Source organism: Salvelinus namaycush, chromosome 14 (assembly GCF_016432855.1).
Source record: "Salvelinus namaycush isolate Seneca chromosome 14, SaNama_1.0, whole genome shotgun sequence".
In the NCBI taxonomy this organism is placed as follows: domain Eukaryota; kingdom Metazoa; phylum Chordata; class Actinopteri; order Salmoniformes; family Salmonidae; genus Salvelinus; species Salvelinus namaycush.
In genome coordinates, this window is record NC_052320.1 from 40,287,751 (window position 1) to 40,431,929 (window position 144,179).

A 144,179-nucleotide genomic window follows, 5' to 3' on the forward strand; every position below is an offset into this window, starting at 1 on the left:
TTTACTGTTCCTCAGCCAACAAGAGGAGTAACGAACAGCAACATCACTAGCCTATGTCAATCTACTATCCCACATAGTAGAAAAGTTGACCTATTCTATTGGTCAGCTTGTTGAGAAAGAAATAGTCTATTACAAACAGACTCTGGGACAGTTGTGGGAGATAGATCCCAAATTCACATCACTAATAAGCCTAGGCTACATTTAAAAAAAACGAGTTAAAAAGCTTTGAGGCTGATGCAACAGATCAGAACGTTTAGTTGAACATGTTGATCAACTATTATTTCGTCACATTATAAGCGCAGCAATGCGCACAAGGTGGTAGGCCACGCACGAATGTTCGTTCCATAATGCAATTAGAGGGAAAGCACCACTGTCAAAGGCAAACCGCACATGCGAGCGGTCTCATGTGACAGAGATGAAAATATCTGTTTGAATTTAGAAAGAGAGGAGATCTAATATGAAAGATCTAGCATGGGTTGCTATAACTAGGATTGTGCCTTTGGCTACTAGACAACGAAAGAAAATGTATATAAAAGAATTCCCTACAAGGATATGGTCTGATATTGGCTAGGCTACTTTGAAGCAAGGTACGACATGCCTCACAATAGGTAGTGAAACGTTCAGGTTTCAAACAATTAAGTAAAGGTTTTCAAAATGCATACTGCCTCCAGCACATTGCAAAGTGATGTGTGACGCGCTGATGAACCCTGCTGATGAAGATGGCCTGCCTTCCTTTGTCTTCCATTTGCTGTTTGAGATGCCATAGCAGCAGCAGGCTCTGTCTCTGTATGCTGTACGGCATGATAAAGAAGATACATAACGAATATAGCCTAGCCTACTGTACACACCCGCCAATTTAATTCCACTAAATTATGCAAATGAATAAGCATGACCAGTCAAAAGTATTTCCATCAACTGGTATTTCCATTAATGAATAAGCTAAAAAGCATTATTTCGCAATGGGATTTGTTCTTCTTCTCTGGGATAATTGGCAGGGTCAATTTTATTTATCCGCTTTTCATTTTTTTTATCTGTAAAAAAACCAGCTATTACCTGGGTGAAGCTTCAGGTTAAAGATAAAGGGATGAACTATGAATCCACCTCAGCCATTGTGAATGAAAAAGTCTGCTTTTATTTGAAGTTATTTTTTTATGTGTCCAGATGTGGTCAGGGTGGGGGGGGGCATGAGGTATTGCCCTTTTACATGTATTTTTTTGTGCATTAGACTGGTACCTTTTACAACATGAGAAATATGTTGCTGGAGGGTGTCTTGTTTGAGGCCTCCTAGAAGAGCATTCTGTTAGCTTTTTTTTAATGCCAGAGGTATGGTGGTGGTTAAGGTGGTTTGTGTGTGTGCGTGTGTGGGTGTGCGTGTGTGTGTGTGTCCAAATTGTCTGGCCTGATTGTATATTTAGGTTTTGGATGTGTTTTGGGTTGTCTGCCTATGTCCTTACGCCACTGAGTAAAAGTGGTTTGGTGTTTGCCCAATGTGCATACTCCGTTACCCCATGATTATGTGCTCTGTGTGTTCTCACAGCATGTGTGTTTATGTCTGTCTGTGTGTGTGCGTGTGTGTGCATGCGTGTGCGTGTGTGCGCGCGACACCCACATAAAACAAATGTTCTCTCAACTCTGTACACGTTTCCTCACCCTGCTCAGATGTGATCTTTCATTGATACACTTGCTTGCATTTTAAACCACCCTTTTAGACCTACAGTAATTCTACGTTATTTTCTCATGTTAACAATGTCTCGTCTTTATTCATTACCGTTTAAATTCACTTTTCCCTGCAGATCAATCTATTGTAATTTACACCTTACACTTCTCTGATGACGTCTAAAACTGCTCTCTCTTCTTTGGAAATGTGAATATTCCTGAAAGAAAAATAGATGTCAATAAAGCAGTTCCTCTAACCTTGCGCAGTCGTCCGGTGCTGGTGCCCAGAAACACCACAGTGTGGTGATGTACGTCATCCACGGCAACAGAGCTGAGGCCCAGGGACTCAAACAAGGGTGTGGCCCTCAAGGGCCTTTGTAGGGCCAGTGGGTGCTGCAGGTGGGCCGCTCCACAGTCCAGCTGCTCCGTTTGCAGCTGACAGATGGATATAGAGAGACAAATAGCCAATGGTCAAACTTTGAGTCAGTTTAACATATCTCAATAAACAGGAAGAGAGACAGGCAGGCAATTATGATAAAAAATATATTTATTTTGGATAAAAGAATATCAATTACGGGTCAACATACTGCTCCCAGCGTTGTTCAAAATTCTTATATTCTTGAGTATACATGTGTATATATAAATCATTGGTTCTAATCGCGGCTACGTTCTGCGAACACGTAGAATCATAAACAGTGGTTTGTTTGATATGTTGGCCCGCGTCCCCTGGATTTTCCTCGCGGATTTTGCCTTTCGATCAGTACATTCACCACTCTCTCAAACGTCTAACTCCGCCCTCTCGTGGCACAGGCCGAGGGTCTGAGACGTGAAACGAATTGCCCCAGCTGAGAGTCGGCTCAAGTAGGGAACTAGAGACGCTGTTGATAGTGTGTTTGCAAGATGCCGAGCAAAAGGCCATTTTAAAACCATCCCTTTCCCAGACATCCCCCAAACAAACATACACTGACTCTGGTAAATAGTCACTTAGATGGGTTAGTTAGTCAGGTGGCTAGCTGACAGCAGAGACTTCTATTGCAGTAGCGTTGAAGGGCTCTGGCTAGTAGGCCTATTACTTAGCCAGCTAGAAGGATGAAGTAAGAAGCTAACGTTAAGTGGAGATGCCTCAACAGGAGCAGAAAGAGGCTACTAAGTTCTCATAATAACGTTGCTTTACAGACTAGGCTACTGAGAAAGACAGTGATGTGACGCTCAGTGTCGAGGCTGAGGCGGGCTTCAATGCATGCTGGAGGAAGAGACAGAAAGAGAGAGGAAGCAAGCAGAGAGAGAGGTTAGTACAGTGGGTTCATATTAGTTTTGTAGTCCAAATAGTTTGGACGCTACGAACCGAAGTTGGCACATCTGCGGTACCGACTTCAGACGGGCAAAACGGAGACCACCATCGTGCTCCTGAGAGTCTCATCTTTCCATAGCGTGGTCATATTAGTTAGTAGGCCATTTGGACACTACAAAGGTTATGTGGGAAGACTGATTTTCGGGATGTCTCCTGGTCTGACAAACAGCGCTGTAGCTCTGCCACTTTGCAACACAGATGTGGTGGATTGAGACACAGCCCATGCCAACAAAATAAAAAATCTGTAGCTTAACCTGACGGATTTTAATGGGGATTTTTGTATTATGTTAATTAGATTTACAAACAGGTGAGTCATTTAAGCAATAATACATGAGAGGCCATGTGTTATGACATTTCTATCATGGCTGTGATGTGGTCATAGCCACAGGGCGAAGACTGTTAAGGATTTTGAAACCAAATGAAGTCGGTTAAGATGGTGTCTCATAGAGACAGAACATGCTCAGTTTGAGCTACTCCAGGAAGTGACGTTGCAGGTTTTGGTTAAGTGCTGCCCCCTCTTACTGAGTAACTGAAGTTAAAGGCTGACCACTGCAGGCTGACAACTTCTTCTGTGTGCGATTTTAAAATAATCAGTTCAAGGACATAGATCTGGTGTATTAAAAGTAATTATTTGCAGCATAATTGTCTTCTAAAAAATCTTTGCACAAAGATTGCCATTTTTCCATTAACTATAATGGGGGAATCCTGTTTTCTGCTAACAATGCCTGCAGCACCGAGGTTGGCCTTGAACTCCTATGGCTTCAATGAGAGGGGGCAGTCGTTCTCCACTGGTTTTAACACTGTTGGGTGGAAAGCCTTATTTGCATATTTCCCAGGGTGCCTTTCGAGGGAATTTTAGAGGTACCAGTACCACCAATGACTGTGTTTGTTAGTGACAGAGACATGATTGTTGCATTCGATTGCTGTTAATCATGCAATCTTCACCAAGTGAATATTTTATCAGAAAGTCAAGATTATTTATGACAGTACATTTTTTGACAATACCATACTCTGACAGCCTAGTTTTATACTAACACAGTGGTCTGAAACTCCTGGTTTGCAGGCCATATAGGCATGTCATGTTATTCTGGCTTGCAAAGTGTTATTTAAATTGGAATCCAGCCAGTTAGGATAGCTAACAATTGGAACTTTGAATCACACACATCTGCAGTTAGAATGACTACCAAGGTGGGAAGATTGATAAACGAGACTACCTAAACCATCTAAACTGGAACAACCATCTCAATAATGGGTGAAATAAGTCCAACCACTTACATATTGCATTAGTTTAGAATATGGTATGTTATTTAACTTTGTGTGGTTGGCTATAAAACAAATTAAACAATCAGTGTGCATGCAGAAACATATATATTAAAACAGACTACTCTAAAAAGCAACCTGCAACAAAGCATACTAGGAAATGTGATAATAAACCCCCCCTCTTATATTTTTAACTCAGAGAGTTCATGGAAATTAACTCAACACGGCCAAGATACAGCAAAACCACAAGGTGGTGATTCAACTGTGATTCAGTGATTGAACTGTGATTCAAATTACACTTCATTTATTCACTGCAGGTGGTGTAAAATTTCAAACCCACTAGAATCAACACTCAGATATACCTCAACACCGAGATTTGCTGTGTGGCATCTTTACGACCTGACTGTCAACACAATGGTAGGATGGAATTTCACAGCAGTCCCCAGAAGCTGCATAAAGACCTTTTATAAGACACACTATTTGAGTACCATGGGTCCTTTAAATAATGAGAGGGGATTTATAGTGTGAAAGTAATAGCCTTTATAGATATGATCTATAAGGTAATAAGAGGACACTTTTCTTCCTAAATTTTGTACAAATATTTTTATAGGCCTAATCTAAGAGCATGTGTTATGTTATTTGACACATTGAATACAGATTAACCTCAATGATGATTATGGCATATGATACTACCGTTTCCTAGAGAACAAATCAGCTTGCCCAGTGGAAAAACTATAATGTTACCCTACATTTAATTTAAAAAGGTGTTGAATATCGATGGTAAACGAATGTTTACTTTAAAAAAAACATGTCCATTCTACGTCTCCAGTAGAGGCCGAAAGCTTGAATGCGCTGGCGCGGAAGAGTTTAACAGAAGTAGCCTACCCCGCACGGTTCCCATAACCAGATCCTGCACACAATCACCGACCCTGAGCGCGCTCGTGACAAGGAACTTTTCCCATAGAAATGATAGGGGGTGATTTATTATTAAAACTGTCTGTTGCCAAAAGCAACATATTTTGCCAATTTATTTATACAGGCCTATAGTAGCAAGTCCAATAAACCCACATCTTTCTGATTTTTTTTGTAGCGCGTTCCATGCAAGTGTGGCTCCTAACTTTATCAAAATAAAATGAAATAAAATGAGTTCCCACCAAGTCTCACAAATATGAATAGGCCTACAAATCTCACTGAAGTTTAAAACAAAATGATAGTTTTCATGCTTCACTTACCACCAGATTCCCTTTGTGTACGCACGCTGCGCCCGAGCCCTGGATGACGCTGTCCAGCACCTGCACCTCGCTGCTGGGGGAGTTGGAGCAGTTCCTCCGGCCCTGGCGGATCTCCTCCTCGATATCTGAGAACCGAAACGCACACAGGGCAGACTTTCTGTCTGATTTGGTGAACACTCCGAACAGGTACGACTCCAGCCCCTCTCCGGTCCCCGAGTGGATCTCCGCGGGGTGAACGGAGACGAGACGGTTGTAGATGTTCCCGTTATATCCACACTGGAGCGGCATCTGGATGAAGGACTCAGTGAGTTTACGGCTCTCCGATGTGGATGTTCTGGGGATCTCGGTGTCCAGGCATATCCTGGCCAGGATGCTGTTCGGCTGGCTCTCCTTGTGGCCCATATTCGCGTCATTGTTGATAGCAATATAAGCGTAGGTGTTCTGAATGAAGGCATGGACAAAGTTTAGTTTATTCTTCTGCTTCACCTCCTGTTTGATCTTGAAGACGTTATCCTCGGACGGGTTGATGTCATACGTGAACAGCCTAGATAAATCATTGATGTTCAGGGACCGAATGGCGATTTCGGGTGTGTTCTCGAAGCGCAGGTCCTCCTTGCTGTGGTTCTTGGGGAAAAACGTGGTCCCGACGCCGGTGTAAGTGGCCCCGACGAGGAGTCGGGTGTTCCCCCCATGGCTCCTGAAGATGAGCCCCACGGTGGAAGCGTTGGGGTGGTTCGCGGCGATATTCAGCATGCTGGGGAACACGGTCTTCTCGCCCTGAGGGGGAAACTCCACCGCTATCTGAGATATATTTTCCATCTTCCTGAGCTCACAGAAGCCCTGGTACACCGAGCCGCATACCACCAGCACCCCCTGCACCCGGTCCAGCTCGAGCAGCTTGTTGAAGTTGTCAGTGAGGGATTTGGGGTGCTCGCAGGGCGCTTGGGGAAGCTGCGGCGCATGGCACAACAGGTTGTCCTCCACCGGCCCTGTTCTCTTCTCCACCTCCACGCTCAGGGTCCTGTTAAGCTGGTAGACCATGTTCACCGTAGCCAGGTAGACTTTTCTACTCACCTCATCCACCACAAAGTTATTGGTCTGGTTTGGAGAGGCGAACGCCTGTTGGATCTGTAGCGCGCTGGCGAGCCATGGGCTGTGTTGTGCATTCCAGGACGATTCCAGCACCAGAACGCCAAAAATCAGAACAACTATCTTCTCCGAAGGAGGCATTTTTCCTTCTGGCCGGTTTCCGCGTCTTCTGTGCCGAGGGGTGCATTGAGTAAGGAAAAAAATATCGTGTTTGCTCCTACTGCGACGATCCAAGAGGAAAGGCTGTTTCCTGCTCAACGCCTTAACACAGAGTGACGTGATAAGAGAGTCGTGCTTCCTTTTCGCAGCGCAGCGCACAGCAGAGCACGGCAGAGGAAGGCTGAGAGCGCAGAGCTGTCTTCTGCTGCTGCCCCTCTCTCTGCCCACTCCACTCCACCCCACAGCCCCGCGCCCAACAGCTCCACTTCTCAATCCTCCCATTCATTCTTCTCAATATTATACGCCTTGGAATTTCATCATGTGAGATTTGTTTCAATCAAAGTTTATCGGAGTGGTTAGGGTAGGCTAATTGTAGGCTATTTGCGTAATGGACATCCACACACCAAGGCAGAACAATAATGGTGTAATTACTGTTCATTAGTTATCTATCTATAAAACTATAGCAAAAGAATCCCAAAATGATCATAATAGAATAATAATGAGAGGGATTTGAGGGGGAATAGTAATGTGAGAAGAAAATATAGCCTGGGCCTATTTTCTAAAATAAAAACCTACAACAGACATTTAGATAGCCCAGTTGATGTAGCCTGGCATCCTAAATCAGTGCTCTGCTCCTCTTAGGGTTGATGCCGGGAGCTGCTCTCACATCCTGCGGCCAGTGGCCCCTTCCCACTGGGCATAAACTGGTTGAATCAACTTTGTTTCCACGTCGTTTCAACCAAAAAAATAAACGTGATGACGTTAAAATCAGCGTGAAAAACTGTTTGGATTAAAAAAAAATCATCAACGTAAAATTTTAACGTAAAATTTCCACGTAATTTTTGACCTAATTCCATTGACATGGTGAAATGTGTTGTTGATTTCACGTTGAATTCACGTTAGTGGACAACTCGACCAAATGTAAATGAAAACTAGACGTTAAAGTGACGTGTGTACCCAGTGGTTCTCAGATTAGTTAGGCAGATTTGCAAAGGGCTCCGTCTGCGCTCTGTGCACATATGGTGGGGTAAGCACCGTGAAAGTGCTACCAAATGGGGCACCGCGGCGCACCTTTCCATTTTTTGACATTCACATCTATTTAGCTTTTGGATCCCTGCCTCATAAATATTCAAACGCAACACATGTGCACCTCTCAAAAATGTATGACGCTTAAAGTTTCATTTTTTTTTTAACAGAAATGAAGTGCTTCTTGTTCACAGCTCTGCAATGAGAGAACATGCGACATCTCAGTGGGATATCAATACAAAAAGTGACAGCGCAGACTGGCAGTGCTTATTTTTCGATTACCCACGTTCTCTCAAGGGCCCACATAATGTAAATACAATTACCCAAAGACAGACCAGAAAGGTGGAAGGGAGAATAACCTCTGGAGTGAGTGAGAAATACGCCAATTTGTGCATCATGCCAGTTCGTGCACTAAAGCCCTGCTGGATCTCTCGCGGCCCGGTTGTCACAGGGGACCTGTTCTGTCCCACTTAGTTCCGTGCACGCCTCCGATCACCACTTGGTGCTGTTATTTGCGCTGATAAGCACCGCCGGGGCCTATGCGTGTTTACGTTTGCCCACAAACACGCTCATCTAATTGGACAGTGTGGATGGGGCAGGAAAGAGGTATGATAAGGAACCAGCTCACTGATCGCTCAGAGGAAGACTACCACACACACATATCGCCTACACACATCCTCCAACACACCCACTAAAACCCCTGATCTCTACTAAGAGTGAGAGGGAAGGGAAGGGACTGAGGAGAGAGACTGGGGAGAGACGCGGTATCACGGGTCACGGCTGTCAAGGATCAGATGTTACTGAAGAGGTGTGACGGAGTGCTGCACTCTGGTTACCCTCGATTTTTCGTGACATCTCATGGAAGTGTGTGTGTGTCTGTCTGTTAGGGGGTAGACCTATCTAATCAAATCAAATTAAAATCTAATCAAAGTTTATTCGTCACTTACACAGTTTACCGCAGGTATAAAGGTCAGTGGTGGAAAAGTGAAAGTCACACAATAAAATACTACTGAGTAAAAGTCTTAAAGTATCTGGTTTTAAATTAACTTAAGTAGCCTGCAGTGGTGGAAAAACTACTTAATTGTCATACTTGAGTAGAAGTAAAAAGTAGGCTAAAAGCAAATGCTATACATCAAATTCCTTATATTAAGCAAACCAGATGGCATGATTTTCATGTTTTAATTTATTTACAGAAAGTCATGTGCCACACTCCAACACTCAGACATCAATTACAAAGACAGCATTTGTCTTTAGTGAGTCCTCCAGATCAGAGGAAGTAGGGCTAACTGTCATGCCCTGACCTTAGAGATCCTTTTTATGTCTCTATTTTGGTTTGGTCAGGGCGTGAGTTGGGGTGGGTATTCTATGTTCTATGATTTGTATTTCTATGTTTTGGCGTGGGTAGGGTCCTCAATCAAGGACAGCTGTCTATCGTTGTCTCTGATTGAGAACCATACTTAGGTAGCCCTCTTTTCCACCTGTCTTTGTGGGAAGTTGACTTTGTTTAGGCCACATAGCCTTTAGCTTCACAGTTTGTTTTTGTAGTGTTTATTGTTTTGTTTGGCGACATCTACTATTAAAAGAAAATGTACGCTCACCACGCTGCACCTTGGTCCTCATCTTTCAACGGCCGTGACAGAACTTCCCACCATAAACGGACCAAGCAGCGTGGAAAAAAGGAGGAATGGACATGGGATGACATCCTGGACGGCAAGGGATTATGGACATAGGAGGAGATTCTGGCCGGAAGAGATCGCCTTCCATGGGAACAGGTGGAAGCATTGAGGAAGGCGGAGGCAGCGACGAAAGCAGAGCGGCAGCGTTACGAGGGAACACGGCTGGCAAGGAAGCCCGAGAGGCAGCCCCCAAACATTTTTTTAGGGGGGCACACGGGGAGTTTGGCTGAGTCAGGTTGGAGACCTGAGCCAACTCCCCGTGCTTACCGTGGCGAGCGTCGTACTGGTCAGGCATCATGTTATGCTGTGGAGCGCACAGTGTCTCCAGTACGCGGTCTTAGCCCGGTGCGCTACATTCCAGCTCCCCACATCTGCCAGGCTAAGGTGAGCATCCAGCCAGAACGGGTTGTGCCAGCCCTGCTCTCCAGACCACCAGTGCGCCTCCACGGCCCAGTGTATCCGGTGCCTCGGCCAAGGACAGGGCCTCCTGTATGTCTCTCCAGCCTGGTGAGTCCTGTGCCTGCGCCCAGAACTAATCATCCTGTGTGTCTCCCCAGCCTGTTGAGCCCTGTGGCAGCTCCACGTACCAGACTGCCCATACGTCTCCTCCCTCCAGTGATGATCCATGGCACGACGCCTCCAGTGATGATCCATGGCAAGAAGCCTCCAGTGATGATCCACGGCACGAAGCCTCCAGTGATGATCCATGGCAAGAAGCCTCCAGTGATGATCCATGGAACGAAGCCTTCAGTGATGATCCATGGCACGAAGCCTCCAGTGATGATCCATGGCAAGAAGCCTCCAGTGATGATCCATGGCACGAAGCCTCCAGCGATGATCCATGGCACGAAGCCTCCAGTGATGATCCATGGCACGAAGCCTCCAGTGATGATCCATGGCACAAAGCCTCCAGTGATGATCCATGGCAAGAGGCCTCCAGTGATGATCCATGGCACGAAGCCTCCAGTGAGGAGTCATGGCACGAAGCCTCCAACGAAGGCCTCCAGTCCGGAGCCTCCAGCAACGTTCTCCAGTCCGGAGTCTCCAGCAACGTTCTCCAGTCCGGAGCCTCCAGCGACGGCCTCCAGTCCGGAGCCTCCAGCGACGGTCTCCAGTCTGGAGCCCCCAGCGAGAGTGCCCAGTCCGGGACCCCAGCGAGAGTGCCCAGTCCGGGGCCCGCAGCAAGGGTTCCCAGTCCGGGGCCCACAGCGAGGGTTAACAGTCCGGGGCCCGCAACGAGGGTTCCCAGTCCGGGGTCGGCGACGAGGGTCCCCGCACCAGAGGTGCCACCAAAGTGGGGTGAGCCAGTGGTGGAGCGGGGTCTGCCTCCCGCACCTGAGCCGCCACAGCGGATAGATGCCCACCCAGACTCTCCCCTATAGGTTTAGGTTTTGCGGCCGGAGTCCGCACCTTTGGGGGGGGGGGGGGGGGTGTACTGTCACGCCCTGACCTTAGAGATCCTTTTTATGTCTCTATTTTGGTTTGGTCAGGGCGTGAGTTGGGGTGGGTATTCTATGTTCTGTGATTTGTATTTCTATGTTTTGGCCGGGTAGGGTTCTCTATCAGGGACAGCTGTCTATCGTTGTCTCTGATTGAGAACCATACTTAGGTAGCCCTTTTTTCCACCTGTCTTTGTGGGAAGTTGACTTTGTTTAGGCCACATAGCCTTTAGCTTCACAGTTTGTTTTTGTAGTGTTTATTGTTTTGTTTGGCGACATCTACTATTAAAAGAAAATGTACGCTCACCACGCTGCACCTTGGTCCTCTTCTTTAAACAGCCGTGACACTAACAACTCGTTATAGTGATATGTGCGTGAATTGGACCATATTTCTGTCCTGCCTGAGCTGTCCTGCCTGAAAATCTATGTGAGTAAAAAGTACATATTTTCTTAAAGAATCTAGTGGAGTAAAAGTGGTTAAAAATATAAATTGTAAATTACAGATACTGAAAAAAACGACTTAGAAGTATTTTTACTTAAGTAGGCTACACCACTGTAAAAGGTGCAGTGAAAAAATGACTTGCAAGCTCCCTCAACAATGCAGTTGAAGTTGAAGAAAGTCTTATACTAAGTCATAAAACTGATATGTACACAATATTATACAGTATACACTTTGAATGTGCAGTCAAGTATGGCTGTATTTACAATATAAAGTGGATTGTGTCTTGGTCACGCAGTTTAAATAGTAGGTCCTAAATGGAACAGCAGCGTAGACTGAACGTATGTGTGTACAGTGCCTTCAAAAAGTATTCATTCCCTTTGATATATTCCACATTTTGATGTGTTACAGCCTGAATTCAAAATGGATTAAATTGATGTATTTTCTCACATATCTACACACAATACCCATAATGACAAAGTGAAAACTTGTTGTTAGACATTTTAGCAAATTTATTGAAAAATAAATACGGAAATATCTAATTTACATAAGTATTCACACTCCTGAGTCAAAACATCGTAGAAGTACCTTTGGCAGTGATTACAGATGTTAGTCTTTCTGGGTAAGTCACTAAGAGCTTTCCACACCTGGATTGTGCAACATTTGCCCCTTATTCTTTTCAAAATTCTTCAAGCGCTGTTAAATTGGTTGTTGATCAGTGTTAGACAATCATTTTCAGGTCTTGCCATAGATTTTTAAGTAGATTTAAGTCAAAACTGTAACTCTGCCATTAAAACATTAGTCTTGGTAAGCAAATTCAGTGTAGGTTTGGCCTTGTGTTTTAGGTTATTGTCCTACTGAAAGGTGAAATAATTTCCCAATGTCTGGTGGAAAGCAGACAACCAGGGTTTCCTCTAGGATTTTGTGACTTAGTTCAATTCTGTTTCTTTCTTATCCTGAAAAACTCCCCAGTCCTTAACGATTAAAAGCATATCCATTACACGATGCAGCCAACACTATGCTTGAAAATATGGAGAGTGGTTGTCACACCCTGACCATAGAGAGCCTGTCACGGCTGTTGAATGAAGTGGACCATGGTGCAGCGTGGTGAGTGTACATTTTCTTTTTATTAGAAATGACGCCGACAAAACAATACAAAACGTGAAGCTTAAGGCTATGTGCCACAAACAAAGTCAACTTCCCACCAAGACAGGTGGGAAAAAGGGCTACCTAAGGATGGTTCTCAATCAGAGACGATAGACAGCTGTCCCTGATTGAGAACCCTACCCGGCCAAAACATAGAAATACAAATAATAGAACGAAAGAACATAGAATACCCACCCCAAATCACACCCTGACCCAACCAAATAGAGACATAAAAAGGATCTCTAAGGTCAGGGCGTGACAAAGCCCTTGGTTCTCTATGGTGTAGTAGGTCAGGGCGTGACTAGGGGGTGTTCTAGTATGTCTATTTCTATGTTGGTGCTAATATGGTTCCCAATTAGAGGCAGCTGTTTATCGTTCCCTCTGGTTGGGGATCATATTTAGTTAGCCATTTCCCCACCTGTGTTTTGTGGGATATTGTTTGTGTTAGTGTGTTTGGGCACTACTACGTCACGTTCTTTTTAAGTTTTGTTTACAGTTTCACTTTGTATTAAAAAGATGTGGAACTCAATGCATGCTGGGCCTTGGTCTGCTCATTTTGAAGAACGTGACAGTGGTACTCAGCAATTGTTGTATTGGATTTTTCCCCAAACATAACACTTTGTATTCAGGACAAAAAGTGAATTGCTTTGCCACATTTTTAGCAGAATTACTTTAGTGCTTTGTTGCAAACAGGATGCATGTTTTGGAATATTTGTATTCTGTACAGGATTCTTTATTTTCACTCTGTCGATTTGGTTAGTATTGTGGAGTAACTACAATGTTATTGATCCATCCACAGTTTTTTCCTATCACAGCCATTAAACTCGAACTGTTTTAAAGTCACCATTAGCCTCCGTCTCCAGCAACTGAGTTAGGAAGGACGCCTGTATCTTTGTAGTATCTGGGTGTATTGATACACCATCCAAAGTTTAATCAATAGCTTCACCATTCTCAAAGGGATATTTAATGTCTGCTTTAAAAAAAAAATACTCATCAACCAGTTAGGTTCCCTTTTTTGCAAGGCATTGGAAAACCTCCGTGGTCTTTGTGGTTGAATCTGTTTTTCAAATTCACTGCTCGACTAATGGACCTTACAGATAATTGTATAGGTGGAGTACAGAGAATACAATTTATGTGACTTGTTAAGCACAATTTGACTTTAGGCTTGCCATAACAAAGAGGTTGAATACTTATTGACTCAAGACATTTCAACTTGTCATTTTTAATTCATATTGTAAAAAATTTGAAAAACATTATTCCACTTTCACATTATGAGGTATTATGTATATGACAGTGGGAAAACAAATCTATATTTACTAAATTTTTAAATCAGGCTGTAACAAAATAAAATTAGGAATAAGTCAAAGGGTGAATGTACTTTCTGAAGACTGCGGATGTACTGTCTGGTCCATAATTATTGGTACCCTTGATAAAGATGAGCAAAAAACACTGTATAAAATAATAAATACAAGTACCACCCAGGGTTACAAATCAAATCAAATCAAGTTTATTTTATATAGCCCTTCGTACATCAGCTAATATCTCGAAGTGCTGTACAGAAACCCAGCCTAAAACCCCAAACAGCAAGCAATGCAGGTGTAGAAGCACGGTGGCTAGGAAAAACTCCCTAGAAAGGCCAAAACCTAGGAAGAAACCTAGAGAGGAACCAGGCTATGAGGGGTGGCCAGTCCTCTTCTGGCTGTGCCGGGTGGAGATTATAACAGAACATGGCCAAGATGTTCAAAATGTTCATAAGTGACAAGCATGGTCAAATAATAATCAGGAATAAATGTCAGTTGGCTTTTCATAGCCGATCATTAAGAGTTGAAAACAGCAGGTCTGGGACAGGTAGGGGTTCCATAACCGCAGGCAGAACAGTTGAAACTGGAATAGCAGCAAGGCCAGGTGGACTGGGGACAGCAAGGAGTCATCATGCCCAGTAGTCGTGACGTATGGTCCTAGGGCTCAGGTCCTCCGAGAGAGAGAAAGAAAGAGAGAAGGAGAGAATTAGAGAGAGCCAAGATTTTCAAAATGTTCATAAATGACAAGCATGGTCAAATAATAATCAGGAATAAATGTCAGTTGGCTTTTCATAGCCGATCATTAAGAGTTGAAAACAGCAGGTCTGGGACAGGTAGGGGTTCCATAACCGCAGGCAGAACAGTTGAAACTGGAATAGCAGCAAGGCCAGGTGGACTGGGGACAGCAAGGAGTTGCACGCCCCCCTCCTGTAAATCTCACAGAAACCTCTGTCACCCCCCCCCCCCCCCAAAAAAAATGTGCAACACTTTCCCTAGACGCCATCTGTCTCATCTGAACTTTTGAAGTCACTCCAACAATTCTATTTTGAGTTACATTGATCTAATATTTTGTCATTTAAATATTGATTTATATTTACCACATATGTAAATATATACAGTTGAAGTCGGAAGTTTACTATACACTTAGGTTGGAGTCATTAAAACTCGTTTTTCAACCACTCCACAAATTTCTTGATAACAAACTATAGTTTTGGCAAGTCGGTTAGGATATCTACTTTGTGCATGACACAAGTCATTTTCCCAACAATTGTTTACAGACAGATAATTTCACTTATAATTCACTGTATCACAATTCCAGTGGGTCAGAAGTTTACATACACTAAGTTGACTGTGCCTTTAAACAGCTTGGAAAATTCCAGCATTGAAGGTCCCCAAGAACACAGTGGCCTCCATTATTCTTAAATGGAAGAAGTCTGGAACCACCAAGACTCTTCCTAAAGCTGGCCACCCGGCCAAACTGAGCAATCGGGGGAGAAGTGCCTTGGTCAGGGAGATGACCAAAAACCTGATGGTCACTCTGACAGAGCTCTAGAGTTTCTCTGTGGAGACGGCAGAACCTTCCAGAAGGACAACCATCTCTGCAGCACTCCACCAATCAGGCCTTTATGGTAGTGGCCAGACGGAAGCCACTCCTTAGTAAAAGACACATTTTCCAAAATGCACCTAAAGACTCTCAGATCATGAGAAACAAGATTCTCTAATCTGGTGAAACCAAGATTGAACTCTTTGGCTTGAATGCCAAGCGTCACATCTGGAGTAAACATGGCTCATCTTTATCAAGGGTCCCAATACTTATGGACCTGACTGTGTGTATGTACAATATGTACACTGTATATACAGCAGTATGTGGACACCCCTTCAAATGAGTGGATTCAGCTATTTCAGCCACTCCCGTTGCTGACAGGTGTATAAAATAGAGCACACAGCCATGTAATCTCCATAGGCCATTCTCCTGCCAATAATTGTCCATCTGAAGAGCTCATTGTGAAGTGAAAACGCCTAGGAGCAACAACAGCTCAGCCGCGAATTGGTAGGCCACACAAGCTCACAGAATGGGACCGCCGAGTGCTGAAGCACTTAGCACGTAAAAATTGTCTGTCCTCTGTTGCAACATCCACTACCGAGTTCCAAACTTCCTTCGGAAGCAACTTCACCATGAAGCATAAAATGGGTTTCCATGGCCGAGGAGCCGCACACAAGCCTAAGATCACCATGCACAATGCCAAGCGTCTGACAACTTTATCTGCCCCAATGCATAGTGCCAGCTGTAAAGTTTGGTGGAGGAGGAATAATAGTTTTGGGCTGTTTTTCATGGTTCGTGCTAGGCCCCTTAGTTCCAGTGAAGGGAAATCATAACGCTACAGCATACAATGCCATTCTAGACTATTCTGTGCTTCCAACTTTGTGGCAACATTTTGGGGAAAGCTCTCTGTTTCAGCATGACAATGCCCCCGTGCACAAAGCGAGGTCCATACAGAAATGGTTTGTCGAGATTGGTGTGGAAGAACTTGACTGGCCTGCACAGAGCCCTGACCTCAACCCCATCGAACACCTTTGGGATGAATTGGAATGCCGACTGCGAGCCAGGCCTAATCGCCCAACATCAGTGCACGACCTCACTAATGCTCTTGTGGCTGAATGGATGCAAGTCCCCGCAGCAATGTTCCAACACCTAGAGGAGAAAAGAGTGGAGGCTGTTATAGCAGCAAAGGGGGACCAACTCTATATTAATGCCCATGGTTTTAGAATGAGATGTTCGACGAACATGTGTCCACATACTTTTGGTCATGTAGTGTATGTGTGTGTGTTTCTGTGTGAGTGAATGTGTATGTGCTTGTGTAAGGGTTGGATGTGTGGAGAGTCTCTAAGGTGCAGGTCTGAGCAGGTAGACAGGAGCCTGTTAGTCTGAGACCCGATACCTTTTGAAAGATGGTAACGGAGTGAACAGTCCGTGGCTCGGGTGATTGGAGTTCTTGACAATCTTCCAGGCCTTCCTCAGACACTGCCTGGTGTAAATGTCCTGGAGTGCAGGGAGCTCGACCCCAGTAATGTATTGTGCCGTCCGCACCATAGTGGTGGTGCAGCCCGACAAGATGCTCTCAATAGTACAGCTATAGACATTCTTGAAATTGAGGGGCCATGCCAAATTTCTTAATTCGCCTGAGGTTGAAGATGCGCTGTTGAGCCTTCTTCACCATGCTGTCGATATGAAGGGTCCACGTCAGGCCCTAGCTGTTCATGGGGGCGTGCTCCCTCTCCCCTCTGCTTTCCTGTAGTTCATGATAAGCTTATTGGTTTTGCTGACGTTAAGGGAGAGGTTGCTGTCCTGGGACCACTTTGCCAGGGCTCTAGCCTCCTCCCTGTAGGCTGTCTCGTCATTGTCGGTGATCAGGCCTACCACCGTCGTGTCGTCTTCAAATTTAATGATGGTGCTGGAGTCGTGCGTAGACACAGTCGTAGGTTAACAGGGAATACAGGAGGAGGCTGAACACACACCTGAGGGGCCCCTGTGTTGGGGATCAGCGTGGCAGAGGTGTTGTTGCCTACCCTTACCACCTGGGGGCGGCCCTTCAGGAAGTCCAGGATCCAGTTGCAGAGGGAGGTGTTTAGTCGCAGGGCCATGAGCTTAATGAAGAGCTCAGAGGGGACTATGTTTTTTGAAGCCGAGCTGTAGTCATTGAGCAGCATTCTCACATAGCTATTCCTCTTGTCCAGGTGGACTAGTCATTGAACAGCATTCTCACATAGGTATTCCTCTTGTCCAGGTTGGATAGGGCAGTGTGCAGTGCAATGGTGATTGCGTCGTCCATAGATCTGTTTGGGCAATATGCAAATTGTAGTGGGTCCAGGGTGGTAAGGGACTGGGACTGCGCTCTGCCCACCAACCTGTTTCCTGCCAGATAAGAAACAACCCCTGCACAGGGACAGCGTCAGCACTCCACTGCCTCTCCGCCCCATATGGACTGACATTTAGACATGAACAGCTCGGAAATATGAATGGGAAAATATATATATACTGCATAAAGGACACGGACGCACACACACACATTGAAAAGCTAAATATGTATCTCACATTTCTATACCCACTGTAAAGAAGGTGTTTCAAGGCTCAATTCGAGCGCACAGATCATCTGCGGGTCACGTCAGGCAACTAAGGAGTTATAAAACAGGATAGGATCGCCATCTAGTGGCTTAGTACATGAACTTCAACAGGACTGATTCATTCTATAATCAATCCACAATAAACATTTATCAGTGCTTAAGCCTACTTTGTTCCTTAGTTAATAATGTAAAATGTATCTCATCTAGACAAAGTTTAGTCCAGGCAGTTTAAGAATCTCTCTTAATTCATTAATCTGTTTAACGACATGACTTTAAATAATTGCCCATCCTCAACGAGAGAGCCGGAGACGAGAGAGCCTGAGACAGACACACACAAGACTATGAGTGTGCGTCCAGGTACACATGCAATAACACACACACACACACACACACACACACACACAAAGTCAGAGTGCCAGGAGTTAGTCAGGAATGCAGTTTTATTGTCCCACACTTAGAAAAGGACATCAGAAGGCACTGGAGTGGTTTAGCACACAACCCTACCATACACCAGAGAGGACACGGCAAGGTCACACCAAAGTCAACTCAGGAGCCATTCACCTGTGGCACGTTCAAGATCAAAACAATGAACAGTGTCTTTAAACTGATTGGTGTGCAACAATATCCATTGAGTTTCATGAATTCTTATTTCGAGATGAGACAAATTCAGTGCAGTTTCTGGTTTAAATCTGCTTCAATGATCCTGAACATAGGCCTAAGCCACCAGAGAGGGCTATGTATAGGAAGAAATGTACAAAGTGTTTCTCCACTTAGCGTCCCAGAAAGCTATTGCCAATATCAGTTATTATCCTCAAACAAGCTCCTAATGGAGCTGCAGAATGGACTTCAGATGGACTCATTCATGTCAGCTTGGTCGACTGAAGGTCCTTGAACAGATGAATTGGAGGATAAAATGGATTGAGAGCCAGCATATTCAACAGTGATCAAGGACCCAGATTAGGAAACACATATCAGATCATTAACAGTGAGTGTCTCAGAAGTGGCCTTGTTAAGGTATATTCTGTTAGTCTGGTCCCATATCAGTTTGTGCTTTGTTTGGTCAATTCTTCTGCAATGTCATGACCATGAATCAGAGGAGTTGGCTAATAAAGCACAAACAGATCTGGGAACCAGGCTAATATTATTTACACCTCAAATCCAAGGTGAGACATACAAGTCGGCCGTATGTACAATTGTCTGATCGTCGAAGAGAACTGTATGTTTTGTATCACAAATGGCACACTATTCTCTATTATACACAGTAAAAGTAGTGCACTATAAAGGGAATAGGGTGTAATTGACATTTTGCCTCATCCCCACAAGGCTATATAACCTGCTCTGGGCCTTTTCTCTTTACATACCAAGGAAAGAAAGAACATAAAAACCTCCCTATTTATAAACCAGGTGCAACAGGAGAGTTTTGGCACATAGTACAGAATGTTGGAGGAAACATGGGGATGAAAAGAGAGTGAAAGGGAAAGAGAGAACAGTAAGTGATGGAGTGAGTCACATTCGTAATACAGGCAGCGCATTGGACAACAGTAGCACGGCAGTGGATACAGTTGTGCTTTTCAACACGGACTTCAGCTGAAACAATGGGTGGGCACCAGTGAAAGCAGTATCATGGCAACTCCACATTTCCTGCAAAGTGGCCTTATTTGTACCTTTGGTCTCTGCTGGCTCTGTGGCGAATGGCCCTAACTGTTAAACCCTCCCTCTTGTCTAAGCTGGTGCCACACTCTAGAAGTCATTATCATTCATGATATCACCTCATCTTAATTGAAAAGGATGTAAATGATCGCTGGTAGAAACCGTAAGGAAGCACGAGGAGTCTCTAGGCGTGACCCTCAAAGTATTGTCCGGGAAACAAAGAGTCCTCTGTAGAAAGCTTCCTTCTGATCTCAGAATCAATCCATCGCGTGGGGAAAAAGTGCGAGGGCATTCATTCATCTTTTTATATTCTACCCATAACAGCCAGGTAAGAGCACTTTCTTCCTGAAAGGCAGACAATCAGAATAGCATTTCTCTGCAGAGGGTCTGAGCCTGAGCTGAACCTCCAATCAGTTTCCTGACAGCTCCTCTTTGTGCAGAGTGGGAGGAGCTTAACGCCACATGGCACAGAATTTTTTTTTTTTAAGAAAAAAAAAATATATATATTAGAAATAATAATAACGACAATAATATACTTGATTAACTCCTAGGAAATAAAACAGTATCAGGATGCATCCTGTGAAAGAAAAAAAACAACACAATTTCTGATCTCCAAAAATGTAAACAAAGTCTCATTCTTCCTAAATGAATGTCAGAACTGAGTGGTATTCTCATCTTAACCTCCTTCTCTGACTTTCTCCTCAGTCCCACCTCATTGAGCTAGGCTCATTCCTCGGAGTCCGTCAACACAACCACCACATCCCATTGGCAGTTAGGCCGTTCCTGCTTCTTGTGTGTGTGTGTGGACAGAGTTCCACCCCCATGCGTAGTCATAGAGACACACGTCTCCACGCGGTCATCTGGGTGGCTGCAGGGCGCGGTGTGAGCAGCCCGACAGCGCGTCCCAGTTCCTCCAGATGAAGGCGAAGAGCAGGATGAGGAGGAGGGTGGAGAAGGACCGGGAGCGGGTCTTCATCAGGGGGACCACACAGTTGGCCACGGTGGAGACGAACACCAGGAGCACGGCCATGAGGGCCAGGAGGACGTTGATGAGTTTCCCCAGCAGTGTCCGGGCTGTGGCATTCTCTAAGCCCTCGAGCTGGACCACCTGCTGCTGTTGCTGCTGCAACTCCATCTTAGAGATACGTGTCTGACACGCCTCCAGGGCTTCCTACAGGACAGGTCAAGAGAAGTGTGTTTACACATAGTATTACTCAGTACTACTACACAGACAAATAACAAAGATCATTACATGTAAAACTCTAGCGTTTAATTTAAAACATCAAAGAGAGGGATAGGTTAAAGACAAGGCAAGGGCATGCACCCACAACCTCATGCAGGACAAAAGGAGATGTGGTTTACAGACACGGAAATGCTCTGTTTACAGACAAACAACCCACTGAGGTTATGGTACACAGACATGGTATTCAGTTAATTTTACAGTCCTGTTTTAGCTGGTAATGCCCTGGTATTTAATAAGAAATTACTTTGAAACAATGGTTACTTTTCTGGGACTAACCTGTGAAAGAACTCAACACAAAAGCTAACTCTCTGGTACATTATGATGCTGGTTCTTATGGATTCCAATGAAACAAAACATACAGTTGAAGTCGGAAGTTTAGATACACTTAGATTGGAGTCATTAAAACTCGTTTTTCAACCACTCCACAAATGTCTTGTTAAAAAAACGATAGTTTTGGCAAGTCGGTTAGGACATCTACTTTGTGCATGACACAAGTCATTTTTCCAACAACTGTTTACAGACAGATTATTTAATTTATAATTCACTGTATCACAATTCCAGTGGGTCAGAAGTTTACATACACTAAGTTGACTGTGCCTTTAAACAGCTTGGAAAATTCCAGAAAATGATGTCATGGCTTTAGAATCTTCTGATAGGCTAATTGACATCATTTGAGCCAATTGGAGGTGTACCTGTGGATGTATTTCAAGGCCTACCTTCAAACGCAGTGCCTCTTTGCTGGACATCATGGGAAAATCAAAAGAAATCAGCCAAAACCTCAGAAAACAAATTGTAGACCTCCATAATTCTGGTTCATCCTTGGGAGCAATTTCCAAACGCCTTAAGGTATCAAGTTCATCTGTACAAACAATAGTACGCAAGTATAAACACCATGGGACCACGCAGCCGTCATACCGCTCAGGAAGGAGACGTGTTCTGTCTCCTAGAGATGAATGTACTTTAGTGCGAAAAGTGCAAATCAATCCCAGAACAGCAAAGGACCTTGTGAAGATGCTGGAGGAAACAGGGACAAAAGTATCTATATCCACAGTAAAACAAGTCCTATATCGACATAACCTGAAAGGCCGCTCAGCAAGGAAGAAGCCACTGCTCCAAAACCGCCATAAAAAAGAAGAACACCATCCCAACCGTGAAGCACGGGGGTGGCAGCATCATGTTGTGGGGGTGCTTTGCTGCAGGAGGGACGGGTGCACTTCGAAAAAGAGATGGCATCATGAGAAAGGACAATTATGTGGATATATTGAAGCAACATCAAGACATCAGTCAGAAAGTTAAAGCTTGGTCGCAAATGGGTCTTCCAAATGGACAATGACCCCAAGCATACTTCCAAAGTCGTGGCAAAATGGCTTAATGACAACAAAGTCAATGTATTGGAGTGGCCATCACAAAGCCCTGACCTCAATCCGATAGAAAATTTGTGGCCAGAACTGAAAAAGTGTGTGCGAGCAAGGAGGCCAACAAACCTTACTCAGTTACACCAGCTCTGTCAGGAGGAATGGGCCAAAATTTACCCAACTTATTGTGGGAAGCTTGTGGAAGGCTACCCAAAACGTTTGATTGAAGTTAAACAATTTAAAGGCAATGCTACCAAATACCAATTGAGTGTATGTAAACTTCTGACCCACTAGGAATGGAATGAAATAAATAAAAGCTGAAATAAATGATTCTCTCTACTATTATTCTGACATTTCACATTCTTAAAATAAAGTGGTGATCCTAACTGACCTAAGACAAGGAATTTTTACTAGGATTAAATGTCAGGAATTGTGAAAAACTGAGTTTAAATGTATTTGGCTAAGGTGTATGTAAACTTCCGACTTCAACTGTAAATATTAAGTCATTATCATGTATTGTCATCAAATTTAAATACCAGGTGAATGGTGAACTGTAAAATAACCTGGTACTCCCACACACAGAAGAAAGATTATCGTGCCTCTTCCTCATTCCTTACAACTGCAAGGTTTTCTGTTTGACTTCAGATGAAATTGTGTTTGTGAAATTAATCACAATCATACAATTGTCTGGCTATCTAGTTTGTATTTGTACAGTGTGTGTGTGTGTGTGTGTGTGGTTGTGCGTGTGACTGACCTGTGTGTCTCTGGCTCTCTCGTAGGACTGATAGGCTATCTTCTCCTCCATGCTAGCCAGCTCCTGCTTCAGGTTTAGGATCTCATTCTGATGAAGCTCTGTCAGATCATTCAGCTGCTCCTCCAGACGCTCACACCTAGACATACCCAAATATAGACACAAACGTTAGTCTTATAGCTCACGCAAACATAGACACAGGACAGAGATACAGAGAGGCGGACAGTCACACACACACAGACAAACACACGCTGTCTCGTGTACCCCTTTAGAGAAACAGAGGTTCCAGTTTTTCCTGGAAAAGAGCCTAAAGAGCTTTCAGGTCAAATGACAACTGACTGGACGGTTGGCTATCTGTGAGCTGATTAGCACATGCTTACTCGTCTGTCGATAAGACTGACCAATAGCAGATAATCAGCAGGATGACACTGACCAATCACGTACTCTCAGCAGGAGGGAGGAGACCAGGACGATTGGTGTTATTAGTAGTGGAAAGCAACTGAACAGGCAAAAAAGAGAGCTGGATATGAATGTGAGTATTTGTGAATACAGTATGTACAAAATGTGTCTCAGGAAAAATGTGAATAAACACATAATGTGCTTGTCTGTGCATGCGTGTGTGTGTGTGTGATTAGGTGAATCACCTCACCAGTCTGATCTCATTATGGCTCACCTGACCTGTTTAGAGTCACACTTTAATAAGATCTACAACTCTTCCCTCTGGTACCACACCGGCACGCACACACACACACAACAGATGTGACAATAAAAAGATCAAGCAGAATAGAAGCACAACAGGTGAGTCAGAGAGAGGGTGAGGAGGAGGAGGAGCTACCGCAGAACCCAAGTTTTCTGAGCATAAACTCATTGTTGGACATAAAGAACAAAAAAAACACCAGGAAATCAGCTCCAAGTTATTTTAATTTAAGAAATCTGTTCCAAAGTATTACCATGCATAATAGAGATACGTGATCATATACAAATGTAAGCAAGGTTTGAAATGATTATGTTCCAGTCAAATATTATATCTCTTTGGGCTTCTCGCGGTCAATTTGTATGTTCCGGCCTCCCGACCATCCGCTCAAGAAGAAAAAAATCGGTCTGCGGCTGAATCTAGTGGATGATCCCTTTTGGTAAAGTGTCCTCTAAGAGTTATACAGGTAGCAGTCTCAACACAGAAACTGTGTGAAATAACCAGTGGACTTAGTTCATTAGAAGTCATGGAAAGATCGATACAAAAAGTCTTCAGTCCAGGCTGTATTCTCATTCATTCATCCATCCATTTCTTCATTAGTTATGCTTCAGACTCTTATCAAAGGTTTCAACACAGTGGTTTAACCATAGCTGTGTGGTTAATTGCGAGAACATAGTCATCAGTAGACATGCTCAAAGCTCATTAGGGTCCCTCAGTTTTGATGGTCTGTATTTTTTTTGCCTAAACACATCTCTCTCTCTCTCCTGTTAATTTGCCTAAATATACTTAAATGGAGACCTCTGTTCCTGTAGTGTCTTTACTAAATTGTCTGTACAAACACCTCTACAGTTTAGTAGTCTACAGCTGTTCTCTCTGCCTGAATGATGCATGACGGTGTTTCTGTCATTTCTGTGTATCTGTATGGTTATCTTTCACTTAAAGATAACCTCTCAAATGTTAACCTTATCCATCTTTGAATGGAGTTTTTCATACAGTTCTCTCTCTCTCTCGTTATTTAGTGATTCTTGTTTCCTTACCTGAATCGTTCCTCCTGTAGGGTCTGCATGATGACAGTGTAGTCCCTCTGATAGTGGCTCTTAAGTCCCTCCAGACTCTCCTCTAGTCTCCCCTGGCCTTCCCTCAGCTCCTGCACTTCCTGCAGCAGCATGTCCAGCCTGGAGCTCTGGCTCCTCTCCAGGGTGTTCCCCTTGGAGCTGGGGGGGCCTCCGGGGGCCCCAGTCGTGCTGTTGGCCCCTGCCGACCCTGAGGTAGCGCTAGAGCAGTCATCCTCGCTGCCGTACTTGGGGCTGGACTGGAGGTGGTGGTGGCCTGCGAGGCTCAGAGACCTCCCCCCGGCCCCCATCAAACCCTCCTCAACACCTGACGGGTCATCCAAGGAGTCCTTCAGCCCGGGGATGTTGTCGGCGCTGCCAAACTTGTTGCGGAACAGCGAGGCGATCTCTCGGGGCTTGGAGACGACCCCGGCGGCAGCAGAGTGCGTGGCCTGGGAGAAGCTGGTGAGGCCTCCCTTGACGCTGTCCACCACACCTTCGCTGAAGCCTGTGACCTTTGCCCCCACGCCCTTTAGGCCCTGCTGCATGTCCCTGAGGACGTCCTTGGACTGGCGAGGGATGCCGTTGTGCTCCACCTCCCTCAGCTTGCGGTGGTAGTGTTCCAGCTTCTTATGCAGCTGCTGGATGGTCTGTGCTGACTTCTGGTTCTTCTTCTCAAACACCTGCAGTTATATAGGACATTTAGATTGCTGTGTTTAATATGACATTTACACTGAGTATACCAAACATTAGGAACATCTTCCTAATATTGAGTTGCCCCCCCCTTCCTTTTGCCCTCAGAAAAGCCTCATTTTGTCAGGGCATGGACTCTACAAGGTGTTGAAAGCGTTCCACAGGGATGCTGGCCCATGTTGACTCCAATGCTTCCCACAGTTGTGTCTAGTAGGCTGGATGTCCTTTGGGTGGTGGACCATTCTTGATGGGAAACTGTTGCGCATGAAAAAACAGCAGCGTCACAGTTCTTGAGACAAACCGGTGCGCCTGGCACCTACTACCATACCCCATTTAAAGGCACTCCCATTCACGCTCTAAATGTCCTTAAAAAAAAAATCCTTATTTAACCTGTCTCCTCCCCTTCATCTACACGTGGGTCAATACCATTTTTTAAATGCAGGTGCTCAGTCAGGGTCTCAACTTACTGTTGAGAGTTAGAATAATGGAATATAATACACAAGGTGCAAATTGGAAAAGTGGTTGTGCATCAACTCAATTAGCCCATGTCAGCAAAGATGTTTTAGATTGGTAAATTAGTCTAGCGGCCAGTTATCTAAACGTAGTAAGCATGGTCGAATTACCAACCGGGATAACCCATTAATCATCAATTATCATATTAAAAACTGCAAACATTTGCCTCCACCCTATGGCAAAATGTGTAGAATTGCAGGAAATTACCTGTAAAACTTCACATTTTTCTCTCTGCCCCATAGCAAAATTAGTAGAATTATATGAAATGAGTTATAAAATGTCAAAATGAGTAGATTTGCAGCAAACGTGCTTTAAAACTGCAACATTTTCTCTAAGCCACATGGTAAAATGTGCAGAATTGCAGGAAATTAACTTTAGTGGGCCATAACGACTAACTTATTTTCTCTGTCACGAGGGGGGGGGGGGGGGGGACTCCCCAAATATATGTATGCCAAGCTTGTAGCGTCATACCCGAGCTGGTTGAGAGAATGCCAAGTGTGTGCGAAGCTGTCATCAAGGCAAAGGGTGGCTACTTTGAAGATTCTCAAATATCAAATATATTTAGATTTGTTTAACACTTTTTTTGGTTACTTTTTTTGATTCCATATGTGATATTTCATAGTTTTGATATCTCCACTAGTATTCTACAATGTAGAAAATAGTAAAAATAGAGAAAAACCCTGGGATGAGTGCTGTAGGTGTGTCCACTTCAAACTTTTGACTGGTACTGTATCTGAATGTGATATTTCCGTTTTTTATTTTAATACATTCGCAAAAAAGTACAAAAAATTGTGTGTAGATTGATGAGATATATATATTTTTTAATCCATTTCAGAATAAGGCTGTAACGTAACAAAATGTGGAAAAAGTGAGGGGGTCTGAATACTTTCCAAATGCACTGTATTGTAGTAATATATTCTAACATTTAGCAGTGCTGTTATCCAGTAAAAGTAGATCTGTCTGGTGTATTGTCATTCAACTGTTTTGCGTTTCATATCAAAACAATAAAAACTCTGATTATAAAACAATGCTCACCTGTTTGATGCGGGCACTCTGCTGCTTGTCAGCGTTGTTGGCCAGTTTGAGGTACTCGGCCACGTTGTTGTCTCTGGCCGTCTGCTCAATCTTGATCTGCTCGGTGAGCTTCAGGATCTTCTGCTGCAGCTGGGCGATGGCCTGCTTGGTGCGCTGGGGGTCCGGGGTGCCATCGTCACCCCCAGAGAAAGACCCATCCTCCGCACACGACACTGCCTGGGGGGTCTGAGCTAAGCCACTCACCTCCAACCGCTCAATCTGGTGGAGGAGAGGGGAATTCATGATCACAATATTTCTATACCATGGGCTCCACAAAGAAAACAGAAAAAAGGAAGCAGCTGAAAAATCACCAATTTCCTTCCATATGCCCAGACAATACTGACTGTGTAGCATGGCATGCAGGCTGAACCATAGAGGAAATCCAACGCTTGTCATCAGTAAAAAATTGTTAATCATGAGTGGAGGTGGATAATATCATTGAACCTAATCACTAGTGTGCCCAGTACAATGTAGGAGAACATCATGTATGACAGGATGTCGGATTTGCGATTACAGTGTTGACATTGTTTCACAGATTAGGTCTACCTACAGACAACCTTTGCTTTTTCAGCCATCGACCTGATTTCTGCCAACAAGCACCAGTGTACAAAAAGCATCCTATCTAAATGGGAAATGTGGTATTCGATTAGCACTCCATGATAGTTTCGGAGTTAGAATAGACTGGGAACCATGAATCCCCGGAGCCCTACAACTCCAGTAGCGACAAAGTCGAGGGCCATGCTCACTACTTACTAACCTAACTGTCAACACATTCCCTGGGGCCATTCTCCGCATCAGAGACTGACACTGGCATATGCTACAGTGCACCGAACAGACAGGAGCAAGAGGGATGGGGAGAGAGGGTATTTGCACGCCGAAGTTGGGAAATAGAAAACCGGCAAATTCCTCACCTGTCGGCACAATATGACTAACCGATGACATATACCACGCTGTAATGACATGATTAAAATACAAAACCACAGCATCCGGTAATTGAGACAGCTGTAAGAAAACTAAAATCCGGTCTATTGAAACCATTACGCTCCAAAATACAGAGACACCTGATACTTTCGAAAAGACAAGGGACAGCGAAACTGCAAGGCAGCGAAAACTCTCTCACCTTGCCATTCTCCAATCGGAGTACTTGTTCCCAATGCATGTTCCCTTATTCCCTCAGTCTATCCGGCAACTTCATTCATGTATCCCGCTCCGGAGCTTCGCTCCTTGCTCACGCCAACTCCCCTAATTTATGTATACACATTTAGTGTACCTGAACACTGACTATCCTCCTCTCCCCGACGCGCCTCTCCCCCTCCCCACGGCGCGAAAGTGGTGACATCATCCTCCTGCAATCCCGCCTAGAGCCAAGTGCAAGAAGTGCTCAAACGTCAATCATTCTCCGCTCATGTTCCGATTGTGGTAAAAAAAAAGACTTGTCAGAGACATTTCAAACCGCCCGCGATCTGTATTGTTCATGTTTAATGATTTCAAACAACTTGGTGGAAATAAGCGGAACATTTATTCCTTCTATGAACACAGTAGCCTAGCCCTATAGTTTCACTATGTATTTTCACCTCAAGGTTCTCGTTTTCACTGTCACACAAGAACATTCATCATATGTATTGCATATGTATTAATCAAAATGTATTACACAATGCAAATGGTTTCTCAGAAAAAAACTGGAGGAAACAGGATGTTCTCCAAAAAAGGGCAAAATGAACAAATCTGACCTATTCCGTAAACAACTTTTTGACCTTGACATGCATTTATAGAAACGAAACCCTTCGAGATATAACTATTTATATAAAACTCCCTGCTTAATCTGTGTTTAATTTTTCCATTCTGAAAACAGACATTCATTCAGGGAGGAAAAACTGACTAACAGAGCACAGAAAGCAGGGTGGCTGGGAGTGTAAATTAGATAACATCAAATCTTTGAATCTCTCTGTGCCAAACAGCAGCTGAAGAAAGGTGGCAGCGGGACAAGCTCAACCAGTCTGACAGTTTCAGAAATGCCACGCACGCACAATCGCAACCCACACACACACACACACACACACACACACACACACACACACACACACACACACACACACACACACACACACACACACACACACACACACACACACACACCACTCACAAATGAGCTCCAATTATTTTGAATGCGGCATTGTTGGGCTCCCAAGTGGTGCAGCAGTCAAAGGCACTGCATCTCAGTGCATGAGGCGTCACTACAGTACCTGGTTCGAATCCAGGCTGCATCACATCTGGCCGTGATTGGGAGTCACATAGGGCGGGGCACAATTGGCCCAGCATCGTCCGGGTTTGACCGGGGTAGGACTTCATTGTAAATAAGAATTTATTCTTAACTGACTTGCCTAGTTAATAAAAAAATATATACAGTTGAAGTCGGAAGTTTACATACACCTTAGCCAAATACATTTAAACTTAGTTTTTCACAATTCCTGACATTTAATCCTAGTACAGAAATCCCTGTTTTAGGTCAGTTAGGATCACCACTTTATTTTAAGAATGTGAAATGACAGAATAATAGTGGAGAGAATGATTTATTTAAGCTTTTATTTCTTTCATTACATTCCCAGTTGGTCAGAAATGCACCCTCGTTGCGGGCCCCGGGACTGGGCACCCTTGTTGCGGGCCCCGGACTGGGCCCCCTTGTTGGAGGCTCCGGACTGGAGGGCGTCGCTGGAGGCTCCGGACTGGAGTGCGTCGCTGGAGGCTCCGGACTGGAGTGCGTCGCTGGAGGCTCCGGACTGGAGGGCGACTCTGGAGGCTCCGGACTGGAGACCGTCCCTGGAGGGAGCGGACTGGAGACCGTCCCTGGAGGCTCCGGACTGGAGAACGTCTCTGGAGGCTCCGGGCTGGAGGCCGTCTCTGGAGGCTCCGGGCTGGAGGCCGTCTCTGGAGGCTCCGGGCTGGAGGCCGTCTCTGGAGGCTCCGGGCTGGAGGCCGTCTCTGGAGGCTCCGGGCTGGAGGCCGTCTCTGGAGGCTCCGGGCTGGAGGCCGTCTCTGGAGGCGCCGTGCTGGAGACCGTCTCTGGAGGCTCTGGGCTGGAGGCCGTCTCTGGAGGCTCCGTGCTGGGCGCAGGCACAGGACTCACCAGGCTGGGGAGACACACAGGAGACCTGGCTCTGGGAGCAGGCACAGGACTCACCAGGCTGGGGAGACATACAGAAGGCCTCTTCCTTGGCCGAGGCACCGGATAGACTGGGGGTCTCGAGCGCAGAGCTGGCACCACCCGTTCTGGCTGGATGCCCACTTCCACCCGGCAAATGCGGGACGCTGGCCCCGAGCACACCGGCCTGTGAATGCTCGGCCGAGACACAGTGCGCATCACCCCATAGCACGGGGCCTGATCAGTCACATGCTCGCCACGGTAAGCACGGGGAGTTGGCTCAGGTCTCCAACCTGACTCTGCCACACACCCCGTGTGCCTCCCCCTCTCGGGCTTCCTTGCCAGCCGTGTTCCCTCATAACATTGCCACTCCGCTTTAGCTGCTGCCTTCACCTTCCTCTCTGCTTCTACCTGCTCCCAGAGCAGGCGATCCTTCAAGGCCAGTATCTCCTCCCACGTCCAGGATCCCTTGCCATTTAAAATGTCCTCCCATGTCCAGTCCTCCTTCTTACCACGCTGCTTGGTCCTTTGGTGGTGGGTAGTTCTGTAACGGTCATCGTTGCATGAAGAAGGATCGGACCAAAGCGCAGCGTGGTAAGTGTTCATGATTTTTATTAACACTGAACACTAGAACAAAAATAACAAAACGAGAAACGACAACAAACAGTTTTGTCAGGTGCAGAAAACACTAAACAGAAAATAACTACCCACAAAACACAGGTGTGAAAATGCTACCTAAGTATGGTTCCCAATCAGAGACAATGATAGACAGCTGTCCCTGATTGAGAACCATACCCGGCCAAAGCAAAGAAATACAACACATAGAAAAATTAACATAGAATGCCCACCCAAATCACACCCTGACCAAACCAAAATAGAGACATAAAAAGCTCTCTAAGGTCAGGGCGTGACACCAAGCTTCAACTTCCTGACTGATGTCTTGAGATGTTGCTTCAATATGTCCCATAATTTTCCTGCCTCATGATGCCATCTATTTTGTGAAGTGCACCAGTCCCTCCTGCAGCAAAGCACCCCCACAACATGATGCTGCCACCCCTGTGCTTCACGGTTGGGATGGTGTTCTTCGGTTTGCAAGCATCCCCCTTTTTACTCCAAACATAACAATGGTCATTATGGCCAAACAGTTCTATTTTTGTTTCATCAGACCAGAGGACATTTCTACAAAAAGTACGATCTTTGTCCACATGTGCAGTTGCAAACCGTAGTCTGGCTTTTTTATGGTGGTTTTGGAGCAGTGGCTTCTTCCTTGCTGAGCGGCCTTTCAGGTTATGTTGTTTTACTGTGGATATAGATACTGTTGTACCTGTTTCCTCCAGCATCTTCAGAAGGTCCTTTTCTGTTGTTCTGGGATTGATTTGCACTTTTTGCACTAAAGTACGTTCATCTCTAGGAGACAGAACGCGTCTCCTTCCTGAGCGGTATGACGGTTGCGCGGTCCCATGGTGTTTATACTTGCGCACTATTGTTTGTACAGATGAACGTGGTACCTTCAGGCGTTTGGAAATTGTTCCCAAAGATGAACCAGACTTTGATGTCTACAATTTGTTTTCTGAGATATTGGCTGATTTCTTTTGATTTTCCCATGATGTCAAGGAAAGAGGCACTGAGTTTGAAGGTAGGCCTTGAAATACATCCACAGGTACACAGCCGATCAGAAGCGTCTAAAGCCATGACATCATTTTCTGTTATTTTCTAGGCTGTTTAAAGGCACAGTCAACTTAGTGTATGTAAACTTCTGACCCACTGGAATTGTGATACAGTGAATTATAAGTTAAATAATCTGTCTCTAAACAATTGTTGGAAAAATTACTTGTGTCATGCACAAAGTTGATGTCCTAACCGACTTGCTAAAACAATAGTTTGTTAACAAGAAATTTGTGGAGTGGTTTAAAAACAAGTTTTAATGACTCCAACCTAAGTGTATGTAAATTTACGACTTCAACTGTATATAAACTGTGAAATCCTAATCATACAATGACAACTTTGAAACCTCCTGCTTTGGACTGGATGTGTCAATTTGTAGTTCGTAGTCTACATGAATAATCTATGAGCAGAATTACTGTTTTACCTCAATTAGCCACGAAATCCCTAGTTTGAAAGCCACTCTTTTCTTGAAGCTCTGCTGAGACATTTCCCCTACATTTTCTCCCACATAGGCCAGCACCCTACCTAATTTGAATTCTAGCCAATGAGCTTCAGGCCCTCGCATTCGAGTGACAGCTAGCAAAAGGCCTGCCCAGCATTATCCAATGAGGTTGCACGGCGGGCAGAAAGGGCTCAGTGGACACAGCAGAGAGCTGCCGCATTCAAAACATCTGGGAACTCAGAAAAATATCAAATCATGACATACGTGATCTTCAGGTTGGAAAGTCAGAGCTCTAGAAAGAGGCTTGAGTTCCCGAGTTGGAATTCTGAGTTGGATTGACCATTCAAATAGATGTTTTCCCAGTCTGAGCTTGTTTTTTCCCCCGAGTTGCCAGTTGTTTTGAACACACTGAAGTAAGAAGTCGGAAATGTCCTAGTTCCCAGTTTCGTGTTCCCAGTTGTTTTGAACGCGGCAAGAGAGACACAGAGAGAGCAATGACGTGGTGCACATATGTGACATAGTACGTCATTTTTTCGGGGACCACTTTTGGCTCGTGAGTACTACTTTCAGAAATACTGGCTAAAAAGTATACTGGCTAAGAAGTACACAAAATTACCAGAGAATCTCTTTAATGGCCCAATAAGAGAACACGCCTATTATTATGATGACAGCTAAAGTGAAAAGTCCCAATTAACAAGATGTGCTGCCGACTGACAAGGAAATGAATCAGAGAATGAGAAAATCTCGCATTTCAACCATATGCCTAAAGTGAGAATCCATAGGCCTATATATCCAGATCCAATAATGTGTCCAATTAAAGTGCATTCGTAAAGTTTTCAGACCCCTTGACTTTTTCCACATTTTGTTACGTTACAGCCTTATTATAAAAAGGATGACACTTTTTAAATAAGCGTCATCATTGGTAAGACTAAGCTACATGGCTTTAACTGCAGAAGTGAGATCAAATGACATGATGACACGGATTAACTGTGGCCTCAGAAACGGCCCACTAAAATAGCTGTCTGGCCACTGACTGAGATAGATAAAGGAGGGAGGCCAAAGAATGGCTGAGTCAGCTGACCACAGTGAACTTGAGTGCCCTGCGAAGCAGCGCTGAGATACAAGCTTGCCTGTGATAAACGAAGAGCTCAGAGACACTCACAGACTGGCACAGGAGTCCCTCCCCATAAACCGGGCCTAAAACGCACAATAAGCAAGACTTCGAGCATGCGTCCAGGTACAGATGCAAGAACACACACACACACACACACACACACACACACACACACACACACACACACACACACACACACACACACACACACACACACACACACACACACACACACACACACACACACACACACACACCAGAAAGAGGAGAATGGTAATCCCTCATTTTCCCAATGCCCCTCTCAGCTATAAGGGAGGACAGGCACTGATAAGGGCTTTATGAAAGCAGACTCCTCCAATGCCCTAGAGATCCTCACCCACTCGGAACACGTTACCATAGTTACACTGTTCCGTCTGATCCTTAGAAGCTAGGGGTCAAGGGTTGTAAAGCTAATCTGGAGTCTAAAGTTCAGATCTCAAAGAAAGGAAGGAAAAGGGAGAGCGAGAGAGAGAGAGACCAACAGAGATGTACTTAGCCACGGAGAAAAGATACCCTAAACTCAATACACCTGTGACAAGCACACCTTATTGTTTACGCCTAGACGGAGCATACAGTCTGTATACAGTAGACAATCACAAAGCACATTCACATGACAGAGCAACGTTTATCCCTGACTGCTTCATAGGTTGAAAATGGGATACATATATGGTACGATACACAGTATGTGTGTCATACATTGGATATATACCTGCACCCCTCACCCAACTAACTCTTGTCAGCCATAAATCAACTCCTGATAAGGGCACATACCAGTAAGTGGGTAAGTGAAAACTCCATTTAGGTTCACTGCAGTTCACAAATTCACCATTATCTGTAATGGCTTTGGCTATCTGCGGGCTCAAGTTCAGTGCATGCATCACCCTTATCAGGAGTTGACTGAGGTATCACCACTTCACGTACATGGTAATGAGTTACATACTGTAGTGCCACCCACTGTACAATATAGCCACACCCCGGAGAACTCCACCTGACTAACCACTGTGGATATCTCTGTGACTCCCCTGTGTGTGTGTCCACCTGAATTAAGCCTAGATATAACATCAGAGCATGTGAGTGTAAATCATTTACCAGTAGTAAGTACACAGCAGACCTTACAGTGCAGTACTATTCTATACTAGGACTAGGGAGAGCTTACTGCACAGCTCAGTATACGATTGGCAGACTGGGAGACACTGTAATGGACTAAGGCCCTGGAATTTCCCTCTCTAGGGCAATGCAAGGCAAACTGATTAACACAAGTTCCCAATGCTTTTCCTTTCCTGATCTCCTCTCCCCGTCTTAATGACTCCCCTCTTCTCCTCTCTTCCTCCATCTCCTGCTCTTCCTCCCCATTTAACCTCAATTTCCTCTCCTCTCCTCTCCTCTCCTCTCCTCTCCTCTCCTCTCCTCTCCTCTCCTCTCCTCTCCTCTCCTCTCCTCTCCTCTCCTCTCTTCTCTACTCCTCTCCTTTCCTGATGGCCTCAGTTCCCACCCAGCCTTGCCAAATAAAGCAGCTCTGAGAGTTTTGTAATGGAAATCCGCTTTATTTGTGTCTTTAAGGGGTTCCAATCAGACAACAATGAGGTCCATTCAATAGCTACGGACAATTACATAACTCTGTGTGACGCTGGGCAAAGCAGCAATTTACTATGCACACAAACATACAGTTCGAGCTCGCCAGCAGCTAACTTTTGTTGTGTGGAGGAATTCAGAGGGGTCTGGGAGAAAAGCCTGTTGTGTCCGCTTCCAGCAGGAAAAAAAAAACACACCGACTAAACTAAACTAAACTGGGAGCCTGTTGAAACACTGTGGCTTTCCCTAGCCCAGCCATCGCAACACAGGCTTTCAGTCGCCATGACGTCAAAACAAAGTCCTCTCAAAGCTCCTCAGTACAGGCCTTTGGTCTCTTACCGCAACTCACAGTCTCTCAAATGCTCTGTTGTGTTTCAACGTGGGTGCGCATCGGTTCATGTAATGCAAGGACATTTGTACACATTGTAGACAGATTAACATTCCTAGACGGTTATATATGGATGGATACAGACATGGATGTCTGTACACATGTATATACGATGAACAACAACATTTTGAGAAATGCGTGCACGTGGGCTGTGAGGTCCGACATAGATGAACACGCGCACACACACAGGCACACGCTGTATACAGGTGGAGACTCACGGTGGTGGGGGAGGGAGATGGAGAGGCGTCAGCAGTTATCAGTTTGAGGATGACCTCCATGACGAGGGGGTGCATGGAGCCTCACACAGCCTCACGTGGGGAGGGGGTCATCGGGAGGGGGTGGGTGTCATTGACACCTCAGAGGAGAGTGGGGTCTGTCCCACAGCAGGGAGGAGGACTGAGCCAAGGGTCCACTCATCACACTGGACACACGTACTGTCTGGTCCTCTTGGAACAAGGTCCACTACCACTAGACAAAGACTGTGAATAACCTCTGTAGGAGCCAATGGAATACTATCAAGACTGAGTACAGTATCTGGCCCCAGCATAAGATCCACTGAGGCAGAGTCCACTGTCCAGCACAGGGCCTTCTTCAGAGCAGAGTCCATAGTCCAGTCTGTCCATCAAACAGCTAGCCTCTGCCAAGTCCCCAACAACCAGATGTTATGGTTTCAGGAGTCTGTGACGCGACTTCCGCTTTTGGACGTTAAGAAGGTGACACGCCATATTAACTCCTCCACATTTACTGGATTGGTTGAACAGTGCAGAAGAGAACCTCTCCCAACAGTTTCCGTTCTTCTCGTCAAGACCAGTATGAAGGGGGATCTAGTTTCAGGCTTTTGTTTTACACCTGCTACGTTAATCCAAGAGCAGACCCAGCTAAACCGCTACTTAGTCCAGGCAACTGAGTCACCACTGAGTCCACAGACCTAGGAGACCCTGATACCAGTCTGTCCTGCTATCAGCCTGAGAGACATAGAACAGCAGCTCTGCTGGGTCCAGGCTTCACTGATCACACACTCTACAGAGTGGAGGGAGAGTCCAGCCAACGTCAAGCCTATGGAGCACACAAACACACGCTCCAGCGAGCACAAATCCCACAGACCCAGCGCTCCTGGAAGAAGTCCTCGCATCGTAGGGTCGTCTTGATGCAGCCTCAGGATGACAAGAAGTGACAGTTAACTGACTAGAGTTGACTGCAGTTTGAACGCAGGGTGACAAACTTCAGGGTTAACGGAAGGAAGAGCTGACCGAAGACTGAATGCAGAGTTAACTGAAGGAAGAGTTGACTGCAGTTTGAACGCAGGGTTAAGTTTTCACAGAGTCTATAGGGCCACTATCCACTGAGGGAGAAAGAGAGAGAGTGAGACCCTGAGGACGAATGTGTGGGGAACAAGGGAGCAGGGAGGAGAAAAGAGCCCACCAGGAGCTGTCAGTGTGTGTGTGTGAGTGAGAGAATGAGAAGGAGGGAGAGAGGGAGGTGAGAGGGGGAGCAAGCGCACAGGGAAGGGGGCAAGGGAGAAAGTATTTTCATCCGTCACAGTTTCTGGGCCAGTGAAACTCCACAGTTGGCTAGCTGATGCAGAAAACATCTCATAAGTAGAAAAAAAAACTGTCAAGCCTGAGCTAATTATCTTTCACAGCTTGATTGTCACAGCCAATCAGCACTGATGGCCAGCACACTGAAACCAACCAGAAATGAACATAGCCTACATAGCCTGACCAATGAGCTTCACAGCCAGAATCTCTTAGCCAATCACCTGCCTGAAATCAAAATAGCCTTGCATCAGATTCCTATGATCTCATCTCTGTCCCTACTGTACTGGCTACTGCCACTGGACCTGATGTCACTCACCACACATCCACAGTCCACATACTGTAGGATACATAATGTCACAGTCCTTAACAAAACCAGTGTTGTCATGTCCTTAAAGATGACTAGGTTTTCTATCTGAGAAAACAGAATCAGTTTTAGCTGAAAAACAGCTCCACCATAAACCCCTTCTCAGATTATACGGTCATATGACCAACAAGACCGCAATGCAAAATGTGTGTGTGTGTTTTTGTATACCAACTGCTCACAACCAATCAGGGAGAGAAGTGAAGCGGGGCACATAGGGGGGTAAAGCAGGATGAGGGCTGACAAAGAATTTCTGTACAGAAATGAACTGAGAGGAGGGAGGGGGAGGAGGATGAAGGAGGGAGAGAGAAGGAGAGGGGATGAATACAGGCTTTAATGAGGACTGTGGGAGGGATGAATAGAGGGAATGAGGGACCAAGACCCAGAGAGAGGCTAGAGTTTAGGGGAAAGGTGGCTTACATAAGAGTAGGCCTCAGTCATTCTGAGGTTTCTGGGAGTGTGTGTCCACTCGACTCAACTCTAATTTGCAGGCTTTATAAATCCACCCCCGTGCACTATTACCAAAGACACAGACAGAGACGTATTGTCAAACTGCCCATCACTAAAGCAATGTTCTCTTTAATATGTATCAATCAATCATTCAGGGACAAACCCGTTCCATAGTCTGACTGAACTTTCTGGTTTGCAGGTGCTTTTAGAGTTAGCATCACATACATGTTGCAGACCCAGATCTGTCTCTACCTCTTAAGGATCGGACTTTTTTTTCAATTTTCGCCTAAAATGACATACCCAAATCGAACTGCCTGTAGCTCAGGACCTGAAGCAAGGATATGCATATTCTTGATACCATTTGAAAGGAAACACTTTGAGGTTTGTGGATTTGAAATTAATGTAGGAGAATATAACACATTAGATCTGGTAAAAGATAATAATATTTTTTTTAAATCATCATCTTTGAAATGCAAGAGAAAGACCATAATGTATTATTGCAATTTAGGTGCAACTTAGATTGTGTGTGCAAAGCTGTGTGTGTGCAACATTTCAGATTGATCCAGTGAAGCATTTCAATACTGGACAATATTTTGTATCAAGTCTGCCCAAATGTGCCGAATTGGTCAATTGATACATTTTCAAGTACTTAACTATAGAGAACATACAAAAATGATATGGTAATACAACATTTAAGTTCACATATCCCCAGGAATGTCATAAATGATAGATCATTAGCTTATACACTAACTTTCACACATCTAGATGGCCGGGCGGGGTGGGTGTGGAGTCGGACAAGAACCCAGTTCCTACATTTTTGTTGTTGTTGTCCACTCTCCTCAAACAATACCATGTTATTTTTTCACTGTAATAGCTACTATATATTGAACAGTGCAGTTAGAGTAACAAGAATTTAAGCGTTCTGCCCATATTAGACCTGTCTATGTCCTGTGAAATGTTCTTGTTACTTACAATGTCATGCTAATCACATTAGCGCACGTTAGCTCAACCGTCCCGGTGGAGGGACGCCAATCCCGTAGAGGTTTTAAGCCTTGCTCACATTGGCATTTTTAAATGACAAAAAGAATATCCCAATCTGTTATTTTTCCAGCAGGCTGAACAGCCAAAAAGCACATGGAATCAAAAATTTCAAGACACATTTCAAACCACCTTCGTAGGTGGTTTAAAACTCATCCCCAGAAGATAAGATATGCATAGTGTTAGTAGATTTGGATAGAAAACACTCTGAAGTTTCTAAAACTGTTTGAATCATGTCTGTGAGTATAACAGAACTTATTTAGCAGGCGAAACCCAGAGGACAAACCATTCAGATTTTTTTTTTTTTGAGGTCACTCTCTTTTCAATGGAATTTCATTGGGAATCCAGATTTCTAATTGACCTTCTTGCAGTTCCCACCGCTTCCACTTGATGTCAACAGTCTTTAGAAATTGGTTGAGGTTTTTTCCTTTCTGTAATGAAGAAGTACGGCCATTGTGAACGAGGGTCACTTGTTGTGCACTGTTTGTTAGAGGCGCGTAACCAGAAAGCTAGCTACAGTTTGTTTTAATCCTGTATTGAACACAGATCATCCCGTCTTCAATTTGATCGATTATTTACGTAAAAAAATACCTAAAGTTGTTTCACAAAAGTAGTTTGAAATGTTTTGGCAAAGTTGACAGGTAACTTTTGAGATATTTTGTAGTCATGTTTCACAAGTTGGAACCGGTGTTTTTCTGGATCAAACGCGCCAAATAAATGGACATTTTGGATATATATCGACAGAATTAATCGAACAAAAGGACCATTTGTGATGTTTATGGGACATATTGGATTGCCAACAACAGAAGCTCGTCAAAGGTAAGGCATGAATTATATTTTTATTTCTGCGTTGTGTCGCGCCTGCAGGGTTGAAATATGCTTATCTCTCTTTGTTTACAATGGTGCTAACTCAGATAATAGCATCGTTTGCTTTTGCCGAAAAGCCTATTTGAATTCTGACATGTTGGCTGGATTCACAACCAGTGTAGCTTTAATTTGGTAACTTTCATGTGTGATTTAATGAAAGTTCGATTTTTATAGTAATTTTCATAGTAATTAATTTGAATTTGGCGCTCTGCATTTTCTCTGGCTTTTTGCCAAGTGAGACAGTAGCGTCCCGCCTAAACTCAGATTTTTGGATATAAATATGAACTTTACCGAACAAAACATACATGTATTGTGTAACATGAAGTCCTATGAGTGTCATCTGATGAAGATCATCAAAGGTTAGTGATTAATTTTATCTCTATTTCTGCTTTTTGTTACTCCTCTCTTTGGCTGGAAAAATGGCTGTGTTTTTCTGTGGCTATATTTTCAAAACTGTGGCAAAGAAATATATATTTTTTCCTCAATACAAGGACAAATCCAAAACAACACATCACTGAGTACCACTCTTCATATTTTCAAACATGGTGGTGGCTGCATCATGTTATGGATATGCTTGTCATCGGCAAGGACTAGGGAGTTAAAAAACCTGGTTCAGTCTGCTTTCCAACAGACACTGGGAGACGAATTCACTTTTCAGGAGGACAATAACCTAAAACACAAGGCTAATTATACACTGGAGCTGCTTACCAAGACGACATTGAAAGTTCTTGAGTTGCGTAGTTACAGTTTTGTCTTAAATTGTCTTGAAAATCTATGGCAATACTTGAAAATGTCTGTCTAGCAATGATAAACAATGAACTTGACAGAGCTTGAAGAAGTTGAAAAAAAATTATGGGCAAATATTTTACAATCCAGGTGTGCAAAGCACTTAATTGCCACCAAAGGTGCTTTTACAAAGTATTGATTTAGGGGTGGGAATACTTATGTAAATGAGCTACTTCTGTATTTCATTTTCAATATATTCATTTTGCAAAATTTCCCAAAAACATGTTGGGTGAGAAGAAAAATCTATTGAATCCATTTTCAATTCAGGCTGTAACGCAACAACATGTGGAATAAGTCAAGGGGTATGAATACTTGCTGAAGGCACTGTAAGCTCATGTGCAGAAACATGTCATCGGGTCTAAAGGTTGTCTCGCGGCGAATTGCATATGTGCAGGCCTTCAAATCAAAGGTACTCCTTCGACATAAAGTTGTTTTTGACTCAAATTAAAACGTGTCAGTTTGTCACTTACACAAACTTGGAGTAATGCCATGTTCAACTACTTGGTTGTGCCTTTAGATTTGAACAAATCCCAAACGGCCTGGTCTTGGTCTGCTTTGCAAGCGTTCCCAGAAGTCTCGCGATGTTGCGCCTCTCGGTTTAGAAACTCTGTGACGTAACCAATCACAGCCCTCCTTTTACTTGCACCATTCCAAATCCTGCAAATCAGCAGCAGAGGGGGACGATTTGTTGGTAACCCTTACAAATTGGATCATAACTCTAAGAGTAGCAGAGATCCGACTCTGCCACTATGCCGGTAGAGTATAGTATGTTCAACAATATATTGAAGAATTCACCAAATCCAAAATTTGGATTTGCCAATATTCATGTTTATATTTTTCAATATTCATACATTAATGTAAGACATTGTTATTGAAATCAAGATACTACTCATATTACAGAGCAAGTGGTAAAGCTTCATATGACACCAATATCTGCTTTGTAGAATGTACATATGAAACAGTCTTAAAGGAGGCCTGGGTAAGGCCAAAATGTCAGAAATATGCCAACTTTAATTAATTATTTCTCAATTATGCTTATATTGCAACAATCCTTCCTCCAAAAGGCCATTCTATGGATGCAATTTTGAAAAAATCCCCCAAGTAGTGCCTCCCTCAGCAGTCTAAGGCACTGCATCGCAGTGCTTGAGGCGTCACTACAGACCCGGGTTCAATCCCAGGCTGTGTCGCAGCCGGCCGTGACCGGGAGACTCATGAGGCGAAGCACAATTGGCCCAGCATCGTCCGGGTTAGGGGGGGGGTTTGGCCGGCCGGGATGTCCTTGTCCCATTGCGCTCTAGCGACTCCTTGTGGCGGGCCGGGCGCATGCACGTTGACTTCTGTCGTAAGGTGTATGGTGTTTCCTCCGACACATTGGTGTGGCTGGCTTCCGAGTTAAGCCAGCAGTGTGTCAAGAAGCAGTGTGGCTTAGCTGGGTCGTGTTTCGGAGGACGCATGGCTCTCGACCGTCGCCTCTCCCGTGTTTGTACAGGAGTTGCAGAGATAGAGAGACTGTAACTACCAATTGTATACCACGAAATTGGGGAGAAAGGGGGGTAAAAAGTATCAAATAAAAAATGGTTTTGTGAGGAATCACTCACATACTGCTGACAAATTGGGAACGGTATGGCACAGCTGGCCTAAACACATGGCTGTGTTTACTGGACTGTTTGTTGACAGATTTTACTATGTGTGTTTATCAGGTCAGGGTGAAACAAAACCTCATTCTATAGCTAGCAATTGTTCCCATCAGTGGAGGCTGGTGGGAGGAGCTATAGGAGGACGGGCTCATTGTAATGGCTGGAATGGAAGAGATAGTCAAACGTGGTTTCCATATGCTTGATGTATTTGACACCGTTCCATTTACTCAATTTCAGCCTTTACAATGAGTCCATCTCATTTAATGGGCTTGTGGGAGACTTGTACAGCAACCACAACACTTACCCATTTGGGGACACTCACACACACACACACACACACACACACACACACACACACACACACACACACACACACACACACACACACACACACACACACACACACACACACACACACACACACACACACACACACACAAACACACACAAACACACACACACACACACACACATTGAATAAGAATGCATGGGTTAAGACAAGCTGAGCAAGAGTAATATTTTAATAAACCAAAGACCAAAACATTCAATCATCTGACGGATTTAGGTCAGATATCCATTTGGAATAATATGCCAAACATCTTTGTCACATAAGATCACCACACTGTCATGACTATTTAGCAGAGGCTAAATAGAAGGGTCTGGATTCCAGAGTAGGTTTTTGGATTCCAGAATAGAAGGCTCTGGGGCCTGTGAATTCCAGAGTATTGCCCTCAGCCAGGAACCCAGGAACAAAACACAGTCAGAACAGATACAGGACTGGTGAGGGAACAAGAGAGAAAGGTGAGGGAAAGAAAGAAGGGCAGAAAGAACATAAAGGGGGGAAAAAAGGTTGAAGAAGATAAACAAATACATAGAGATGGGGAGGGAGTGGATAGAGGACAGTTAGGAAAAAGGATAGTGAGAAAGTCAGGGAGAGTGAGGGAAAGGGAGAACAATCAGAAGAGAGAGGGGTACACTGAGATCCTAACACTGCCCACCATGTGCATATGGGTTATGAGTTGTCGGGATGGGGTGTACATGTTGGAGGTTACTTGAAGGGAGAAGAGTGAAGGCTTTGCTTGGTCCTCAAGCCACTAGGAGGAGAGTCAATCTCAGGGCCCCATAAACAATACCGCCCTAATTGAGAACAGGGTCATTGCAGCCCTTTTGTCCCAGCCGTGCACCCACCAGCCCCTCATCTCCCATCAATGGGCTGATTAGGGGTTGCATAAACCACTGGGCAGATTATTAACAGAGGCTTTATGATTGAAGGACAAGGGGCGGCCATGGTCCTAATGACCAACCCAAACAACAAGACCGAACAACAACAGAACACAGGATTACTACTCAGTCACATTCTCTGACGGTTGATATATAACTGAATAGGTGAAACCTAGGGAAGTGAACAATGACGTTTTCAATGCCCATTGAGGAAAGCTGAATCCATAAAGGGTGCTCTGATCAGTTGGTCTGAGCATGTAAACATGGTAGAGTACAGAGTGTCTAACAATGGTTTTGGCCCTAGCCACTGTGCATCTGTGTAGTTGGGTGTTGTAGATTAGATTAGAACACAGTGACCCTGACTGGTCTCACCAATATGGAGTTTAGCCACGGTGTGCTCGAGACACATCCTGTCACAGATTACAGTGATGGTCGCAAGGGGTACAATTTGTGTGTTTCCCATGTATGTCAGTGGTCCTTTCAGTATGCAGGAACTCTGAAACGAAACAGATATACAGTCATGAAAGTGTATTTAACATAACTGCTCAGTGAGAGTAAGGTGCCCTTTTGAGTGTGTGAACTTGCATGCTCATACATATGTGTGTGTGTGTGTGTGTGTGTGTGTGTGTGTGTGTGTGTGTGTGTGTGTGTGTGTGTGTGTGTGTGTGTGTGTGTGTGTGTGTGTGTGTGTGTGTGTGTGTGTGTCTGCTGGTTCTGGTCAGGATTTACCAGACCCAGTCTTGTTTACGCCCGTCTCACCCTGATTATGTAACACAGAGACTGAGGCCGCTATCCCACAATGCCCTGCTGGCCCTGTACAATACAGCGTGTTGGCCCCAAAACCCTGCCAGCCGATTCATGGGCAAGAAGACACAGAGACTAAGACAATCAGTACAGGCCTTTTTCCCCTACACTGTTTGATCCCCCCCCCCCCAACACACCTCCACTGGCCCTGCCTGGGCCACTTGGTGCTCTAATCTTGACCCAGCTGGCCCCTGGCAGGTGGGGAGTTGGGAGGGACAATCCAGTCCAGTTATGACCAGTTCAACCAGTCACAGTGTGAACTGGACCACCAGTTAAACCAGGACATTTGAGATAGGGTGCAGAATGAGTCAAGAGTGCTCTCTAGGTCCTACTGTACAGTACTGCAGCCTACCACTGGGAGAGGTAACGTGAGTGTAGAAATCTAGCATAGGGTTTCCCAAAAGGTAGGTCAGGAGGACCCACTGGTGTGTACAGTAGCAGCTGGTTCATTTTGGGTCCGCGCATAAAACGGGGGCCTAGAAGACAGAATAAGTTTGGTTTATTTCATTGGTCATGTAATAAAAACAATGTGTGTGTGTGAGTGAGAGGGAGAGAGGGAGAGAGAGAGAGATAAAGGATAAGGGGGGTAGAAAAGAAAGAAAAGAGAGAGAGAGAGTTGAGTGATGCATTGGCATCCAGGCTGCATCACATCCGGCCGTGATTGGGAGTCCCGTAGGGCGGCGCACAATTGGCCCAGCGTCATCCGGGTTTGGCTGGGGTAGGCCGTCATTGTAAATAAGAATTTGTTCTTAACTGACTTGCCTAGTTAAATAAAGGTTAAATGCAAATTGGCATGGGTGACCACTAGGTGGTACTATCCCAACAGCAACGAGTACCATCTCTGGGAAAGACTGTCTTCAGTTCCATCTCTTCTTACACACCCACATACATACAGACTCTCTTTCTTACACACCCACATACAGACAGACTCTCTGGGACTATCTGCCCATTCTAGAATGCCTTTGGTGTGAGTAGCCAGGTCTGTGTCTCTGACCGTAGCCATTTCCTATGCTATTTCCTGTCAACATTCCTTTTCCTTGTTCCACCTGTGACCGATGTAACACATATCTAAACTTTAAAGCCCTTTACATAACTTTATTGAGAGTCTGCTGTATGGACATTACATAAAAACGCATGTGAGTTGGTGAGGCGGATGCTCACTGAAAGAGGGTAGAGGGAAAGACTGAAGAGAGGAAAGGACACAAATGGCATAATGGTATAGATGATTGAGCGCAATAGTCATTTGAACCAGGGCTATCATGCTGGATGGGGCTATACTGTATATACTGTATTTGCAAGAAAGAGGAAATTGATCACCAATATGGTAGAAACCCAGTATTACTACTTAAACCTATTCCGTCCGTTCCTACAGTATCTGCACACAGCAAAGGGTAAGGGTGCTAGGATAAGGAGCCTTAGAGAGTAAATTAAGCTCTCTGATATGAGGAGACAGTATGAGAACATGGTGGGCTGCATTCAGACTGGTGGATCCACTTGAGAACAAGGCATGGGCATGACAGGTCAGACGATGGTTACTGGAGGTGTGTGTGTGTTTGTTTGTTCGTTTGTTTGTGTGCTCTCCTGTGTGTTAACTGGGTTAGTGGCACAAAGCCTCAGAGCTGAGCTCAGAGATATATATTGTAATCTTGTTACGGTTCTCTAACGACAGATGCTGGGAGACGAGAAGCAAGTACAGGATGTGGATTTAATAATAAATAGACATGAAACAAGAACAGCATCTGGACATGAGAAACATAACATCAAAGCTGACTCGGGAATGAAACTGAGGAAGTGACAGATATAGGGGAGGTAAATGACGTAATAGAGCCCAGGTGAGTCCCATAATTAAGCGCAGGTGCGCGTAACGATGGTGGCAGGTGTGCATAATATGAACTGGTGACCTCAAGCTCCGGAGAGGGGGAGCGGGAGCAGACATGACAGGACCCCCCGGAGTCGGAGCCTGACGTGCCGGCCGAGGCGTGGGAGCCGGACGAGCTGGCCGAGACATCCCCGATTTCTTCGGCAGTGGCACCCCGACCCGATGTCACCAACAAAAACAAAACAAGCAAAAAAACTCCCTGACATGAAACAAAACAAGAAAAGCATCTCGACATGAGAAACATAACATCAAAGCTGACTCGGTAATGAAACTGAGGAAGTGACAGATATAGGGGAGGTAAATGACGTGATGGAGTCCAGGTGAGTCCAATTATTAAGCGCAGGTCCGCGTAACGATGGTGGCAGGTGTGCGTAATGATGAGTTAACTGGTGACTTCGAGCACCGGAGAAGGGGAGCGGGAGCAGACGTGACAAATCTATTATTCATTAAACACACACACTCAATTGTATACAGGGAAAGGCAGAGAGAGAGAGAGACAGAACACTTTCTCTCTATCTAAGAATGTTCTCATAGTCTGCAGTAGACTCTCTGAGGGAAGGAGGACCAATCACAGTAAAATGCTCAAAAACATACAGGATGATTTAAGTAATCATGGTCAAATTAACTTTAACATGGAGAAAGGGAGGACTATCCACTGTTTAGCCAACCTTGACACAGAGACAGAGTGAAGTGGAACAATAACAGTCAACTTCTCTTTAACACAAAGACCTGATGGACCAATGACAGTCAGGTTCTCTTTGACACAGAGAAAGCATAGACCAATGGCCATCAGTTGTATTTGGCACAGAGACAGAGTGGACCAATAACAGCTGAGTGCTGTTATATGCCAGTGTTATTTGCTAGTGAGCAGACATGTGGGTGAAGGTTGACCAGCATATCCTCGCATCCTCCCCAGAGAGTAGAAATGTGGCAATGCTCAATGACCAAAGAGGAAGTACAGCTGTGGACCCGCCCAAAAAAACACACAAAGAATGACCCACAGTGACTCCCTGAGATTCCACACACGCGCAAGTATGTACGTGCGCACGCACGCACACACACATACACACAAAGACACACGCACACACACAAACACTCACAAAAGCAGGCTAACACAAACACTGGAGTGTCCTTGAGTGATGTACTTCATTTACACTACTCCAGGAGCTGGAAAGCTGGTACTATATATAGATGAGCAATGAGAAAGGCAGAGTGCAGCCACAGCCATCCTACCCAGATTAGAAAGCCTTATAAACCAGGGAATAAAGGGTCAAACAGGCTCTCAAGTCTCCACACGTCTCCATACATCCTTTGTGTGTGTTTTTTAGGGTCTACAGACAATCATAAATAGACATAGGACTACAAAGGGAAAACCAGCCACGTCGCGGACCCCGACATCTTGCATCCGGACAAGCTAAACACCTTCTTCGCCCGCTTTGAGGATAACACAGTGCCACCGATGCAGCCTGCTACCAAGAACTTTGGGCTTTCCTTCTCCGTGGCGGATGTGAGTAAAACGGCCCAGACGGCATCCCTAGCCGCGTCCTCAGAGCATGTGCAGACCAGCTGGCTGGAGTGTTTACGGACATGTTCAATCTCCCTATACCAGTCTGCTGTCACCACTTGCTTCAAGATGTCCACCATTGTTCCTGTACCCAAGAAAGCAAAGGTAACTGAACTAAATGACTATCGCCCTGTAGCACTCACTTCTGTCATCATGAGGTGCTTTGAGAGACGAGTCAAGGATCATATCACCTCCACCCTACCTGACACCCTAGAACCACCTCAATTTGCTAACCGCCTCAATAGATCTACAGACGATGCAATCGCCATCGCACTGTACACTGCCCTAACCCATCTGGACAAGAGGAATAACTATGTAAGATTGCTGTTTATTGACTATAGCTCACCATACACACCATAGAACCCTCCAAGCTCATCATTAAGCTCGGGGCCCTGCGTCTGAACCCTGCCCTGTGCAACTGGGTCCTGGACTTCCTGACGGGCCGCCCCCAGGTGGTGAAGGTAGGAAACAACCCCTCCACTTCGCTGATCCTCAACACAGGGGCCCCACAAGGGTGCATACTCAGCCCCCTCCTGTACTCCCTGTTCACCCATGACTGCGTGGCCATGCACGCCACCAACTTAATCATCCAGTTTGCAGACAACACAACAGTAGTAGGCCTGGTTACCAACAATGACGAGACAGCCTACAGGGAGGAGGTGAGGGCCCTGGGAGAGTGGTGCCAGAAAAGTTCCTCGGCGTACACATTACTGACGATCTGAAAGGGTCCACCCACACAGACAGTGTGGTGAAGAAGGCGCAACAGTGCTTCTTCAGCCTCAGGAGGGTTTTAGCCTCAGGAGGCTAAAACCCAGATGCACAATTGAGAGCATCGTGTCAGGCTGTATCACCACCTGGTACAGCAACTGCACCACCCGCAACCGCAGGACTCTCTAGAGGGTGGTGCGGTCTGCCCAACGCATCACCGGGGCCAACTACCTGCCCTCCAGGACACCTACAGGACCGATGTCACAGGAAGGCCAAACAGATCATCAACCACCCGAGCCACGGCCTGTTCACCCCGCTACCATCCAGAAGGCGAGGTCAGTACAGGTGCATCAAAGCTGGGACCGAGAGACTGAAAAACAGCTTCTATCTCAAGGCAATCAGACTGTTAAATAGCCATCACTAGCCCGGCTTCCACCCGGCTACGCAACCCTTCACCTTAGAGGGGCTGTAGTGGTACAGGTTGCGAGCTTCAAGTTCCTTGGTGTCCACATCAACAACAAACTAGAATGGTCCAAACACACCAAGACAGTCGTGAAGAGGGCACAACAAAGCCTATTCCCCCTCAGGAAACTAAAAAGATTTGGCAACCTCAAAAGGTTCTACAGCTGCAACATTGAGAGCATCCTGACTGGTTGCATCACTGCCTGGTACGGCAATTGCTCGGCCTCTGACCGCAAGGCACTACAGAGGGTAGTGCGTACTGCCCAGTACATCACTGGGGCTAAGCTGCCTGGCATTCAGGACCTCTACACCAGGCGGTGTCAGAGGAAGGCCCTAAAAATGTTCAAAGACCCCAGCCACCCCAGTCATAGACTGTTCTAGAAAAAAAAGGCTTCTCTACATTTTTTACCCCCAAGCCATAAGACTCCTGAACAGGTAATCAAATGGATACCCGGACTATTTGCATTGTGTTTCCCCCCCAACCCCTCTTTTTACGCTGCTGCTACTCTCTGTTTATCATATATGCATAGTCACTTTATCCATACATTCATGTACATACTACCTCAATTGGGCCGACCAACCAGTGCTCCCGCACATTGGCTAACCGGACTATCTGCATTATGTCCCACCCAACACCCACCAACCCCTCTTTTACGTTAATGCTATTCTCTGTTCATCATATATGCATAGTCACTTTAACCATATCTACATGTACATACTACCTCAATCAGCCTGACTAACCGGTGTCTGTATGTAGCCTCGCTACTTTTATAGCCTCGCTACTGTATATAGCCTGTCTTTTTACTGTTGTTTTATTTCTTTACCTACCTATTGTTCACCTAATACCTTTTTTGCACTATTGGTTAGAGCCTGTAAGTAAGCATTAAGTAAGGTGAAAACCTGTTGTATTCAGCGTATGTGACAAATAAACTTTGATTTGATTTGATTTAGAGGCTGATGTCCTATATACATACAATATATACATATAATTGTAAATCACTGGCCACTTTAATAATGGAACACTAGTCACTTTAATAATGTTTACATACTGCTTTACTCATCTCATGTATATACTGTATTCTATTCTACTGTATTTTAGTCAATGCCACTCTGACATTGCTCAATCTAATATTTAGATATTTCTTAATGCCATTTGTTTACTTTTAGATTTGTGTCTATTGTTGTGAATTGTTAGATACTACTGCACTTTTGGAGCTAGGAACACAAGCATTTCGTTACACCCGCAATAACATCTGCCAACAAATTTGATTTGATTTTGATTTCATGTTTATGCTACCTAGCGTGGACACCTGTTGTGGCACCATATTCTGGGCCAATGTACAAGGCAGTTGTACATTGTCCCCAGAAGGTCAGCAAAACAAGACCACGCAAGCAAGCACGCACGCACACACAGACACACAATCACGCAGGTGCATACACACACATGCACGCACGAGCGAAAACGCAGATTAATATAGAGTTCATACACACACAAGGGCATTTGAAGTTCATACATCAACATAGTGTTACAAAAGTGCATTCATTAGAAGACAGAACACGGACTGATCGAGCAGTTCTTTGAAGTGAAATGAGGCCGCACCATTGAAGACCAGTTCTATTGATGTATCTGTTTTCTTAAACAGATGTAGGATCTTAATTTGAGCCAGTTAGCTACAGCAGGAAAGTAATCCTGCAGCAACAGGAAATGTTAATTATGTGAATTATAATAAATTGACTTCTTTGTAGGGAATGATACATTTCTGGTTGTCAGGAAAATTCTCAGCAACAAAAGAGTGATCAAATTAAGATTATACATCTGTAGCTTTCATTTATCTTCCCCAGTGGTTTTCTGTATATAATGAGCCTTGATAACCATCCACCTCTCATCTCTCTGGCTATGTCATATACACCCCATCTCCTATTCCACACACTCAATACTGTGGCCTGGTTGGACAATGAGTGAAAGTCTGTGTGAATATCTATAACTATGCAGTGAAAGGACGATACCTCGTCAGTTGTACAACTGATGCATTCAACTGAAGAGTTTCTTATGCATTTAACCAAACCCCTCTGAATTAGAGAGACGCGGGGGGCTGCCTTAGATCGACAGCCATGTCCAGGGGGAACAGCGGGTTAACTGCCTTGCTCAGAACGACAGATTTTGACCTTGTCAGCTCAGGGATTCGATCCAGCAACCTTTCGGTTACTGGCCCAAAGCTCCTACCTGCCAGGCTACCTGCTGCCCCGTGTAGTACGGGTTAATGTGTGTGTTAGTCCATCTAAATCGGGGGTGATTGTTCCATCTAATCAGCATGTTTTGTGGAAGTGTGTTTTTTCACAAATATGCTTCAGGGAGTAAGAGATGTGGTACTGGCTCACAGACTGGGCTACGCTAAGTTAAGTGATTACCCATCCCATGCTCTAGGGAAAAAGAGCACGGTGGCCCGGTAGCAAACTCTACGCGGCACGGTACTAGTCCGGGGCCCGGTGGTTGGGAAACCCTGTACTACAATGTTTCCTCTGCTGCGTCATACACTGCTCAGTGTTGTGCTCTGTGGAGATATGATAGGACTGTAACAATGACTGTGGAGCTAGCACATCTACACCTCCAACACAGGAAAGAGGAAATAGCTGAGTGTCATTCTCACACAGAGATTAGAGAGCGGATGACACACACACACACACAATGGTTGGGCGGCATCCAGATTTCAATACCTTCATACTGTGCCTGTGACATTCCGGGATATACGGAATTACTGGCAGTGTACACAAGGGGCCCACATTTTTTTTCAAGCTAAACAAAAAGCCCCAAAAACATCAGTTACCAGAATGCTAACAAAATGGCAACCAACCCAGCTCATAAAGTTATGCAAGTATCTAAAAATGCAGTTTGTAGCACGCACAAAACAAATATTAGACAGCAGGGATCGTAATCCACGAGGGGATTGTCTCTGCTGCTGTTCCCAAGCTAACATTAGCCACTTTGCTAACATTAGCCACTTTGCTAACATTAGCCACTTTGCTAACGTTAGCCACTTTGCTAACGTTAGCCACTTTGCTAACATTAGCCACTTTGCTAACATTAGCCACTTAGCTAACATTAGCCACTTAGCTAACATTAGCCACTTAGCTAACATTAGCAAGTTAGAAAAACTCAAGATAGAGAAAAATGTATTTGGCACATCTTAAATAGTGAACCTGATAGTAATAAGATATATAGCTGGCAAACATTAGTAGTGGCGTCATACCCTGTGTTGTTCTGAACAGAACCAACTAATGTTTGTCTGTTGTGAAGAAAATGTGCAGCGGAACATGCACCTGCATTCACTAATAACTCCTTTCTACGCGCACAAAAATGATGATCTGTTTCTCTGAAGTGCCTTGAAAGCCTAACACTGTAAGATCGTATTTTATAACTTAGCCAGTCATGTTGGCAATAGAACAAGCTTTCAAATGATGCCCGCCTGACCCAGATTGAGATTTATAACGGGCCGTTTTTGGATTGCGTAAACAACAGCAGTAATTGTGTGATAGCGGGGATGCAGTGCTGTGTTCCAAACAAAACAACTACACGTGTGCTTGCTCTAGTTCCTCAACGACACAGCTAGGAGAGCTCCAAAAAAAAGCACTTTATAGTTGAAGACTCTTCTTTGAGTCATGAAAGTGTATTGAAATGACTTAGGAACTGTGCACACGTTGGAGAGGTGTGTGGCCGCTTAGTCCTCTCAGTCAAACCCTTGTCCTTTTTGTGTGTCTTATGTTGCACTTACCCCACATTTTTCAGGAATATTCCTATAATGTCACTCAAGGCACACAGAGTATTTTCAGATGTTGTTTTTAACAAATGGGGTAAAAAGTATAGTTAAAGGTAAAATACACATAAAATCAACAGTGTAATATTTATTTCCTCAACTTTGGTCTAATCATTTTCCCATAATCTTAAACTGTTCCCTTTCAATTGCTAACATCCTTATTGCATATCGTGTTTCTTCTGTAAGAAACATTTCAATTTAGCCCTATTCATATGGGCCAATTCCAACGAGTGTAAAGGGTTAACACTCTTCATCCATCATCAATACCAAATGTTTGCTTTCTAATCAATAACACCTAAATCAATACACTCACACAAAACGGAACAAAGCGCTATCATAAAACGAACATAGATACAGTATACAACGATATCAAAATCAAACACACAATCTCAATGGTCAGTCTAAGCTCGGGCAGAACACACATTCTCTGCCAACTCAGTGGAGCAGCAGCCCATTGGGCAAAAAGCAGGCAAGGAAATATTTACACTTTTAGCAGAATATTTGTACAGCGTTCTGGGAGAGTGAAAGAGATCTTTGTTTGTTTGAGAATGAAAGAGAGAAACAGGGAAGGTGATAAGAGGGCAGAAGAGCGGAGAGAGAAGAGAGGACAAGTAAAGAGAATGTATGAGAAAAAGGGGAGAGGAAGAGAGTAAAAGGGAAAGAGGGCGGAAGGAGAGCAGGCGTGAACACAGATAAGGATAAGGTGTATCTTACTCTTTCTCTGATGAGAAGAATCTAGGCTCAGCAAAAACAACAAACCACAAAACCACGTGGCTTAGTGTATAGCCAGCCCGCACTACAGAACTCTGCCTAAACATATCCCTTTAACTGTAAACACTGTGGGTTGGAGAGGTAGGTGTTACATCAACTAACAACAGCTTTCAACCACTAATGCAGAGTGGGGCGATGCCATTGGCCACATCACACACATGCACAGCACAAGCAAACCTGTTTTTATCTATTCAACGTTCACCTAACCTTTATTTATCAAGATCTGCAAAAACAGCAATAACACACACACTGCAGATTCATTGAAATGACACAACAATGGATTACATCATGTCCTGGTCACAGGTCACATGGACTGCAAAACCCACACCTCATGCTTGTGTATGTCTGCTGAAACTCAAATCGAAACTCTGCTGTTTGATGAGTGTGTGTGTTTGCCTGTCATAAACACACATTAAGGTCAACAATGCCAGTAATATTGGTCCTTCAAATCAAATTGTATTAGTCACATGCGCCGAATACAACAGGTGTAGACCTTACAGTGAAATGCTTATTTACAAACCCCTAACCGACAGTGCAATTTAAAAAAATATGGATAAGAATAAGAGATAAAAGTAACAAGTAATTAAAGAGGAGCAGTAAAAAATTACAATATATACAGGGGGGTGCCGGACTGAGTCAATGTGCGAGGGCACCGGTTAGTTGAGGTAGTATGTACAGGTAGAGTTAATTAAAGTGACTATGCATAGATGACAACAGAGAGTGGGAGTGGTGTGGACTGGGGACTGGGGGGGGGGCAATATGAATAGTCTAGGTAGCCATTTGACTAGATGTTCAGGAGTCTTATGGCTTGGGGGTAGAAGCTGTTTAGAAGCCTCTTGGACCTAGACTTGGCTCTTGGGTACCGCTTGCCGCGTAGTAGCAGAGAGAACAGTCTACGACTAGGGTGGCTGGAGTCGTTGACAATTTGCCTTCCTCTGACACCGCCTGGTATAGAGGTCCAGGATGACAGGAAGCTTGGCTCCAGTGATGTACTGGGCCGTTCACACTACCCTCTGTAGTGCCTTGAAGTCGGAGGCCGAGCAGTTGCCATACCAGGCAGTGATGCAACCAGCTCTCGATGGTGCAGCTGTAGAACCTTTTGAGGATCTGAGGACCCATGCCAAATCCTTTCAGTCTCATGGGGGGGAATAGGTTTTGTCGTGCCCACTTCACGACTGTCATGGTGTGCTTGGACCATGTTAGTTTGTTGGTGATGTGGACACCAAGGAACTTGAAGCTCACAACCTGCTCCACTGCAGCCCCATCGATGAGAATGGGGGTGTGCTCGGTCCTCTTTTTCCTGTAGGCCACAATCATCTACTTTGTCTTGGATCATGTTGAGGGAGAGGTTGTGGTCCTGGCACCACATGGCCAGGTCTCTGACCTCCTCCCTATATGCTGTCTCATTGTTGTCGGTGATCAGGACTACCACTGTTGTGTCATCTGCAAATTTGATGATGGTGTTGGACTCGTGCCTGGCCGTGAAGTCATAAGTGAACAGGGAGTACAGGGGGGGCAGAGCACACACCCCTGAGGGGTCCCTGTGTTGAGGATCAGCGTGGCGGATGTGTTGTTACCTACCCTCACCACCTGGGGGTGGCTTGTCAGGAAGTCCAGGATCCAGTTGCAGAGGGAGGTGTTTAGTCCCAGGGTCCTTAGCTTAGTGATGAGCTTTGAGGGTACTATGGTGTTGAACGCTGAGCTGCAGTCAATAAATAGCATTCTCACATAGGTGTTCCTTTTGTCCAGGTGGGAAATGGCAGTGTGGAGTGCAATAGAGACTGCATCATCTGTGGATCTGTTGTGGCAGTATACAAATTGGAGTGGGTCTAGGGTTTCTGGGATGATGGTGTTGATGTGAGCGATGACCAGCCTTTCAAAGCACTTCATGGCTACAGATGTGAGTGCACGGGTCGGTAGTCATTTAGGCAGGTTACCTTAGTGTTCTTGGGCACAGGCACTATGGTGGTCTGCTTAAAACATGTTGGTATTACAGACTCGGACAGGGAGAGGCTGAAAATGTCAGTGAAGAAACTTGCTAGTTGGTCAGCGCATGCTTGCAGTACACGTGCTGGTAATCCGTCTGGCCCTGTGGCCTTGTGAATGTTGACCTGTCTAAAAGGGCTTACTCACATTGGCTGCGGAGAGCGTGATCACACAGTCGTCCGGTACAGCTGGTGCTCTCATGCATGTTTCAGTGTTATTTGCCTCGAAGCGAGCATAGAAGTAGTTTCACTCATCTGGTAGGCTCGTGTCACTGGGCAGCTCTCGGCTGTGCTTCCCTTTGTAGTCTGTAATGGTTTGCAGTCCCTGCCACATCCGACGAGGGTCAGAGCCGGTGTAGTACGACTCGATCTTAGTCCTGTATTGATGCTTTGCCTGTTTGATGGTTCGTTGGAGGGCATAGCGGGATTCTTAAAAGCTTCAGGGTTAGAGTCCCGCTCCTTGAAAGCAGCAGCTCTAGCCATTAACTCAGTGCAGATGCTGCCTCAAATCCATGTTTTCTGGTTGGGGTATGTACGTACAGTAATTGTGGGGAAGACGCCATCGATGCACTTCTTGATGAAGCCAATGACAGATGTGGTGTACAGTCGTGGCCAAAAGTTTTAAGAATGACACAAATATTAATTTCCACAAAGTTTGCTGCTTCATTGTCTTTAGATATTTTTGTCAGACGTTACTTTGGAATACTGAAGTATAATTATAAGCATTTCATAAGTGTCAAAGGCTTTTATTGACAATTACATGAAGTTGATGCAAAGAGTCCATATTTGCAGCGTTGACCCTTCTTTTTCAATCCGCCCTGGCATGCTGTCAATTAACTTCTGGGTCACATCCTGACTGATAGCAGCCCATTCTTGCATAATCAATGCCTGGAGTTTGTCAGAATATGGGTTTTTGTTTGTCCACCCGCCTCATGAGGGTTGACCACAAGTTCTCAATGGGATTAAGGTCTGGGGAGTTTCCTGGCCATGGACCCAAAATATTGATGTTTTGTTCCCCGAGCCACTTAGTTATCACTTTTGCCTTATGGCAAGGTGCTCCATCATGCTGGAAAAGGCATTGTTCATCACCAAACTGTTCCTGAATGGTTGGGAGAAGTTGCTCTCGGATGATGTGTTGGTATCATTCTTTATTCATGGCTGTGTTCTTAGGCAAAATTGTGAGTGAGCCCACTCCCTTGGCTGAGAAGCAACCCCACACATGAATGGTCTCAGGATGCTTTACTGTTGGCATGACATAGGACTGATGGTAGCGCTCACCTTGTCTTCTCCGGACAACCTTTTTTCCGGATGCCCCAAACAATCGGAAAGGGGATCCATCAGAGAAAATGACTTTACCCCAGTCCTCACCAGTCCAATCCCTGTACCTTTTGTAGAATATCAGTCTGTCCCTGATGTTTTTCCTGGAAAGAAGTGGCTTCTTTGCTGCCCTTCTTCACACCAGGCCATCCTCCAAAGGTCTTCGCCTCACTGTGCGTGCAGATGCACTCACACCTGCCTGCTGCCATCCCTGAGCAAGCTCTGTACTGGTGGTGCCCCGATCCCGCAGCTGAATCAACTTTAAGAGATGGTCCTGGCACTTGATGGACTTTCTTGGGCGCCCTGAAGCATTCTTCACAACAATTGAACCGCTCTCCTTGAAGTTCTTGATGATCCGATAAATGGTTGATTTAGGTGCAATCTTACTGGCAGCAATATCCTTGCCTGTGAAGCCCTTTTTGTGCAAAGCAATGATGACGGCATGTGTTTCTTTGCAGGTAACCATGGTTGAGGAAGAAAGAACAATGATTCCAAGCAGCACCCTCATTTTGAAGCTTCCAGTCTGTTATTCAAACTCAATCAGCATGACAGAGTGATCTTCAGCCTTGTCCTCGTCAACACTCACACCTGTGTTAACGAGAGAATCACTGACATGATGTCAGCTGGTCCTTTTGTGTCAGGGCTGAAATGCAGTGGAAATGTTTTTTGGTGAATCACTTCATTTGCATGGCAAAGAGGGACTTTGCAATTCATTGCAATTCATCTGATCACTCTTCATAACATTCTGGAGTATATGCAAATTGCCATCATGCTGAGGCATCATTCTCAAAACTTTTGGCCACGACTGTACTCCTCAATGCCATTGGAGGAATCCCGGAACATATTCCAGTCTGTGCTAGCAAAACAGTCCTGTAGCTTAGCATCTGCTTCATCTGACCACTTTTTTATTGATCTAGTCACTGGTGCTTCCTGCTTTAATTTTTGCTTGTAAGCAGGAATCAGGAGGATAGAATTATGGTCAGATTTGCCAAATGCGAGGGAGCGCTTTGTATGCATCTCTGTGTGTGGAGTATAGGTGGTCCAGAGTTCTTTTCCCTTTGGTTGCACATTTAACATGTTGATAGAAATGAGTTAAAACAGGTTTAAGTTTCCCAGCATTAAAGTCCCCGGCTACTTGGAGCGCCGCCTCTAGGTGAGCGTTTTCGTGTTTGCTTATGGCGGAATACAGCTCATACAATGCTATCTTAGTGCCAGCCTCTGACTGTGGTGATATATAAACAGCTACAAAGAACATAGATGAAAACTCTCTCAGTAGGTAATGTGGTCTGCAGCTTATCATGAGAAACTCTACCTCAGGCGAGCAGTAGCTCGAGACTTCCTTAGATATCGTGCACCAGCTGTTGTTCACAAAAATACATAGAACGCCACCCCTTGTCTTACCAGAAGCTACTGTTCTATCCTGCCGGCACATCGTATAACCAGCCAGCTGTATATTGATATTGTCGTCATTCAGCCACGACTCCGTGAAGCATAGGATGTTACAGTTTTTAATGTCCCGTTGGTAGTTTAATCTTCCCAATAACTCGTCCATTTTATTGTCCAAAGATTGCATGTTTTCTAGCAGATTTGAGGGGAGTGGGGGTTTATTCGATCGCCTCCTACTCCTCAGAAGGCAGCCCGCCCTCCGGCCTCTCTTTCTCCGCCTCTTCTTCACGCAGATCACTGGGGTCGGGGCCTGTTCCCAAGGGAGCAGTATATCTCCTCCGCCTCGGGCTCATCAGAGTCGTGAAAGAAGAAAAAGGATTCTGCTAGTCCGTGGTGGGTAATCGCAGTCCTGATGTCTAGAAGTTATTTTCGGTCATAAGAGACGGTAGCGGCAACATTATGCACAAAAATAGTCAAAAAAATAAGTGACAAACAGCGCAGATAAACAAACAACAAACACGTCTGCCGTCTGCCGTCTGCTGCAGAACAGGGTGTGGTGAGTCTTTTGTTCCAGCCCTGCACTAACACAGCTGCTCTAGCTAATCAAGCATGTGGCTATATAGTACATTGCTTAGCTGAATCAAATGTGTTGTATCTGGCAAAGAACAAAATCCCGTGCACACTGTGGCCCTCAGCGACCAGTTCCAACCAACCCTTTCTACTAGCATGACGAAGACCACGCATCCATCCAAAACAATACTGTAGTTATGGACATCGTCTTCCGTCTTTCTCATAACACTGTACGTAAACAGAGAGAGTACAACCCCTTGCTTATGTAACCAGCATCTACAGGTTTTTAGAAAGAGGGCATGTGTCAGTGTGTGTTTACAGGTAAAATGATCTGAAGTAGATCATAGCTGTACCTTATTACTCCTGAATATTAAGTGATAATTACTCCCGGATATGATTGCATGCTACCAAAACGGCAGACATTTATGCATGTGCTATTGTAATGCATGTTCTCACAGATACATGGAGGAATAACAGAGTAGAATAAAAAGTGAGGTTGAGGAGAGAGCAGCAGGTGGGTAGGTGGAGAAGTGGCCTATGAGGAGCAGGCGGAAGGAAGGAAGGGAAGGAGGAGGATAATCCCATAATCCTGCTCTCTGAGGGGCGGGATGAGCAGACATCTTCAGAAAAGCCCTGAGGAGGCTTTACCCCCCCCCCCTCAAGGTATGACTGCCTTTTCATCTCTACTCAATAATACAGAGACCCCCTCCCAGCCCCCTTCTAAAGCAACCCCCTTTTCCTTACAAACCTCCCAAAAACGCTCAGCCCCAACCCTCCCTCTTTCCCTCCTCCCCTTCCCTCCATCTCACTACCCCTACCCATCCCTCTCTCCCCAAGCAGCTCAAGTGAGAGATCAGACCCTCCACTCCATCAATGTGGAATCCTCAGCTGCAGGCCATCCTGCTAGACAATGTGTGTGTGTGTGTGTTCTGGTGAATAATAAGAATGCATACATCGACTTTTGGCGCAGTCGAAGGTCAGACAGAAATGGAATACTACCGAACATTGGAACATTGGACTTCACTTTAGCTGAATATTTAACCTTTGTAAAACAGCCCAAACAAGGAAAAACCTTAACCAATTACAGAATCAGTAATAATATCCTGGAAAGGACAGAATATGTCATCACTGTGGGTCAGGCGAGATAGAAAGTGAAGAACACTTTCTAATCACCTGCCCCAAATATAGATTCATTAGAGATTCCTTATTTTCAAAATGAAAGGTTCTACATTCACAGAACAATTAAACAAAGAGAAACTTTCTATACTTTTGGGGGAGAGGTCTGATGTTATAGAGTTGGCAGCAAAGTATGTCACAGCTTGCCCCAAGCGAAGGGAGGAAACATAAAAATGTAGTATTGTACTATTGTATTATAAGTAATATTATAAGTAATAGACAATATAAGTACCACCATTTTTGAATTTTTTTTTTGATTCTGAACATTGGCCATTATTACATTTCTGTATTGGATAGTTATTTGTTATATATTGTTAATATACAGTGTACCCTGAATGTACAAATTGAGAGTGAGAGTGAGAGTGAGAGTGAGAGTGAGAGAGCGAGAGCGAGAGAGAAATAGACAGGGACAGAATCAACACAATGATGAGACAGATTTTTTGGGGACCGATTTAACCAAGAGAGATGGAGCTAGGAGGGCAAAAGGAGAGAGACATTCAGCAACTACAGATGTACAACGTCTTTTTGAAAGTAGACACTTGAAATAGCCACACTAAACATATAATGTCACAGGTCCCAAATGACCAGACTAATATGGGAGTCCGCCGCAATGAAGTCAATTCCATGTATTATGTTCAGCTCAGTGGGTCACCTTACAGTTATGTGGGGGTCTTTTAGCAGACTTACCTTGGAGTACTGTCTGCGTAGACTAAACCTCTGAACCATCCTGGCTGACGGAGCGACTGACGAAGTGCTCTACTCTACTCCACGCACAGAGCTCTTCTCAGTAGGAACACACACATCCAGAGCCAGTATACACACACACACATAGCTACAATCTACTTCACGCTAAAAAGGAAATATGCATGTGCACAATCACAGAAAAGCACACACACTTCTCTCTGTTCCAAACTGCTCTAGACCATGCCGGTTCATCTAGTGAGAAAACACAAGTGACGAGAGAAAAGGAAAGTGAGAAGGAGGTGAGAAGGAGGGAGGAAAAGGGAGGGAGGGAGAACAGACAGAGATAAAAGAGTGCTCAGCTGTGCTGCCCTCTACTCACACAGCACGGGTGCGCGCTCTCTCTCCACATTCACACAATGGGGTTGAAAGAATATAGAGTTACAAAGCAGACAGGAATTAGAGATACTGGCCCTCACTAAAACTCTCTTTCTGCAGACACAGGGTCTGACGCACAAACACACACACAAAACACATACACAGACACACACTCTCATGTCTTCAGCTCCGTCACATTTACTGTGGGAAAAAGCAAGGTTGTGTCATGCTTCCTGTCAGTCAGTGGAGGGGGCAGAAAAATGGGAGGGTGAGGGGCTGTCTGACTGTCTGTACAACGCCTCTCCTGGGACTATGACAGTGGGAGGGGGAGAGAGAGAAAAAGGGTGGGAAAGGGAGGAAGGATAAGAGAGAGAGTACACACACATTCCTTTCCTAAGGGCCGTGGGGTGAGACAGGGATGTAGCTTGAGCCCCACTCTCTTCAACATATATATATCAACGAATTGGCGAGGGCACTAGAACAGTCTGCAGCACTCGGCCTCACCCTACTAGAATCTGAAGTCAAATGTTTACTGTTTTCTGATGATCTGGTGCTTCTGTATCCAACCAAGGAGGACCTACAGCAGCACCTAGCTCTTCTGCACAGATTCTGCCAGACCTGGGCCCTGACAGTAAATCTCAGTAAGACTAAAATAATGGTGTTAAAAAAAAGTCCAGTTGGCATGACCACAAATACAAATTCCAAATTGATACTCAGCATGCAGAATTCTGCAAAAACATCCTCCGTGGACAACGTAAAACACCAAATAATCCATGCAGAGCAGAATTAGGCCGATACCCGTTAATTATCAAAATCCAGAAAAGAGACGTTAAATTCTACAACCACCTAAAAGAAAGCGATTCCCAAACCTTCCATAACAAATCCATCACCTACAGAGAGATTAACCTAGAGAAGAGTCTAAGCAAGATGGTCCTGGGGCTCTGTTCGCAAACACAAACAGACCCCTCAGAGCCCCAGGACAGCAACAGCAACACAATTAGACCCAACCAAATCATGAGAGAACAAAAAAGATAATTACTTGACACATTGGAAAGAATTGCCCAAAAAAATTGAGAAAACCTGAATGCTATTTGGCACTAAACAGAGAGTACACAGAGGCAGACTACTTGAACACTGTGACTGACCCCAAATTAAGGAAAGCTTTGACTATGTACAGACTCAGTGAGCATAGCCTTGCTATTGAGAGGCCGCCGTAGGCAGACCTGGCTCTCAAGAAAAAACAGGCTATGTGCACACTGCCCACAAAATGAGGTGGAAACTGACCTGAACTTCCTAACCTCCTGCCAAATGTATGATCATATCAGAGACACATATTTCCCACAGATTACACAGACCCACAAATATTTTTTTTTAACTAATCCAATTTTGATAAACTCCCATATCTGTTGTGTGAAATACCACAGTGTCCCATCACAGCAGCAATGTGTGTGATCTGTTGCCACAAGAAAAGGGCAACCAGTGAAGAACAAACACCATTGTAAATACAACCCATATTTATGTTTATTTATTTTCCCTTTCGTACTTTAACTATTTGTACTTAGCCATAATATGACATTTGAAATTCCTCTGAAACTTTTCTTAGTGTAATGTTTACTTTGTTTAGAACGAGGTAGAAAATGAGAGAGGAGGGGAGGAAGGCCAAAGAAAGACAGTGGGTCATAGAGAGAATGAGACAGGTAGTATTTGGGTAGGGTGTGGCTCTATCAGATCCATTGTGTGCAATGTGGAATCTCAAGCACACACACACACTTCACTGCTCCCGCCTCTTCAAATATCTTGTGTCATAAGGACAGACACTAGAGACGAGAAGCAAGTACAGGGAGTGAACAGCTAATGAAACACGGACAGGAACAGAATACGGACAGCGTCTGGACAGGGGGAAACAAAATGGCAATAATGCTGACACGGGGAACAAACTGAGGAGCAGACAGATATAGAGGGGCAATCACCAAAGTGTGTGTGTGTGTGTGTGTGTGTGTGTGTGTGTGTGTGTGTGTGTGTGTGTGTGTGTGTGTGTGTGTGTGTGTGTGTGTGTGTGTGTGTGTGTGTGTGTGTGTGTGTGGCTGTGTATCCCACAAATGTTGCAAGGGAGTAAAAGATATTAGGGACAATACAGGATGAATCACAATCATTGTTTGCTAAAAAGAGGTAAAAATACTTTTCATAAACTGCCTACATTACTACAAATATGAATGGCTAATTATGGAAAATAAGATTAGCAGGATTTTTGAAATATATATATATTTTTTAATGGCTATATATAATACAAATTGAGGTGAGGGTCCTTGATTTTGAAAGAAAAGCACATTTTTTGTCCATTAAAATAACATCAAATTGATCAGAAATACAGTGTAGACATTGTTAATGTTGTAAATGACTATTGTAGCTGGAAACTGCAGATGTTTTATGGAATATCTACACAGGAGTACTGAGGCCCATTATCAGCAACCATCACTCCTGTGTTCCAATGGCACGTTTTGCGGGTACTATTTAATGAATCTGCCAGTCGAGGTTTTGTGCAGCGTTTGTTTCTCAAACTAGACACTCCAGTGTACTTGTCCTCTTGCTCAGTTGTGCACTCCCGCTCCTCTTTCTATTCTGGTTAGGGCCAGTTTGCGCTGTTCTGTGAAGGGAGTAGTACACAGCGTTGTACCAGATCTCCAGTTTCTTGGAAATTTCTCACATGGAATAACATTTCTCAGAACAAGAATAGACTGACGAGTTTCAGAAGAAAGGTATTTGTTTCTCGCCATTTTGAGTCTGTAATCGAACCCACAAATGCCGATGCTCCAGATACTCAACTAGTCTAAAGGACAGTTTTATTGCTTCTTTAAATCAGCAACAACAGTTTTTTCAGCTGTGCTAACATCATTGCAAAAGGGTTTTCTAATGATCAATTAGCCTTTTAAAATGATAAACTTGGATTAGCTAAAACAACGTGCCATTGGAACACAGGTGTGATGGGTGCTGATAATGGGCATCTGTAAGCCTATGTAGATATACCATTAAAAATCAGCCGTTTCCAGCAACAATAGTCATTTACAACATTAACAATGTCTACACTGTATTTCTGATCCATTTCATGTTATTTTAATGGACAAAAATGTTTGCTTTTCTTTCAAAAACAAGGACATTTCTAAGTGACCACAAACTTTCGAACGATAGTGTATATAAGAATTTATCAACTCTACAAGCAACACAAGACTCTATTATTATGGTGGTAGATTTTAATACGGTTTGAAATACCTCTATGGACCATAAAGGAAATCACACTACAAACTATCACCCTCAGGCACTTAAGGAAATCATGAATGTCATGGATATATTGGAATTAGTGGATATATGGAGGCTTAAATACCCTGACCTAGTGAGTTATACATGGCGAAGGCTTAATCAAGCCTCCGCCACGTGGGCGAGGATATTGGAAATTTAATCAAAGCCTACTGGATGATAACTTGTTTTTAACTAGGCCAGAAGAATATATAAATGACTTTTTCCGACATAACATAGGTACAGCAGATCCCCTTATTGTATGGGACACTTTTAAATGTGCCTTTAGAGGCCATGCAATTCAGTACTCATCTATAAAACAAAAGCAATTTAGGTCAAAAGAGACCATATTAACCAAGGAAATTGAAGGACTAACAGTACAGTTAGATAGAAATAAAAACTGTACAATTGTGTCACGCCCTGGCCTTAGTATTCTTTGTTTTCTTTATGTTTTTTAGTTAGGTCAGGGTGTGACATGGGGAATGTATGTGTTTTTGTAGTGTCTAGGGGTGTTGTATGTGTATGGGGCAGTGTCTAGTGTAGTTGTCTAGTTATGTCTATGGCTGCCTAGATTGGTTCTCAATTAGATGCAGCTGTGGTTCATTGTCTCTGATTGAGAGCCATATTTAAGGCAGTCATAGGCATTGGGGTTTTGTGGGTAATTGTCTATGTTGAACGTTTGTTGCTTGTCATTGCACTTACGTCATTTAGCTTCACGTTTGTTGTTTTGTTTAGTTTGTATTCAGTGTTCGTTTCGTGTTCTTCCTTTTCTCTAAATAAAAGAGAATGTATTTTGCACACGCTGCGCCTTGGTCCTCTCTCTCACCCATAGACGATCGTGACAGAATTACCCACCTGAATTGGACCAAGCGGCGTGTGAAACAGCAACAGGACCCACCTACACAGGATTTCTGGACATGGGAGGACGAATTGGATGGTAAGGGACCTTGGGCTCAACCAGGAGAATATCGCCGCCCCAAAGCTGAGCTGGAGGCAGCGAAAGCAGAGAGGCGGCGATATGAGGAGGCAGCACGGAAGCAAGGCTGGAAGCCCGCGAGTACAACCCAAAATTTTCTTGGGGGGTGGGGGCTAAAAGGGAGTGTGGCGAAGTCAGGTAGGAGACCTGCGCATACTCCCTGTACTTACCGTGGAGAGCGAGAGTACGGGCAGACACCGTGTTACGCAGTAGAGCGCATGGTGTCTCCTGTACGCGTGCATAGCCCGGGCTATCGGCCGGGCTAGATTGAGCGTTGAGCCGGATGTCATGAAGCCGGCCCAACGCATCTGGCCACCAGTGCGTCTCCTCGGGCCGGCTTACATGGCACCAGCCTTACGCATGGTGTCCCCGGTTCGCCTACATAGCCCGGTGCGGGTTATTCCACCTCCCCGCACTGGTCGGGCGACGGGGAGCATACAACCAGGTAAGGTTGGGCAGGCTCAGTGCTCAAGGGAGCCAGTACGCCTGCACGGTCCGGTATTTCCGGCGCCACCTCCCCGCTCCAGCCCAGTACCACCAGTGCCTACACCACGCACCAGGCTTCCAGTGCGTCTCCAGAGCCCTGTTCCTCCTCCACGCACTCTCCCTGTGGTGCGTGTCTCCAGCCCAGTGCCTCCAGTTCCGGCACCACGCATCAAGCCTCCTGTGCGTCTCCAGAGCCCTGTACGCACTGTTCCTTCTCCCCGTACTCGCCCTGATGTGCGTGCCCTCAGCCCGGTACCACCAGTGCCGGTACCACGCATCAGGCCTATAGTACGCCTTGAGAGTCCAGTGTGCCCTGTTGCTGTTCCCCGCACTAGCCTGAAGGTGCGTGTCTTTAGCCCGGTACCTCCAGTTCCGGCACCACGCACCAGGCCTACTGTGCGCCTCAGCAGGTCAGAGTCGGCCGTCTGCCCAACGCCGCCTGCACTGCTCGTCTGCCCAGCGCCGTCTGAGCTGCCTGCCTGCCCAGCACCATCTGAGCCATCCGTCTGCCCAGCGCCATCTGAGCCATCCGTCTGCCCAGCGCCATCTGAGCCATCCGTCTGCCCAGCGCCATCTGAGCCATCCGTCTGCCCAGCGCCATCTGAGCTATCCGTCTGCCCAGCGCCTTCAGAGCCATCCGTCTGCCACGAGCCTTCAGAGCCATCCGTCTGCCACGAGCCTTCAGAGCCGCCTGTCTGTCCCGAGCCATTAGAGCCGTCCGCCAGTCAGGAGCCGCCAGAGCCGCCAGCCAGTCAGGAGCTGCCAGAGCCGCCAGCCAGTCAGGAGCTGCCAGAGCCGCCAGCCAGTCAGGAGCTGCCAGAGCCGCCAGCCAGTCAGGAGCTGCCAGAGCCGCCAGCCAGTCAGGAGCTGCCAGAGCCGCCAGCCAGTCAGGAGCTGCATGAGCTGCCTTCCAGTCATGAGCTGCCTTCCAGTCATGAGCTGCCCTCCAGTCATGAGCTGCCCTCCAGTCATGAGCTGCCCTCCAGTCATGAGCTGCCACTCAGTCCGGAGCTGCCACTCAGTCCGGAGCTGCCACTCAGTCCGGAGCTGCCACTCAGTCCGGAGCTGCCACTCAGTCCGGAGCTGCCATTCAGTCCGGAGCTGCCATTCGTCCTGAGTTGCCCCTCTGTCCTGAGCTACCTCTCTGTCCTGAGCTACCTCTCTGTCCTGAGCTACCTCTATGTCCTGAGCTACCTCTCTGTCCTGAGCTACCTCTCTGTCCTGAGCTACCTCTCTGTCCTGAGCTACCTCCTAAATCATGTGGGGGCCTTGGGGAGGATTCTTAGGCCAAGGTCGTGGGCAAGGGTCGCCACTCAAAGGACGCTAAGGAGGGGGACAAAGACAGTGGTGGAGTGGTGTCCTCGTCCACCGCCGGAGCCGCCACCGCGGACAGATGCCCACCCAGACCCTCCCCTTGAGTTTTAGGGGTGCGTTCGGAGTCCGCACCTCAGGGGGGGGGTACTGTAACGTCCTGACCAGAGTTCTTATGTGTTTTGCTTGTTTAGTGTTGGTCAGGACGTGAGCTGGGTGGGAATTTCTATGTTGTGTGTCTAGTTCGTCTGTTTCTGTGTTCAGCCTAATATGGTTCTCAATCAGAGACAGCTGTCAATCGTTGTCCCTGATTGAGAATCATATATAGGTGGCTTGTTTTGTGTTGGGGATGGTGGGTGGTTGTTTCCTGTCTCTGTGTTTGTGTTCTGCACCAGATAGGACTGTGACGGTATGTTCTTTTGTTATTTTGTATAGTGTTTTTGTTTTGTCTAATTAAATATTCATTATGTCAAATTACCACGCTGCACATTGGTCCTCTGATCCTTCTCGCCTCTCCTCGTCTGAGGAGGAGGACGAAGTAGACTGCCGTTACAAACTCTTTAGTCATATCACAGTTTACCTATTTGCTTATGGTTTTGCCTACACCTAGTGACTTGCTTTTGAAATTATATGAACAACAAATATTCAATTTTATTTGGAATGGCAAACCAGACAAAATTAAAAGGGCCTATTTATATAACGAATATGAATTACTGGAGGGGGGGAATTATTAAATATTAAAGCATTTAAACTCTCACTAAAGGCATCAGTCAAACAAAAGTTACACTTAAATAATAAATGGTTCTCTAGTAAATTATTAAAAATGTCTCACCCCTAAGCCTTTTTCCCTTATTCAGATTACAACTGCTCACTTTCGGTTATTTGAAAACGAAATAATCTCCAAAATATCATTCGTTTTTAAATAAGCCTTAGAAAGTTGGTTGCAATTTCAGTTTAATCCACCTGCAAAGACAGAACAAATAATATAACAAATATTGTGGTTAAACTCAAATATAGTAATTGATTAATAAAGCTTTTTTTTTTATTTTTTTTTTAATGTAGAATCTTTGTAAATGATATCATAAATAGGACTGGTGGAGTTATGTCACACATGCAGCTAACATAGACATATGTAAATGTCTGCTCTACCCAAAATTACAACCAACTAATTGCAGCATTACCACAGAAATGGAAGAGGCAAGTGCCACCATGTCTGTGTCAATTGGGGAGTAGTGAACTACATGTAATTCAACAAGTAATCTAATTACATTTTGCAGTAATTTAGTGGTAGTTTAACTACATTCAAATCTTGGTAGTGTTTTCAGTAGTTAATAACTTTTTTGCAATGTAAAAACTGGAACTACACTCAATTTATTTTGCAAAAAAAAGTATATGGGTGAAGTAGACAATCATTTCCTTTCATTTTCAGCATCAGACCTGCCTAATTCTCAATTAAAACACTTTTTGTGGGGTCTCCCGAGTGGCGCAGTGGTCTAAGGCAGTGTCACTGTCACGACAGACCTGGGTTCAATCACAGCTGGCCATGACTGGGAGACCATTGAGGCGGTGGGTTTGGCCCACTGGGAGACCATTGGCTCAGTGGGTTTGGCCAGCTGGGATGTCCTTGTCCAATCGTGCTCTCCTTGTGGCGGGCTGGTCGCCAGTTGTACATTGTGTCCTGACACATTGGTGCGTCCGGGTTAAGCGAGCAGTGCGGCTTGTCAGGGTTGTGTTATGAAGGATGCATGGCTCTCAACCTTTGCCTCTCCTGAGTCTGTATGGAAGTTGTAGTGATGGGACAAGACTGTAACTAACAATTGGGGAGAAAAAGGGCTACAAAAAAATAATAGCAACTAAAACTATGACATTTTAGATATGATCTAGTGAACTACTTTTTCAAAGTAACTTTAGTTAAGTAAACTATATGTTTCTTAAGGGGGTATTTTTCGTGGAGCTTACCGACTTCCAGTGTGAAGTCGGTAAACTATTTTCAGAGTAGCTTCTCCAACACTGGTCAATTATCGGTTAATCTGACTATTCTTTCATCATTGATATGATTTACTTATTTGAGGGTTTTCAGTATAGTTGTCTAATGGTTATGGGTCATATTACTCAGGTTTTAATGTTACTCCTTAATTACTATGATAAATAATCATTTCTATTTGAATGAACATATGAGACAAGTTGAACAAACAAATCATTTTAAGTTGACTGAATTCTTGCCTAAGTTATCTCAAGTTGGAGCAAAGTTTTAATTCAGGTAACACTTTGATTGAAAGGTTGAGTAAACTAAAAAAGTATGTGGAACCAGTTGATAGTAAGTAGTTGAAACAACTATCTTTTTACAGTGCAAGAATTTGCAGGGAAGGTCGAAACGTTATTCTTTCTCTATTATAGTTTTTTTTTTACAATCACTAGGACCCATTTCTCAATACTTAGGTCACTTTTTCAAAACTCTTCACACAGTGAGCATAACAGCAGTCTATGTGGGATAAACCGTGGATCATTTTTCATTGCTTTGGCACAAAATGAATTCAATCACTACATCTTTCAAATTTCATGAACTCTTTTCTCACTCAGATGCAACCGCCACCAAAACTCTATGTACCTACAGGCCAATTTGCACATGTTAACATACTCTTTTCAAAACTGTTAAAGTTCAAAACCTAACATAACAAAAAATTAAATAAGACAGTAATACAGTACTGAAATATATTCCAAATCTAAAAGATGAAATACTATCAAAACAATTAGACCAACCACAGCTGATTCCCATTGTAGCTGTTAGTCTTTTAATTTCATTACCATCTATACAAAAGGGGACATTTTAGGAATAATGCTGTAATGTAATGTAAACATGGACCCAGCCAGAGATAGAGAAGTGGCTGACAGAGGAAGAAGAGTGACTGGGAGAGGGAGAGGGAGAGGGAGAGGGAGAGGGAGAGAGAGAGGAGTACGTATGCGTGGTGGAAGAAGACTGAGAGGAAGATCAAGAGCTGTAGTCTCAGATGAGATTAGGGCTACTATAATTGATCATGTAATAAATAATGGTCTATCAATGAGAGAGGCTGGTCTGAGAGTGCAGCCAAATCTGCAACGCTCAACAGTGGCTTCTATTCTGAGATATTTCCGGAAAAACAACAGTAAGATGTGCATTCTGCAAGGGAATCTGACTGAACTGCACATTACAGAAGGAAATTGAGCAAAGCCTCCAAACCCATTTGTGTGTAATTGTTTTGTACTGCTGCATAGGACAAAACAGTTACCTCCCACAGGCCGGAGAGGTAGGATTTTCACTGCTGTGCAGGAAACTGCAACTTTGATATGGTAATCAGAAACAATGGCATAACACTCTCAGATATTCGGGACAGTGTTGGCAGACAACATTACATTTGGAAATATTCACAATGTAAGCATGACAACTATTTCTAGAGTCCTGAAACAACATCAAGTCAGGATTAAGCAGTTGTACACTGTCCCCTTTGAGAGGAACTCTGAACGAGTCAAGCAACTCAGGAACTAATATGTCCAGGTAAGATGACTATAAAATACAGAACTGTTTTTGAACAAAACCAAACAGGGCAGAGGCACACAATGGCATGTTTTTAGGTATAATGTAAACTACCGTAATAGCCTTATGTTGCCTTGTGGATTTATTTTAGAGAGTCATGGAGTTTGAAGCCAGGCAAACACCCCACATATTCAACTTTGTGTCGAGGAAGAAATGTGATTGTGAAAAGAGCCACAGTGGATGTCCCGGGCCAGAGGGGTGCCAACATCACAATGTGTGCAGAAATATCCTCTGATGGATTGCTGTTACACAAACCGATAATTGGGCCTCATTTCATTCCTGGATGACCTCTATAGAAGGGTTGTGACAGGTGAGGAAAGGGTTGCAGTGAGGCAAAATCGGCCAACGTTTGTAATTGTATGGGACAATATGGCATTTCACCACTCCCGTGCAGTCACAGTGGTTTGCAGCCCATCCCAGGATGATGTCACTTTTCCTCCTTCCTTACTCTCTATTCCTCAACCCCATAGAGGAATTATTTTCCTCATGGAGGTGGAAGGTTTATGACCACCATCCACATGATCAAATGTCCCTCCTGGACGCAATGAATGCTGGATGCCTGGACATATCTGCAGAAGATTGCCTGGGATGGACCAGACATGCCAAAAGATTATTTCCTAGGTGTATTGCCCAAGATGACATAAGATGTGACGTGGATGAGAACCTGTGGCCAAATGCATAAGACAGGGTTGACTAGCATTGCTACTGTATCTGTATCGGTAGATGGTGTATATACAAATTATTGTATTTTGGAATCACTCAATATCATAAAATGACATAAAACATATTGAAGCATATTGCATCATGTCTGATTCATTAATGGAACATATACTGCAGTGAATTCTAAACAACAGAGAGGTGTCATTCTTGTTTTGTAAAGAAAACATTGTGTACTGCTACCTGTTGTTAGTGTTGTTTAGGTCATTGTTTATTGAGTGACAAAGTGTGCTTGTTGGGTGACAACCGTTGCTAGTGTTGTGGAAGAATGAGTTGATTTGAGACATGTGTGAAGTGTTTTGGTTGTTTTAGTGCATTTTGGATGTGAAATGAACTGCTGTGCCAAGCTGAAAGTTAGTTAAGAGAACTGTGTGAAGAGTTTTGAAAAAGTGACCTAAGTATTGAGAAATGGGTCCTAGCGATTGTAAAAAAAAAACCTGTAAAATGGCTATATATACACACACGCAGATCAGACTACAGCCATTATCTGATATGACACTGCCATCTGGTGGCAGTCAGGACAAACTTCGGGCATTTACACACCGGTATGGCTATAGCTATACTTTCAGAGAGGAGAGCAAGGCTGAAAATCTATATTCTCTCACTGGGGCCCGTCTGTTAATCTTTCAGCCAACGTGTCTATCTTGGCAACAAGAGGTAGTAATGTTGTTGAATGACAAAATAGTCTGGCACCCAAACTAAATACAGACGTTAGATAAAGTCAAGTGAACACAAATGAACACAGTTCACACCTACTGTAGTGAGAGGCTACTTTACCAGAGGGTATAAAAAGAACATAGCATGCTAGATGAGCAGGAAAATACTGCATGCACTTCCCCTTTGTCAGCTTTCCTTTGTTATCGAGCTCCGTCCTTTCAGACACAAGTGGTCTATTCTTATATACTGTCCACTAGGCTGTGTCTTTGTGTGTGTGTGTGTGTGTGTGTGTGTGTGTGTGTGTGTGTGTGTGTGTGTGTGTGTGTGTGTGTGTGTGTGTGTGTGTGTGTGTGTGTGTGTGTGTGTGAGAATGTGTTGTTTGTTTGTGTGTGTGTGTGTGTGCGTGCGTGCGCGTGCGGTTATAGCAGTGTCTGGTACAGACCTCTCAATGCAAAACCGGAGAGGTCCTCTGACCTATCTTATCACAGATGGACAAGCATCAACTCTCTGAGAGGTCATACACACATACTGTACATTCTGAACACAGAACAACACACATACACATGGATGCAGAAAAATAACATTTCCAATTTCCCCAAAAAATGATACAAATTCTCATAAAAGCTCAGTGCTCCTACAACACAAGGAGCTCTTCTTAATATATTATGTTGACAGACAGCATATCTACTTTACTGTTAAAATCAAATGTATCTCCTTGACACGGCAGAAATGCATTTAGAACATTCCGCATTAGTTCTTCCTCCAGTGGATAATTCATCTTCACATGTCTCATATCATACAACAAATAACTGAGAATCTAAGAGACAGCGTCTGTTGACTACATGGCAGTCAGCAATTACCGTGGAACATACCATTCTCAAACATCCAGAGAGGGGTGTTTGGCTATCTTGCTAGGATTATGCATATCAGACAGATGCGTTGCTCTGGACGTACTTAGGACAGTCGGGGCTCAGGAATGCCAGTTTCGGACTGATCTGAGTAGACGTGTGTGTGTGTGTGTGTGTGTGTGTGTGTGTGTGTGTGTGTGTGTGTGTGTGTGTGTGTGTGTGTGTGTGTGTGTGTGTGTGTGTGTACCTCTGACCTGAGCCTGGATTAGCACTGCCTCTGCTCAGGAGCATTTAGCATTACAGGACAGAAACATTATTATACACACATGGCATCACGTGTCATACTCTAGTAGATACCCATACACTTCCAATCATTGCGCTAACGCTAGTTAGGATTGGCTCGCGAAACTCTCAAACTTCCTTCATATTGGACACAGAGACATAACAATGGTAGCCACGAGTTCACCTGACTCTGGGGAAGTAGATAAAGGTTCTCATTGCCAATATCCCGAAGTATCCCTTAAGCCTCAATATTTAAGAGCAGGCCTGTTACATCCATTACCAGATAAAACTTGACCACAAACCAAAAAATACCCTAATATGATTGACAGCTGACATCGCTCACCTTGTCTGTCTCCTCCGTGGACTGGTATTCTGACGACAGCACCACGTCGCCTGACGTTGTGTGTCCAGGGTTGTACCCAGGGGAGGGGCTACTTCGTGTGGTGTTGTCCGTGGTGAAGGAGGAGCGCAGGCGTTCGGAATGCTTCTGTGCATCATAGGTAGGGTGGCGGTGGGGGGCCTGGGGGCTGCCTCTCAGAGGGGGGTCCCGGTCTGCTCCCCCTCCCCCTGTCCCGTTCCCCCCACGGTGCTGGCTCTGCAGGATAGTCCCACGCCTCATCATGCCCACAGGGCCGGCACCCTGACCAGCTGGGGGGGCAAGGAGACCACCAGAGGGGGGATCAGAGTCAGGACAGGCCAAGGGGGCTTGGAGGGAGGTGAGGTAGTCCTCGGGAGGGTAGCGAGAGGGGCCACCCATAGAGATCACAGAGGATGAGGAAGAGGAGGAAGAGGAGGAGGCTAGAGTAAAGCGAGAGAGGGACATGCGTCTGTGTTTCTGCTGGAACAGCTGCTTCAGACCCTGGCCCAGGACGCCCATGCTCTCTCGGGCATTCTGGGTAATTTTGGAAGGGGAGTGGTGGTCTGAGTGAGAGGAACACCTCTTGAGGCCCGAGTCCTGCGCCCCTTCTCTACCCCCCGACCCCCCTGGGTGCCTGTCACTACCTCCTCTCTGCATACGAGGGTGCAGCACTCTCATACACAGGGGAATGGGGGTAGGATAGGGGAGTAGAGTAGAGTAGGGTGTCTGTTTCTGGTTTTCACTGTATGTCTGTCTGTCTATGTCGGACAGGACGGGATGGGGTGAGACAGGAGAGGTCAAAGTTCAGCGGCGGCCAATGGGAGTCCACAACGGGGCATGCATCCAATCAGCTCAAAGATAATGCTTGCCTAGTAGTCTACCATGAAAAGAGAGGAAATGGGTTATGAGGGGGTGAAAACAAGGGACAGACAAGAGGAAGCAAACAGGAAGAAGATGCTCTAAAACAGATAGTGTTGGAAGTTGCCCCTCGACTCTGGGCCAGATGTTGGGGGCAACTTCTACTAACACCACAGGCACTGCACACGCAAACGGGGGAAGGGGAAAGGAGAAAGATACAGACACGCAGAGATGGAACAAACAAAAGAGAGAAATAAGTGAAAAGACCCACCTACCATCGGCCCAACGCTGCCTAGCCTCACTCAGTGTCCAAGATCACCTGTAGAGAGAGAGAAAGAGAGAAAGAGAGAGGGAGAGAGCAATCAATGTCTCAATCAACTAATCAAATCCACTTACGCAATCTATGAACAGTCAAACCTTACGCCCAAGCATTGCGTCTCCTGGCAGATCCTCTGGGAGCTCATTTGGCGTCTCTAAACGTCAATAAATAGTTCTGCTTACCGCTACAGTGGTGTCTGGAGAGAAGGGCTTCCTCAAAAACTACAACACACAGCAACACAGGCTCACTATACCAACTCACCTAACCTGCAGCAACCCAAAAACACCTATGCCAATCTACGCTAAGCAACATGGTTTCCTTTGAGGCTGAGGTGCGACAGTAATGGCCTTAAGATACATATTCCTAGTGTGAAGAGAAGGCAGCCTGTCAGACAGTCACAGTGAGTACTGGCAGTGAGGGGAGGAAAATAAGTCCAAGTCAGGAACATTCTGAGCTCTAGCGGTGGGTGACATGCTAACTACACTGCTCAAAAAAATAAAGGGAACACTTAAACAACACAATGTAACTCCAAGTCAATCACACTTCTGTGAAATCAAACTGTCCACTTAGGAAGCAACACTGATTGACAATAAATGTCACATGCTGTTGTGCAAATGGAATAGACAACAGGTGGAAATTATAGGCAATTAGCAAGACACCCCCAATAAAGGAGTGGTTCTGCAGGTGGTGACCACAGACCACTTCTCAGTTCCTATGCTTCCTGGCTGATGTTTTGGTCACTTTTGAATGCTGGCGGTGCTTTCACTCTAGTGGTAGCATGAGACGGAGTCTACAACCCACACAAGTGGCTCAGGTAGTGCAGCTCATCCAGGATGGCACATCAATGCGAGCTGTGGCAAGAAGGCTTGCTGTGTCTGTCAGCGTAGTGTCCAGAGCATGGAGGCACTACCAGGAGACAGGCCAGTACATCAGGAGACGTGGAGGAGGCCGTAGGAGGGCAACAACCCAGCAGCAGGACCGCTACCTCCGCCTTTGAGCAGGAGGAGCACTGCCAGAGCCCTGCAAAATGACCTCCAGCAGGCCACAAATGTGCATGTGTCTGCTCAAACGGTCAGAAACAGACTCCATGAGGGTGGTATGAGGGCCCGACGTCCACAGGTGGGGGTTGTGCTTACAGCCCAACACCGTGCAGGACGTTTGGTATTTGCCAGAGAACACCAAGATTGGCAAATTCGCCACTGGCGCCCTGTGCTCTTCACAGATGAAAGCAGGTTCACACTGAGCACGTGACAGATGTGACAGAGTCTGGAGACGCCGTGGAGAACGTTCTACTGCCTGCAACATCCTCCAGCATGACCGGTTTGGCGGTGGGTCAGTCATGGTGTGGGGTGGCATTTCTTTGGGGGGCCGCACAGCCCTCCATGTGCTCGCCAGAGGTAGCCTGACTGCCATTAGGTACCGAGATGAGATCCTCAGACCCCTTGTGAGACCATATGCGGGTGCGGTTGGCCCTGGGTTCCTCCTAATGCAAGACAATGCTAGACCTCATGTGGCTGGAGTGTGTCAGCAATTCCTGCAAGAGGAAGGCATTGATGCTATGGACTGGCCCGCCCGTTCCCCAGACCTGAATCCAATTGAGCACATCTGGGACATCATGTCTCGCTCCATCCACCAACGCCACGTTGCACCACAGACTGTCCAGGAGTTGGCGGATGCTTTAGTCCAGGTCTGGGAGGAGATGCCTCAGGAGACCATCCGCCACCTCATCAGGAGCATGCCCAGGCGTTGTAGGGAGGTCATACAGGCACGTGGAGGCCACACACACTACTGAGCCTCATTTTGACTTGTTTTAAGGACATTACATCAAAGTTGGATCAGCCTGTAGTGTGGTTTTCCACTTTAATTTTGAGTGTGACTCCAAATCCAGACCTCCATGGGTTGATAAATTTGATTTCCATTGATAATTTTTGTGTGATTTTGTTGTCAGCACATTCAACTATGTAAAGAAAAAAGTATTTAATAAGAATATTTCATTCATTCAGATCTAGAATGTGTTATTTTAGTGTTCCCTTAATTTTTTTGAGCAGTGTATATTCGCTCAGCTGCACAGTCATAAAAGACTACTGCATCACACACACACACGCATGAATGCACACACACATGCGAGGGCGAGAACACACAAACATGCAAGGGACACGCACACAAAGGAATCTACACAAATGAGGCTGTGATACGGTCGGCCCACGTCACAGCTAGTTAACACAATCGGCTGTTCAGTTTCACAATAGGCCTAGAGAGAGGAGAGAGAGCAGCACACAGCACAGTGCCCGCGCTGTCACTAGCAGCACACAGCAACACTTGACACATTCACAAAGCAGCATACTGACCACTGACCAGCCACTAGCCTTCAATATAATACAGTCTTAGAAAAAAAGGTGCTATCTAGAACCTAAAAGGGTTCTTTGGCTGTCCCTTTTGAAGAACCTCTTTTAGTTCCAGGTAGAACCCTTTTGGTTTTAGGTAGAATCCTTTTGAGTTCCATGTAGAACCCTTTCTACAGAGGGTTCTACATGGAACCCAAAAGAGTTAAACCTGGAACCAAAAAGGGTTCTACATGGAACCATAAACGGTTATACTATGGGGTCAGCCACAGAACCCTTTTGGAAACTTTTTTTCTAAAAGTGGCAATTTTTTCACATTTTCAAACAGTACATTTATATTTTCCAACCGGGATATACATTTGGGTGAGGTTTCTTTCCTCGCCTGCAGTAGCCTCGTTTCACTGCCAAAAATAAAATTAAACCATCTGGTGTAGTAACAACACAATGTCAAACACAGGTAGCCTAGTCAAATAATTAACATCCAATCACATTAACCGCTACTCTCTCACGGGAATTCCACTAACGGTCCGTATATAGCAAACGTAGCTGCTGCTCATGTTGGTATCTGTACTGATGGCACAAAAGCCATGACAGGGAGACATAGTGGAGCGGTAACTCGCGTGCAAGCCGTTGCTCCCTACGCCACTTAGGTACACTGCAGCATCCACCGAGAGGCTCTTGCTGCCAAGGGAATGCCTGACAGCTTGAAAGACGTTTTGGACATAACAGTGAAAATGGTTAACTTTGTTAAAGCAAGGCCACTGAATTCTCGTGTATTTTCTGCATTATGCAATGATATGGGCAGCGACCATGTAATGCTTTTACAACATACTTAGAAGTGCGCTGGTTGGTTATCAAGGGGCAAAGTATTGACACGTTTTTTTGAATTGAGAGACGAGATTAAAGTTTTCTTTACTGACCATAATTAACACTTGTCTGACCACTTGCATTATGACGGGTTTCTCACACGAATGGCCTATCTGGGTGATGTTTTTTCTCGCCTGAATGATCTGAATCTAGGGTTACAGGGACTCTCCGCAACTATATCCAATGTGCGGGACAAAATTGAGGCTATGATGAAGAAGTTGGAGCTCTTCTCTGTCTGCATTAACAAGGACAACACACAGGTCTTTCCATCATTGTATGATTTTTTGTGTGCAAATTAACTCAAGCTTAAGGACAATGTCAAATGTGATATAGCAAAGCACCTGAGTGAGTTGGGTGCGCAATTACGCAGGTACTTTCCAGAAACGGATGACACAAACAACTGGATTCGTTATCCCTTTCATGTCCTGCCTCCAGTCCACTTACCGATATCTGAACAAGAGAGCCTCACCGAAATTGCAACAAGCGGTTCTGTGAAAATGTCATTTATTCAGAAGCCACTGCCAGATTTCTGGATTGGGCTGCACTCAGAGTATCCTGCCTTGGCAAATCGCTCTGATAAGACACTGACGCCCTTTGCAACCACGTACCTATGTGAGAGTGGATTCTCGGCCCTCAGTAGCATGAAAACTAAATACAGGCACAGACTGTGTGTGGGAAATGATTTAAGACTGCGACTCTCCAATACAACCCAACATTTCAGAGTTATGTGCATCCTTTCAAGCACACCCTTCTCATTAACATGTGGTGAGTTATTCACAATTTCCGATGAACAAATACGGTTTTATATGTAAGTTGGTTAAATAAAGAGCGAAATTATTATTATTATTATATTATTATTTGTGCCCTGGTCCTATAAGAGCTCTTCGTCACTTCCCACAAGCCGGGTTATGACAAAAACTCACACTCATTCTTATGTTTAATAAATGTATTGTATAGTGTGTGTGTGTGGCAGGCTTACAATGATGGCAAAAAACATTTGAGAGTGCGCTAACCCTGGTGCTAGAGGGGGTACGCAGATGGAGGTTGAATGTTTGAAGGGGTACGGGACTCTAATAAATTTGGGAACCACTGGTGTTGAGAAACACATAGCCAACTGGAGACTCTCAGTGAGTGCAGGGTTTTGATAAGCCTAACTTAAGTTGTTTAGATCAGGCGAGTTTGTGCTGGGCTGTACCTACACAAACCATAGTTTGCCAGCCATTAGCCTTCAGTACTCTACCGAAATAACATGCCATTGAGGAACACTCTAATAGTCTACACACAACTCACAGAGACACATGGCCAAGTGGAGTTTCTTAGCGAGTGCATGGTTTTGTTTCAACAGTGACACACCTGATTTAAATAATTGTGGTCTAAACCGCGATTAGTGATTATTTAAGCAGGTGATGTAGGGCTGGAACAAGACTTTACACACTCTGTCTGTGGTGCTCCAGGACCTCAGTTGGCAACCTGGTAGTAGTGTTTGAGTGGAACGCAGTGATGAAAGGTTGAATATGATAGAGAGACAGAGAGAGAACAGATGGGGGACAGGACAGGTTCATGCTCACTGCCAGTCACAGTCACTCAGTCAGTAACCTGCTGCCAGCCTGGTACTCACTATTATAAACACTCTGAGTGGCACATTCAATGCATGACAAAATGCCCCTGTGATCTGAAAAGAACAGCTCTGACTGATACACCTTGAACCCTTTCTTTCCTTCACCACCCGAGTACTCAGAAAGGTATGTATTCTTCACATAACACAACACAAGCATGCGTGCATAAGTGTGCAAACACAGTGTTTCCCCCCTATATTCAAACATATATAAGATCTAGGGGAAACACTGTGTACACCCATTCACAATACAGACACACATACATTTATTTTTTTATTTCACCTTTATTTAACCAGGTAGGCTAGTTGAGAACAAGTTCTCATTTACAACTGCGACCTGGCCAAGATAACTTCTCTAGGATAGGGGGCAGCATTTTCACGTTTGGATGAAAAGCATACCCAAATTCAACTGCCAGCTACTCATCCCCAGAAGATAAGATATGCATATTGTTAGTAGATTTGGATAGAAAACACTCTGAAGTTTCTAAAACTGTTTGAATCATGTCTGTGAGTATAACAGAACTTATTTAGCAGGCAAAACCCAGAGGACAAACCATTACGATTTTTTTTGTTTTGAGGTCACTCTCTTTTCAATGGATTTTCATTGGGAATACAGATTTCTAATTGACCTTCTTGCAGTTCCTACCGCTTCCACTGGATGTCAACAGTCTTCAGAAATTAGTTGAGGGTTTTTCCTTTGTGTAATGAAGAAGTACGGCCATTTTGAATCAGAGTCACTTGAAGTGTCCTGTTAGATAGAGGCGCATGACCAGAAAGCATGCTACAGATTGTTTTAATCCTGTATTGAACATAGATCATCCCGTCTTCAATTGTATCGATTATTTACGTTAAAAAATACCTAAAGTTGTATTACAAAAGTAGTTTGAAATGGTTTGGCAAAGTTTACAGGTAACTTTTGAGATATTTTGTAGTCATGTTTCACGAGTTGGAACCGGTGTTTTTCTGGATCAAACGCGCCAAATAAATGGACATTTTGGATATATATTGACGGAATTAATCGAACAAAAGGACCATTTGTGATGTTTATGGGACATTTTGGAGTGCCAACAGCAGAAGCTCGTCAAAGGTAAGGCATGAATTATATTTTTATTTCTGCGTTTTGTGTCGCGCCTGCAGGGTTGAAATATGCTTATCTCTCTTTGTTTACAATGGTACTAACTCAGATAATAGCATCGTTTGCTTTCGCCGAAAAGCCTATTTGAATTCTGACATGTTGGCTGGATTCACAACCAGTGCAGCTTTAATTTGGTATCTTTCATGTGTGATTTAATGAAAGTTCGATTTTTATAGTAATTTTTATATTTTTATAGCATTTTCTCTGGCTTTTTGCCAAGTGAGACAGTAGCGACCCGCCTAAACTCAGATTTTTGGATATAAATATGGACTTTACCGAACAAAACATACATGTATTGTGCAACATGAAGTCCTATGAGTGTCATCTGATGAAGATCAAAGGTTAGTGATTAATTTTATCTCTATTTCTGCTTTTTGTTACTTTTTGTTACTTACTATAATCGCAAGGTGTGCTTTCGCCGTAAATCCTTTTAGAAATCAGACATGTTGGCTAGATTCACAACAAGTGCAGCTTTAATTTGGTGTCTTTCATGTGTGAATTCAATAAAGTTAGATTTTTATAGTAATATATTTGAATTTGGCGCTCTGCATTTTTACTGGCTTTTGGCCAAGTGGGCGTCCCACATATCCTAGAGAAGATAAAGCAAAGCAGTGTGACACAGACAACAACACAGAGTTACACATGGAGTAAACAATAAACAAGCCAATAACACAATAAACAAGTCAATGACATAGTAGAAAAAAGAAAGTATATATACAGTGTGTGCAAAAGGCATGAGGAGGTAGGCAATAAATAGGCCATAGGAGCGAATAATTACAATTTAGCAGATTAACACTGGAGTGATAAATGAGCAGATGATGATGTGCAAGTAGAGATACTGGTGTGCAAAAGAGCAGAAAAGTAAATAAAATAAAAACAATATGGGATGAGGTAGGTAGATTGGGTGGGCTATTTACAGATGGACTATGTACAGCTGCAGCGATCGATTAGCTGCTCAGATAGTTGATATTTAAAGTTGGTGAGGGAAATAAAAGTCTCCAACTTTTTGCAATTCGTTCCAGTCACTGGCAGCAGAGAACTGGAAGGAAAGGCGGCCAAATGAGGTGTTGGCTTTGGGGATGATCAGTGAGATATTCCTGCTGGAACGTGTGCTACGGGTGGGTGTTGTTATCGTGACCAGTGAACTGAGATAAGGCGGAGCTTTACCTAGCATAGACTTATAGATGACCTGGAGCCAGTGGGTCTGGCAACGAATATGTAGCGAGGGCCAGCCGACTAGAGCATACAGGTCGCAGTGGTGGGTGGTATAAGGTGATTTGGTAACAAAACGGATGGCACTGTGATAGACTGCATCCAGTTTGCTGAGTAGAGTATTGGACGCTATTTTGTAGATGACATCGCCGAAGTCGAGGATCGGTAGGATAGTCAGTTTTACTAGGGTAAGTTTGGCGGGGCGTGAGTGAAGGAGGCTTTGTTGCGAAATAGAACGCCGATTCTAAATTTGATTTTGGATTGGAGATGTTTAATATGAGTCTGGAAGGAGAGTTTACAGTCTAGCCAGACACCTAGGTATTTATAGTCGTCCACATATTCTAGGTCGTAACCGTCCAGGGTGGTGATGCTAGTCGGGCGGGCGGGTGCGGGCAGCGAACGGTTGAAAAGCATGCATTTGGTTTTACTAGCGATTAAGAGCAGTTGGAGGCCACGGAAGGAGTGTTGTATGGCATTGAAGCTTGTTTGGAGGTTAGTTAGCACAGTGTCCAAGGAAGGGCCAGAAGTATACAGAATGGTGTTGTCTGCGTAGAGGTGGATCAGGGAATCGCCCGCAGCAAGAGCAACATCATTGATATATACAGAGAAAAGAGTCGGCCCGAGAATTGAACCCTGTGGTACCCCATAGAGACTGCCAGAGGTCCGGATATCAAGCACATCAATCAAATAGCACCTAACAAGCATCCTAAATGATTGCAATGGTGTGTATTTTTGGGAGTTAGCTGTGGAATTGTCCTGTTTGAATCTGGTGCTGAACCTGCCTCTGGCTGCTATAGCCCTCTCTCTCTCGAAGTCCTCTCTCATCCTCAGGCTGATCTCAGCCCATCTCAGCCCAGCTGATCTCAGCCCAGCTGATTGGGTCTTTTCTTTATTGTCTACTGTTTTATATGCATGCTTAATCCTCTTTCAGGAGCCTTTAGAGGACAAAGCCCCATTTTGTGTGTGTGTGTGTGTGTGTGTATGTGTGTGTGTATGTGTGTGTGTGTGTGTGTGTGTGTGTGTGTGTGTGTGTGTGTGTGTGTGTGTGTGTGTGTGTGTGTGTGTGTGTGTGTGTGTGTGTGTGTGTGTGTATGTGTGTGTGTATGTGTGTGTGTGTGTGTGTGTGTGTGTGTGGTATGCAGTCCTAATGCATAATTTCATTAGGCAAGGCTTGGCTTTCCACCTTGGTGAGGTCACGAAGCTATAACAAAATCAAATGAAATGTACCGTCAGTTGCCAGATGGGCTGTTGAGTGACATGACAGTGCTGTTCTGTTCTATCCTGTTCTGACCCTGACCCTCAGAGCAGGTGCTGCTGGAATCACAGAGGGGGTCTTGGTACACTACTGAGGCGACAGTCAACACATGACCATACTCTACAGCACGGATCACTCATATACTGTAGGCCTATCAGGACTTAGACAAACACTCACACAGACACAGGCACACAGTGATGATTAAACAGACAACAGGTGTCAGAGCCTTTGTGAGCAGGGCAGCCATGATGAGTCAGCACATTTCTCAGAATTACTGTGGCTGCATCCCAGTCAAATGTAAACCAGCAATGGCCCTTCTGGAAGCCCCTGGTACATGCACACATGCACACATGCACACATGCACATGACCTGGACCTTATCTCTCTGTCAGGCCATTCGTTGGCCAGTTTTCCTGTTGCGGTTGTTGATACCATTGTCTCTGCATGGCCAGCTGAATCATACAGATGGAGACAGCTCAGCCTTGATTACCAGGCAGGCAGACAGACAGATACACCATCTCACTGACAGCCTGGAGCCTGATTGAAATATAAAACATATGTAAATGCACTGCTGGTTATGTAAGTCTGACTTATCAGCAACAGTTACTCAGTTAGGCTGTTAAGCAGATAGCCTATGCCATAAACGTGACAGCTCCAGCTCTGTTAATTAACAGAACTCAAATTTCAAAACTATGTCCATTCTAGGCTAGACAGTAAAGCTTTCTTTTGGTTGGTCAATATGGACCCTCAGTTGTGGCTTTGACGCACATATTGTTGGTCATTGTTGAATTTGTAGGCTCACTCCCAAAAGAGATCATAGTATGCTGAAACAGGCCCATACAGTTCCAGAGGACGTTGAACAGACTGCTCTTTGTTCTGCTCAGAGCCACAAACAGCCCTATCTCTGGTCTTTGTGCTCTGTCTCTATCACTGACACATCAACAAAAGAGGAATTAGACCAGAGAGTTCTGTCAGCGCTGCCGTTGAGAGAGAGGGAGAGAGAGTACACTACCGTTCAAAAGTTTGCGGTCACTTAGAAATGTCCTTGTTTTTGAAAGAAAAGCACATTTTTTTGTCCATTAAAATAACATCAAATTGATCATAAATACAGTCTAGACATTGTTAATGTTGTAAATGACTATTGTAGGTGGAGACGGCTGATTTTTTTATGGAATATCTACATAGGCGTCCAGAAGCCCATTATCAGCAACCATCCTTCCTGTGTTCCAATGGCACGTTGTGTTAGCTAACCAAATTTATCATTTTAAAAGGCTAATTGATCATTAGAAAACCCTTTTGAAATTATGTTAGCACAGCTGAAAACTGTTGTTCTGATTAAAGAAGCAATAAAACTGGGCATCTTTAGACTAGTTGAGTATCTGGAGCATCAGCATTTGTGGGTTCTATTACAGGCTCAAAATGGCCAAAAACAAAGACCTTTCTTCTGAAACTCATCATTCTATTCGTGTTCTGAGTAATTAAGGCTATTCCATGCGAGAAATTGCCAAGAAACTGAAGATCTGGTACAACGCTGTGTAATTACACGATCATGACTCTCTTCACAGAATAGCGCAAACTGGCTCTAACCAGAATATAAAGAAGTTTGGGAGGCCATGGTGCACAACTGAGCAAGAGGACAAGTACATTAGAGTGTCTAGTTTGAGAAACAGATGCCTCGCAAGTCCTCAACTGGCAGCTTCATTAAATAGTACCCGCAAAACACCAGTCTCAACGTCAACAGTGAAAAGGCGACTCCGGGATGCTGGCCTTCTAGGCAGAGTTGCAAAAGAAAAAAAACATATCTCAGACTGACCAAAAAAGAAGAGATTAAGATGGGCAAAAAAACACAGACACTGGACAGAGGAACTCTGCCTAGAAGGCCAGGATCCCGGAGTCGCCTCTTCAGTGTTGACGTTGAGACTGGTGTTAGAGTTGTGGTCGGATTGACCAAATGGAGGGCGAGGGAGAGCTTTGTACACGTCTCTGTGTGTGGAGTACAGGTGATCTATGATTGTTTTCCCTCTGGTTGCACATTTAACATGTTGATAAAAATTTGGTAGAACTGATTTAAGTTTCCCTGCATTAAAGTCTCCGGCCACTAGGAGCGCCGCCTCTGGGTGAGTGGTTTCCTGTTTGCTTATTTCCTTATACAGCTGACTGATTGCGGTCTTAGTGCCAGCATCTGTCTGTGGTGGTAAATAAACAGCCACGAAAAGTGTAGCTGAAAACTCTCTAGGCAAGTAGTGTGGCCTGCAATTTATCACAATAAACTCTACTTCAGGCGAGCAAAATCTAGTGACTTCCTCAGATTTCGTGCACCAGCTGTTGTTTACAAACATGCAAAGACCACCCCCCCTCGTCTTACCGAGTGTGCTGTTCTATCTTGCCGGTGCAGCGTATATCCCGCTAGCTGAATATCCATGTCGTCATTCCGCCACGATTCCGTGAAACATAAGATATTACAGTTTTTGATGTCTCGTTGGTAGGGATATTCGTGATCGTACCTTGTCTAATTTATCGTCCAATGATTGCACGTTGGCGCGTAATATTGACGGTAACGGCAGCTTTCCCACTCGCCTTCTGCGGGTCCTCCCGAGGCATCCCGCTCTGTGTCCCCTGTACCTGCGTTTCTTCCTCTTGCAAATAACGGGGATGGAAAGTCAACAGGTACAAACCTAGATGACCAGCCGATGTACAATACAGTAATGTACATTTACATTAAGTGGTTTGTAAGGATGGTAAATTAATACTGCACAAAAAGTGGTTGTTTTATATGTTATTTGATCATGAAAAATATTTAATTTGATGTAGATGCTTTGCACCTTTTGATGTAAATGTTTGAGGACAGGGTTTTGTTATTTCTGGATTCTATTAGAATCACAATTGCAGAGAAAGGGACAGGGCAACAACTCTTACAATTCCAAATATTGAATCCTGCAAGATACTATTCTTAATTATACAACTTTTTTTTTTTGCCAAAGCAGAGATGCCGATTTTTTTTTTGTGCCAGCACTACAGACATCTATATCGGTCCGCTAATACCAAGTAAAGGCCCAGCGCACTACTTTTGTGAAATATACATTTTTATTATATATATATATATATATATTAAATTCTGATTTTTCAGGAGGTGCTGCAGCACCCTCAGCACCCCTACTTCCAGTGGCTGTGCACGGACCGACTGACTAGTTCATGCTGGCTAGCAGGCAACAATGGTGCTAGTTAAAACTTAAAGTTATGTTTATTTTGATGGGAAGGGAGTATTGGTCACCACCTGGATGTCACCGTGACCAGTGCAATGGTGTTGTATCAAGGTGCTTTCTGATGTGAGTTGCTTCAGTTCCCACCAGGCAGCAGTTGCTTCCCACCAATTCGAGTTCAAATCCAGCTATAGAAAGCTATATTTTTTGTTTTAAGCTTATCCCAAACCTTAACCATGTTGAGTTCATTCCTAACGTTAAGAATGTGGAATTAATGCCTGAATTTAACCTTAAACACTTTGAAGTTTGGAACAACTTCGAAATGTGATGCTTGAGAAACATGGATGAACAGTCTCTTACTTGAGACTGAGCGCAACCATGTGGATGTCACCATGATACAGTCTGCTACTCAATGGGGAGAGTTTGCGCTGCAAGCAGGCAACACTACATGGGACTCAGTGTCCAAGGCTCCCGGTTGCCGCAGTCTGAGCCCTTGGCTCCCGGTTGCCGCAGTCAGGAGAGGGGAGTAGCTAGAATAGTGTATCCAATATCAGGCCAGGGTGACATCTAAATAACATTTATTGCAGATTTAAACTGAATGATTCTACACTCTCTCAAGACCCAACTTCGGCAGACAAGTTTCAAATTCTGGATGAAGTTTCTAGCCACAAACACAAACTAGCTAGCTGGGAAGGGCTCACTAGGACGACTGACTAAACCGAATCCGTTCGTCTCCACTCGACTCTCGCTGCGCGACATAGGTCATCAATTTGGGCACCTGGCGCGTCTGTATAGCGGATCCTCTCTCAATATGAGGGACAATCTGTACCACTGAAACAGACGCATATTGACAGCGTTTGAAGTCATGTTAGATTGTGTCATTGTAAACCCAGATTTATGAAAATTGTTTTGCGAAAGAAACAACAGTTATGTCTAAATTCGCACTACAACAGAGTCAATACCTGTCACACTATACACATTAACATTATATTTAGAGATGATAACTTTAGCGGTATATTGGCACTTACCTGGGCGATGAGAAAACTGTTACAGCCGACACACGTCCACCCCTCCTGTGACAGTGGCAATAGGCTGCCCTTGGACAGCGCATTTCACTCACGACGTACGCTACTGCAGCGGAGGGCACGGGTATGGCCGGACCAAACCATTTGTTTCGATTAGGGGAGTTGGCTGCAAAATATGCTCAATTCACATAGGTTACTCAAGCTATATTGGTCATTGAAACAAATACAATGTTCAGAATTTTGTGCAGGTTTTGAAATTATTTTATTCATCATCTATTATAAAACGTTTTATTCAACTTGATTATTACAGAGGACATGTATTTAATTGATCTACGGCTTGTTGTTGTTTAGTGGTCATTGTCACCTCGTGGCAGTAGCCATACTGTGACCCCAATGACGGTGACAGTATGACAGTATTACAATGTGCGCATTCGTCATATAAGTAAAAAACACTGCTGAAAAAATTGTTTACGGAAACGTTGATCTTTACATTTTATCGATACAGCCCAGCTCCGTGACACTCTGTATCTCAATTTACCATCAAACCTGAAAGGGACAGAGAGTTGATAGGCCCTTGGCAAACCTTAGAGAAACCACACATAAGCAGTGGCCCAAAAAGGCAACCAGAGAATTTATCCTTAATATAACATGTTATTACAGAAATTGTGGAGAGACATTACATAAGACGGAGTTTAACTTATCATTTATCTATCCCCTCTCCATTGACATCACACCTATCCAGTCTTCACTATAGAGATCCTATTAAATTATTATTCTAGTGTCTAATTCTATGGTCTTCACATTCTTCACTCACACAGTATGGGACTCTAATGATTACATTCGCTCTCAGATAGAGAGTGCACGGCTCCTCTATTAATGGGCCCTGCACATCCTATGCAAACAGAGCGGCGGAGTTCCAAAATGTTAGCAGGACAAAAGTACTAGAACTACGTAGAAAACGCTGCTCCGTCGCTGCGTTTGCGAAAAGTGTGTAGCTGCCTTTTAAAGGCCATCCATCTTTGTAACTATGGCAACATAAGATCTCTTCTAAATGTGTAACGGCTGTCATCCTCTTCTTCCTCTGAAGAGGTGTAGCAAGGATCGGACCAATACGCAGCGTGGTAGGTGTCCATGTTTTAATATGGAAAACTGAACATGAACACAAAAACAATAAACGTGAACAAACCGAAACAGTCCCGTGTGGCACAAACACTGACACAGGGAACAAACACCCACAAACCAACAGTGAAAACAGGCAACCTAAATATGGTTCCCAATCAGAGACAATGCAAAACACCTGCCTCTGATTGAGAACCATATCAGGCCAAATGACAAACCTAAACATAGAAACACAATAACATAGACTGCCCACCCCAACTCACGCCCTGACCATACTAAATAAAGACAAAACAAAGGAAAATAAAGGTCAGAACGTGACAAAATATCTCAGTGTTGAAAGCCTCTTGAGTTCCTCCTCCCTTCATTAGTTTCTGGCTGAAGTTGGTTCTTACACACACTCCCTTGAGCTTTGCAGTATTTGAAGGCTGAAAATCCTTTGTCACACAGAGAGACTTTGCCGCCAAAACTTCAACATCACACAACGGACACTGGGGCAATATATTTCGTCATCCGAATGTTGGGAATGATGAGAGATGGAACATGGAAAATTAATGTATATTTTGTGTCATTATTTTGTGTCATTAAAATGCAAATGTTTGGGTAGCCATTTTATTAGCTGTTCAGGAGTCTTATGGATTGGAGGTGGAAGCTATTTAGGAGCCTCTTGGACCTAAATTTGGTAGTCCGGTACCGCTTGCCATGCGGCAGCAGAGAGAACAGTCTATGACTAGGGTGGCTGGAGTCTTTGACAATTTCTAAGGCCTTCCTGACACCACCTGGTCCTGGATGGCAGGAAGCTTGGCCCCGGTGACGTACTGGGCCGGACGCACTACACTCTGTAGTGCCTTGCGGTCGGAGGCCGAGCAGTTGCCATACCAGGCAGTGATGCAACCCATCAGGATGTTCTCAATGGTGCAGCTGTAAAACCTTCTGAGGACCCACGCCAAATCTTTTCAGTCCCCTGAGGGGGAATACGTTTGGTCGTGCCCTCTTACATTTACATTTACATTTTAGTCATTTAGCAGACGCTCTTATCCAGAGCGACTTACAGTAGAGTGCATACATTTTTATTACATTTTACATACTGAGACAAGGATATCCCTACCGGCCAAACCCTCACGACGCTATGCCAATTGTGCGTCGCCCCACGGACCTCCCGGTTGCGGCCGGCTGCAACAGAGCCTGGGCGCGAACCCAGCCCAGCCTGGGCGCGAACCCAGAGACTCTGGTGGCGCAGCTAGCACTGCGATGCAGTGCCCTAGACCACTGCGCCACCCGGGAGGTCAATGCCATCGGAAGAATCCCGGAACATATTCCAGTCTGTACTAGCAAAACAGTCCTGTAGTTTAGCATCTGCTTCATCTGACCAGGCAATCTTCTGCAGATATGTCCAGGCATCCAGCATTCATTGCGTCTAGGAGGGACATTTGATCATGTGGATGGTGGTCATAAACCTTCCACCTCCATGAGGAAAATAATTCCTCTATGGGGTTGAGGAATAGAGAGTAAGGAAGGAGGAAAAGTGACATCATCCTGGGATGGGCTGCAAACCACTCTGTGACTGCACGGGAGTGGTGAAATGCCACATTGTCCAATACAATTACAAACGTTGGCCGATTTCGCCTCACTGCAACCCTTTCCTCACATGGCACAACCCTTCTTTAGAGGTCACCCAGGAATGAAATGAGGCCCAATTATCGGTTTGTGTAACAGCAATCCATCAGAGGATATTTCTGCACACATTGTGATGTTGGCACCCCTCTGGCCAGGGACATCCACTGTGGCTCTTTTCCCAATCACATTTATTCCTCGCCACAAAGATGAATATGTGGCGTGTTTGCCTGGCTTCAAACTCCATGACTCTCTAAAATAAATCCACAAGGCAACATAAGGCTATTACAGTAGTTTTCATTATACCTAAAAACATGCCATTGTGTGCCTCTGCCCTGTTTGGTTTTGTTCAAAACTACTTCTGTATTTTATAGTCATCTTACCTGGACATATTGGTTCCTGAGTTGCTTGACTCGTTCAGAGTTCCTCTCAAAGGGGACAGTGTACAACTGCTTCATCCTGAATTGATGTTGTTTTAGGACTCTAGAAATAGTTGTCATGCTTACATTGTGAATATTTCCAAATGTAATGTTGTCTGCCAACACTGTCCGGAATATCTGAGAGTTTTATGCCATTGTTTCTGATTACCATATCAAAGTTGCAGTTTCCTGCACAGCAGTGAAAATCCTACCTCTCCGGCCTGTGGGAGGCAACTGTTTGGTCCTATGCAGAAATACAAAAACAATTACACACAAATGGGGTTGGAGGCTTTGCTCAATTTACTTCTGTAATGTGCAATTCAGTCAGATGCCCTTGCAGAATGCACATCTTACTGTTGTTTTTCCGGAAATATCTCAGAATAGAAGCCACTGTTGAGCGTTGCAGATTTGGCTGCACTCTCAGACCAGCCTCTCTCATTGATAGACCATGATTTATTACATGATCAATTATAGTAGCCCTAATCTCATCTGAGACTACAGCTCTTGATCTTCCTCTCAGTCTTCTTCCACCACGCATACGTACTCATCTCCCTCTCCCTCTCCCTCTCCCTCTCCCAGTCACTCTTCTTCCTCTGTCAGCCACTTCTCTATCTCTGGCTGGGTCCATGTTTACATTACATTACAGCATTATTCCTAAGATGTTCCCTTTTGTATAGATGGTAATGAAATTGCAAGACTAACAGCTACAATAGGAACCAGCTGTGGTTGGTCTAATTGTTTTGATAGTATTTAATCTTTAGATTTGGAATATATTTCAATACGGTATTACTGTCTTATTTAATTTTGTGTTAAGTTAGGTTTTGAACTTTAACAGTTTTGAAAAGAGTATGTTAACATGTGCAAATTGGCCTGTAGGTACATAGAGTTTTGGTGGTGGTTGTGTCTGAGTGAGAAAAGAATTAATGAAATTTGAAAGATGTAGTGATTGAATTCATTTTGTGCCAAAGCAATGAAAAATGATCCACAGTTTAGCCCACATAGACTGCTGTTGTACTCGCTGTGTGAAGAGTTTTGAAAAAGTGACCTAAGTATTGAGAAATGGGTCCTAGCGATTGTAAAAAACTGTAATGCGTTTGAGACAATCAGTTGTGTTGTGGCAATGTAGGGCTGTATACAGAAGATAGCCCTATTTGGTAAAAGACCAAGTCCATATTATGGCAAGAACAGCTCAAATAAGCAAAGAGAAATGACAATCCATCATTACTTTTGCAGTCGCAAAAACTATCAAGCGCTATGAAACTGGCTCTCATGAGAACCGCCACAGGAAAGGAAGACCCAGAGTTACCTCTGCTGCAGAGGATAAGTTCATTAGAATTAACTGCACCTCAGATTGCAGCCAAAATAAATGCTTCAAGTAACAGACACATCTCAACATCAACTGTTCAGAGGAGACTGCCTGAATCAGGCCTTCATGGTCGAATTTCTGCAAAGAAACCACTACTAAAGGACACCAATAAGAAGAAGAGACTTGCTTTGTCCAAGAAACACGAGCAATGGACATTAGACCGGTGGAAATCTGTCCTTTGGTCTGATGAGTCCAAATTTGAGATCTTTGGTCCAACTTTTGTGTCTTTGTAAGACGCAGAGTAGGTGAATGGATTATCTCTGCATGTGTGGAACCCACCATGAAGCATGGAGGAGGAGGTGTGTTGGAATGGGGGTCCTTTGCTGGTGCCACTGTTTGTGATTTATTTAGAATTCAAGGCACACTTAACAGCATGGCTACCACAGCAGCACTCTGCAGCGATTTGCCCTTAGTGGGACTATCATTTGTTTTTCAACAGGACAATGACCCAACACACCTCCAGAGTGTTTGGGATGAGTTGGACCGCAGAGTGAAGGAAAAGCAGCCAACAAGTGCTCAGCATATGTGGGAATTCCTTCAAGACTGTTGGAAAAGCATTCCAGTTGAAGCTGGTTGAGAGAATGCCAAGAGTGTGCAAAGCTGTCATCAAGGCAATGGCGGCTACTTTGAACAATCTCAAATATAAAATATATTTTGATTTGTTTAACACTTTTTTGGTTACTACACGATTCAATATGTGTTATTTCATAGTTTTGATGGCTTCACAATTATTCTACAATGTATAAAATAGTAAAAATAAAGGCAAACCCTTGAATGAGTAGGTGTGTCCAAACTTTTGAATGGTACTGTATACATGCACACAAATATATACAGTACCAGTCAAAAGTTTGGACACACCTACTCATTCAAGGGTTTTTCTTTATTTTTACTATTTTATTCAATGTAGAATAATATGGGTTAAATACTTATTCAGGGGTTGGTTGTTTAGCAACAAAACCGACATGTGCACAACTATGGGGCAAAACAGACAGGGTTGGCTTTAGATCGTTGACAAAATGTGAGCTATAATTCATCTCCAATGTTTATTGAAAACAGAAATTCATTTGCACAATGAGCACTTGTTGTCTCTCAAATACATCGTTACAGTTGTTGGTTACAGTAGCTAGCTAGCGAAATGTAGCCATATTAGCATTGACATGAAATCAAGATCAAGATGATTACGATTCCCCACATGGCAGTTTCTTGTCAATCTTGCCATCCAAAATTACAACACACTGACTTCTTCCCCATTAAGCATGCACAAATCACTTTAGTGATGTCGTCAGCTAACCCATCCATCTTAGATATATTCGTTTTTTCATTCGTTTTTTTACAAATGTAAAAATTGTTCTTCCAATTTGACATTACAGAGTATTTTGTGTAGATCGTTGACAAAAAAAAACATAACAATAAAATCCATTTTAATCCCACTTTCTAACGCGACAAAAACGTGGAAAAAGTCAAGGGGTGTGAATACTATCTGAAGGCACTGTAGCTGTTACCCCAACAGCACAGCAATGAACACAGGGTTTTCTGTCCTTCATGCTTTGTCACATATTACAATGTACAGTATGATACAGAGACAGCATGAGAGAATGCATATGATGGTGGGAATTAGTTTGTATATGACTCAGAGCTCACTTACAGACAAGTACATGTATTCTCAACTATGCCCAACAGAGGGCAACAGTGTCCAATATATATGAACTTGTGTGTTACAGTTTTAGGCCTACCGTTCTAGTAAATAAATATACACAATTCTGATGCTTATGGAAAATGTGTTCAATATCAAAATAATATGTTTACATGTTAGGCTACTGGTCATAAAGCACACTTACATTCGATCATATCAAAGACAGACTGAGCAGCGGCAAAAATACACTATCACTAGCAAACACAGCTGTGTCTTCTAAGGAAGAGTGGGCATTATCCTCATCATCATCTGCCTTGTTTCAGTCTTGTCTCAGGTTAGTAAGTTGGTGGTCTGTTGACATCCCTCTAGTGGTGTGGGGGCTGTGCTTTGGTAAGTGGGTGGGGTTATATCCTGCCTGGTTGGCCCTGTCCAGGGGTATCGCCGGATTGGGCCACAGTGTCCCCTGACGCACCCTTGTCTCAGCCTCCAGTATCTATGCTGCAATAGTCTATGTGCCGGTGGGCTAGGGTCAGTCTGTTATATCTGGTGTAATTCTCCTGTTTTATCTGGTTTCCTGTGTTTATTTAGTATGCTCTCTGTAATTATATCTCTCCCTCTCTCCCCTCCCTAGGAGCCCTAGGATCATTCCTCAGGACTACCTGGCCTGATGACTCCTGGCTGTCCCCAGTCCACTTGGTCGGGCTGCTGCTCCAGTTTCAGCTCTTCTGCTTGCGACTATGGAACCCTGACCTGTTCCCTGGACCTGCTACCTTGTTTTTGACTTAATGGCCATGTGCTCTTATAATATCCATCCGGCACAGCCAGAAGAGGACTGGCCACCCCTCAGAGCCTGGTTTCCCTCTAGGGTTCTTCCTATGTTCCTGCCTTTCTAGGGAGTTTTTCCTAGCCACGTGCTTCTACATCTGCATTGCTTGCTGTTTGGGATTTTAGGCTGGGTTTCTATTTAGCACTTTGTGAAATCTGCTGATGTAAAAGGGCTTTATAAATACGTTTGATTGAAATTTGATTTGATCGGGCTGCAGGACAGGAAGTCCAAAATCATGGCAGTTAGTTTCCACTTTGTTTCTCCTTTGCCATTTTGGGCAATTCCATTATAACGGAATTGGGCTTATAGTCAGATTTTTCACTTAAAAATGTATGCCAAACAAAAAACATTGATTTCAAAGCACAAGGACTACTTTTAACAATTTACCCTGAACATTTCACACAAACACATTTACTGAAAGAACCGTATGGTAAAATAATTCCTGCAATAAAAAAAATATGTTTTCCAAAAACGCTGTTATGTCTGCAGAAAGAATGGGGTGTCAGCTATGACATGACATATTGAATTTAAGAAAATATTTTTGGGTTATTGAACTACATACACTAAGTGAAGTGGATTAACACCCGGGGTCCCTGATCTGCACTACATAGAAATGCATAATTATGGATATGAATGTCATTCTCTTCACAGTGATGTATCCTAAATAGCTACACAAAGGTATAAATATGGAATATCCTCCCTTGCATATTTGGGCGTTATCCCACACACTGGCTATTATTTTCATTAGCTCCGCCCCAAACGTGACCAACTTTAGTTGGTCCAGACCGGAACTAATCTGAACCAATCATAGAAGTCTATGTTTCACAAGTTTGGACATAAAAGTTCAGCACATTAGAGCTCTGTAGAGTACAGCAGAGTACAGTACAGCACAGAACAGTAGAGTTTAGTACAGTAGGGTAGAGTTCCTTACAGTATAGTAGAGTACAGTAGAGAACGGTAGAGTACACTAAAGTAGAGCATAGTTCAGTAGAGTACAGTACAGTAGAGTTCAGTACAGTACAGCACAGTAGAATATACAGTTCAGTACAGTACAGTACAGTATAATATAGTGTACTTAACTCTAGTGTGCTCTACTGTGTACTGCACCAAACTTTAATCTATTATACTGCACTGTACTGTACAGTAAAGAACTGTACTGTACTGTACTGAACTATACTCTGCTCTTTTTATGTTATTTTATTGTACTCTACTGTGCTCTCCACACTTATGAAACATAGACGTTTATGATTGGTTCAGATTTGGTCCAGCCCGGATTAAATCAATCATGGACATCTATGTTTGGGCCAAATCCTCCTGATCGCACCAAAAACCAAAAATAACGTATTTGGAAGTTGAAATTAAGGCTAGGGCGGACTGACCAAATTTCAACTACTCTTCAACATCCATGGAGGTCCAGTGTCGGTCGTGCTTAGTGGGTAAGGATGCTGGTTACAGTGGAAAGAGAGGGGGCTCATGAGTAGGTGTCAGTAAGAGCCGGGATAGGTGACATTAACTGAAGAGAGAGAGAAGAGAGAGAGGCAGAGAGAGAGAGAGGGTTAAAGAGATGGAGGGGTTGTTCAGACTGTAGTCACACTTGCTTTGACCGTCAGACAACAGAAAGAGAACGAAAACAGTTATGAGTTGAATGTAACAGTATGCCAGTGGAAGGGAGGACTGTAGCAGGTGACCCAACTGTGGTTTGTGACTGTGGTTTGTGATCATTTCCCATTGTTGCCAATTCATTTGCAGTAATTCTGTTAAACATTTTTGGAAATTCCGCTACCGATTTGGTAACAGAATTTAGAGTTTTAATCATTTAATAATTCATAAACTAAATAAATATCAGTTAAAACACTATAACCAATTAGTATGTCATTATCCTCCCTCCTCACGAGGGAGAGAAATTAGAAAATATCTTAAAGATATGTGGGGGTTTTTGGTAATGGATTTTCAAGGAAGAGGACACTGTTTCTTCAATTTGCACAAGGCAAATAATTAATGCAAAACTAAGTAAAGTGTTGATTTTAGTTGGCAGGGGTCTTTACTTTAACTTGAAGACTTTTTCTGGTAGATGTTTTCTAAGACCCCTTTTCCATCTGTTTGACCAGAAATAAAAGCCATTGATTATTTCTAATATTTAGGATAGAAAATGGTTGAAAAATGTATATATGCCTTAATAAAAAAAAAATAGACTATTAGCTTTCAATTGACACCAGCTTTCACATGCTCCTATGTACCTCACATGTTGGTGCTTTTACATGGAAATGACCTTGTATGTGTGTGAATGGGCATCACACATGTTTACACTCTGTTAACCTGTTTAAATGTGAGGGTAGTAGCAAAGCAAAAATAGACCGGTTGTGCTAAATCTATTTCTCATGATGCTGTCAATATAGTGATTGAGTGTGCAAATTGCAACTGCTACCCTCTAAATTACTTAAATTTTGTAATTAAAATGATCAATTAAAACTATTAAGGGGTAGGAAATTGATTTTGATATGAGGAAATATGAATGCCTGGGTCTTTTGGGCAATGATTGACCCTCCTGGATCCTAAAGTGACTACATCTTACGTTCTCAGTAGCTCAGGTGGTTAGCGCTTATAGAGCTGCCTAAAAGAACTTGTATCTACAGTAATGTTTATTGGATGCATTTAGTGCATGGTTCCATAACCCTTGACATTGGCCATGCATGTAGCAGACACTCGTTAGGCCCGTAGTTAGTAGATGAAACAACAGCAGTAAAAGGTCTTGATGAGTGCTTCATTCTCCTCCAGTGGTTTCCAGTGGTCATGATGTAACAGGAAGTACTTTGTCAAGCTGCTGAGTGACAGAAACACTCTACCTGACGAACAGACAAATAACAACATAACACAATAACAGGCAGGGCTTTCTAGCAAATGCCTAGTCCCGAAAACACCTAGCTGACAAGGATCGAAAGCTTTGACGTCATCCCCACCCCTAACCTCTATGTATATCCTTCATTCTGAGAAACACACACACACACACACACACACACACACACACACACACACACACACACACACACACACACACACACACACACACACACACACACACTCCAGTGGTCTGTTTTTCTTCCTCTCACAACATCAGAGAGAGGTGGATAATGGGAAACATTAGTGTGAACGGCTGCTGCCAAGCGACCCTCTCTCCCCGAGCACTCCAGACGTGAATGCCATCTCCCCACGGCTCCCGCCAATTACAGGAGCCCCTCCAGCAGGCCTGGCCTAATAAAGAGCCTGGAGCATGGTGGGGGAGGGGTCAGGCAGGGATCGATCCCCCAGCCTTATGAGGGTACAGCTGGAGAGCCCACAGCTGACCCTCTGGGGAAAGTTACACCATTCTTGTCAATGTCCTCACTTCTTGACCTCTCAACTTCATTATTTTCACTTCCTGTCGTGTGTTTGGTGCCATTGCCAACACGAAGTACAGACATGGAGGAGGACGCAAGTGCGAACATGTCTGTCAGACCTGTCCCTCTACAAGTCCAAACATAACAGAGTCCTCTAGCGCCAATATTTGGAATTTGTCAACCTGGAAAATATAATTTTTAATTGACTGATATCAAATCAAATAAAATCTTATTGGTCACATACACATGGTTAGCAGATGTTAATGCGAGTGTAGCAAAATGCTTGTGCTTCTAGTTCCGACCGTGCGGTAATATCTAACAAGTAATCTAACAATTTGACAACAACTACCTTATACACAGACAAGTGTAAAGGAATGAATAAGAATATGTACATATAAATATATGGATGAGCGATGGCCGAACGGCATAGGCAAGATACAGTAGATGGTATAGAGTACAGTATATACATATGAGATGAGTAATGTAGGGTATGTACACATTATATAAAGTGGCAGTGTTTAAAGTGAAAGGTGATACATTTATTACATCCAATTTTGAATTACTAAAATGGCTAGAGATTGAGTCAATATTAGTGATGGCTGTTTCACAGTCTGATGGCCTTGAGATAGAAGCTGCTTTTCAGTCTCTCGGTTCCAGCTATTATGCACCTGTACTGACCTTGCCTTCTGGATGATAACGGGGTGAACAGGCAGTGGCTCAGGTGGTTGTTGTCCTTGATGATCTTTTTGGCCTTCCTGTGACATCGGGTGGTGTTGGTGTCCTGGAGGGCAGGTGTTTGCCCCCAGTGATGCGTTGTGCAGAACTCACTACCCTCTGGAGAGCCTTACGGTTGTGGGCGGAGCAGTTGCCATACCAGGCGGTGATACAGCCCGACAGGATGCTCGTGATTGTGCATCTGTAAAGGTTTGTGTGTCTTTGGTGACAAGCCAAATTTCTTCAGCTTCCTGAGGTTGAAGAGGCGCTGTTGCGCCTTCTTCACCACGCTGTCTGTGTGGGTGGACCATTTCAGTTTGTCCGTGATGTGTACGCTGAGGAACTTAAAACTTTCCACCTCCTCTCCTACTGTCCCGTCGATGTGGATAGGGGGGTGCTCCCTTTACTGTTTCATGTCCACGATCATCTCCTGTTTTGTTGACGTTGAGTGTGAAGTTATTTTACTGACACCACACTCCGAGGGCCCTCACCTCCAACCTGTAGGCTGTTTCGTCGTTGTTGGTAATGATGATGATTGAGTTGGAGGCGTCCATGGCCACGCAGTCATGGGTGAATAGGGAGTACAAGAGAGGGCTGAGAACGCACCCTTGTGGGGCCCCAGTGTTGAGGATCAGCGGGGTGCAGATGTTGTTTCCTACCCTCACCACCTGGGGGCGGCCCGTACAAAAGGACCCAGTTGCACAGGGTGGGATCGAGACCCAGGCTCTAACCAGAATAGAAAGAGGAGGGGGATGCCCCGGTGCACAACTGAGCAAGAAGACAAGTACATTAGAGTGTCTAGTTTGAGAAACAGACGCCTCACAAGTCCTCAACTGGCAGCTACATTAAATAGTACTCGCAAAACACCAGTCTCAACGTCAACAGTGAAGAGGCGACTCCGGGATACTGCTGCGCCCTGCGCTTGAAACCAACTCTCTGTCTCCCATCGTGTTCATTAGAACCAGATCTTCAGTTTCTTGGCAATTTCTCACATAGAATAGCCTTCATTTGTCATAACAAGAATAGAATGATGAGTTTCAGAAGAAAGTTCAATGTTTCTGGCCATTTTGAGCCTGTAATAGAACCCACAAATGCTGATGCTCCAGATACTCAACTAGTCTAAAGAAGGCCAGTTTTACTGCTTCTTTAATCAGAACCATAGTTGTCAGCTGTGCTAACATAATTGCAAAAGGGTTTTCTAATGATCAAATAGCCTTTTATAATGATCAACTTGGATTAGCTAACACAAAGTGCCATTGGAACACAGGAGTGAGTGATGGTTGCTGATAATGGGCTTCTGGATGCCTATGTAGATATTCCATTAAAAATCAGCCGTTTCCAGCAACAATAGTCATTTACAACATTAAAAATGTCTACACTGTATTTCTGATCAATTCCATGTTATTTTAATGGTCCAAAAATTAGCTTATCTTTCAAAAACAAGGACATTTTTAAGTGACCCCCTTTTGAACGGTAGTGTATGTACACAGTAGGTATTCACATTCAAATTGTGCTCACCGTATTCCTGCGCAGTAAGGCAACCATTTACATAAAATACTATTTTGTAGCGGAACCAAGGAAACCTACATGTGTGTGTGATGCCACCGCTGTGCTCTGATTAAGTAAATCACTGGTCAATGAAAGTATGTGAGCATGGTCATTACTGAGAGAGTAAAATAACAGGTCAGTGAGGGTTTAAGGTTATCAAGTTCAATCCTAGTAACTGCTCTGGGCTATACAGTTACTCCACAACATCCAACCCAATTTACTGACATTTTTTTCAGGAATCAAGTAAAAAACAAAGAGAAACACATCCTGTCAGAGGAATATATACTTGTTCCAGTGAACCCCCAGCTCTCATCTACATTCGGAGGCCCTCTCTTTAATATTGCCACGGCCTTGAGTCATAACGCTATAGATCTGTGTCTTTGTGAAGTGTGGAGATCGCTCCAACCCACAGTCAGAGACTAGACTACTCCTATTACTCCCAGATCCATGATTCCTATTCTAGAATTGGCTTCTTCTTCATCCCATCCAACCATTTTCACTTTGTCTCAGAATGTGAATATCTCCCAATAAAAATGTCAGACCGTTCTCCCTTGTATTTTGAGATTAAGTGTAACGGTGCTTAACACCCCCCTGAAAGATGGTGCTAAGTCACTACTTTGGGAGATAAGTTTATTAACCAATAGCAGGAGATGTTTATATTAACTAACATCTATAAGAATGTGTGCCAACTTATTATCTGGGATACACTGGAAGCATTCCTTAGATGGCAAATCATAGCATTTTCCAAAGCGGCCACACACCTTTCCAAAGTGTACACAGTTCCTAAGTAATTTCAATGCACTTTCATGACTCAAAGAAGAGTCTTCAACTATAAAGTGCTTTTTTTGGAGCTCTCCTAGCTGTGTTGTTGAGGAACTAGAGCAAGCACACGTGTAGTTGTTTTGTTTGGAACACAACCCTGCATCCCCGCTATCACACAATTACTGCTGTGGTTTACGCAATCCAAAAACGGCCCATTATAAATCTCAATCTCGGTCAGGCGAGCGTCATTTGAAAGCTCGTCCTATTGCCAACATGACGAGCTAAGTTATAAAATATGATCTTACTGTGTTAGGCTTTCACAAGGCAATTCAGAGAAACAGATCGTAATTCTGGTGCGCGTAGAAAGGAGTCATGACTGCATTCAGGTGTTACGCTGCAAATGTTCTTCCCAATAGACAAACATTGTCTCATTGTGTTCCGAACAACCCAGGGTAGGACGCCATATCATCTTGTAACTGTACATCAAACATAGTGATCATAAACATTGACACTTTATATTATATGAGTTTTATCATACCCTCTAGTTGACATCAGTTCTTGCTTTGTATCTCTGAGGCTGTACAAGCCACTGTATTATGTCCTGTTGTCATGCACTTAAGAAAATCACGAATATCATGGATATATTGAAACTAGTGTATATATGGAGGCGTAAATATCCTGGCCTAGTGAGATATACAGTACCAGTCAAAAGTTTGGACACACCTACTCAATCAAGGGTTTTTCTTTATGTTTTACTATTTTCTACATTGTAGAATCATAGTGAGGACATAAACACTATGAAATAACACATATGGAATCATGTAGTAACCAAAAAAGTGTTAAATGAATCAAAATATATTTTATATTTGAGATTCTTCAAAGTAGCCACCCTTTGCCTTGATGACAGCTTTGCACGCTCTTGGCATTCTCTCAACCAGCTTCATTAGGTACTCAACAAGAATGCATTTCAATTAACCTTTACCGAACCTCAATCCCGGATCCGGGATCACCCCCCACCCCCCCCACACTGATTAGCATAGCTAGCATAGCGTCACAATTAAATAGTAGCATCTAAATATCATTAAATCACAAGTCCAAGACACCAGATGAAAGATACAGATCTTGTGAATAACCCCATCATTTCTGTTTTTTAAAATGTTTTACAGGGAAGACACAATATGTAAATCTATTAGCTAACCACGTTAGCAAAATACACCATTTTTCCTTTGTCCACCATTTTCTCTCTCCACCAGTAGCTATCACCAATTCGGCTAAACTAAGATATTGATAGCCACTAACCAAGAAAAAACCTCCTCAGATGACAGTCTGATAACATATTTATGGTATAGGATAGGTTTTGTTAGAAAAATGTGCATATTTCAGGTAGAAATCACAGTTTACAATTGCACCCACAGTCACAACTGGACTAGAATTACTAGAGAGAGCAACGTGTATGACCAATTTACTCATCATAAAACATTTCATAAAAATAGACAAAGCATAGCAATGGAAAGACACAGATCTTGTGATTTCAGACAATATTTCAGATTTTCTAAGCGTTTTACAGCGAAAACACAATAAATCGATAAGTTAGCATACCACATTTGCAAACAATACCAGAGCATCAATTCAAGCCAGAGAGCGATAACGTAATCATCGCCAAAAGATATTAATTTTTTCACTAACCTTCTCAGAATTCTTCCGTTGACACTCCTGTAACATCATATTACAACATACATATATTGTTTGTTCGAAAATGTGCATATTTAGCCATAAAAAACCGTGGTTATACAATGAAGATGGTAGCAAAACCAGCATGGAAAAGTCGGTCGCCATCTTTCAGAGTGATCTAGTTTAATCAATAGCTAATCATATACTTGACTAAAAAATACAGGGTTGACAGGAATCGAAAGACAAATTAGTTCTTAATGCAATCGCTGATTTACATTTCTAAAATTATCCTTACTGTGCAATACAGGGTTCGCCAAGCGAAGGGATAGAAAACAAGATGGCGAAATATGCGTTTAAAATATTTCGACAGAACAACGATTTATCATATTAAATATTACTTACTATGAGGTGATTTTCCATCAGATTCTTGGGCAATGTATTCTTTCTTGGGTCTAATCTTCTTTTGGTCGAAAGATGTCCTTTGTCCGTCGAAATGCCCGCTAACGTTCGACCGGGACCCCGAAACGTGCCCGGTGCTTCACATAGAAATGCATCAAAATCGCACTAAACGGATATAAATTGCTATAAAACGGTTTAAATTAACTACCTTATGATGTTTCTAACTCCTATATCGAATTAAATTACAGACGGATACATTTCACGTTGATAACCGAGCCTCTGAAAATGGCATCCGGAGGTCCCTTCCTGCGTAAGGGCGAGCGTCGAAAGGGGGGCTACTCTCACTCCTTGGTCTTTTATAACCTCTGAGAGCTACCTAGAAGGCCCATTCCACTTCTCATTGGTTACTGACATCCAGGGGAAGGCGGGTGCAGTTCGTGTCGTTCCATAGGATACACAGAGACCTTAAAAACTGATCTGAAACCAGAGCTTCGCTCTCAGACCTTTCACTGTCTGTCATGGATTTCGCTGTAGAAAGAGTTCTGGGTCACCCACAGACATAATTCCAACGTTGTATGAAACTAGAAAGTGTTTTCTATCCAATAGAATTAATAATATGCATATTGTACGAGCAAGAATTGAGTACTAGGCAGTTTAATTTGGAGACGACAAAATGCTAATTCGGAACAGCACCCCCTGTAGTCGCAAGAAGTTAACAGGTGTGCCTTGTTAAAAGTTCATTTGGGGAATTTCTTCCCTTCTTAATGCGTTTGAGCCAATCAGTTGTGTTGTGACAAGGTAGGAGTGCTATACAGAAGACAGCATATTTGGAAAAAGACCAAGTCCATATTATGGCAAGAACAGCTCAAATAAGCAGAGAAATGACAGTCCATCATTACTTTAAGATATGAAGGTCAGTCAATAAGGATAAGGAACATTTTAAGAACTTTGAAAGTGCAGTCGCAAAAACCCTCAAGCGCTATGATGAAAGTGGCTCTCATGAGGACCGCCACAGGATAGGAAGACCCAGAGTTAATTAGAGTTACCAGCCTCGGAAATTGCAGCCCAAATAAATGCTTCACAGAGTTCAAGTAACAGGCACATCTCAACATCAACTGTTCAGAGGAGACTGCATGAAACAGGCCTTCATGGTCAAATTGCTGCAAAGAAACCACTACTAAAGGACACCAATATGAAGAAGAGACTTGCTTGGGCCAAGAAACACTAGCAATGGACATTAGACCGGTGGAAGTCTGTCCTTTGTTCTGATCAGTCCAAATTTGAGATTTTTGGATCCAACTGCTGTGTCTTTGTGAGAATCAGAGTAGGTGGACGGATGATCTCCGCATGTGTGATTCCCACCATGAAAAATGGAGGAGGAGGAATGATGCTGGTGACACTCTCAGTGAGTTATTTAGAATTCAAGGCACACTTAACCAGCATGGCTACCACAGCGTTCTACAGCGATACGCCATCCCATCTGGTTTTCGCTTATTGGGACTATCATTCGTTTTTCAACAGGACAATGACCCAACACACCTCCAGGCTGTGTAAGGCCTATTTGACCATGAAGGAGAGTAACGGAGTGCTACATCAGATGACCTGGCCTCCACAATCAACTGATCTCAACCCAATTGAGATGGTTTGGGATGATTTGGACCGCAGGTTGAAGGAAAGCAGCCAACAAGAGCTAGGCATATATGGGAACTCCTTCAAGAATGTTGGAAAAGCATTCCAGGTGAAACTGGTTGAGAGAATACCAAGAGTGTACAAAGCTGCCATCAAGGCAAAGCGTGGCTACTTTGAAGATTCTAAAATATAAAACATATTTTGATTTGTTTAACACTTTTTTTGGTTACTACATGATCCCATGTGTTATTTTATAGTGTTGATGTCTTCACTATTGTTCTAAAATGTAGAAAATAGTACAAATAATGAAAAACTCTTGAATGAGTAGGTGTGTCCAAACTTTTTACTGGTACTGTACATGGCAGAGGCTAAATCAAGCTAGTTGTCTTGACTACTTTCTTATGTCATTCTCGCTGGAACCAAACGTTTAAAAACTATTGACTGGACAGAATGCTGATGGACCATCAAATAATTGACATATACATTACTCTTGCAGAATTTCCACATGGGTGAGGATATTGGAAATTTAATGAAAGCCTATTGGATGATAACTTGTTTTTAACTAGGACACAAGAATTTATAACTGACTTTTTCTGACGTAACATAGGTACAGCTGATCCCCTTATTGTTTGGGACACTTTTAAATGTGCCTTTAGAGGCCATGTAATTCAATACTCATCTCTAAAACTAAAGCAATTTAGGTCAACGGAGTCCATTTTAACAACAGAAATAGGACTATCAGTACAGATAGATAGCAATAACAACTGTACCATAGAGACACAGAATAAGTTAGAGGAAAAACAAAAAGAAATGGAGGAACTTATTCAAGAAAGATCAAGTGTAATACATTCCCCCAAAAAATTATGAAAGGAGCACGTGATGCCGCGGAGCTGAGCAGACGTTAACAAACCGAGCTCTTCAAAGTTATTCTATTATTACCTAAATAACAACGTTGAAACAATATTCTAACATCGGCTGATAAACTGTTAAGTACTTACCTTTCCAATGAGCCATGGACCTCCGGCCGATAGACAAGAAGGATGAACAAAGCTTTGTTTCTATCCCAAGATAACGATAATGCCATAGCTAGCAAGATTAGTATTAGCCCTCATGACTCAGATGACAGTTCCAGACAGCTGCTCTCAGCAGCCTCTTCTGAGTGTGCCGGCATGCTTGCTACTCTCCTCAAGGAAATTCAAGATGGTAACAAAGGTCTTTCACTGAAAATTGACAAGAAATCGGCTGAACTCCATTCTTCCATTGACGACCTGAAATCCTCACTGAATGATCTCCTTTTGAGAACGACTGAGGCTGAGTTGCGCATTAGCACAGTTGAAGATACCGTCACTCGACATGACCAGATTATGAAACATCTGCAGAAGGACAATGCCTATCTCAAAAACAAGGTAGACCAGATGGAGAACCAGAGCAGACGTATTGTAGTAATATCCGTGTGGTGGGATTGAAAGAGGACAGCGAGGTCCATGACCCGGTCCGTTTCTTCACTCAATGGATCCCTGATGTCCTAGACATAACCAACTTCACCAAGCTGCTGGAAATCGAACGCGCCCACAGAACCTCAGCACCGAAACCCATGCCAGATGAGCCCCCACGGGCCTTCCTGATCAGGTTCCTCCATTTCCAGGACAGGGAGAAGATAATGCGACTTGCAAGAGCCAAATAGGACATCACCATCGATGGCAAGAGGGTCAGCCTTTTCCGGATATGAGCGCGAAACTCGCCAGACGTTGCAAGCAGTTCAGACTAGCCGCCAAAGGACTGAAGGAGAAGAACATCACTGACTACCTCATTCACCCTGCAAGGATAACAGTTTATTACAATGGCCGAAGCCATTTCTTCAACACACCGGGAGAAGTGGTCACTTTTCTCAAAGAACTGATTCACGAAGGTCCATCCGTGGAATAAGATGCAATTTATTGTTTTTTTCTTGTTTGTGCTGTCCTGGGTCTGAGTTGCTGATGTCTTGGAATTTGGATCCGTTTACCCTGCGATTCGGTCGCTACAGTTGATTAGGACATTTTCAACAAACAGTTTTTTTTCCCCGTGGTGAGTTTTTCTACATTTACAGGACAGTCTATCTTGGTTTTGTCAGTATCCACTGGGCGAAGCAAATTAGTAGGCTTAGGCCCATTGCTTTCTCCCCCATTTATTTTTCTCCTCTCCTGAAAAGAGACTCGAGCAGCCCTTATTGTGGACAGTAAATATTCAGCCATAACTGTCTATTCTTAACGTTTGTTCTCAACTTAGAGAGCTCGTAGGTTTTAGTTTACGCCAAGGTTTAGCTATTAAGAGCAAGATGGAAAGCGAGCAACAACGTATCTCTACAAGTGTTTTCATGTTTGATTGTTGGGATTATGGTTTTAGTCCGACAATCGGGGTGGGTGGGGTTTATGTTTTTTTTTCTATGTTTAATGTAATTTCCTTCCTTAAGAGACACATAGGTCACTACAGTGTTCAAACTAAAGTTGGAACTTTACCTGACTATTTACATATGAGGGATTACCATTCGGTTATATATTTGAAACCCAACCCATGCTTAATCCACTAAAGTATGTCACATTCAACATAAAAGGTCTTAACAGCCCAGTTAAGAGGGAAAAAGTCTATACATACCTTAAGAAATTAAAGGCTGACATTGTGTTTTTACAAGAAACACAAGGATTTGAAGAGGGAATGGGTAGGACAAGTTTTCGCGTCCTTTTTTAACTCCAATACAAGAGGAACTGCAATTTTGATAAGTAAACACATCCCTTTCTGTGTCAGCAACACCATGTCTGATCCCTCATGCAGGTTTGTTTCGGTGCAGGGGCATATATATTCAGAGTCTTGGACCCTATTGCTCCTAACTTCGATGACCATATGTTTATTCAGAATGTCTTTCTTCAGGTAGCTCAAGCACCACCAGGATGGCTACTGGCTGGAGGAGATATACATTTTTGTTTAGATGCAGTTCTTGATAGGTCGTCTGATAAACCCTACCTTCTTACCAAAGCCGCCAAGCTCACCATGTCATTTATGAAGGTTCTCAATTTACTAGACATCTGGAGACAGTTGCACCCGCAGGATAGGGACTACTCTTTTTATTCACACCCACACAACACACACACACACACACACACACACGCATAGATAACTTTTTGCTATCAACCCAACTGTGTTAGATATCGATTATCTCCCCAGATTGCTTAGTGACCATTCTCCTCTGGTATTATCAATCTCCATTCCTACCAAGGTAAATGGAGCATATACAGTTGAAGTCGGAAGTTTACAAAAACTTAGGTTGGAGTCATTAAAACTCGTTTTTCAACCACTCCACAAATGTATTGTTAACAAACTATAGTTTTGGCAAGTCGGTTAGGACATCTACTTTGTGCATGACGCAAGTCATTTTTCCAACAATTGTTTACAGACAGATTATTTAGCTTATAATTCACTGTATCACAATTCCAGTGGGTCAGAAGTTTACATACACTAAGTTGACTGTGCCTTTAAATAGCTTGGAAAATTCCAGAAAATGATGGCATGGCTTTAGAAGCTTCTGATCGGCTAATTTACATAATTTGAGTCAATTGGAGGTGTACCTGTGGATGTATTTCAAGGCCTACCTTCAAACTCAGTGCCTCCTTGCTTGACATCATGGGAAAATCAAAAGAAATCAGCCAAGGGAGCAATTTGGGAGCAATTTCCAAACGCCTGAAGGTACCACGTTCATCTGTACAAACAATAGTACGCAAGTATAAACAACATGGGACCACGCAGCCGTCATACCGCACAGGAAGAGATGAACGTACTTTGGTGCGAAAAGTGCAAATCAATCCCAGAACAACAGCAAAGGTCCTTGTGAAGATGCTGGAGGAAACAGGTACAAAAGTATCTATATCCACAGTAAAACGAGTCCTATATCGACATAACCTGAAAGGCCACTCAGCAAGGAAGAAGCCACTGCTCAAAATCCACCATAAATAAAATCTGACTACGGTTTGCAACTGCACATGTGGACAAAGATCGTACTTTTTGGAGAAATGTCCTCTTGTCTGATGAAACAAAAATAGACCTGTTTGGCCATAATGACCATCGTTATGTTTGGAGGAAAACGGGGGAGGCTTGCAAGCTGAAGAACACAATCCCAACCGTGAAGCACGGGGGTGGCAGCATCATGTTGTGGGGGGGCTTTGCTGCAGGAGGGACTGGTGCACTTCACAAAATAGATGGCATAATGAGAAGGAAAATTATGTAGATATATTGAAGCAACATCTCAATACATCAATAAATAAAAAACTGAAATATAGTACTCTGAACACGTATCAAGCTGAGGGCCATCACTAAATCAAAACAGCATTACTACGAGCTTGGAGAGAAAGCACACAAAGTATTGGCATGGCAATTGAAAGCAGAGGAAAGTAAGAGGACAATTAATGCTATAGAAACTCTTACTAATGAGATATCTTTCGACCCTACTGAAATGAATGATACTTTTAAGAAATATTACGAGGACCTCTATACTTCCCATTCAAGCGATGATCTATCAGAGATCGACTCTGTTCTCACCTCTCTCAACCTCTCATGCCTGTCAGATGAAGACAGCATGCGCCCGAGTGAACAGTTCTCAGTTCCTGAACTGTTGGAGGCCATTAAATCCTTACCTTCTAATAAATCTCCTGGGGAGGATGGCTTCCCTCCAGAGTTCTATAAAGAATTTTGGGAGCTGTTGGTCCCCTACCTTATGGAGGTACTTAGAAAAACCGGAGAGGACAACTGCTTTCCAGAGTCTTTCTCTCAAGCAGTGATTACTGTAATCCACAAGAAAGGGAATAACCCGCTAAAGTGCGCCTCCTATAGACCAATCTCTCTCCTTAATTCAGATTGTAAACTGGTCACCAAGATGCTATCTAAGAGACTGGAGTCATGTCTTCCCCTGTTGGTCAACCCAGATCAGACTGGCTTCATAATTAATAGATTGTCCTCCAATAATCACAGAAGGTTCTTTGATATAATTCACCTTGTTAACAAAAACATAATGCCTAGTGTCGCGGTCTCCCTCAACGCCGAAAAGGCCTTTGATAGGGTCGGATGGCCAAATCTCTTTAGCGTCTTGGAAACGATTGGTTTAGGCACGATGTTTTTAAATTTAATAAAATTCTTCTACCAATCTCCTAAAGCTAGGATTGCAACCAATGTGATTAATTCCTCCTCTTTCCCTCTCTATAGGGAGAACAGACAAGGTTACCCAATTAGCCCCCACCTCTTTGCCCTCACCATCGTACCGTTGGCTGAGACCATTAGAACGTGCCATGACATACATTACATAGCTTTGAAGTGGGCCCCCATACACATAAGTTATCACTTTCTGCGGACAACCTTATTTCTAACGAAACCAGAACATCCCCTCTCTCACTTACAGAACCTATTATAGTTATGCATCTGGATATAAGGTCAATTTTGATAAAAACGAAATCTTACCGTTGTCTGTCTTTGACCATTATACCATCAAGCATAAGCTTCCTTTTAGATGGTTGCCTATGGGCTTCACATATTTGGGTATAAAGGTGGATGGTAACCTGAACAACCTTATATAAACTCAATCTGGCCAGCTTGTTGCAAAAGGTGGAGGGGGACCTTTGTAAATGGATGGACTTGCTTCTCACTCTACTTGGTAGAATTAATGTAATTAAAATTAATGTCCTACCCAGATTTCTATATTTGTTTCAATCTCTCCCTATCCCTGTGCCCGCAGCATTCTTTTCCTCTCTCGACACGCTGACCAGACATTTTATATGGCACAGCAAAATCCCTAGGGTTAGTCTGGACAAACTCACCCTTGATTACGGTCAAGTGGGCTTAAACCTCCTCAATTTCAGAATGTCCTGCTGGGCTGCACAGTTTAGGTTTCTGGCTCAGAGGTTTGACAATGGTCCTTCTCCCTCATGGTTGAACATTGAACAGTTTGAGGTAAATGAGGACTCTGTGGCAGAATTGTTTTATAAATGCGACAGGAAATCTATAAAAACTATCACAACCCTTTAATTATACATTCTGTCCTGGAATGGTGCAAACTGCATGAGCTGTTCAGACGAGAGGGATTTATTTCCCCTAAAACATGTCAGAATATTTTAAAGATAATACACAACGCAGAGGACGAGAGGTCAATAGAGTACTAACGATCAATGGAAATAGTGTTTTTTATGTAATATTAATGGGTCAGAGACATGGGAGAAATTTCAGTCTGGGACTCATAGCTACAAGGAAAGTTCTCATTGGTCTAAATTGTTTATACATTGAATCTGAAATAGGATACTTGTTGTTTGGTCATTGACCCAGTTTCATTGCAAGGAAGTCTAATTGGTCAACCACATGCTAGGGCTGGGTTATAAAACTACATCCTGTCCCTTTGTTCTGTGGAGAGAATCACAGGAGAGAATCACTGAGGACAGGGGAGCATGAACATCTACAATCTACCTCCCCGCATGATTTGTTCTCTTTGAATAAACCTATTTTCCTCCCCCTGATTTGCTTTGGGGTCTGTGTTATTGAAGAATAACATCAACTGCTAACACTTGGTGCCGTGACCGAGATGAGTTTGGTCTGAACAACAACAAGAAAACTCATCAACTCTGTGTTGATCCAGAAGAAAGAGAGAAGGCTGCACACAATCCACTTTGAGAGTCAACTCTTATTCTCCTGACTGATGGCATAATTGCTGGGTGAGTCTAGACCAATATCCTTTTAAAAGAACCAAATCAGGTTCAAATTTGTGCATGCAATGAGTGATACGTATCTGTGGTGTATAAGGTTAAAGTCCTTTGTTCTCTATTATAGGGGTTCAAGTCCTCTATTAAAAGGTTTGAGGCCTTTCTTTTAGTGAAACCTTCTTGTTGCATAGAAGTGAGTTGCTAGTTGAGTAGCATTTATTTTACACGTGTGGTTAATGTAAGCCTTCAACAAGCTTTATGAAGTGAACATAAGTTTTTATGGGTAACTGTCACGTCCGTCGAATGAAGAGGACCAAAGCGTAGCTTGGTGGGCGTACATATTCCTTTTTATTAGGATGACGCAGACAAAAACAATAAACAATACAAAAACGACCGTGAAGCTTAAGGCCACAAACAAAGACAACTTCCCACCCAGAAAGGAGGGAAAAGGGCTACCTAAGTATGGTTCCTAATCAGAGACAACGATAGACAGCTGTCCCTGATTGAAAACCATACCCGGGCCAAAACATACTAAATTATTGAAAACAAAAACATAGAATGCCCACCCCAAATCACACCCTGACCAAACCAAATAGAGACATAAAAAGGCTCTCTAAGGTCAGGGCGTGACAGTAACCAGGCCCTACAGAAGCAATTTGTGTTCTAGAAGATAATAGAGGTTCGATTCCTCAACAAACATTTTTTATATATACAGTGGGGCAAAAAAGTATTTAGTCAGCCACCAATTGTGCAAGTTCTCCCACTTAAAAAGATGAGAGAGGCCTGTAATTTTCATCATAGGTACACTTCAACTATGACAGACAAAATGAGAAAAAAAATCCAGAAAATCACATTGTAGGATTTTTTATGAATTTATTTGCAAATGATGGTGGAAAATAAGTATTTGGTTATTACGATATATATGTGCAGCCACATTACTGGGGAGAGTCAGGTAGAAGCCGCTGTGTTCCATGATGCACTCCTGTGTACACACGAATGATGTTGTATTTATCATGCATGAGGGTTTAAGTTAACCCCCGATGCCTCCACCACATCGTGCTCTAATACCCAACTGTTAAACTTTTGGGGAGGGTTTTTCCAGCGGACCAGCAACCATTTTTTTTACCATATTCTCTCTTTTGATCTATAAATCTCCTCCACGTGAAAGACTTTGTCTTTACCCAGCTGTACCTTCTGTAATTCCTTCTCATATAAATATCCCTCTATAAGCTCCCCGTCATAATCTTTTAACTTGTAGAAAGGGGGTATGCGCGGTAGACATTCGGTAACGGTGAACACCTCATCGCTGTAACCTTGCTCATATTTTTTGTTGAAAACACCCCTCAACTTGGATATACATACCAAGTCCCCCACAATGAATTTAAAATCTATTTTTGCGGTGAAGGGGGAACAAACCATACAGATTTTTAAAGACTTGAAAAGAGTTTTCAGAAGAGACCTCGGAGGGCTTCATCCGTATACTCTTATGGTAGCTGTTGTTGTACCCCTTTACTAAATCTTGATCTATATTGATATATCTATGCGAGTTGTGAGCTGTAAAATATCGCCACATCCGCTCCTTCAGAGTTTTGTTAACCTCTCTAGGGTACGTGAGACGTTAGCGTCCCACCTCTTCAACAGCCAGTGAAACTGCAGGCCGCCAAATTCAAAACAACAGAAATCCCATAATTAAAATTCCTCAAACATACATGTAATTTACACCAATTTAAAGATACACTTGTTGTAAATCCAGCCACAGTGTCCGATTTCAAAAAGGCTTTACGACGAAAGCAAACCAAACGATTATGTTAGGTGAGTGCCTATTCACAGAATAACACAGCCATTATTTAAGCCAAAGAGAGGATTCACAAAAAGCAGAAATATAGATAAAATTCATCACTAACCTTTGATGATCTTCATCAGATGACACTCATAGGACTTCATGTTACACAATACATGTATGTTTTGTTCTGAGTTTACATTGGCTCCTTACGTTCAGACGTTCAAAACATCCTTTGATTTTGCAGAGAGCCACATCAATTTACAGGAATACTCATAATAAACATTGCTAAAAGATACAACTGTTATGCATGGAATTATAGATGCTCTTCTCCTTAATGCAACCGCTGTGTCAGATTTCAAAAAAGCTTTACGGAAGAAGCAAAAACCATGCAATAATCTGAGGTCGGCGCTCAGAGCCCAATCAAGACACAAATATATCCGTCATATTATGCAGTCAACAAAAGTCATTAAAGCATTATAAATCTTCACTTACCTTTAGTGATCTTTGTCGGAATGCACTCCCAGGACTTCCACTTCCATAAGAAATGTTTGTTTTGTTCGGTAATGTCCATCATTTATGTCCAAATAGTTACTTTTGTTAGCGCGTTTGGTAAACAAATCCAAAGTCACGAAGCGCGTTCACTAAAAGCAGACGAAATGTCAAAAAGTTCCGTAACAGTCAGTAGAAACATGTCAAACGATGTATTGAATCAATCTTTAGGATGGTTTTAACATAATTCTTCAATAATGTTCCAACCGGAGAATTCCTTTGTCTTCAGAAAAGCAAATGGAATGGGAGAAAACTCTCATGTGAACGCGCATGGTCAGCTCGTGGCTGCTGGCAGACCTCTGACTCATTCCTCTCTCCTTCAGCCCCACTAAACAGTAGAGGCATCAGACAAGGTTCTAAAGACTGTTGACATCTAGTGGAAGCCTTAGGAAGTGCAACATTACCAATATCCAACTGTATCTTCAATAGGAGCTGAGTTGAAAATCGACCAACCTCAGATTTCCCACTTCCTGGTTGGATTTTCTCTCAGGTTTTTGCCTGCCATATGAGTTCTGTTATACTCACAGACATCATTCAAACAGTTTTAGAAACTTCAGTGTTTTCTATCAAAATCGACTAATACTATGCATATTCTAGCTTTTATGGCTTTGTAGCAGGCCGTTTACTCTGGGCATGCTTTTCATCCGGACGTGAAAATACTGCCCCCTACCTCAAAGAAGTTAAAGCGTTCAACAACTGAAGCTTTCAAATCCGAGCCTGTAGCAAAATGTACTATATTGTGCTTCTTCATGAGTTTCTGAAAAATATTATTTAAAAAATATTTTCTGCCATCAGTCTGCACTTTCTTGGGGGCTCCTCCTTCCTTCAAGATAGAGTCAAAGGCCCGGGTCACCTCTGCCCCGCTCCTATTTTTTAAGACCCTTACAAATGCTATTTTAGAAAAAATACCTATAACCGTTAGCATGTAGCGATTTCCATAATTTTTATCTGCAAGGGCCTGCATGTCACATAGATCCGCCTGAAACTGGGACAAGGGATGAGTAGAAAAACTATATTTCTTGGAAATTGTTTTCGTACAGGTTTTATGTAGAGTATGAGCATCCTGCTCTGCTAACCACTCATTCACTTGAGCAGCGCTTAACCCGGCTACCTGTTTCTTCGGCTATAGCTCTCTGTAAACACTCCTTACCCCAATAAGACCCAGGGTTAGAGGGGGTATAATAAATGTTTTTCAACATCTGCTCCGTCATCCTTCTTGCCTCTCTGAGGTACCATAACGTTAATGAGCCACTTTCAAATAATGCCAACATTTCATTTTGATTTAGATTTTTTTTTTTGTTGCAAACATCAAGTATTACGTATACAGACACATCAGGATTCGTTGCAGGATACTTGTCCCCGTTTTCTCAATGATCCCAGCATGCAACACCCTGTATATTTGGTTTAGATTTACAGGCTTGTGTTGCTGAATTTTTAAAACACACACATCCGCTATATAAGTATATAAACAACAAATAGGATACATGTTACAATTAAATGGTGTTTCAAACAAAGAAAGTAAAATCTTAGACAAAGTTGTTTCTAGTTCTTCAGAATCATCCACAAGACGGGATACCAGTTGTGTCCATTGTAGACTCTCGCCAGTATGTCATTTTTAGCACACGCTCTACATTAGCCCAAGCATTGTGTGTTGTGTAGAACGATACATTGTTCACTTTATTTTCAATAATTTGATGCATAACATTTGTAAGTTCTCTCAAAATATTTGTTTTATTTATTCTCTCTAACATCGTATGCATATAGTTGCCCATTGCTTTACATCTAAATAACAAATATGTATTGTCACTCGGTCTCTTGGGGTTTATTGAGCCAGAAAGTCATCACTTCAGCCACCACAGTTTCCCTGTATTTGTTGTCGTCCACCAGGGTGTGTCGTATTTCTTTGAGTTTCTCGTGGATGTTATTCGCCTCCTTCAGATCATGTAGGGAAGCCTTGGTTACCCCGTAAACTCTGGGAATAGACGGTACAAGACCCATAGACTCCAGGGCTCTGACCAGCGAAGGTATAAACCTGCAGGACCACAGTCTTTTCACCAGCTCCTCAAAATGGTTGAAGAAGTAGTATCTTGGGGGCTCATAGAGGCACGGATGACGGCGCTGGCTGGGGTGATTGATCTCACAACCAATGCATTTTTCTCTTATATACTCTCCAATCACCACGTCTAAAAGTGTGGCTACAGCACACCTGTGACTCCAGCACACCTGTCTCCGCCCACACAATCACACACACACACACAGAGAGAGAGAGAGAGAGGGAGAGGGAGAGAGCACTGGGGGAGTGGCGGCAGGTCAAGGAGACACGGGATGAGTACTAGAGGGCGTAGCAGGAGCAGATGTGTCAGTGTCACAAAGGTACTTGTGCCGTACGACACAATTTTATTCTTTGGTCTTGCCTGACAAGCTGTGAAAATAGCAAGTGAACAGTGAATGAAATGATTAATGGAGGTTCCTAAACCATTGCAATAACATTACTGGACATCTGGTAGGTCCCGGCAGTCTGTAAAACCTTTTGAGGATCTCAGGACCCATGCCAAATCTTTTTAGTCTCCTGAGGGGTTATATGTTTTGTCGTGCCCTCTTCGTGACTGTCTTGGTGTTTGGACCATGTTAGTTTGTTGGTGATGTGGACGCCAAGGAACTTGAAGCTCTCAACCTGCTCCACTGCAGCCCCTTCGATGAGAATGGCCGTAATTGGTTCTCCTTTTCCTGTAGTCCACAATCATCTCCTTTGTCTTGATCACGTTGCGGGAAAGGCTGTCTCCCAATAGGCTGTCTCATCATTGTCGGTGATCAGACCTATCACTGTTGTGTCATCGGCAAACTTAATGATGGTGTTGGAGTCGTGCCTGGCAGTGCAGTCATTAGTGAACAAGGGAGTACAGGAGGGGACTGAGCACGCACCCCTGTGTTGACGATCAGCGTGGCGGATGTGTTGTTACCAACCCTTCCAACCTGGGGGCGGCCTATCAGGAAGTCCTGGATCCAGTTGCAGAGGGAGGTGTTTAGTCCCAGGGTCCTTAGCTTAGTGATGAGCTTTATGGGCTCTATGGTGTTGAACGCTGAGCTGTAGTCAATGAATAGCATTCTCATTCCTTTTACATTCCTTTTGTCCAGCATTCCTTTTGTCCAGGTGTGAAAGGGCAGTGTGGAGTGCAATAGAGATTGCATCATCTGTGGATCTGTTGGGACGGTTTTCAAAATGGAGTGGGTTTAGTGTTTCTGGGATAATGGTGTTGATATGAGCCTAGCGGAACACCTAGCCTACAGCCAGTGAAATTGCAGGGCGACAAATTCATACAAAAGAAATCTCATAATTAAAACTCCTCAAACATACAAGTATCATACACCATTTTAAAGATACACTTCTTGTTAATCCAACCACAGTGTCCGATTTCAAAAAGCCTTTACGGCGAAAGCACACCATGTGATTATGTTAGGACAGCACCTAGCCACAAAAACCATACAGACATTTTCCAGCCAAGGAGAGGTGTCACAAATGTCAGAAATAGCGTTACAATTAATCACTTACCTTTGATGATCTTCATCTGGTGGCACTCCCAGGACTCCATGTTACACAATAAATGTTTGTTTTGTTCGATAAAGTTCATCTTTATGACCAAAAACCTCCTTTTTGTTCGCGCGTTTAGTTCAGTAATCCATATGCACAAAGCACGGGCACCACATCCAGACAAAAAGTCAAAAAGTTCCATTAGAGTTCGTAGAAACATGTGAAACAATGTTTCTAATCAATCATTAGGTGTTTTTATCATAAATATTCAATAATGTTTCAACCGGACAATACTGTTTTCATTAGAAAGGAAAGAGAACGAACGTCGCACTCACGGCCACGCGCCATAAACAACTCATGGCTTTCAGCTGAGCCACTTACTCTGAGTGCTCTTGTTCTCTCCCCTTTCACAATAGAAGCCTGAAACAACTTTTATAGACTGTTGACATCTGCTGGAAGCCTTAGGAAGTGCAATCTGACCCCACAGACACTGGATGTTCAATAGGCATTCAATTGAAAACTACAAACCTCAGAATTCCCACTTCTTGGTTGGATTTTTCTCAGGTTTTCGCCTGTCATATGAGTTCTGTTATACTCACAGATATTATTTTAACAGTTTTGGAAACTTCAGAGTGTTTTCTATCCAAATCTACTAATTATATGCATATTCTAGCTTCTGAACCTGAGTAACAGGCAGTTTACTCTGGGCATGCTTTTCATCCAAACTTCCCAATGCTGCCCCCTATCCCAAAGAGGTTTTAACTTAGTGGTATTGGGCATAGGGACTATGCTGGTCTGCTTGAAACATGTTAGTATTACAGACTCAGACAGGGAGAGGTTGAAAATGTCAGTGAAGACACGTGCCTGCTCGGAGTGCATGTCCTGGTAATCCGTCTGGCCCAGTGGCCTTGTGAATGTTGACCTGTTTAAAGGTCTTACTCAAATCGGCTGCGGAGAGCATGATCACGAGTCATCCGGAACATGCATGTTTCAGTGTTACTTGCCTTGAAGCGAGCATAGAAGTTATTTAGCTCATCTGGTAGGCTCGTGTCACTGGGCAGCCTGTACTTCCCTTTGTAGTCTGTAATAGTTTGCAAGCCCTGCCACATCCAACGAGCGTCAGAACCGGTGTTGTACGATTCGATCTTTGCCTGTTTGATGGTTCGTCGGAGGGCATAGCGGGATTTCTTATAAGCTTCCGGGTTAGAGTCCCGCTCCTTGAAAGCAGCAGCTCTACCCTTTAGCTCAGTGCGGATGCTGCCTGTAATCCATGGCTTCTGGTTGGAGTATGTTTGTACAGTCACTGTGGGGACAACATCATCGATGCATGAATTCAGTGACTGATGTGGTGTCCTCCTCAATGCCATCGGAAGAATCCGGAAACATTTTCCAGTCTGTGCTAGAAAAACAGTCCTGTAGTTTAGCATCGGCTTCATCTGATCACTTTTTTATAGACCGAGTCATTGGTGCTTCCTGCTTTAATATTTGCTGGTAAGCAGGAATCAGGAGGAGAGATTTATGGGTTAGGAGCCAATAAAACGGCAGCCATCCTCTCTGGCGCCATCATAAGCGCATTAGTTAATTGTAGTCAATGAAGAGCACAACCACAGGTTAATACTGTAAGTGTGTGACAGGAAAAAAACTTTGGATACAAGATCAAGTAGCTGAGCTGAACCCAGATCCGAATTTCTTTTCCTGCTTTGCATTATTCATCAGGAAGTGCTCTGTAAATGTGTTTCTAAAAATGAGTCATGTTGTGGATACAGTCACTAAAGTGGTAAACTTCATAAGAGCAAAATCTTTAAACCACAGGCAGTTTGTCTCACTGTTGGAAGAGACAGAGTCGGGTCATGCAGATCTCCCCTACCACACAAACGTGAGATGGCTGAGATTGGGGAAGGTGCGTTACAGGATGTGGGACCTGAAGTCAGAGATTGATGAGTTTTTGCAAATGAAAGTATGTGGATTCCCTCAACTGCAAGATAAAGAATGGTTGACTGATTTTCGCCTTCACCATGGACATCATGGCCCTTCTGAATTAACTGAATTCCAAACTACAAGGGAAGGGCCTTTTTGCACATCAGATGATCATCCTTGTCAAAGCCTTCAAGGGAAAATTACTCCTCCTGACCCGCCAAGTAGAAGCCAACAATCTCACCCACCTTCCGACACTACTAGTCTGTTCCCTATCAGATGACCAGCGGGAGAAGTATACATCGTTGCTGCGTGCTTTGAACGGTGAGTTTTCTTGCTGTTTTGAGGATTTCAAAGTGTTGGAAAATGACATGCTTTTGGTTTCCTCTTCATTCACCTTCAATGTGGATAACGCTCCCACTGACCTGCAACTTGAGCTTATCGATCTTCAGTCTGATGCAGTGATTGGAGAACCATTCAAAACAATGTCCCTGACGAGGTTTTATGCATCTATCGATGAACAAAACTTTCCAATGATTAGGAGTCATGCTCAGAAGATGTTTGTACTGTTTGGTCAACCTATGTATGTGAACAGACATTTTCAGTGATGAAATATAACAAGTCAAGGCACAGATCATCTCTTACTGACTCTCACCTCTCAGCAATCCTGCACATAGCGACGTCAGAAACTATACCAGAATTCACTTCTCTAGTCAATGCCCATCAGAGACTTCACTCCTCACACTGATTGAGTAGTTTAAATGTAATGTTGAGCTCTCTCTCTTTCTTGTGTTGTTGTGCATACCCATTAACAAGAGTTCTGTCTGTGGTGCTGAATGCACAGTGTACTTTTCTGTCCATGTAGTTCATTGCATGTTTAATAATGAAAATACCTACCAAAAGGAGAAAATGGATGTGGTTTATTTCTGTGCATGTTAAAAAGTAAAATAAGTAGCATATCTGGACGTGATTTACAGTAGATATTTTTGTCAACACAGTCATACCCATGATGTATAATCCTGTAATATGATTCTGGCCCGCGATGGCAAACTTATATTCTCATGTGGCCCTGCATGGAAAATAATTGCCCAGGCCTAATCTAGACAATACACAATAAAAGTTTATGAGCTACTACCAAAATAAGTTGTAATGAGGTAACTTTATAGTTATATAGCTAGCTATGCTAATGTTATCTAACGTTAGCTAGACTGCCTCGCTAGCTAATGTTAGCTAGACTGTCTGGCTCACATTATCAAAAGATAGCTAAATAACCAGCAATAACATTATCTAACGTCGTTAGCTAAGTTATACCAGAGGGGTCATTATATTCCAGTATCTCTGGTTATACTCATCACCACCGGTCATGGGTTTGACAATTGACAGCGTGCAGAAGTGGTAGCGTCAGATGTCATTGGGCCATCTAGCAAGATTATAGGTACTGCGTTCACAGATAGGATTAACTTGGAATGGATAACGAAATCCACTTGGTTGAAGTTTGAAAAGCATTCCCGAGTGAAATGTTGCACACCAAGCTACTGATGCTGGTGGAGACTTGTGGACCGACGAACTGCAACCACCTGTCCCGCATGGTAGTCCTTTCAGCAGGGCATGAAAACTAATAATTGCTGTGCTTCCTGGAACCACGCATTTTCAAACTGATGGCATGGTCTTAGCTAACAACAATGCTATACTGCTACTACTGTATACTAATGTTACTAGCTACTACAATGACTATGACTACTACTACTAACTCACCTTAATAATGATCTAGCTCTAATCTAGTGGATGCTATGCTAATGCTAATTTACTATACTCTATTTCTAGCTCCGTCTCAAAGAGGACAATTTGAATGTGGACCTGAGGCTTCAAACGGGTGTTGCCATTCTGTGTTTTCAGGAAGAGGGGGCATGAATTGTTTATATCCATACCTAACCCTCAGGAAAACTGTGGCGTATCCTTGATTCTGTGACATACCCATATTTCTCATCATCTCATAAATCTCAGTTTTGAACGAGACTGACTTTATGACCAAAATGATCCTATTTACACTTTGTAGTGCATTTTTACACCATAATAAATGTTTCTGACTCATATCAATGCCACATAGTGTAACGATTCTCATTGGTGGAAGGAGAGGAGGACCAAAATGCAGCGTGGTAAGTGTTCGTCATATTTTAATTTCAAACTGAACACTACACAAAATAACAGCGATAAGAAAACGAAACAGTTCTGTAAGGTGAACAGACACTAGACAGAAAATAAACACCCACAACCCATAGTGGGAAAACAGGCTACCTATGTATGATTCTCAATCAGAGACAACGATCGACACCTGCCTCTGATTGAGAACCATACTAGGCCAAACACATAGAAATAACACAACATAGAAAAAGGAACATAGACTACCCACCCCAACTCACGCCCTGACCAAACTAACACAAAGGCATAAAAAAGAATCTAAGGTCAGAACATGACACGTAGGCCATTTTAAAAAGGAGAAGTTGTTTTTTAAATGCTTTAAGATCCCTGGGCTAAAGTTTCAGCACAGCGACCTTGATAAGAGGCTAATAAAATGGAAGACAGAAATATGAATCTGCAACACTCCGATTGGAGAGGCACTGCCAAAAATAGAAAGTTTATGCATAGTGTCTACTCACCTGTGCATACGAACCAACACATTTAATATTGATACATTGAATATGTATGTAGACTGTGCAACATCATGGTTGACGGACAACATTTTGAATTCCACTAGAAATGCTAAAATTGTAAGGGCACATTCTGGTGGCAGACACACATACACAAAGTGAGTGCTCTAAATAAAATGAGCTATCTTGTTATAATTTGCCTGTTTTATTCATTTATTCATGAGTTGGGTCCTTAACTGAGCCCAGTAGACTGCTGTCAGCTCAGAGATTAGTTACTCCAGGGTTTCCCAACCCTCCTTAGCACTACACAGCTGATTCCAAAAACCAACTCATCATCAAACTTTGATTATTATAATCAGCTGTGTAGTGCTAGGGCAAAAAAAAACAAAATGGGCACCGAGAGATAGAAAGAGAATTGGAAGGATAGAAAGAGAGGGATGGAAGGATGGAAAGAAAGGGATGGGCAGGGAGCACACTATTACTGCCTGTTAATTAGATGGTTGTGTAGGAGAGGGGGAGGCATTTAAAGATGAGCAAAAGAGGAGCGGAGAGAAGGTTGTTCAGTGTTTCTGGGATGGGCGATTCAGTAAATGGGCTTAGAGTTTTTGAGAGTATCAGATAGGAGGGATTGTTTAGTAGTGATTAACTTAGGGGAATCAGTTTTGAGTTTGACAGAAGAAGAATTTAGATATCTGTGAGATAGTATCAGGCAAAAGGTCTGGGGGGTGAAAGAGGAAAGAGGAGGAAAGGGTGAAAGGAGAGTGTATTTTTGAGTGAATGAGGACAGATCGGCTGTGGCTCCTGAGGTAGGAATGTGAAAGAGGGCAATGTTTGAGGAAGATAGAATTAGGGAATAGAAGGAGATGGAAAATTACAGGACACGGGACAAATTGAGAAGTGTCTTCTGAGAGAGAGAATCAGAGGAACAGTAACAAGGGAGAGGAGAGACGTGAGGAGAAAATAAGTAGTTGTTAGTGAAGTCCAGAGAGGAGGTGTGAGCCCTCCATCACACTGTTGATTACAACAGAAGGAGGCTCTGTGGAATTCTATTACATCTCCCTGCTGCCTGTGAGCTCTGTGTGCCTGTTCCTCTGCCAGCCTTATTAACATGCGAGCACACACACACACACACACACACACACACACACACACACACACACACACACACACACACACACACACACACACACACACACACACACACACACCTGTATTCCGTGGATGATCTCATTGTATCTCATTATTTCACAGTTCCCTCTTTTTCTCTCTCCCTCTTACTCTCTCACCATTTCTAAGGTCCATGTTGCTAAGGCAAAGTGAGACTGGCCCAGCGTCGTCCGGGTTAGGGGAGGGTTTGGTCGGGGTAGGACGACATTGTAAATAATAATTTGTTCTGAACTGACTTGCCTAGTTAAATAAAGGTTAAATAAAAAACTAAAATCAACAATAACAGTGAAATATAAATATTAGTAATGGTGATTATACTGTATATACATAATATACAGTCAGGTCCATAATTATTGGCATCCTTGATAAAGATGAGCAAAAAATTGTGAATAAAATAAATATTATAAATCTTGAGCTGTAAGGTATGCTTAAGAAAATTGGGAAATTATATTATTTTATACTAGAGATAAATCGATTTTGTTAAGAAAGTTAAGATTGGGATCAAAAGTATTGGCACCCGTGTTTTCAATACTCTAGCACCCTCCCCTGGCAAGGATAGCAACACTGAGCCTTTTTCAAAAAGATTTCTGATATTGGAGAACACATTGGGAGAGATCTTAGACCATTCCTCCATACAGAATCTTTCCAAATCCTTGATATTCTTCATCTGCTATTATGGACTGCCCTCTTCCATTCAAACCACAGCATGTTGATTTGGTGGTCAATTAACCATTTCTTTGTGGATTTTGATTAGTGCTTGGGATTAATGTCTTGCTGGAAGATCCACTTACGCCCAAGTGTCAACCTACTGGCAGAGTCAACCAGGTTTTTGGCTAAAATGTCCAAGTACTTGGTCAAGATCAAGATACCATTGACCTTACCAAGGGCCCCAGGACCAGTGAATAGGTATTATGAGATACAATGAGATTATCTATGGAATGTAGATGTGCATGCAGGTGTCAGTAGTGTGTGTGTGTGTGTGTGTGTGTGTGTTTGTCTGTGTGTGCACATGGTTTTGTATGGTGTGTGTGTGGATGATAAGTACAGCATATGAGCGTATTACATTGTCGTGGAAATTCTTACACAGGGACACTCAAAGTCAATCTTAAATGAATCACTGTTTATTTGTCAGCGCGCTGGAGAGGTTCCAACCAACTCAACGCACCATAGTACACATTTCAATCAGGATCTCTGTCTGGGCAGTCCTCAGTCAGGAAAGCTTGAATAAAGCTGAGCTTTAACCTCTCTTGGGTATGTGGGACGTTAGCGTCCCACCTCTTCAACAGCCAGTGAAACTGCTGGGCGCCAAATCCAAATACAGAAATACTCATTATAAAAATTCAGAAAACAAAACATATTTTACGTAGGTTTAAAGATGAACGTCTTGTGAATCCAACCACGGTGTCAGATTTAAAAAATGCTTTACGGCGAAAGCATACCTTACGATTATTTGAGAACATAGCCCACTAAACAATTCATTACAAACAGTAACCAGCCAAGTAGAACAGAGTCAGAATCAGAAATAGAGATAAAATGAATCCCTTACCTTTGATGATCTTCATATGGTTGACTCAGCAGACATTCATTTACTCAATAAATGTTTAATTTGTTCGATAAAGTCTCTTTATATACCAAAACCTCAGTTTTGTTTGCGCGTTTTCTTCAGTAATCCACAGGCTCAAACGCAGTCAAAACAGGAAGACAAAAAAATCCAAATTGTATCCGTAAAGTTCATAGAAACATGTCAAACGATGTTTATATTCAAGCCTTAGGTTGTTTTTAGCCTAAATAATCGATAATATTTCAACCGGACAATAACGTCGTCAATTTAAAAGGTAAACAAGAATTGCTCTCTCTCTGTCGAGCGCATGAAAAAGCTCTGCGATACTTTAGTGTCCAGTCAATCCGAGTGCTCTTATTCCCTCATTTTTCAGAATACAAGCCTGAAACTATTTCTAAAGACTGTTGACATCTAGTGGAAGGCATAGAAACTGCAGTTTGAGTCCTAAGTCAATGGATACTGTTATGGCATTGAATAGAAAACTACAAAACCACAAAAAAAAATACTTCCCGAATGGATTCTTCTCAGGTTTTCGCATGCAAAATCAGTTCTGTTATACTCACAGACACTATTTTAACAGTTTTGGAAACTTTAGAGTGTTTTCTATCCAAATGTACCAGTTATATGCATATCATATCTTCTGGGCCCGAGAAGCAGGCAATTTAAATTGGGCATGCATTTCATCCAAAATTCCGAATGCTGCCCCCTACCCTAGTGAAGTTAAAAGGTGAGCTTTTTCAAACAGAAATGTGCATCCTGTAGCACTAATTACAAAACGTTTTGGGACATTGTAAAGTCCATGGAGAATAAGAGTACCTCCTCCCAGCTGCCCACTGCACTGAGGCTAGGAAAATCTGTCACAACTGATAAATCTATGATACTAGAGAATTTCAATAAGCATTTTTCTACGGCTGGCCATGCTTTCCACCTGGCTACCCCTACCCCGGTCAACAGCTCTGCACCCACCACAGCAACTTGCCCAAGCCCCCCCCTGCTTCTCCTTCACCCAAATCCAGATACCTGATGTTCTGAAGAGCTGCAAAATGTGGACCCCTACAAATCAGCTGGGCTAGACAATCTGGACCCTGTCTTTTTAAAATGATCTGCCGCAATTGTTGCAACCCCTATCACTAGCCTGTTCAACCTCTCTTTTGTATTGTCTGAGATCCCTAAAGATAAGAAAGCTGCTGCGGTCATCCCCCTCTTAAAAGGGGGAGACACTCTAGACCCAAACTGCTACAGACCTATATCTATCCTACCGTGCCTTTGTAAAGTCTTCAAAAGCCAAGATAACAAACAGATCACCGACCATTTCGAATCCCACCGTACCTTTCCGGGCTGGTCATGGGTGCACCTCAGCCACACTCAAGGTCCTAAACGATATCATAACCGCCATCAATAAAAGACAGTACTGTGCAGCCGTCTTCGTCGACCTGGCCAATGCCAGGTGAGGGTGCTCTACCAAACAAATAGATGAGGGTGAGGGTGCTCTAGCAAACAAACAGCAGAGACCCGAGGACACCGTCCAACCTGAAACTGACTGAATAGTGTTTGGTCTGATGCTATTTTGAAAGCCAAGAAGAAAAATAAAAAAAGATGATGAATTTTATTTTATGGTGACTGCACGCTGAGATAAGGCTCCCAGGCTTGCAAGGAAAAGACCAGAGACAAATTCAATTAGCACTAAGGTGTGAAGCAAAAGGTGTCGAGGCCTTTGGGCTAGCAAGTGACAGGAGTCTTTGAAGCGTCTTCTGAAGCCCCCTCCTGCTGTTCAAAGACCATCCACTGGCATTTACTACAAGAAATCTGCCTCCAGAAATAAAAACTTCTCCTAAGTGGGTGTGACACCTAGTCCCGTTGCCTGCTGCACTGCTGCTTGGATTCCACCTGGCGATCTGTTCACCCTCTGCCCTGGCCTGTCTCCCCCTGTCTAGTACAGGTACACCCACCACACTCATCCCTCTCTCTCAAGCTTTCGCGCGCCTCCAGCACGCACACACTGTTGGGGCAAGTGACTATAAACTTACAATGGCTAGCCCCAAGTCATTATATATTTAAAAAAATTCTTGTGCATTTTTGTATTTTGCAATTAGCCTCATGACTCCTGCATACTTTGTTGACTACAAACTTTCTTTACCCAACCGTGGGACAGACTATGTTTATTCCCACACTCGGGACTCTGACTCTCTATTGGTTACATGGACTTTTGGCCTCCCATCCCATTCTAACCACCTCTCGCTGGCTTTGTATTCATGTTACCTGATGAAATTGCTGTACAATATGATCTTGTTGCCATCTGATGCACATTCAGATGTCATAAATCAGCACTGCAGAGCTCTCCCTGTACTATGCCGTGCCTTGGTTGTATTACTATTGATGATATCTGGAAATGTGCATGTACATCCTGGCCCATCTACTGTTGTTAGCCCCAATTCTAACTTCTGCTCTGATATCTGCTTCACTCTGCTCTTGTAAAAGCCTGGGTTTTCTGCACGTTAACACTAGAAGCTTATTACTTAAAATGGATCAATTGAAAGTGTGGGTTCACAGCTCCAATCCAGATGTTTTGGTCATTACTGAGACGTGGTTAACTTCTTTCAGCTAGGGGGCAGAATTCTTATGTTTGGAAAAATAACGTTCCCAAGGTAAACGGACTATTTCTCAGGCTCAGATATTAGAATATGCATGTACTTGACAGATTAGGATAGAAAACACATTATAAAATATTGTCTGTGAGTATAACAGAACTGATTTTGCAGGCAAAAACCTGAGGAACTCCAACCCGGAAGTGCATTTTCTTTTCTTTTTTATCCCTGTTCCATTGCTTGCCCCTCCTCCATTTAAAGGGGTATCAACCAGATTCCTTTCCAATGGCTTCCTCAGGCTGTGACCAGGCTTTAGACATAGTTTCAAGCTTTTATTTTGAAGAATGAGCGAGATTTATCAAAACGCGTCAGGTGTCCTTTGATTAGTTCCTGCGCAGGAGAGATGTGGCTCGACATTTTCTTTCTCTGTAGTATTGAACAGTTTACCGTCCGGTTGAAATATTATCGATTATGTATGTTAAAAACAACCTGAGGATTGATTATAAAAAACTTTTGACATGTTTCTACGAACATTACGGATACTTTTTGGAATTTTCGTCTGCCCTTCAGGACCGGAACGAGCTTGTGGTTTTCTGAACATAACGCGCAAACCAAATGGCGGTTTTTGGTTATAAAACTAATCTTTATCGAACAAAAATTTAATTTATTGTGTAACTGGGAGTCTCGTGAGTGCAAACATCCGAAGATTATCAAAGGTAAGTGATTCATTTTATTGCTTTTCTGACTTTCGTGACCAAGGTAATATAAGGCTAGCTGTTCTAGCAGTGATTGATACACTCACAAATGCTTGGATTGCTTTCGGTGTAAAGCATATTTTCAAAATCTGACACGATAGGTGGATTAACAACAAGCTAAGCTGTGTTTTGGTATATTTCACTTGTGATTCCATGATTATAAATATTTTTAGTAATATTTTTGAATTTGGCGCTCTGCAATTTGGCGCTCAGCGGTTGTTTACGAAAATGATCCCGCTAAAGGGATCCGTGCTGCAAGAAGTTAAGGAAGAGTGTTTTGAATACTGATGTTAGCCTTTCTGGCTATAACCTTTTTCAGCAAGACAGATCTTCCAAAGGTGGGGGAGTGGCAATCTTTACCAAGGATCACCTTCAGTGCTCGGTTGTTTCCACCAAGTCTGTCCCCAAACAATTTGATTTGCTGGTTTTAAGCATTAAACTTCCAAATAGCTCTTTGTTGACTGTTGCTGGGTGCTATTGTCCTCAATCAGCACCGACCTGTACCCTACCTGCCCTAAGCTCTCTCCTGGCCCCTTATACTAAGTCTGAATTTTTCCTGCTTGGTGACCTAAACTGGGACATGCTTAAACCACCTGACAAAGTCCTTAAGAATGGAACTCCCTACATTTTTCTCAGATTATTACCAATCCCACAAAGTATGACTCCAAACACCCAGAAAGGCAACTCTCCTCGATGTTATCCTCACAAATAATCCTGATAGGTATCAGTCTGGTGTTTTCTGTAATGACCTTAGTGATCACTATTTTACCGCCTGTGTTCGTAATGACTGCTCAGTGAAACTCCCTGTCCTGATTTGTCATAGACGCCTGCTAAAAAACTTGAATGAGCAAGCCATCCATCATGAGCTGGCCCCTGTAAAATGGTATAGAATCACGTTTGGACCTTCTTTTTTGATATTTTCAGTGGTATTGAAACACGCCCCCATAAAGAAAATGAGAATTAAAAACATGTTCAGCCCCTGGTTCGACCGTGATCTTTCAGAGTTACTCCACCTCAAGAAGCGCATTTGGCGAAAGGCTCGGCACACGCATAACTCAGGATGACTGGCTGTCGTTCAGGCAAATGAGAAATAAGTGCACTCAGGCTATCCAGAAGGCCAAAGTTAGTTACTTTAAGGAGCAGTTCTCTCTCTGTGGGTATAACCCCAAGAAGTTCTGGAAAATGGGTAAATACCTGGAGAATAAACCCTGCTCTTCACAGCTGCCCATGTCCATTAATGTTGATGATGTGGTTGTTACTGACAAGAAGCACATGGCTGAGCTCTTTATTCACCACTTCATTGAGTCAGGATTCATATTTGACTCAGCCATACCTCCTTGCCCATCCAACATTTCCTAATCTCCCTTCTAATGCGACTATCCCCGATGCTTCTGCCTCTTTTTCCCCTGCCCCGCTACAAAGTTTCTCCCTGCAGGCAGTCAATGAGTCCGAGGTGCTAAAGGAGCTCCTTAAACTTGACCCCCAAAAAACATCTGGGTCAGATGGTTTAGACCCTTTCTTCTTTAAGGTTGCTGCCCCTATCATTGCCAAGCCTGTCTCTCCTTTTCTGGGGAGGTTCCCATTGCTTGGAAGGCAGCCACGGTTCGTCCTTTATTTAAAGGGGGAGATCAAGCTGATCCTAACTGTTATAGGCCTATTTCTATTTTGCCCAGTTTATCAAAAGTGTTGGAAAAACTTGTTATTAATCAACTGACTGGCTTTCTTGATGTCTATAGTATTCTCTCGGGTATGAAATCTGGTTTCCGCTCAGGTTATGGATGTGTCACTGCAACCTTAAAGGTCCTCAATGATGTCACCATTGTCCTTAATTCTAAGCAATATTGTGCTGCTATTTTTATTGACTTGGCCAAAGATTTTGATACGGTAGACCATTGCATTCTTGTGGGCCGGCTAAGGAGTATTGGTGTCTCTGAGGGCTCTTTGGGCTGGTTTGCTAACTACCTCTCTCAAAGAGTGAAGTGTATAAAGTTTGAAAAACTTCTGTCTCAGCCACTGCCTGTCACCAAGGGAGCACCCCAAGGCTCAATCCTATACTTACACTCTTCTCAATTTACATAAACAACATAGCTCAGGCAGTAGGAATCTCTCTCATTCATTAATATGCAGATGATACAGTCTTATACTCAGCTGGCCCCTCCCCGGATTTTGAGTTAAATGCTCTCATGGACACTCCTACTGACAGTTGTGGCACAGTTGTAACACTCCTCTTCAATTCAGACGTGCCACCCATTGAGCAGCCCAAACATGCTCAATGGGTGATATGTCTGCTGAGTATGCAGGCCATGGAAGAACTGGGACATTTTCAGCTTCCTGTGACATGGGGCAGTGCATTATCATGCTGAAACATGAGTAGATGGTAGTGGATGAATGGCACAACAATGGGCCTCAGGATCTAGTCACGGTATCTCTGTGCATTAAAATTTCCATTGATAAAATGCAATTGTGTTTGTGGTCCATAGCCTATGCCCATACCATAACCCCACCGCCACCATGGAGCACTCTCAGCAAACCACTCACCCACACAACGCCATGCATGTGGTCTGCGGTTGTGAGACCGGTTGGATGTACTGCTAAATTCACTAAGTTCACCTGGTTTTCATTTCCCCAAAAAATCTACTTGTATTTAACCCTCTGTTTCCCATCATGTTTTTTGTGTAATTGTTTCATCTTATGTGGTGTTAGTTTACGCGCTTTACTTTTATGTTCCGTTTTTTGAGCGCGTTTGATTTATGTAGTGCTCTCGTTTTTGGAACTTTAATAAAAGTGAGCCTAGTCTGTTCATTATACTCTGCTCTCCTGCACCTGACTTCGCTTCCAATACACCATTGACAGAATTACACACCTCCAATGGAGTCAGCAGGAGGAGGTACCCCGGTTAGAGGAGTCGAGGAGCGCGTCCAGGAACATTCGGCCATGTTACATCATCTTGGTGCCATGATGGATCGCGTTGTCCAGACCATGGACTGCTGGGAGAGACAGGAAGTCTCTCTAGTGCCTCGACCAGCACAGCACCAGGGTTGTCTCCACCCGTTTCATTCAGAGGGAATTCCGGGGAGATGCGTCCCTCCCTTCCCAGGGAGTATGATGGAACGGCAGCACAGTGCCAGGGATTCTTGTCACAACTGGACGTCTACCTGGCCAAATCCACCTCGTCTCCTCCATCACAGGAAGAGCGCTGGAGTGGGCAAACGCCGTGTGGAGAGAAGGAGACACGGCGCCAGACCACTTCGAGGAGTTCACCGGTTGCTTCAGGGCCGTCTTCGACCATCCACCTGAGGGCAGAGCGGCGGGGGAGAGGCTCTTCCATTTGAGACAGGGGGTGAGGAGCGCCCAGGACTTCGCCCTGGAATTCCGGACCTTGGCCGCCGGAGCAGGCTGGAACGACAGGACCCTCATCGACCATTATCGATGCAGCCTACGAGAGGACGTCCGACGTGAGCTGGCCTGCAGGGATGCCACCATTTCCTTTGACCAACTGGTGGATTTATCCATCCCGTTGGATAACCTGCTGGTAACCCGCGGATGTCCAAAGGGGGCTCTGTCGGTTCCATCGTCCAGCACCCCCGCTCCGGTGCCCATGGAGTTAGGAGGTGCTGCTCATAGGGAGACTGGAGGAGGAGCCATCACGTGCGCCATCTGTGGCCGCAGAGGACACACTGCCGGTCGGTGCCGTGTTGGTTCCTCTGAGAGTCGAGGCAACAGGCAGGGCACTCTGGCGTCACCTCAAGTGAGTTTGCACCACACTCATCCAGAGTCCTCTGTTGATCAACTGTTTGTGCCTGTTTGTTTCCCTGAGTTTTCCCCACATTCCCAGCATAAGGCGCTCGTCGATTCAGGCGCAGCTGGGAATTTTATCGACAGAGCATTAACCACTAGGTTATGGATCCCCATTTTTCCTATAGTTAGACCCTTCCCGGGTACACGCTCTAGATAGTCGACCATTAGGGTCCGGGCTAATCAAGGAGGCCACCATCTCCTTGGCCATGGTTATGCAGGGGAATCATGAGGAGAGAATCAGTCTCTTTCTCATTGACTCTCCTGCGTTTGCTGTGGTACTAGGCCTTCCTTGGTTGGCTCTGCATAACCCCACCATTTCCTGGCAACAGAGGGCTCTCACGGGGTGGTCCCGAGAGTGCTCAGGGAGGTGTGTATTGGTTTCCGTTGGTGCTACCTTGGTGGAAAGTCCAGACCAGGTCTCCACCGTACACATACCCCCAGAATATGCTGATTTGGCTCTCGCCTTCTGTAAAAAGAAGGCGACTAAATTACCACCTCGTCGACGGGGGGATTGTGAGATAAATATCCTGGCAGACGCTGCGCTTCCCAGGAGTCACGTGTGTCCCCTGTCACAAGCGGAGACGGTGGCTATGGATACATATGTCTCTGAATCCCTGCGTCAGGGTTACATTCGGCCTTTTACTTCACCCGCCTCCGAGTTTCTTTTTTGTGAAGAAGAAGGATGGAGGTTTACGCCCGTGCATTGACTATAGAGGTCTCAATCAAATCACGGTGAGGTACAGTTACCCGCTACCTCTTATTGCCACGGCGATTGAGTCAATGCATGGAGCGCGCTTCTTCAAGAAACTGGATCTCAGGAGTGCGTATAACCTGGTGCGTATCCGGGAGAGAGACGAGTGGAAGACAGCGTTCAGTACCACCACAGGGCATTATGAGCACCTCGTCATGCCGTACGGGTTGATGAATGCTCCATCAGTTTCCCAAACCTTTGTAGACGAGATTTTCAGGGTCCTGCACGGGCAGGGTGTAATGGTGTATATCGATGACATTCTGATTTACTCCGCTACATGCGCCGAGCTTGTGTCCTTGGTGCGCAAGGTACTTGGACTACTGTTGGAGCATGACCTGTACGTCAAGGCTGAGAAATGCCTGTTCTTTCAGCAGGCCGTCTCCTTCCTAGGGTATCGCATTTCCACATCAGGGGTGGAGATGGAGAGTGACTGCATTGCAGCCGTGCGTAATTGCGACTCCCACCACGGTAAATGAGGTGCAGCGATTTTTAGGGTTTGCCAATTACTACCGGAGATTTATCCGGGGTTTTGGCCAGGTTGCTGCGCCCATTACCTCACTGCTGAAGGGGAGTCCTGTAAGGTTGCGGTGGTCGGCTGAGGCGGACAGGGCTTTTGGGCAACTAAGAGCTCTGTTTACTGTTTACTGTCTTGTCTCACAGTTTTTCTCAGTTGCTTTGGTGCATTTTTCACATCATCCCTAACATGTGCAAAATAATAAGTGCATTTCTCAGAACAATTTGTACAAACTGCAATATACAATAGATATGTTTCTAAAGCTAGTCAGTCACTAAAAATCCTTAGTACATCTCTCAAAAGTAAATATTCATGCCAATGATCATGTCAGTGTCATCAGAATGATAAGTCATTGAGTCATTGTTCACGAACAAGGTCGTCAAAATGTTTAGGCATGTTGTCAATGTAACTGTGTACTTTGACAGTATTACCTGATGTAAACTTAGGCTACAGTTTGGATGACAGTTACTGTATTGAAAATGCACAAGGCTGCACTTCTATGGCATATATCAATTTCAACAATACTATTTACATATACATACGTATGTGGGTTATTGATTGAAAGAGACTGAACAACCCAAGGGGCACAAAGGAAAAAAACGAAATTAGAAAGAAACACAGGAAACCACCCCTAATGCACAACTTTGCCCGCAGCACTGTTGTGCTGTCTCTACACATCCAGACGTTCCTCTCTGTCGGCCCACATATTCTCATTCACATCACACCGGATATTTTCCCTTCCAATGCAACGTGGAAAGAATCTTTTGGAATGCCTTCTCCATCCTCTGCAGGCGTCTACTGTGATGTCCTCACATGCTGCATCCATTGCAGCCAGCAGGGTCATCTGTGTGTGTGGCTGACGATCGTACACCTTCCACCTCCATGCTGAAAAGAACTCCTCAATTGGGTTAAGGAATGGTGAATAAGGTGGGAGGAATTCTATGAGCATCCTCAGGTGGGTCACAAACCATTGCCTTATGATGTTTGATCGATGGAAACTCACATTATCACAAATGACCACATACTTTGGCAAATCCTCTCTAAACAGACCCCTCTCATCATCAGGGATGACTCTATGCAGCACCCTGTCGATGGTTGAGATGCTAACCGTATGGATGTTTTCAAAGACATCGTTGTCTTCTATAATGGTCCTTTGTATTTCCCTGAGTCTCATGGCATTGTTTGCTCGGACCATGGTGCAAATAGCCTCCTCCTGTTGAGGTGTGAAAAGGCATCCTCTGCCACCGGTTTGAGGTAATCTTGCAGTCCTATGTGGGGAAAAATGCAGTGATGCATCGAACACTTTCACATAGACAAAAACTATGCAAACACACATTTTACTGTAAAACATACAGGTGGGTGCATGTAAGGTGCAGTATGTATCTGTATAGAGTATATTTTTGTATGCTGTGAAATACAAGTGGACTACTGTAATATGAAGCATTGTAGGAAGTATACAGTATACTGCTTATATACAGTAACAGTGCACTGTACATTGGTGGACATACCTGTTCTCTCTTCGAAATGTTTGAACTATTGAGGACACGGTTGATCTCCCAATATTCGGCTGCACTCTTCGACCCGCCTCAGCCATTGTAAGGCCATGATTGACAACATGGTCTACAATAGTGGCCCTTATGTCATCAGATATGCGCCTATGTCCTCTTCTGCCTCTTCCTCTGTTTTGCCTTCCACCACGCATCCTTGCTCCTCTTCTTCCTCCTCTTGGCTGTTGACCCTGTTCGTTTCCTGGTCCATTCATTATTGGAAAATTGCAACTCTGTGTTGTGGTCTGTCTATATATGCTTGCCAATTGATTCTTCATGAGATGCACCTTTGAGCAATTTAGACAACTGGTTGATTGTTGGTTGAACTAACACTTTACATTCCTTCATGAGTGAGGGTCAATTTCACCTGCACGATTCATCAATTCACGTTTTTGTACAAAAGGTCTAATAGAAATGTGTAAAACTATGCTTGACAGTTTATGACAAATAGTTCAACAATTTTGCATGTAATGGCTTATGCAAGGAACTAATGCCTAGATGTTTTGAGGGGTAAGACTATTCAACAGAGAACCATCTACTATATTTTGATCAACATGACATGAGCAATTGATAATGTGGAAAAAAGCTGACACTTGTACATTATCAATTGCAATTTGTTCAAAGGAATAAGAAATTGCTTTAATGATGTGCACAAGTGACTAGATGATTTGGAATTTGTACAAGTAGTATCAAGAATTGCACTTTTGATCTAAGAAATGCACCAAAGCGACTGAGAAAAACTGTAATTCCATACACACCTGGTTTTCATTTTCCCCAATTCATCTACTTGTATTTAACCCTCTGTTTCCCATCATGTTTTGTGTGTAATTGTTTCATGTTATGTGGTGTTAGTTTACGCACTTTACTTTTATGTTCCGTTTTTTGAGTGCGTTTGATTTATGTAGTGCTCTCGTTTTTGGAACTTTAATAAAAGTGTGCCTGTTCATTACACTCTGCTCTCCTGCACCTGACTTTGCCTCCAATACACCATTGACATATGTCTAGTCTATGAGATCAGGCTGGTTGTAAACCTTGTTCTGTGGATGACAACAAAACTAAATTGTCAGAGTACAACAAGGACTTAAATCTATGTGTCATGTAGGGTGAGATCTGGGGATGTAAAATATATTCCCCAGATTACTGCACACACAGATGCCTCTGTAGTTATCGAGGTCAAATTTGGGGGCAAGGAGCCTCCAGCGACGGTTCCCAGTCCAGAGACTACCGCGAAGGTCCCCAGTCCGGAGCCTCCAGCGACGAGCCGCAGTCCGGAGTCTTTAGCGATGAGTTGCAGTCCGGAGCCTCTAGCGGGGTTTCCCAGTCCAGAGCCTCCGGCGACGATCTGCAGTCCGGAGCCTTCCGCGGTGGTTCCCAGTTCAGAGCCTCCGGTGATGATCCACGGTCTGGTTCCTCCGGAAACGATTCACGGTCCGGAGTCTTCGGGGACGATCCGCGGTCCGGTACCACAGAAGCGGAGGGATTAGCGCAGGAAGCGGGGGCTACGTCCCGAACCGGAGCTGCCACCGAGGGTAGATGCCCACCCGGACCCTCCCCTATAGGTTCAGGTTTGCGGCCGGGAGTCCGCACCTTTGGGGGGGGGGGGTTCTGTCACGCCCTGACCATAGAGAGCCGTTTTATTTCTCTATTTGGTTAGGTCAGGGTGTGATTAGGGTGGGCATTCTATGTTTCCTATTTCTTTGTTTTTGTGGTTCCCAACCAGAGGCAGCTGTCTATCGTTGTCTCTGATTGGGAGACTTTTTAGCCTTTTTCCCACCTGTGTTTTGTGGGTAGTTATTTTCTGTTTAGTCTCTGTTACCTGACAGAACTGTTCGCTTTCGTTTTGTTACTTTGTTCGAGAGTTTTTTGATAATAAATAAAATCATGAACACTTTTCACGCTGCGCTTTGGTCCACTCCTTCCGACGACAGGCGTTACATGCATCTTCTCTCTTGGAGACCACATACTGGTGAGTCAGTCAGAGCACTGTGATACTAGCTAACTTCCTTCTACCAGTCTATCTCTCTCTCTCTCATATATGGCTTTATTGGCATGGGAAACATATGTTAATATTGCCAAAGCAAGTGAAATAGATAATAAACAAAAGTGCAGCTCAGTTTCCACCACATTTTGTGGGCAATGTGCACAAAGCCTGTCTTCTCTTGAGAGACAGTTCTGCCTATGGGGGCCTCTCTCAATAGCAATGCTATGCTCACTGAGGCTGTACTCACTGTGTACTCTCTATTTAGGGCCAAATAGCATTCCAGTTTGCTAATTTCTTTGGGTAAATTCTTTCCAATGTGTCAAGTAATTATCTTTTAGTTCTCATTATTTGGTTGTCTAATTGTGTCGCTGTTGCTGTCTTGGGGCTCTTTGGGGTCTGTTTGTGTTTGTGAACAGAGCCCCAGAACCAGCTCGCTTAGGGGACTCTTCTCTAGGTTAATCTCTCTGTAGATGTTGCCTTTGTTATGGAAGGTTTGGATTTTGATAATTAGAGGTTATCAGCCTTATTCTGCTCTGCATGCATTATTTTGTGTTTTACATTGTACACAGAGGATGTTTTTGCAGAATTCTGCATGCAGTGTCTGAATTCTTGATTGGTGAGCGGACCCCAGACCTCACAACCATAAAGGGTTCAATAACTGATTCAAGTATTTTTTAGCCAGATCCTAACTGGGATGTCGAAGTATATGTCCCTTTTGATGGTGCAGAAGGTCCTTATTGCCTTGTCTCTCAGAGCGTTAGCTTTGTAGAAGATACCTGTAGTGATGTTTAGGTGAGGTAGGTAAAGTTTTTTGTATGCTCTAGGATAACGGTCTCTAGATGGAATTTGTATTTGTAGTCCTGGCAACTGGACCTTTTTTGGAACACCATTTTTTTTTTTCTTACTGAGATTTACTGTCAGGGCCCAGGTCTGAGAATCTGTGCAGAAGATCTAGGTGCTGCTATAGGCCCTCCTTGGTTGGGGACAGAAGCACCAGATCAACAGCAAACAGTTGACATTGACTTCAGATTCTCATAGGGTGAGGCCGGGTAATGCAAACTGTTCTAGTGCCCTCGCCAACTCGTAGATATATACAGTGGCAAGAAAAGGTAAGTGAACCCTTTGGAATTACCTGGATTTCTGCATAAATTGGTCTGATCTTATCTTCATCGAAGTCTCAACAATAAACAAACATAGTGTGCTTAAACTAATAACACACAAATGATTGTATTTTTCCTGTCTATATTGAATACATAATACAAAAATTGACAGGTGTAGGTTGGAAAAAGTATGTGAACCCCTAGGCTAATGACAGTCAGGAGTCCGGTAACCTGGAGTCCAACCACTGAGATGAGATTGGAGATGTTGGTTAAAGCTGCCTTGCCCTATTCAAAACACAAACAAAATTTGAGTTTGCTATTCACAAGAAACATTGTCTGATGCGAACAATGCCTCGAACAAAAGAGATCTGAGAAACCTAAGATTAAGAATTGTTGACTTGCATAAATGTCACGACTTCCGCCGAAGTTGGTTCCTCTCCTTGTTCGGGCGGTGTTCGGCGGTCGACGTCACCGATCTTCTAGCCATCACTGATCCATTTTTCATTTTCCATTGGTTTTGTCTTGTCTTCCTTCAATTCATATCCCATCAATTACATGTTGTGTATTTAACCCTCTGTTTCCCATCATGTCCTTGTCAGAGATTGTTTGTTTTGTATGTTCGTGAATTATGTATTGGTGCACGACGGGTTCTTGTACCCACTTTTATTTATGTACTTTGGTTTTGGAGTTTTGTTAAAGGCTATTAAACTACTCCGTTTATACCAAGTTCGATTCTCCTGCGCCTGACTTCCCTGCCACCTACACACACGACATTACAATAAAGCTGGAAAGGGTTACGAAAGTATCTCTAAAAGCCTTGATGTTCATCAGTCCACAATGAGACAAATTGTCTATAAATGGAGAAAGTTCAGCATTGTTGCTACTCTGGCCGTCCTGCAAAATATCCTGTTGACAGATGAAACTACAGTTGAGTTGTTTGGAAGGAACACACAACACTATGTGTGGAGAAAAAAGGCACAGCACACCAACATCAAAACCTCATCCCAACTGTAAAGTATGGTGGAGGGAGCATCATGGTTTGGGGCTGATTTGTTGCCTCAGGCCTGGACAGCTTGCTGTCATCGACGTAAAAATGAATTCCCAAGTTTATCAAGACATTTTGCAGGAGAATGTTAGACTATCTCTCCGCCAATTGAAGCGCAACAGAAGTTGGGTGATGCAACAGGACAGTGACCCAAAACACAGAAGTAAATCAAGAACAGAATGGCTTCAACAGAAGAAAATACATCTGCTGGAGTGGCCCAGTCAGAGTCCTGACCTCAACCCGATTGAGATGCTGTGGCATGACCTCAAGAGAGCAGTTCACACCAGACATCCCAAGAATATTGCTGAACTGAAACAGTTTTGTAAAGAGGAATGGTCCAAAATTCCTCCTGACCGTTGTGCAGGTCTGATCCTCAACTACAGAAAACGTTTGGTTGAGGTTATTGCTGCCAAAGGAGGGTCAACCAGTCATTAAATCCAAGGGTTCACATAGTTTTTCCACTCTGCACGGTGAATGTTTACACAGTGTGTTCAATAAAGACATGAACACGTATAAATGTGTGTGTGTTATTAGTTTAATCAGACTGTGTTTGTCAATTGAAGAAGATCAGATCAAATTTTATGACAAATTTATGCAGAAATACAGGTATTTCCAAAGGGTTCACATACTTTTTCTTGCCACTGTATGTTGAAGAGGGTGGGGCTCAAGCTGCATCCCTGTCTCATCCCACGGCCCTGGTAAAGAAATGTGTTTTCTGCCACTTTTAACTGCACACTTGTTGTTTGTGTACATGGATTTTTTAATGTCGTATATTTTTCCCCCAACATCGCTTCACATCAATTTCTGTAGCAGACCCTCATGCCAAATTGAGTCAACAAAACATGAGAAGACTTTGCCTTTGTTTTGGTTTGTTTGAGTAATTTGGTAAAAAGCTCATTTGACATTTGCTCAGTACATTGTTGTCACTGAGGAAATGTAACCAGCACTACCAGTACTTCAGTACATCATGTACAGGAACACATGTAGCCACAGCATAATCTAACAACACTTCAGACCAACCGCCATCCCAGAGAAGGGTCAGGACCCCAAAACACTCTCCACAGAACTTCTGAGAAGTGTGTGTGTTACATCTGCGCTTCAAAACCGAAGCACAGCCCACATTTGTAATGACACCACAGCAGTAAATAGAGGGAGCAAATTGAATCCAAGTAGGTCAGTGCCAGGATACTATGCCTATCACTCACATGTTGACGTGTTGACCGCTTACATTTATATGGATACTTTAGACTGTAGCCTAAAATGTCACTTTTTTTGTTTACAATAGATCTTATTCTCATTTTAGCACAGTTTGTTACTAACACATTAAATAATATTTGATTTACGATGCTCATATTGTTGTTTCAACCTCCTTATTTGAATGCTCTTACAGTAAATCCCTCTGTATTTGAGCCGTGTATTCAGAGTGTGTGTTGGTTTCATTGCCTGGTTGGGGATGGTGAGTCACGCTGACTGTCAGCTCCTCAGCACCATCACTCTGTGGCTAGGCAGCAGGCGCCTCGTTGGCAGCAGTCCTGTCTGTGACAGGGACATCTGACAGGGATCTGACAGGGAGCAAGGGACACCAGAGCAGCGTATAACACAGTGCCTTCACTCCCTGGTCATGCACAGGGAAACACTGGCCAGAAATGTTTTAATGTTGGCCATTTCCAGTAGAGCACCAAGGCAGAGAGAGAGTGGGTGGATGGGGTCGCTCTTTTAATATGTTGTTGAAGGGCAATTCCACAGTAATGAAATTACTCCGATTTTTCACCTTAAAGGGTATGCCAAACAAAAACCATTGATTTACAAGTTTAACAAACCATACAACTCTATGCACAAGCACTACTGTGAAGAATTTCCACACAAAATCTCACAAACACATTTACTGGATGAACTGTGCAGATGCAATGTTTGGTACCAGAATTACAGTAAAATCTTCCTCAGTTTATGTGACCACGTTTTCCCAAAAACTATCTGCTCTGAACTAAGATTCAAAGATGTCTGCAGGAATAATGGGGTGTCAGCTATGGCATGACACCTTGAGTTTGAAATCAAATCTGTTTTGGTTAAACACTACAGTAATTGAAGTGGATTTGCACCCAGTAACAGAACAGAATTAACTCATGGGTCCCTGATCTGTACTATACAGAAATGCATAATTATGTATATGAATATCATTCTCCTCACGGTGATGTATCCTGAATAGGTACACAGGTATAAATATTCAACATCATTCTTCGCATATATGGGTATTATTCTACACACTAGCTATTATTCTAATGACCTCTGCCCCCAAACAAGACCATATTTGGTTGGTCCGGACCAGACCAAATCTGAACCAATCATAGATGTCTACTGTATGTTTGACAAGTTTGGACATCACAGTACAGCAAAGTAGAGCACAGTAGAGCACAGCACAGCACAGTAGAGTAGAGTACAGTACAGTAGAGTTCAGTACAGTACATTATAATGTCCTCTACTCTTGTGTGCTCTACTATACGGTACTGAACTCTACTCAACGTTTCTTTACTGTAATCTACTGTACGTCTGTGGACGTTGAAATCAAGGGCGGTCCAGACCGGCCCAAAATACGACATCTGTTGACGTTGAAATCAAGGCCAGGGCAGACTGACCAAATTTAAACTACTTTTCAATGTCCATGGACGTCACGTGTTGGTCGGGGCTCAGTGGTTGTGGCTGCTGGTAAGAGTAAATGGAAGAGAGAAGGGAGAGAGGCTGAGAGAGATAGGGAGAGGTTGTCCAGACTGTTTTCACAATATCGCTTTGACCACCAGACAACAGAAAAAGAAAGAAAACAGTTATGAGCTGAACATAACAGTATGCCAGTGGAACAGAGGGCAGTAGCAGGTGACCCAAGTGTGGTTTGTGACTACTATGATTTCCCATTGTAGCCAATTCAATTGCAGTAATTCTGCTACAGATTTTTTGTTAATTCTGTTACCATTTGACACCCAATTTGATATGATCTTGTGGACTTAATATGTTGGTGCTCAAAGGTAATTTTACATGGACATTTAATTAAGCTTTCTTTTTTCTTTTGATGTGTTGCTACAATTAATTTTGCTTGTTTCTTTTCAATATAATGTCTACTGGCTACATTCATCAAAGTTCCACTTCTTTTCTGATTAATCCTTTTGGCTTTATCGCTTTACCGCTTATATTTTTACATATTCTTACTATTTCCAGCACTACAGGATGAGGTCATTCACATTCTGACCCCTATAAACAACTGAGATACATTCAAACTGAAATCCGCCATCGACCCCAGAGTCAGAACAAACCTCTTCTATTATATTCTGTGATGTTACCTCAGCCATTTAGTAAGAACCAGTAGACCTAAATATCTGAACGCTGACCACCATTATCCATCCAAGTAGCCTTTAAAAAAAATCGAGTTACTGAACTTCTCACTCCAGCGGGCCCTCAACGAGGGGCGTTGTCTGGGTTTGAATGTAATAGAAGAGGTTTGTTCTTCTGACTCCGGGGTCGATGGCGGATTTCAGTTTGAATTTATCTCCGTTGTTTATAGGGGTCAGAATGTGAATGACCTCATCCTGTGATCTCTCTGGGGCTGTGGGGAGCGTCTCTCCGGTGACTGAGCATGGAGTACCATCTATCTGACTGGAGGCCTGCTCTTGGGCACTGGACCTGATCACAAAGATCATTATCTCTCCGCTCTGAGTGAATCTCTGAGCATCGTGTGTGTACTCAGTCTCTACCTCTACCTACTGTACCATCGCAGATGCAATTTACAGTCCAACACGACTCAGACAGAGATGTCTCAGTTGAAATCTCAAAAATAGTTCAATCACTAACTAGAGAAATAGAGAAACACAGAGTAATATAAGTAGAAGAAAATAACCTACAATTATTCTGTAGATGGAGTGAGAATTAAATAGAAATGTAAAGAGAGAGAGTGTCAGCCTCAACTGTACTGTCAGAGACAATCCTGAACCTTACCTCACTCCATCAGACCCGTACAGTTCCCTTTGAGTGGAGACGTCGCCAATGGGGGAGGAGAGAGATGGTAGAAAACGTATCCGAGGACCTCCATCAAGCAGAGAGGGCATCTCTATTGTGATATTTGAACTTTCGGCATGTGGGAGTAAACTGTATGACGCCAAGACAGGAGGAATATGTCACTCACAGGTAAATAATTTGTGTGTGTGTGTGTGTGAATTTGTGGACATTTCTACTGAGTGTACTTTATGAACAAAGAAAGAGAAAGATATAGATGGGGCACCTCAACCCCTGCAATCTATATCTTATTGTCCATCCTCTGGTTGCCATTATACTGAAATCAGCTTACATTCTCTTTGGCTTGACACAGTCTGACCAGAAACAAATGGCCTGGGACTGCAGTAATGCTGTGATTCAGTTAGACACACAACCAGATAATGGAACCATCTGTCCCACTCTTTGACTCCCTGTTCTTTCCCCCTCACAAGCCAGCCTCAGTTAACCCCCCCAAAGAGCTCCATTTCAGGCAAGAGCACACACACAAAGACCCTGGAGTAATCAGTGCCTCCACCAAAACAGGCTGTCTTCAAGAGAGAATCATTTAGGCTGAATGTAAATCATTGGGGATCAAGCCTTAAGTAGATCCTCGCCTCAGCATTGAGAACATTACTTCCACAATGAGAACCCTGATGATGACTGACAGCTCATTACTTTAAGGACGCGCTGTATTTAGTGTGCACGTGTGCAGTTGGTAGAACTATTATGGTGTGCTCTCCTGAAATCCGAGAGATCTTTATTTTCCAGTAGTATTCACAGTAGAAGTTTAGCGGATGTTTTAATGAACAGACCCCCACACCTCTCGACCTGACTCCACAGGCCAGACACTGAAGACCAAACCCAATACAAAATCCCACCAGAACAGTATGAACTTCTCTGTCTGACCGTTTGAACATTTCCAGGCAGTATATCTTCATCCAGGCCTTTGTAAAATCAGGTTGGCTAAAATGATGACCACAGACTGGACACCAGTCCCTGTCCTCATCCCAAGAGACAAAGACTCTGCGGTCTAAGGCAAGCTAAACTGGCCACATTTTGACAGCCACGATAGCTTCAAGACATTACACCAAGCCATGATTGAATGCTACCTTATTAGGAACAATAGTGGCGACACAATGTGACATGGCTTTGTTTCATCCTTACTTAATGATAAGTTCATTAGTAGTGATACAGTGCAGACGTGTCTCTGGAGAGTAAGAGACAACATAGACATGAGACATTCATCACAGGCTGGACAGTTACTTTACATTAGTGGCAAGGCTCTCGGCAATTGTTTTCCACTGCCAAGTAAGACTAATGAGATGTTTGCCTATGATTCAAGAAGTCAGTTATTTCATCTAACATATCCAGGAAATGCATGATTGATATTCAAAATAGGGACAGGACAGGCTGATACCTTTTTTTAGCAGGAATCAACATAATGCATTGGCTATTAGTGTTGACCAAATAATGTTTTTAGAACAATCTACAGGAACATTGTGAAGCAAAATCACCTAAAATTGCAAGACGGTAGCAAAATGCTTTCCTTAAAAGGAAGGCAATGTCGTTGTCTGTAATTTTTGGTTTATCGTCCCAGCTCTAAGTCAGAGACAGTGGTACTGTACATTAAGTGTTCAAATGTGCTAAGAACTAGTGGGTACATCAGGTGCACAAAAATGCCAGGGTGGCTACCCCTCCTCAGTACTGTCTTCCCTTCCCTAGAGCCAGTAATGAATGAGAGCTGGGAGTCTTGTTGGCATCTCATTTTACAACTTTGCCTTTTCCTGACAAAACACTTCATATGAAAACCGATCATATGATTTACTTATGGAACCTTTTCAATGTCTCTAAGAGAAGTCTTAAAACTGACCAAGCACCCCTCAATTCAATAATTGGTAAAGGTTTTTCCCATTCAGACATAAAATTGAGTCATTTGAAACACTGCTGGTTTTAAGACATTACCTGTTGAGATTCATTTTCAACCGTCATGATTTGAATCACATATGCTTCTCTGTCACCAGGAGCCCATATCTCTTTATTTCAGGCTGTTTCCTGTTCTGAAGCACACACACACACACACACAGCTCCTGATAACTGATTGTTTCTCTCAGTCCGCAGCTCAATGAGCTGGTGTGTGTTTTCTTCCTCCACAAGTGTGT

General features: G+C 43.7%; 2 protein-coding genes across 3 annotated transcripts in view; both read right to left on the reverse strand.

Annotated features, from left to right (window-relative positions):
- Window positions 1–6,846, reverse strand: part of LOC120059514 (plexin-D1-like) — a 100,012-nt gene extending 93,166 nt beyond the window's left edge. The window contains exons 1-2 of the mRNA XM_039008633.1: window positions 5,500–6,846; window positions 1,915–2,091 (exon numbers count right to left, since the gene is read on the reverse strand). Of these exons, the coding sequence (XP_038864561.1) occupies window positions 1,915–2,091; window positions 5,500–6,729 (1,407 nt within the window). The 5' untranslated portion in view covers window positions 6,730–6,846. The remainder of the gene's footprint in view (window positions 1–1,914; window positions 2,092–5,499) is intronic.
- Window positions 6,847–18,324: 11,478 nt separating this feature from the next.
- Window positions 18,325–87,041, reverse strand: LOC120059515 (transmembrane and coiled-coil domains protein 1-like). Of its 2 annotated transcripts, none has more exons than XM_039008635.1 (7): window positions 86,999–87,041; window positions 74,302–74,345; window positions 73,154–73,458; window positions 26,883–27,140; window positions 24,627–25,324; window positions 22,899–23,034; window positions 18,325–20,717 (listed from the first exon to the last, which is right to left on the reverse strand). In XM_039008635.1, the coding sequence occupies exons 3-7, from the start codon at window positions 73,430–73,432 to the stop codon at window positions 20,403–20,405; spliced, it is 1,686 nt and encodes a 561-aa protein (XP_038864563.1). In that variant the 5' UTR covers window positions 73,433–73,458; window positions 74,302–74,345; window positions 86,999–87,041; the 3' UTR covers window positions 18,325–20,402. The 2 variants fall into 2 exon arrangements, with proteins under 2 accessions (XP_038864563.1, XP_038864562.1); XM_039008634.1 differs by having other exon boundaries at window positions 74,298–74,345; window positions 86,999–87,038.
- Window positions 87,042–144,179: the final 57,138 nt, after the last annotated feature.

What these genes read in the sequence shown, in the direction of transcription:
- LOC120059515 (XM_039008634.1), bottom strand. An exon ending in AGAGTGCCCGCATCAAACAG is followed by an intron (nt 25,325 to 26,882) that starts GTGAGCATTGTT and finishes ATATAACTGCAG; the next exon opens with GTGTTTGAGAAGAAGAACCA. An exon ending in CTACAGGAGGAACGATTCAG is followed by an intron (nt 23,035 to 24,626) that starts GTAAGGAAACAA and finishes GGGTATGTCTAG; the next exon opens with GTGTGAGCGTCTGGAGGAGC.